Here is a 112672-nt window from a genome sequence, read left to right on the forward strand (position 1 = left end):
TCTTTAAAATGTTATGAATGTAATTAGGTAAGTATTGACATGAAGGGAATTGACCTGGGCTTGTCTGTGTATAATAACATTGACATCACATTACAAGTGTGTAGACCTTTAGGTTGCCCCACACGTAGTTCCTTATTAAGTTTTTGTCTGTCTTCTCAGATGTATTTACGCTTGTATTTAGCCACCACAAAAAGGAAAGCAAATGAATAATTTTCCGCAGAAGGAAGTCAAAGCTATGGGTGGGAGGGTGAGATGATTTAAACTCTGCTAGATCACCATAATCTTTTCATCAGCAGAGCCAGAAGTTGGTGGTGAAGTTTGATTGTAAGTAGTTATGTTTAATACATTTATTAAAAATATGTTTATGTTTACAGAATAAATGTGATATGGTGACTACTTTCTTTTAAAACTATTTTGTTTACTTTTCTTTTTTTCTTTTCTTTAAATAATTGTTATTTTAGCTGTGAATTATATTTTACTGTGTGTGTATCTTTTGTGTGTGAAATGTCAGATGCACTTTGGTCAGCAATGTGGCTGTTAAGAAATGTGCTATATAAATAAAGTCTGTGTTCTCCATTTCCTTTTCTATTTCTACAGTGAGAATCATGTCGCAGAACAGTTTGAATGACAACTGCACCGATGTGGATAATCTCATAAAGCGCTACTATCTGTCTTTCATGTACAGCGTCATTTTTATCTTGGGTACGGTGGGGAACATCTCAGCTCTGGTGGTGTACGTGTTTAAAGTACAGCCTTGGACCAACACGACCATCATCATGGTAAATCTTCTCGTCAGTGATCTGCTACTCATGTCCTCCCTGCCTTTCTTAGTTTACTACTATAACAACAATGACACCTGGACGCTGGGACTTGATATGTGTCGCTTCACACGCTTCATCTTTCATTTAAACTTATACGGCAGCATCCTCTTCCTCACCTGTCTGTCCTTCTTCCGCTACGTTGGAGTCGTTCATCCGTCGAAGAAGGGGAAAATGAAGAAGATGCGCTGGGGTGTGCTGGCCTGTGTGTTGGTCTGGGTTGTTGTGGTGGCCATGATATCTCCACTCTTAAATAACTTTGAATTAAAACTTGAAAACAACAAAACCGTATGTCCGGACCTCGCCAGCACTAACAAAGACTTCATCTGGCCGTATAGCTGGGTGCTGACTGTAGTGGGATATCTATCGCCTCTAATCGTGGTCTGTTTGTGTTACTGGCGTATCATGAGAAAGTTAGGAAAGGGTCCTCATACAAAGAGCAAGGTACGAATAAAGGCAAGAAGAGTTATTGTGTTGATATTGACCTGCTTTATTGTGTGTTACTTGCCTTATCACGTACTACGAGCTTTGAGAATTTACACAAGGATCATGCCGAATGTCACCTGCATGTTTGACCACGGTGCGCATGCTGTATATGCATTATCAAGACCAATCGCTGTTCTTAACACAGTTTTTAACATGATGCTGTACACATTGTCTGGGGATTCCTTTAAACAGGCCTTCATGGATTTCTTTAGGTGTAAACAGCTCACGGAAAAGAATAAAGAGATCAGTAAGGTCACTGATATCAGCAAACCCTCATCCGACTTACAGTAGTGTACACTGTTTTTTTAAATCAACATATATATTTTTATGTTACTTTAGCTTAAAAAAATAAGTTTAACAATTTCAAATGAATTCATAAGTTATGTCAACTAAAGCCAAAACTTAATAATTTTGCTCATTAAGAAAATGCATCTTAATTTAAGAATGTTTTGATATTTGTACTGAAAACAAGACAAAAATACTAAGTAAGAATGTCAATTTTTGCAGTGTTTAAGTTTTGAATTGTGATAAGTTGACATAACTTATAAAAACAAGTTTAAATTGATTAACTTATATTTTTATGTTACCTTAACTTAATAAATTATGTTGATTAGACATCATTTTTATAGCCTATGCTTACGTACATGCGTATACACTGTGCTATTTTAAATAGTGCTTTAGGTTTGTTGCTTGCCACACTGTGTGAACAAGATTGTAGTTAAGTCCATGTCACACTGTATGATCTCAGTTTCAATGTTTAAAAATCGGACGCATGCAAACAAACGTGTTGGTAGTTTTACGTTATCGATTGGTGATGGCTGGGCGAACATATGCTGAAGCAAGGTTAGCAAACCGAAACAACATCTAGCGTTGATTTGGCTCTTTTTGGCGCTTGTCTGCGTTAGTTTGTTGTTGTCGCACTATTTGTTCTTGATCTGCCGGTTGTTGTAGGGAGATGTCACTAAATTTGTGTCTCTAAATTTCTGATTGCAATGGTCATTAATTGGCTGTCTGTGAACATGGCAAACTAGCGATCAAAGACAGCAGATTATTGCATAGGAATCCAGGAATCTTTTAGGATTTCAAAATTTGTCCCAGACAGCTAAATCATGGCTGAAATCTCACAGTGTGCACCGGGTTTTACACACAAAAACTTCAATTTGCAGCTACAGTAAGTAATTACCAGGATATATTTGTATTATTAGAAAGGATGTGTTTATTTTTTAACACATTGTTTTGTGTTATCCTATTTAACACATTATGTGTCATTTCGTGTTTATTTTATGTTCAAATAAATAAAAGGGGCAACACAAAGTGTGTTGTTCAAAAAATAACACAGAGATGTTTGTTTAATAAACTCAGATCAAGTAATGTCAACTTACTATTTTTTATCTTGACGAGATGAGTTGCTACAACTAGTAAAATAAAGTTGACTTGTTTCAACTATAATTTATGTTATATAACAACTGATCTCTAGTCAAGATAAATATCGTAATAGTAAGTTAAAATGACTTGATCTGAGTTGATTAAACAAACAAAAAATATATATTTATATGTGCTTTCATTTATGAAATGTGACTTTTTGCAAAGCAAAACTGTTGAAATACATAAAATAGTTATATTTGTAAAGTTGTTTAAAAATACTCACATGCACTTTTAGTTTGTATATTTGCTTTATATACTGAAGACCTGAAGACATGATCAAATAATTTGTAAATATGTGTAACAATTTAACATTTGCAGTGGACTGTGTAAAGACTGTCCTGTGTAATAACATACAAATCAAAAAGTCTGTCTGAATCTGTTGTTCTTACAGCTGTCTGAATGAAGAAGTTTAACATATTATAAATAGAGGCATTTAATAACAGCTATTGATTTGAATCTATGTAGTTATGCTTAACAGTAAAGGAAGAGGAAGCTAGAAAAATGTCTAGTTTCATTTTTTTGTCACAGATCAACTGAAATCAGATTTCCCTGATATGTCATTCAAATGTTTAGTGTGAAGTTTATTTTCTTATTAAACTGTTAGTGATGACTTACACTGCTGTACATTAGTATCAAATTATATTAAACAATAAATGTTTTAAAAATTGCTAAACCTGTGTGAATGTTCATGGAATAAATGTAAAATAGAGAAAAGCTTTAGTTACCACACCCTTTATTGCATACTGAATATATATTTATATTCATTCTTTAATGATTCTTTAATGATTTAATGCACATTTTAACCCTACTGTTATGTTCAAATTTTTGCAACACTTTTAATGTTTTTGGTCAAATTGACCCCAAAGTGATTTAAAGCGTTATTACATTAAACGTAATAATATAAACATAATTATATGAAACAAAATAACATTTATAGTAAAACATCTCCAAAATAGGCCCTCTAATCCTTTCTTACACTCTAAAAAAAATATTTGGTTGTTTTTAACCCAGGGCTGGGTAAGTATTGGACAGAACACATTTCTGGGTTAAAATGACCCAAATAATGGGTTGTTTTAACCCAACTTCTGGGTTGTTTTAACATGGTTGATTAACAAAAACCCAGCAGTTTGAGCATGTGTAGCATACAGTTACGTTAATGTCTGTGTATCATTTAATAAATAAATCACTTTACTACTGTGTTTGGTTAGTCTTCACAATCTGGGTCCTGAAGCAAGACCTTTTATAAATAAAAAGGGACCTTTGTATAATATATATATACATTTTAAATTCATACATTTTCATTGTATGAATTTGTATTGTTCATCTTTTAAATTAACTAGATTTAAACACTTAAAATTGACATTTATATTACAACCCCACCCTGTAGTACCACCATGGACCTTTTGAGGGCAGCAAACCCCGCTTGGTAAACAGGCAGGTGTGGAAATGTATATGCTGTGATCTGCCCAGACTCAATTGATCTCACAATTTCAAAAAAGTATATACTTCTCTGGTGTTAATAAAGTATATACTAAGTAGGCTACTGCAGTGCTAGCTAAACTTTGCAATGGAGCTGACATACTGAAGCAGACGAGACGACTGTGCTGACATTGCAAAAATAAGGTCCAGCAAGTGTAGATTTACAGTACCTTTTAAATTGTTTTATGGAAATACTATACTATGCTAATTACTAAATTCAATGTATTTGCATGGCCATTATACGCAGTGGTGTAGTGGTGTCTGGAGAACTGGGTATACTCTTAATGTATGCCCCCAGTAGAAGTGGTATACCCCCTGCCATCAAATAAAGAGTTGGGTATACTCCGTATACCTGCGTATACCCTGCACTACACCACTGATTACACAGTAAATGTTATAATAGTACAGTGAGGAAAATAAGCATTTGAACACCCTTCTATTTTGCAATTTCTCCCACTTAGAAATCATGAAGGGGTCTGAAACCGTCATCGCATGCGCATGTCCACTGCGAGAGACACAATAAAAAAATTTAAAAAATCCAGAAATCACAATGTATGATTCCTTCACTATTTATCTGTATGATACAGCTGCAAATAAGTATTTGAACACCTGAGAAAGTCAACGTTAATATACAGTAGCCTTTGTTTGCAATTACAGAGGTCAACGTTTCCTGTAGTTTTTCACCAGGTTTGCATACACTGCAGGAGGGATTTTGGCCCACTCCTCCAAACGCGTTCTTCTTCCTCCAAATGCGTTTAGTGGAAGTATGACCAAAAAGTTCTATTTTGATCTCATCTGACCACATGACTTTCTCCTGTGACTCCTTTGGATCATCCAAATGGTCATTGGCAAACTTAAGACGGGCCTGGACATGTGCTGGTTTAAGCAGGGGAACCTTCCGTGCCATGCATGATTTCAAACCATGACGTCTTAGTGTATTACCAACAGTAACCTTGGAAATGGTGGTCCCAGCTCTTTTCAGGTGAGTGACCAGCTCGTCCCGTGTAGCTCTGGGCTAATTTCTCGCCTTTCTTAGGATCATTGAGACCCCACAAGGTAAGATCTTGCATGGAGCCCCAGTCTGAGGGAGATTGACAGTCATGTTTAGCTTTTTCCATTTTCTAATGATTGCTTCAACAGTGGACCTTTTTTCACCAAGCTGCTCGGCAATTTCCCCTCTTTCCAACCTTGTGGAGGTGTACAATTTGTCTCTAGTGTCTTTGGACAGCTCTTTGATCTTGGCCTTGTTAGTAGTTGGATTCTTACTGATTGTATGGGGTGGACAGGTGTCTTTATGCAGCTAACGACCTCAAACAGGTGCATCTGATTTAGGATAATAAATGGAGTGGAGGTGGACATTTTAAAGGCAGAATAACAGGTCTTTGACGGTCAGAATTCTAGCTGATAGACATGTGTTCAAATACTTATTTGCAGCTGTATCATAAAAATAAATAGTTAAAAAATCATATATGGTGATTTCTGGATTTTTTTTTAGATTATTTCTCTCACAGTGGACATGCACCTACGATAACAATTTCAGACTCCTTCATGGTTTCTGGGTGGGAGAACTTGCAGAGTGGCGGGGTGTTCAAGCGCTTATTTTCCTCATTGTATATCAAACATTTCATGACATTTTTTAGCAAAAAAGAAAAAATTATTTCTGTGTTCCATTAAATTGTTTAAAGATGATTTTCATGGCTGACAAACGACAGATATCTGCAGGCTTTGTTTAATATATTAAATGTCAATGTTGCATTACCTTTCTGTTATTGCTTTAACGAGGGAGAAAACGATTTTATTTGTACGTGCGCTGATGGAATGAGACAAACTGAATCCCAAACTGACTCATTTGAACCAGATTGCTACGGTCATTGAAAATTTTATCTTTACTTATTTTATCTTTACTAATTTCTACTGTTTATCATTTGAGCATTTATTGTTGTTTGTTAAGAGTTTTATGGTTTAAGCGGCATAAGTTAACAAAGCTACACTCTTAAAATGAATGTGTTAAAATAACACATCTTGTGTCAACACATCTAGTGTGTTGTTTTAAGAAAAAATTACCGCTTTAGGAATTTACTTATTATGGTTACAAAAACAGCTTTCTGGACCTACACGCAGGAAACGATGATGAAAACGGCAATATTTGTCAGTTCTGTCAAGGGTTGCATGCTAAAAATGCTGTCATAGTTTGAAATACAAAGGTAGTCAGAGCTCTGAGAAAATCACTTGAATCTGAATATCATCAGCATAACAATGATGTGAAATAATATATTTTCTCATGAAAGGAGAACATATAAAAAGAAAATAAAAGAGGTCCCCAAGAGACCTCTGAGGGATTCACCCCTTTCAATGTAAGCCTGTAAGACTTTTTATTGTGTGTTTTATTGTCTAGCACGTAGATCACAGAAATATAACAACACATGTTTCCACATCATTTATATTTAGTAATTTAGCAGCTTTTGTCCAAAGCGACTTACAAATGAGGTAAACAATAGAAGCAATTATAGCAACACATAGAGTCTAACACAGTATACATAGCCATGGGTTGGTTAGTAATTTTTTTTAAGGATGTACAGATAGAGATAAAGAAAATGGAAAATAGAGAAAGATAGTAAGTCCTATATGAGGAAGTGAGGTAATGGCGGAAGAGATGGATTTTTAGCCGATTCTTAAAGACAGCTACAGCGTGTCATGACCAGCAGATCATTCCACAGTTGTGGAACAGCTCCAGAGAAGGTACACAATAATGTTTTTTCACTTTTTGAGATGGCACCACAAGCCGTCGCATGGCGACAGAGCATAGGGATCGAGAGGGTACATAAGGCTGTTTAAGTAAGTGAAGGTAAGGGGGTGCTGACCAAGTGGTGGTTTTAAAGGCCAGCAGCAGAGCTCTAATTTTAATGCGAGCTGCTATAGGAAGCCAGTGTTACATGACAAAGAGAGGAGTGATGTGCGCTTCTTTGGCTCATTGAAGACCACTCTTGCCACTGCGTTCTGAATCACCTGTAGGGGTATGGTTGGGCAGGCTGAAAGTCCAGCGAGTAGCGCATTGCAGTAGTCCAGCCTGAACAGGACAAGAGCTTGGACTAGGACCTGCATAGCATGGTCTAATTTTCCTAATATGGTAGAGTATGAATTTACAAGAGCGGGCGGTGCTGGCAACATGCTCTGTGAAGCTAAGCTGATCATCAATGACCACTCCCCAGTTTCTGGCTGTCCTGGAAGGCGTGATGGTCGAGGAACCTAGCTGAATGGAAAGGTTTTGATGAATCTTTGGTCCAGATGATATGACAATCAGTTTTGTCTTCACAAGGTTAAGCTGGAGATGATGATCCCTCATCCAGAGTGAGATGACCCTCAGGCATCTCAAGATGCGGGCAGAAACTGTTGGATCATCAGGGTGGAATGACAAGTGGAGTTGAGTGTCAGTTGCATAGCAGGGCTAGGAAAAGTAATATTTTCGAATGACAGAACCCAGGGATGTCATGTATGTCGAAAAGAGAAGTGGTCCAAGCACGGAGCCTTGAGGTACCCCGGTATTGAGAAGTTGGGTTTCGGAGATGGCACCTCTCCAGGATACCCTAAATGACCTACCTGAGATGTACGACTTGAACTGTAGAAGCACTGTGTCAGAGGCACCCTTAGCCATGAGAGTTGACAGGAGGATGTAGTGATTGACCGTGTCAAAAGCGGCAGATAGATCCAGTAAGATCAGTACAGATGATCTGGAGGCTGCCCTTGCCTGCCTTAGGGCTTCAGACTGATTGCTATCCATGAGGTTATTTTGTGTGAAGAAAGAGGAGAGCTGGTCAAACACCACACGTTCAAGAGTCTTGGGAATGAAGGGAAGAAGAGAAACATGTCTGTAGTTCTCTAGCATAGCATGATTGAGTGTGGGTTTCTTTAGGAGTGCAGTTTTCCGGGCCTCTTTAAATGCTGCAGGGAAGGTACCAGTGGAAAAAGATTAATTGATAATGTGGATGAGAGCAGGGACAACCGATGGAGAGATGGCCTGAAGGAGATGGGTGGGTATGAGATCTAGCGGGCAGGTAGTCGGGTTGTTAGAAGCAAAGACCTTGGAAATGTTCGCATCAGATAGGAGAGAGTAGGAGGGAAACGAGCATGCCTCAAAGGTTTGAGCATGCGCAAGAAGCAGCGGTTCGGAGAACTGACTGCTGATAGTATTCGTTTTCTTCACAAAGAAGCAAAATCATCAGCTGTTAAGTCAGATGAAGATGGGGGGCAGGCGGACAAAGAAGTAGAGAAGGTCTTGAAGAGAGTGCAAGAATCAGGTGAGCTGTTGATTTTTGAGTATTGGGTTTTAGCAGAGGAGACATCCGTGAAGTAGGGGGCAAGAAGAGACTGATAAAGACAGAGGTAAGCAGGATCTTTCAATCTGCACCACTTCCTCTCTGCAGCCCTGAGTCTGGAGCGATGTTCATGGAGAACCTCAGATAGACAAGAGACAGATGATGTGGCCCGGGCCAGTCAGAGGGAATAAACTGTCTAAGCAGGATGTAAGAGTGGAGCATAGAGTGTCGGTGGCGTCATTTATATCTAACAGAGAGAGTTAGTTGGGAGGGGGGAACGTTTTGCCGAAACAGGACCAATGGGGATTGTGTGCATTGGCTGAGGGAGTTAGGTCGAGCTCAAGAGTGAGGAGGAAGTGATCAGATTTGTGTAGTGGGATGACTTGGGTGTGGTAAGTGGAACAGCAGCCAAATCATTTGAACCTCAATCAAAATCATTTGAATAATCACTACATGTATAACAAGCCCTGTAGGTACTGCTAAGATCTACACGACATTACTCTAAAACTACATTTTAAAAAGATAATTGTATGAACATGAAAATGAGTGTTTACTGAATTAGTATTAAATTAAATGATTTATTTGTAAATCATTAAAAAGTGTAATTAGGCTAAGTATTGACATGAAGTGAATTTATCTGGGCTTGTCAGTAACATTAAATTTCAATGGGTATAATAACATTGACATTACATTACAAGTTTGTAAACTTTTAGGTTGCCCCACCCGTAGTTCCTTATAAAAAATCCTTTTGTCTGTCTTCTCAGATGTATTTATGCTTGTATTTAGACACCACAAAAAGGAAAGCAAATGAATAATTATCCGCAGAAGGAAGTCAAAGCTATGGGTGGGAGGGTGAGATAATTTAAACTCTTTGAACTCTGCTAGATCACCATAATCTTTTCATCAGCAGAGCCAGACGTTGGTGGTGAAGTTTGATTGTAAGTATGTTCAATAAGTTGATATGCTGACTACTCTCTATATGGTCTGTTTTCATGAATATCAACACATTTACTAAAACAAAAGTGTATAAAATAATAGGATACTATTATATAATCCCTCAAGTGATGTCGGTGACAGAATTATTTTAATATGCGCTGAAGACTGCATGCAGGTTAATGACTTTCTGAAAAGGAATTATTGCATGAAATCAGTTATAACTAAAAGCTATCTCTGTGATTCATGTGACATAGAACCATTTTTGTAATTTCATTTGGATGAAGGTTTAACCCTTTATCTGTGTTCTCCATTTCCTTTTCTATTTCTACAGTGAGAATCATGTCGCAGAACAGTTCAACAGACAACTGCGTCCATGTGGAAAATCTTGTAAAGCGCTACTATCTGCCGGTCATGTACAGCATCATCTTTATCATTGGTACGGTGGGGAACATCACAGCTCTGGTGGTGTACGTGTTTAAAGTACGGCCCTGGACCAACATGACCATCATCATGGTAAATCTTCTCGTCAGTGACCTCCTACTCATGTCCTCCCTGCCCTTCTTAGTTTACTACTATAACAACAATGACACCTGGACGCTGGGACTTGATATGTGTCGCTTCACACGCTTCATCTTTCATTTTAACTTATATGGCAGCATCCTCTTCCTCACCTGTCTGTCCATCTTCCGCTACGTTGGAATTGTTCGTCCGGCGCAGAAGGAGAAAATGAAGAAGATGCGCTGGGGTTTGCTGGCCTGTGTGTTAGTCTGGGTTGTTGTAGTGGCCATGATCTCTCCAATCTTTAAAAACTTTGAATTAAAACTTGAAAACAACAAAACTGTATGTCCGGACCTCGCCAGCACTAACAAAGACTTCATCTGGCCGTATAGCTGGGTGCTGACTGTAGTGGGATATCTATCGCCTCTAATCGTGATCTGTTTGTGTTACTGGCGTATCATGAGAAAGTTAGGGAAGGGTCCTCACACAAAGAGCAAGGTACGAATAAAGGCAAGAAGAGTTATTGTGTTGATATTGACCTGCTTTATTGTGTGTTACTTGCCTTATCACGTACTACGAGCTTTGAGAATTTACACAAGGATCATGCCGAATGTCACCTGCATGTTGGACCACGTTGCACATGCTGTATATGTGATATCAAGACCGATCGCTGTTCTTAACACAGTTTTTAACATGATGCTGTACACATTGTCTGGGGATTCCTTTAAACAGGCCTTCATTGATTTCTACAAGTGTAAACAGCTCACGGAAAATAAAGAGATATGTAAGGTGTCTGTGATTACCAAATCCTCATCCGACTTACAATAGTGTCCACTGTAAAAACTTCAAAAAAATTCTAATCAACATATATTTTTATGTTACTATGTTACATATATATGTATTTATATTTAATTATCGGCATAAATCTTTTCTTAATTGAGCTGCTGTTGACCAATCATCATTTACTCTTTAATGTACACTGTAAAAATAACCTTGGTTTTGCAAGTCAATTCAATCTACTATTTCACTGCAAAAATGACTTCCTTACTTAGTATTTAAGTCTTTTTTTCAGTACAAATATCAAAAAAAATCTTGACCTAAGAAAATAAGCTATTTTTTAACATTTTTCTTGAATTACGTGTTAAAGAAAAAAGTTAAATTTTTTTCTTACCCCATTGGCATATTATTTTTTTTGCTTGTTTCATGCACAAATTTACTTAAATTGTATGTTTTTTTCTAGATTTATTTTCTATGTCATTTTTCTCATCAAGAAAATGCATTTTAATTTAAGCATTTTTAGATATATGTACTGAAAACAAGACATAAATACTCAGTAAGAACGTCATTGCAGCGTTTAAGCTTTGAATTGTGATAAGTTGACATAACTTATAAAAACAAGTTGAAATTGATTAACTTAATTTATTAAGTTAAAGTAACATAAAAATACATAATTTGACATAATGTTTTTACACAAAGTGTTTTGTTTAAAAAAAAAACACAGAGATGTGATAAGTAAAGGACAACATATTAAATGTGTTGTCCTTAACTAGACACAAGATGTGTTATTTTAAGTTTAAGTGTAAAAAAAAGTGCAGTTTTGTGTTTTTCTGTTTGCCTCTGATTTATTTAAATTACATTTGTGTTATATCTGCCACACTGCTGCCTTAAATCTTTGTTTAATCAACACACAGCGCCCCTAAGGGGACATGGAGCAAAAATTAAATAAAGTTTAGTTTCGCGTGCACAAGTGAAACTATCGCACGCGCATGCAAAACTATCATATGCGCACGTGAAACTACCGCATTTAGTTTTGCGTGTTCACATGAAACTTTAACTTTCATGCACGCGCGATAGTTTCACATGGGCACGTGAAACTAAACAAAAAAAATAATAATTCTGCACATGAAGGTTTTGCGTGAGCACATGAAACTAAACTTTAGATTTTTTTTTACTCCAATGTCACCTTAGGGGCTCGGTAAAGAAAGGATGTGTTACTGTAATTTTTTACACAATTTTTTTTACTCTGTAATTTTATTTTTGTGTTATGCTTTTAACACATTGTGTGTCATTTTGTGCTAAAATAAAACAAATTAAAACAAGTGGTGTTAAACTTAACACAATGTGTTGTTTTAATAATAATACAGAGATGTGTGGATTCTGGGACGACGCATTTAGTAACTAAGATCAATTCATGTCAACTTACTATTATTCATCTTGACAAGAGATGAGTTTCTACAACTAATAAAATAAAGTTGACTAATAGAATTGCACTGGACTGTGAAAAAGACTGTACTGTGTAATAACATACAAATCAAAGTGTTATTTAGTTACACCTGTCTGAATCTGTTGTTCTTACAGCTGTCTGAATGAAGAAGTTAAACATCTTATAAATAGAGGCATTAAGTGACAGTTCTTTCATCATATAGTCTGATGTTAATCTATGTAGTTAAGCTTAACAGTAAAGGAAGAGGAAGCTAGAAAAATATCTAGTTTCTTTTTTTGGTCACAGATCAAATGAAATCAGATTTCCCTGATATGCCATCCAATTGTTTAGTGTGAAGTTTATTTTCTGAATAAACTATTAGTGATGACTTACACTGCTGTACATTGGTAAAAATATCAAATTATATAAAACAATAAATGTTTTAAAAATGGCTAAACCTGTGTGAATGTTCATGAAATAAATGTAAAAGTAAATGCTAGAGAAAAGCATTAGTTACCACACCCTTTATTACATACTGAATATATATTCATATTCATTCTTTAATGGTGTAATTAGTCTTTGTAAGCTTAGAATTTCTCCTCTTTACTTACATTGAACAGGTAAGTCCAAGGAGGCATCCATATCGTTCCGCCGTATTGATAAACTATAATAGCAGAGAGGGACAAAAAGCACTAACCTACCAACGTGTTTCCACAACGCGTTTTCATTCAGAACACGTGAATCAGCTGCAACGGACAAGGAGATCAGCGATTACATAACGGCTACCGTAGTTGCAACACGCATTTTGAAAGGGGAGGCGCTAGAGAGCACTATTCGTTTGAATGCAAAATACAATTCCACCACTAGATGGGAGTAAATTTTACTTATTGCCCCTTTAATTTATGTGCTATTGAAAGTTACAAGGGGGACTATTTTCGGCTGCTGTGTAGTATCATTGCGCCTCCTACCAAAGTCCTTGGTTATTACGCCAGAATGAGAGTATAGTTTCTAGCCATATCGGCCTAGAAAATCCAAATTTAAATTTTCCGTTGGTCTTACACGATTAGGGATGTTAACAATCGATCTTCGATTAATTGTCGATAAGAATTAAACTGATAAAACTTAACTATTGTCGATAAAGCAAGCACATGTGTGTGGCGCCTGCGTAAAGCACATACACAGCCCATGAAAAAAATTAAACAAGCCTGTAGAAGTTAAACTAGCAATGATCATAATGATGCTCGATGCCAAACATACACCTGGGCTTTTTAACGTCATTCGAGACGAGGCTGGCTGCTAACGCAACGAAATGGCATCAGCAGTTGATTTGAGAGGGTCCGATGCCGAAAATGCAAATACGGTTAGAATACAGAAAGCAAAGACCCTCTTCAGGAAAGCCTGCAAGACCGCAAGCGCTGTGATTGGTCCACCAGAACCCCTGAAAAAAAAAACACCAGAAAAAAAAACTGTGTCATAGGTATTTCTGTTTGCGACGGTGAAAACAAAGATGAGTCAAGTTGAGGAGTGATTTAACTCAAACTGCAACAAAAGTCGCTGTTTATTTACTTCCATCATTGCTGGTCTTTTCAAATCATACACAACAAGTTGCTGTTTCTTTTTCGTTTGTGGGTTAACTTGGCAAGCTTCTTCTTCTTTGACGGTCGCGCTGCTACTGTGGTTACACGCGTGGATACTGCCTACCAGTAGTCTGCGCGTGTGTTTGCACGTCGACGCGGACGACGATGCAAAAGTATGAATGAAAACCGATGTGGAACCTATGCCATCACGCAGGACCTACGCACAACTATAGCGAGCCCTTTATTGCATTTTTACTGTTAACGATTATTCAATTGATTGCTCGTTAATTTAAACGATCACCGAATATGGGAAATTGCATAAATTGACATCCCTATACATAATGTAACTACAGAAGAGTCAAGTTTTAAATAGGAAAAATATCGAAACCCTTTTGGTCATTTTTGAGTGCGATGCTAATGGTCTAATCAGATTCAATGGATTATGCTAAACTATGCTAAAAGTGGTACCGCCGACCCGAAGATCAGCTGAATATCAAATGTTTAAGGGGGAGCTGGAAAATGAGCATATTTTCATAAAAAGAAAGTTTAAAAAGTTTAAAAGAAAGTTTAGCAAGCAATGCACCTCATAACGTCTGAATGTAAATTTTCTCAGCAAAACATTTCTTCTACGAGGAAGCTATTAATTACTATTGAGCCTGAACGAGAAGGAAGAAATACTTCTGCATATTCATTCAAAGTGTAAAAAACACTTGTTTGTATAAGTGAATTAAACTAGAAAACAAAATGAAAGTGAGTAACTTCCTAAAAGTGTAGGATTTCACAAACAGTGAACTGTGGGGAACTGAAGTTGGATGAGGTTGATTTGATGTTTATTATCATTCCACATACAAGACAACAATGAATGAACTGAATGATGTTTCTGCATTGCAATACATTACATAAAAGCCTGGTTTCATAGAAAAGGCTTAGATAAAGCCAGCACTATGCTTTAGTTAAATTAACATGTTTAAGCATCTGTCAGTGCAGGTTAATTTCTGTTGAGACAGCTCAAGTATGTGTTTTAATCTAGGACTAACCGTAAGCGTTGTATGTGAAACCAAGTTAGTTCAACTCTTCTTTCAGGGATTTACATGCAGATCAACATTCACGACGAGAAATGTCAGCAAACTGGACTGAATCAGATATTAGGTAAGTTAGCTCCTCATTTACTGGGCTGAAGCGGAGATCATTCAGCAGCATAAAAGAATATCGCATCACATGCTCATTTGAGCTTATAAAAAACAAAAATGCCTGTGCGTCATCCCAACAAGATATATTGTTCAGCTCCTCAAAACAGGGGATTTAAATGCATATTAACAATCACGATGAGAAATGTCTGAAAACTGGATTAAAGCAGAGATCAGGGAGCTCATCAAATATCCACTCTGAAGCTGAAATCATTGGAAAACAAATTGGAAACTTAATGGGAATTTATGGGAATTATTTGGAAATTTATATAAACTATATCATAAACAAACATAAATAAACATTTTGTTTGGTCATAAGCAGACATGCATACAAATTTAAAAGAATCTTGATAGCTCATCAAACCTGGATTTATTTGATCAAAAATCAGAATGATTTCTGAAGGATTTTTGATCAAATAAATCCACGAATCGACATTTTTGATCAAAATGCAAGCATAATGAGCATAGAGACTTCTTTCAAAAAATTAAAATAGTAATGCTTGATTAAATAAATTGATTACAGTGATGCTTGATTAAATATATGTTGGAACCGGAATACATCTTTATTGTGTTTCTATTGCCGGTCTTTATTGACTTGGATCTGTTTATTTTGTGTATTTTTGTTGTACATTAATTTTTTTATACTGTATATGTATATTAATGTTGGTGTCTTGTAAGCCCATGAGGGTTGAGCGTAATTATACGCATGACACAATAATAAAATTTCATTCATTTCATTCATCTGTCCAAAACTTTTGGGTGGAACAGTAATTCTGTGTGATAACAGAAAAATAGCAGAATGTAGAAGAAAGAGCACCATAGCTAGCTTACATTTAGATATCTGATTTATTGGCTTCAAGAAATGATCTTTGTTATGAAAGGATGTAAGTACCTGGAGGGGGTGTGGCCTCAATGGCCCTTCAGTAAGCACTGTGCTGTGTGTGAATGTGACTGATGAATGTGCAGGGGAGAAATTCAACTTAAATTGCATTAAATCTTGTTGTTTTAAATTTTTTGCAACCTTAATAGCTGATTAAGTTGAATGAATAGCTTGATTGGTAAGCAGCACAAATGATTTTTAGGAAAAGTTGTAAGTACAATTTTATGACTGCAGGAGTGTACAAAGAGTTTTGGTTTCTGATGTTTTTAAAGAATGTATTTTCTCAATTCTCTCATTTGTTTTGTTTTGTCTGTCTGTCCTAACTACCTACCTACCTATCCATCCATCTGCCTGTCTGTCTCTGGTTGTTGCTCACAATGTTTTTAATAAAAAATATTTTGGTATTTATTATTTACCAAGCATGTTCTTTAATTTTAACATTTTAATGTATATTTCTTATCATTTGTTTTATGTATAGTGTTTTGCAAGATTATAACCAAACACAAACAAGCCAATAAAGTGCTTTTACTCTAAGAAAATACAATTGAATATGAGTCCTGCACCCTCTAGAGGTTAAACAGGAGAACTTACCGAAAGATGCGTGGTAAAACTCTGTGCCTTAAGGCGGGGTGCATGATTTTTGAGAAACACTTTGGAAAACTTTTTGGTATCAGGGACCCCTTACATGGGAAAAACATTTTCAAAGACCCCTTATATTATAAAAGTTTTTAAGCATATGCTTACCACAATTTGCATTTTGTCAACTATCAAAAACTTTTATAAAGTCAAAAGTAGCAAGACTGCCATAGTTTGGTTCCCATATATGCCCTTTTTAATAATACAGCACAATTGTGTAATTCATAACAAATTATTTTGCAGAGCCCTTCCCTAAAGATTATGGACCACCACGGGTCCCGACGGACCCCACTTTGAGAACCCCTGGTCCCTAACTGAAGAGTCAAGCACTAACAACAATGCTAAATGATACAGCTTGTTTTAAATGAAAGAAAAGTAATGAACAAAACATTATGATCATGAACTATGAAAACAGAACCCAAATGTTATAAACACCCGAATACATCCAAAAACAGGCATGACAACAGCAAACATTAAAGGTGTATATCAATATCTTTAAGAAAATATTTTTTTGTTTTGCATATTCCTAAATTCACGTATTGTTGAGCATGTGTAGCATACAGTAACGTTAACACATGTCTGTGTATCATTTTTAAGGACATTTAATAAATAAATAAATCACTTTACTACTGTGTTTGGTTAGTCTTCACAATCTGGGTCCTGAAGCAAGACCTTTTTATAAATAAAACAGGGCCTTTGTATAATAACTAGATTTTAAACATTTAAAATGGGCATTTATCTTACAACCCCACCCTGTAGTACCACCATGGACCTTAAGAGGGCACCAAACCCCGCTTGGTGAACAGGCAGCCATGGAAAGTATATGCTGTAATCTGCCCAGACTCAATTGATCTCACAATTTTAAAAAAGTATATACTTCTCTGGTGTTAATAAAGTATATACTAAGTAGGCTACTGCAGTGCTAGCTAAACTTTGCAATGGAGCTGACATACTGAAGCAGACGAGACGACTGTGCTGACATTGCAAAAATAAGCTACAGCAAGTGTAGATTTACCTTTTAGTGTTTTATGGAAATACCATACTATGCTAATTACTAAATTCAATGTATTTGCATGGCCAATATACGGTATATGAAATAGTAGTATTCATGACATTTTTTCAGCAAAAAAATAAAAAATGCTTCTGTGTTCCATTAAATGATTTAAAGATGATCTTCATGGCTGACAAACGACAGGTATCTGCAGACTTTTTTTATATATTAAGTATCAGTTTTGCATTTCTATTTCTGTTATTGCTTTAATGAGGGAGAAAACGCTGCAAACCATTTAAATTGTGCATGCACTGTTGCAATGACTCAAACTGAACCGCGAACCGACTCAGTTGAACCACATGGCTACTGTCATGGAAAATTTTATCTTTACTTATTTTATCTTTACTAACTTCTACTGTTTATGATTTGAGCATTTATTGTTGTTTGTTAAGAGTTTTATGGTATAAGCTGCATAAGTTAACAAAGCTACACTCTTAAAATGAATGTGTTAAAATAACACATCTTGTGTCAACACATCTAGTGTGTTGTTTTAAGAAAAAATGACGCACAGGAAACGATGATGAAAAACTGCAATATTTGTCAGCTCGGTCAAGGGTTGCATGCTAAAAATGCTGTCATAGTTTGAAATACAAATGTAGTCAGAGCTTTGAGAATCACTTGAATCTGAGTATCGTCAGCATAACAATGATGTGAAATAATATATTTTCTCATGAAAAGGGAACATATACAAAGAAAATAAAATAGGTCCCACAAGAGACTCTTTCAATGTAAGCCTGTGGGACTTTTTATTGTGTGTTTTATTGTCTAGCACGTAGATCACAGAAATATAACAACACATGTTTCCACATCATTTATGTTTAGTAATTTAGCAGCTTTTGTCCAAAGCGACTTACAAATGAGGTAAACAATAGAAGCAATTATAGCAACACAAGAACAGCAATACATAAGTGCACTGGAAATAGTCTCATTAAGTCTAACACAGTATACATAGCCATGGGTTGGTTAGTATTTTATTTAATTTTTTAAAGAATGTAAGGATAGAGATAAAGAAAAAGGAAAATAGAGAAAGATAGTAAGCCCTATATTAGGAAGTGAGGTAATGGTGGAAGAGATGGGTTTTAAGCCATTTTTGGGTACATAAGGCTGTATAAGCAAGCAAAGGTAAGTGGGTGCTGACCCAGTGGTGGTTTTAAAGGCCAGGAGCAGAGGTTTAAATTTGACACAAATTTAAACTTGACAAAGAGAGGAGTGACATATGCCTTCTTTAGCTCATTAAAGACCACTCTTGCCTCTGCGTTCTGCATCATCTGTAGGGGTTTGGGTGTGCAGGAAGTCCAGCCAGTAGCGCATTGCAGTAGTCCAGCCTGAACAGGACAAGAGCTTGGACTAGGACCTGTGTAGCATGCTCATTTAGGAAAGGTCTAATTTTCCTAATATTGTAGAGGATGAATCTACAAGAGCGGGCGATGCTGGCAACATGCTCTGTGAAGCTAAGCTGATCATCAATGACCACTCCAAGGTTTCTGGCTGTCCTGGAAGGCGTGATGGTCGAGGAACCTAGCTGAATGGAAAGGTTGTGATGAATCTTTGGTTCAGATGATATGACAATCAGTTTTGTCTTCACAAGGTTAAGCTGGAGATGATGATCCCTCATCCAGAGTGAGATGTCCCTCAGGCATTCTGAGATGCGGGTAGAAACTGTGGGATTATCAGGGTGGAACGACAAGTAGAGTTGAGTGTGGTAGGAAAAGCAATGTTTTCGAGTGACAGAACCCAGGGATGTCATGTATATCGAAAAGAGAAGTGGTCCAAGCACGGAGCCTTGAGGTACCCCGGTATTAAGACGTTGGGTTCGGGAAATGTCACCTCTCCAGGATACCCTAAATGACCTACCTGAGATGTACGACTTGAACCGTAGAAGCACCACAGGAGGATGTGGTGATTGGCCGTGTTAAAATGTGGTGAAATGTGGTGATTGACCGTGTCAAAAGCGGCTGATAGACCCAGTAAGATCAGCACAGATGATTTAGAGGCTGCCCTTGTCTGCCTTAGAGCTTCAATGACTGAGAGCAGCAGTCTTAGTGGAGTGATCGCCTTTGAAACCAGACTGATTGCTATCCAGGACGTTATATTATGTGAAGTACACCACGTGTTTGAGAGTCTTTGCAATGAAGAAAAGAAGAGAAATGGGTCTGTAGTTCTCTAGCATAGAAGAATTGAGTGTTGGTTTCTTTAGCCAGCAGCGGGGTTATCCGAGCCTCTTTAAATAATAATATATCATTACATTTATATAGCACTTTTCTGCAGCACTCAAAGCACTTAACATATGAACAGAGAAATCTTCTCAACCACCACCAATGTGCAGCATCCACCTAAATGCTGCGGGGAAGATACCAGTGGAAAAAGATGAATTGATAATGTGGGTGAGAGCAGGGATAACCGATGGAGAGATGGCCTGAAGGAGATGGGTGGGTATAGGATCTAGCGGGCAGGTAGTGGAGTTGTTAGAAGCAAAGACCTTGGAAATGTCCACATCAGATAGGAGAGAGAAGGAGGGAAACGAGCATGCCTCAGAGGTTTGAGCATGCACAAGAAGCAGCGGCTCGGAGAACTGACTGCTGATAGTATTCGTTTTCTTCACAAAGAAGGAAGCAAAATCATCAGCTGTTAAGTTTGATGAAGGTGGGGGGCAGGCAGAGAAAGAAGAGTAGAGCAGGTTTTGAAGAGAGTGCGAGAGTCAGGTAAGCTGTTGATTTTTGAGTATTGGGTCTTAGCAGAGGAGACATCCGTGAAGTAGGGGGCAAGAAGAGACTGATAGAGACAGAGGTAAGCAGGATCTTTCAATCTGCACCACTTCCTCTCTGCAGCCCTGAGTCTGGAGCGATGTTCACGGAGAACCTCAGATAGCCAAGGGGCAGATGATGTGGCCCGGGCCAGTCCAGATGTCAGAGGGAATAAACTGTCTAAGCAGAATGTAAGAGTGGAGCATAGAGTGTCGGTGACGTCATTTATATCTAACAGAGAGAGTTAATTTGGAGGGGGGAACGTTGTGTCGGAACAGGACCAATGGGAATTGTGTGCAGTGACTGGGGGAGTTAGGTTGAACTCAAGAGTGAGGAGGAAGTGATCAGATTTGTGTAGTGGGATGACCTGGTAAGTGGAACAGCAGCTAAATCATTTGAACATCAAGCCAAATCATTTGAATAATCACTACATATATAACAAGCCCTGTAGGTACTGCTAAGATCTACATGACATTACTGTATAACTACATTTTAAAAAGATAATTGTATGAACATGAAAATGAGTGTTTACTGAATTAGTATTAAATTAAATTATTTATTTGTAAATCATTAAAAAGTTATGAGTATAATTAGGCTAAATATTGACATGAATTAAATTTATCTGGGCTTGTCAGTAACATTAAATTTCAATGGGTATAATAACATTGACATCACATTACAAATGTGTCAACCTTTAGGTTGCCCCACCCGTAGTTCCTTATACATTTTTTTGTCTTTTCAGATGTATTTACGCTTTTATTTAGACACCACAAAAATGAAAGCAAATGAATACTTTTCCGCAGAAGGAAGTCAAAGCTATGGGTGGGAGGGTAAGATCATTTAAACTCTTTGAAGTCTGCTAGATCATCATAATCTTTTCATCAGCAGAGCCAGAGGTTGGTGGTGAAGTTTGATTGTAAGTATGTTTAATAAGTTTAAAAAATATATGTTTACAGAATAAATGTGATATGGTGACTACTCTGTAAAACATGAGTCTTTTTCATGAACATCAACACATTTAGTAAAACAAAAGTGTATAAAATAATAGGATAATATTATATTATCCCTCAAGTGATGTCGGGGACAAAATGATTTTAATATGCGCTGAAGACTGCATGCAGGTTAATGACTGTCTGAATTGAGAAAGGAATTATTGTTATAATATAGTTATAACACTATAATCTCTGTGATTCATGTCACACAGAACCATTTTTGTAATTTCATTTAACCCTTTGTCTTTATTCTCCATTTCCTTTTCTTTTTCTGCAGTGAGAATCATGTCGCAGAACAGTTTGAATGACAACTGCGTCCATGTTGATAAGCTTGTAAAGCGTTACTATCTGCCGGTCATGTACAGCATCATCTTTATTGTGGGTACGGTGGGGAACATCACAGCTCTGGTGGTGTACGTGTTTAAAGTACGGCCCTGGACTAACATGACCATCATCATGGTAAATCTTCTCGTCAGTGACCTCCTACTCATGTCCTCCCTGCCCTTCTTAGTTTACTTCTATAACAACAATGACATGTGGACGCTGGGACTTGATATGTGTCGCTTCACGCACTTCATCTTTCATTTTAACTTATATGGCAGCATCCTCTTCCTGACCTGTCTGTCCATCTTCCGCTACGTTGGAATTGTTCGTCCGGCGCAGAAGGAGAAAATGAAGAAGATGCGCTGGGGTGTGCTGGCCTGTGTGTTAGTCTGGGTTGTTGTACTAGCCATGATATCTCCAATCTTTAAAAACTTTGAATTAAAATTAAAAAACAACAAAACTGTATGTCCGGACCTTGCCAGCACTAACAAAGACTTCATCTGGCCGTATAGCTGGGTGCTGACTGTAGTGGGATATCTATCGCCTCTAATCGTGATCTGTTTGTGTTACTGGCGTATCATGAGAAAGTTAGGAAAGGGTGCTCACACAAAGAGCAGGGCAAGAATAAAGGCAAGAAGAGTTATTGTGTTGATATTGACCTGCTTTATTGTGTGTTACTTGCCTTATCACGTACTACGAGCTTTGAGAATTTACACAAGGATCACGCCGAATGTCACCTGCATGTTTGACCACGGTGCGCATGCTGTATATGTGATATCAAGACCGATCGCTGTTTCTAACACAGTTTTTAACATGATGCTGTACACATTGTCTGGGGATTCCTTTAAACAGGCCTTCATGGATTTCTTTAGGTGTAAACAGCTCATGGAAAAGAATAAAGAGAACAGTAAGGTGTCTGTGATCAGCAAATCCGAATCCGACTTACAGTAGTGTACGCTGTAAAACTTCTACATTTTTTTCAAATCAACATATATTTTTATGTTACATTTACATGTATTTATATTTAATTATCGGCATAAATATTTCTACACTGTAAAAATGCTTTGCTGCCTGAACATTTTTTGTTGGGTCAGCTCGGATTTACAAGTCATGTCAACAGAGATGAGTTGTCACAACTTATAAAATATAGTTGAGAAAAATCAACTTAATTTGATAAGTTATAACAACTTATCTCTAGTCAAGATAAATAATAGTAAGTTGAAATGACTTGTAAATCCGAGTTGATTCAACAAAAAAATTTAAGGCAGCAAAGTATTTTTTTTACAGTGTACCATTTCACTGTAAAAATGACTTCCTCTGTATTTAAGTCTTTTTTCAGTACAAATATCGAAACATTCTTGACCTAAGAAAATAAGCAATTTTTTCTAACATTTTTCTTGAACTAATTATTGAAAAAAAGTTCAAGATTTTTTTCTTACCCCATTGGCATTTCTTTTTTTTTGCTTGTTTTATGCACAAATTCACTTAAATTTGATGTTTTTTTTCTAGATTTATTTTCTATGTCATTTTTCTCATCAAGAAAATGCATTTTAATTTAAGCATTTTTAGACATTTGTACTGAAAACAAGACATAAATACTAAGTAAGAACGTCATTGCAGCGTTTAAGCTTTGAATTGTGATAAGTTGACATAACTTATAAAAACAAGTTGAAATTGATTAACTTTATTTATTAAGTTAAAGTAACATAAAAATGCATGTTGATTTGACATAATTTTTTACAGCATAGGCTAACATTACATGGTGTAACACAAAAACTTCAGTTTGCAGCGAGCTAAGTAATTACCAGGATATATTTGTATTATTAGAAAGAATGTGTTCATTTTTAACAGAGTGTTTTGTGTTATCCTATTTAACACATAATGTGTCATTTCATGTTGATTTTATGTTCAAATAAACAAAAAGGACAACACAAGATGTGTTAAAACAACACAAAGTGTTTTGTTAAAAAAACACAGAGATGTAATAAGTTAAGGACAACATATTAAATGTGTTGTCCTTAACTAGACACAATATGTGCTATTTTGGGTGTAAGTGTAAAAAAAGTGCAGTTTCATGTTTTTCTGTTTGTCTCTCATTTACTTAAATTACATTTGTGTTATATCTGCCACATTGCTGCCTTAAATTTGTTTAATCAAAACACTGATGTGTTACTGTAATTTTTTACACATATTTTTGTGTTATGTTTTTGTGTTGTCAAAAAACATTCATACATGCTTTCATTTATGAAATGTGAAATGCATAAAATAGTTATATTTGTAAAGTTGTTTAAAAAATAATCACATGCACTTTTAGTTTGTATCTTTGCCATATACACTGAAGACCTACATGATCAAATAATTTGTAAATATGTGTAACAATTTCAGAATTGCACTGGACTGTGAAAAAGACTGTACTATGTGATAACATACAAATCAAAGTGTTATTTAGTTACACCTGTCTGAATCTGTTGTTCTTACAGCTGTCTGAATGAAGAAGTTAAACATCTTATAAATAGAGGCATTAAGTGACAGTTCTTTCATCATATAGTCTGATGTTAATCTATGTAGTTAAGCTTAACAGTAAAGAAAGAGGAAGCTAGAAAAATATCTAGTTTCTTTTTATGTCACAGATCGACAGGTTTCCTTGATAAGTTTATTTTCTGAATAAACTATTAGTGATGACTTACACTGCTGTACATTGGTAAAAATATCAAATTATATTAAACAATACATGTTTTAAAAATGGCTAAACCTGTGTGAATGTTCATGGAATAAATGTAAAAGTAAACTCTAGAGAAAAGCATAAGTTACCACACCCTTTATTACATACTGAATATATATTCATATTCTTTCTGTAATGATTCTTTAATGATTTAAAGCACATTATAACCCTGCTGTTATGTTCAAATTTTAGCAACACTTTTAATGTTCATGTTGGGTTCAAATTGACTCAGATAGTTTAATATATGTGCTATTGAAAGTTACCAGAGGGACTATTTTCGGCTGCTGCGGAATATCATTGCGGCTGCTGCAGCCATGTTACGGCAGCAAAGTCCTTGGTTATTACGCCAGAATGAGAGTATAGTTCATAGCCATATCGGCCTAGAAAATCAAAAAAAAAAAATCCCGTCCGTTTTAGTACACAATGTAACTACAGAAGAGTCAAGTTTAACGCAATGCTAATGGTCTAATCAGATTCAATGGATTATGCTAAGCTATGCTAAAAGTGGTACCGCCAGACCTGGAAATTAGCTTTCTTATATCATTAGCTTTATTTTCATAAAAATAAAGTTTAAAAAGTTTAAAAGAAAGTTTTAACAGCATGTAAAACAGCATTAAGTCTCTCGAGCAATGCACCTCATGATGACCTCTGAATGTAAATTTTCTCTGCAAAACATTTCTTCTACGAGGAAGCTATTACTTACTATTGAGCCTAAACGAGAAGGAAGAAATACTTCTGCATATTCGTTTAAAGTGTAAAATACACTTATTTCGTTTCTTAAGGTGAACTAGAAAACAAAGTGAAAGAGTGTAACTTCCTAAAAGTGTAGGATTTCACAAACAGTTTGAACTGTGGGGGACTGACGTTGAATGAGGTTGATTTGATGTTTATTATCATTCCACATACAAGAAAACAATGAAGGAACTGAATGATGTGTCTGCATTGCAAACTACATTACATAAAATCCTGGTTTCATAGACAAGGCTTAGATAAAGCCAGCACTAGGCTTTAGTTAAAATAAGGTGTTTAAGCATTTTTAATTGGAAAGAGACGTCATTTGTATCTTCAGTGCAGATCTGTCAACATAAAGGTTATTTTCAGCTGAGACAGCTCAAACATGTGTTTTAATTTAGGACTAACCTTAAGCAAGAGTAAAAGTTGCACTAAACAGTTAAGCACGCAACCACAGGTGAGAATTAGTACAGTATTTGGATGTCTGAGATCAATTTAGAGAATCCTTAAAGATTCCTAAAATCCTTGAGCAAAATATTGCTTTTGTCTGACACCAAAGCTCCAATGCTTGCCTCAAACTCGAAAAGTCCTTGCAATGAACCACTGTTTTGAAGTTTGTAACGTTATGTCACTAGTAGTCATGTGAAATATGACGTCTGAAGCAAAAAAAATTGAAATATGTTATATATGAAAGTTCATACTAAGGGCCAATCCCATTTCTCTGTCTTAAGGGCGATTTATAGTCGTGCGCAGGTTCTACGCCGCAGCTACGGCGTAGGCTATCCGTAGCCTGTGCGTAGCTCTGCGTAGCCTGACGCGCACCTCACAAAAAATGTAACAGCGCGTCAGATCTACGCGGACCGCAAGCGCTGTGATTGGTCCACCAGAACCCCTCCCATCAGGTAAAAAAACTGCGTCATAGGTATTTCCGTTTGTGACGGTGAAAACAAAGATGAGGCAAGTTGAGGAGTGATTTAACTCAAACTGCATCAAAAGTCGCTGTTTATTTACTTCCATCATTGCTGGTCTTCTCAAATTATACACAACAAGTTCCTGTTTCTTCTTCGTTTGTGGGTTAACTTGCTAAGCTTCTTCTTCTTTCACGTTTGTGCTGCTACTGGGGTTACACGCGTGGATACTGCCTAACAGCGGTCGCGCGTGTGTTTGCACGTCGAAGCGGACGACGACGCAAAAGTATAAATGAAAACCGACGCGGAACCTACGCCGTCGCTGCTACGCCGTAGGACCTACGCACGACTATAACGAGCCCTTTACCCCTTCCCCTTACCCCTACCCCTTAGTTTTGCACGTTCACGTGAGAGTAAGGGCTATCCCAATTCTCATTTTGATCAAGGGGTAGGGCTAAGGGCAAGTGGTAGATACCCCTTAAAACCAAGAATTTCCGCGAGCTTACTTGAAACCAAGGGGTACCCAGAATACACTGCGCAACCGGCAAAAATGGCGGCCAGAGCGTCCCATAAATGTAAGTATTTTCGGCTTAATAATTAATTTAAAAATTACTAACGTCTTGTTTTGTGCTCTACACAGTCCTGTTCATATATATTTGAATTATGTTCTTAATTTAAATGTTTTAAAATTTCGCTAGTTTGCTACGCTAACGTTACGTTGCTGATTTGCACAACATTCCCGTATTTGCTGATTTGCACAACATTCCTGTATTTCTCTAACTAGCCATGAATGGACTGCATGCTTGTCTACAGTTTTAACTAAATTCCATTAACGTTAGCAGCGAATTTCGTTTGATATCAGTGCATAACACTACTTGCTTTGGAGACATCGGTACGTGCTTTACATATACCGTCCTGTATCACACAGGGACGCCAGAAGAAACTCGGCGGCTGATTCACTTTCGCTTACACTTGCACTCGGCATCTTGGAAGTTTGTGATCAACATTTGTCGCGTCTGGTGATGTTGCAGCCAGCAAACGACGATGTATGATGACGTAACCGTAACCAAGCGGTGTCTCATTTCATAGGGGTATGTTTTCACCCCTAGCGCTTAATACTTGGTTTTGAGGGACAAGGGCTAGGGGTAAGACGAAGTGGTAGGGGAAGGGGAAGGGGTAAGACAGAGAAATGGGATTGGCCCTAAATATATTTCCAAATTAAAAAATATATTAAATTGAGTACATCATTCTAGAAAATTTATATTTAACTTCCTTCACCCTGAAGCTATTTTGGGGATTTTCGCCTGGATTTGGCCTACCCAATTTCAAAAGCTTCCCATACCCACATGCAGAGGTTTACATACAAATGTTTGGTATCATTTTACAGGAAACCCTTTGAAATTACATAAAACACTGTTGAAAGTGCTAAACATGGTTGTATGTGATGTCAGTCCTCTAATAAACACAAAAATAAATAGGCGCTTTTTGATGTTTTTTTTTCTAAAGTTTTTATTTAAAAGTGTATAACTCTGGCCCTGAGTGCCTCAGCTCCCTGCAGACAGTTTTGGTTGATTCCAGCAATTGCCAGCTTACAGAGGATTTTTTTCTCTATCATAATCTATGCAAAAGTTATTTTACTCCAACTGATGGGAGGAATAATACCCTTTTTGTATACAATTTCTGCCTAAAAACATTTGAAGTGCTCCCATAACCACATACAGTGGAATAAATGCAATTTCTTGATATCATTTTAAAGAAAACCCTTTGAAGTTACATAAAAAGCTGCTGTTTGTGACAAATAGTGTTATTTATGTTGTTTTTCATATGAGGAAACACCAAATTTTCTTTTTATATGTTGTAAATACTGCCTCTGATAGTGTATAACTCTGGTTCTGGGTGCTCTAGCAGACTGCAGACAGTTCTGGTTGTTACCAGCAGCAGACAGTAAACAACCAAAAAAAGAATGATCTCTTTAGCATGTCGCATTCAAAAGTTATTTTCATTTTACTGAAGTGTCCGAAAATACATTTTTCATATAAATATTATTTTTTTGTTTTGGACATATAATAAATAACAAGGGATTATTCATGCACACAACCTAAGAAAATGCTGTGAATGGACTCATTTTTTAGAGTAGAACCTAAGAGAAAAGATGGTGTATCATTTGTGGCTATATGTGCTATCTGAGGCAGTCCACACTCAATTTTCCCATATGTTTACAAAAGATGATTTTTTACCTTATTATTCATTCAACTATTGTTGGATATGTGTTGATAATAGAACAAAAATAATGCTGTAGCCTTATTCCTGAGAATGAGAGCTTTCATTTGATATAAGACTTGCCCATGTTTGTCATACTTGAAAAATATGAAATATGTGAATATTAAATCATATACAAAATTATGGGGGGGGTGATAGTGTAAATTAAGTGTAAATAACTTTCTTACAGTAAAAGATTTCTCAAAGTGATGCATATCTGGAGAAAGTAGAGAGTCTAAGCTTTCAAACAGTATCTCATATGTGTTACTGGGGTCCATGATGGACCATTAAAGATTAAAAGAATATTTTATTTGAGTCAAAATACGAAATTTTGTACCCGGGACTGGGTCCTCAGGGTTTAAGAGGTTAAAATATATTTTTGGCTAGATACATTTTTATTTAATTATTATTATTATTATTATTATTATAATTTTTGCCATATGGGAACCACATAAATGGGGCGGTAACACTAGTAGGCCTACTTGCATTTTATGGTTGTCAGCTTTGTTGCATTACATTTACATCACCAGCAGATGGTGGTGTGCATTTTCTGTTTCAATAAAGCTTCGAGTATAATGAACCATTTTCGACACATTTGTATCGGAAAGAAATAATGCTTTGAAACGCTTCATTTGGCCATCACTAGAAACAGGACTAGACATGAATTTCCTTTAATATACAAAACTAACAAGCACAGGACAGCAAACACGGTGGCAGCCATTAAATAACAAGTGACAAGGATCAAACAATAACAATTAACGAGAAGACCAGGGGCGGGGTCAGAGACCTGACAAGAAAAAGCACATGGCTAGATAAACAACGCTAGTACGTGCCTCCACACAAAATATAGTACTGTCAGAACCCTGTCACCAGAAGCTAAGACAAAACAAGATCCTGACACTGTTGTATGTAGGAGATAGACCTGAACTGGCACAAAATAGACTGAAACCAGTTTAGCCTCAGATTCTTTACTGCAAAACAAACTGTTAGCTTTCTGAATATATAATAAATAAATCAGCCTCATGCTAAAGCACACAATCATTATTAATTTACCTTTAAGTGCTACCTTTTAGTCCTGAATTAAAATGTATAAATTATGATTGTTTTTCTTGTCATTATTCTATAACTGAAGTGTGCAAAGACTCGTGGGTAACAAGCTGAAAAGACAGAACAGATTATTCAGAAAATTAACAAACTTAGTCATACAATGTCTGTCCTACTGTGAATGCATTGTGCTAAGCTAAAATATTAACTTTTATTTATGCACAAAATTGTAAACTATTTAAATATCAACACACGCACACACATACATCGGTTACTAATAGGCTTTATGCCAAGCTGCACTACTTCCTGAACTTCAGCCAGCTCCTTGTTTCCTGTCTGCCATTATTGGACAAACTGATTAATCCAGGTGAATTGACCCATCTTAAAACCCATCATCTTTTCTTGATTCTACAATCACAACTGTTGCTTTCAAAGGAGTACCAAACATTAGCATTAATAATAACAAAAAAAAAAACTAGGTCAATTGAGGGAGTGACTCAATTCTTAAAACCTGACTGATTGGGAGTTGTTTAAAGTTGACAAACTAAACTGAAACTATTTTTTTATTTTATTACACGGTCTAATTATTTTTGTCCTTTTTATGAAAATTGTGAACACTACACTACACTACACTACACACTACTAGTTTTTCCAAGTCTTCATTTGTTTATTCCTTTATGTTTACGTTTCAACAATTACCGTACCGTGGGCATCACACCGAAATACCACCATACCGCAAATTTTTGATACCGCTACGTCCCTAGTAAATTGTGTTTGTTGTTAACTATAAATTAAAATGTCTTACGAGTGACAAAGGTGTTTATTCAAAAAAGTGTAAAAGATCACTTGCCAAATGTCATTAAGTAATGACATAAATGTTTACCTGGGCTGATCTGTGAAAACTATTACAAATAGGAAATGATAAAGTAAGAAATAACATAAGAGACACCAAAAAGTCTTCAGGTCCTTCCGTATTGTAGTTCCACATCAACATCAAGCTATTTATAAGGTATTTGGTATGTTGATGTCACAAAAGAAATGTAAATACATGTATGCCAATAACGAAAGTGAATTTTCCTCAGAAGTCAGTCAAAGGTTTGGTTGGGAGGGTGAAATGGTTTAAAGTGTCTAAACTATCTACTAGATCACCATAATCACTTCATCAGCAGTGCCAGAAGCTGGAGGTGAAGCGTGATTGTAAGTAGTAACCCTTGTAATAATTTTACCTTTAAAAAAAATGCATAAAGGTCATCAAGTTTACTGAATATGATATTATGATTACTCTGTAAAATATGGAATCAGTATTCTTGCCTTCTTTTCTAGCTTATTAAGGCTAAAATTGTAAGAAAAATGTTTTGGCATTTTTTCCCCTGTTTTAGACATCTGTATAGAACAAGTAAACATTTGCAAATGGAAAAATAAGATATATTCTCTCAAAACATATCTAAATAAAGCCTTTGACAGTTACGGCAGTAATGGACAAGCTAGCGGCGGTGGTGCAGTGGTTGTCGATATATGAAGACCTTAATTAAATACAATTTTAATAGAAAGTAAATATGGATGAGACATCGTTGCCCAAACAATAAGTGAAACAATGTACCAAAACCTGTAAGGGTGTACCAACACAAGGCATGGTTGCCTTTAACAAAGCTATGACACTTGACAGCCATGATTGTAACGCCTTTGCACAATTATTTTAGTTATGCAACACTCTTAAAAAATAAAGGTGTGTCACGATAACATAAAATAACCTTTTCTATTTTAATGGTTCTTTAAAGCATTTTTAACATCTGAAGACCCTGATGAACCTAAATAAGCATTAGTTGGACTTTCACACATGCTTCTGCGTATCAAATAATCAAGTGATTGACACTTTCTGTGGAAAAGCGCCTCCTCAATAATCAATATAACATGGCTGTCTGCATATTATTTGATAAACTAGATAAGAAGTGTGGATAAGGGTGTTTAAAAATCTCTAGCCTAATGTTCTGTCTGTGGTGAATGACTGTAGAGATGCAGGGGTTATTGTGTAAAATTGGTTGTACGCTATCTTATTCAGTCAAGACAAGTAGAGAACCACAACCATAATGGTTCTCTTTAACAATGTTCTTCATTTCCTTCTTTTTCTGCAGCGAGAACCATGTCGAATGACAACTGCACCCATGTGGATAATCTCGTAAAGCGCTACTATCTGCCGGTCATGTACAGCATCATCTTTATCGTGGGTACGGTGGGGAACATCACAGCTCTGGTGGTGTACGTGTTTAAAGTACGGCCCTGGACCAACACGACCATCATCATGGTAAATCTTCTCGTCAGTGACCTTCTACTCATGGTCTCCATGCCCTTCTTAGTTTGCTACTATAACCTCAATGAAACCTGGACACTGGGACTTGAAATGTGTCGCTTTACGCGCTTCATCTTTCATTTTAACTTATACGGCAGCATCCTCTTCCTGACCTGTCTGTCCATCTTCCGCTACGTTGGAGTCGTTCGCCTACCGCAAAGGGAGGACATTAAGAAGAAGCGCTGGGGTGTGCTGGCCTGTGTGTTGGTCTGGGTTGTTGTGGTGGCCATGATATCTCCAATGTTTAACAACTTTGAATTAGATTACAAAGACAACAAAACCGTATGTCCGGACCTCGCCAGCAGTAACACCAACTTCGCTTGGCCGTTTAGCTGGGTGCTGACTGTAGTGGGATATCTATCGCCTCTAATCGTGGTTTGTTTGTGTTACTGGCGTATCATGAGAAAGTTAAGGAAGGGTTCTCATACAGGTAGTGAGAAACGAATGAAGGCAAGAAGAGTTATTGTGTTGATATTGACCTGCTTTATTGTGTGTTTCTTGCCTTTTCACGTACTACGAGCTTTGAGAATTTACACAAGGATCATGCCGAATGTCACCTGCATGTTGGACCACGGTGCGCATGCTGCATATGTGATATCAAGACCGATCGCTGTTCTTAACATAGTTTTTAATATGATGCTGTACACATTGTCTGGGGATTCCTTTAAACAGGCCTTCATGGATTTCTTCAGATGTAAACAGCTCACGGAAAAGGCTAAAGAGATTTTTAAGGTGGCTGTGATCAACAAACCCTCATCCGACTTACAGTAGTGTATGATTAAAAGAAGTGAAATGTTCATTTTCCTAAAACACATAAATCCAAATGGGATATTTCCTTAAATGAGCTATTGGTAATGAAAAGTCACGCACTAAAGCCAACGTCTGAGAGACAATAAAATGACCAATCATCATGCACAAAAATGACTTCCTTACTCAGTATTTATGTCTTGTTTTCAGTAAAATTATCGGAAATGCTTAAAAATGCATAAGAAAATAATTCTTTCTTTTGTTTTTCGATTTTTGTCTCTTATTTACAGGTAATACATTCGTGATATATCACCCACACTGTAAAAAGTCGACCTCTACTTAAACCAAACCCTGTTTTATAAATGTCTAGACTTTTTTATTTATATGTGCTTTCATTTATGAAATGTGATTTTTTTTGCTAAGCAAAACTTTTGAAATTCATGGCTAACAATTTGTAAAGTTGCACTTTTTGTTTTTTTCTCTTTGCTGAAACAATTAAGACGTCACCTAAATGATCAAATAATTTGTAAATATGTGTAACAATTTAAGATCATATTGCTGTGGACTGTGTAAAGACTGTACTGTGTGATACAAATCAAAGTGTTATTTTGGTCACACCTGTCTGAATGAAGAATTTAAACATCTTATAAATATGAGCATTCAGTGACAGCTGTTTCATCATAGTCTGATGTGAATCTATTGTTTAGTTAAGCTTAACAGTAAAGCAAGAAGAATATCTAGAGTTTCTTTTTTGATATGCCATCCAAATGTTTAGTGTGAAGTTTATTTTCTCAACTGTTAGTGAAGACTTACACTGCTGTACATTGGTAAAAATATATATTATATATATATTATATTAAACAATAATTTTTTAAAAATTGCTAAACCTGTGTGTATGTTCGTGGAATAAATGTAAATGTGAGAAAAGCATAAAAGTTACCACGCCCTTTATTACATATGAATATACATTCATTCTTTATTTCACCTGTCGTAATTATTTAATGCAAATTTTAAATAAACCAAATGTTTCTTTTCTAACGAGTAGCTAAGAGCCGGGACTTTGCCTTTTACATCAGTGCATAAAAGTGAGTAATCTTAGTTGAAACAATAGCAAATAACAGTATGTCAACAGTTGTTGTATTGACTTGACTCTAATTTTATGTCTCCTCAAAAATGTTTAAAAAATGACCTGAAACAATGAAATAATTAAAAGAAACAGCATGAAAAACACCATGCAATGCACCTCATATACATAATTTCTGAATGTAAATTTTCTCTGCAAAACATTTCTTCTACGAGGAAGCTATTACTTACTATTGAGCTTGAATAAGAAGGAAGAAAATACTTCTACATATTCATTAAAAATGTCAAAAAACATTGAAATGTTGGCCAATCAAAATCAAGCATTTTCCAGAGCTGTGTAATAACTGGGAATAACAGACCTCAATATGTCACCACTAACCAATCAGAATCCAGTATTTAAAAGTGCTGTTTAATAATCATTTAAATTCTTTTTAAATAGTGTTTAAAGGTCTTTCATTGATAAATTCTGGATGATTGAAGCTGATTTTAAATCACATCTAAAACTATAATATTTGAATGATTTCTGAATGGTTCAATGAATCTATGGTTTCGTATGGTACTAGTATCCCAGCAAGCGTCTAATAGTCGTCCAAACACAGCCCAGAAATCTAGGCTAAAACATCTTCACTGTTAACTTGCTTACATGAATTTATTTTATTATTATAATTTTTTTTTTACTTGGTTACATGGTGTAATATCTTTTCATCCCAATCTCACTCTGCAGTGCCATCATAGACCTCTAGAGGGCGACAAACACGGATTGGTAATCCTGCAGTACAATTAGCCATTTGATATCAGACGGGACATCATACGGAGTCGTAAACTAAGCGAGCACGTGCAGTTTAAGGCCATGAGACAGAAAGTCCACATGAAGTGCGCCATTTGGGACAGGGTCATTGTGTCTACGGTCTTGTGATGGATCGTTGTGCATCTTTTGATGCCGTTGTGTGGTCTTGTCTCATCTTGTCCTGCCTTGCTAAGTGTCATATGTTATGTTATATTATTTGGATTATTGCCTTTTTGTTTGACCCCTCGAGGGTATTTTCTGTTATTTAATAAATAAGCCGTCTTCCCTCACACATGACACTACTAAATCAATAAAGATCTTTATAATGACAGGAGCATTAATTTTGTTTAATGAATTGTAGATAAATATTGAACTTCATGCTCACTATCTGTGTTCTTAAGTATCCCATTATGGAGAGAGAAACCACTACAAAATTACAAAAAAGTACTGACTTGAACTGAATCACAAATCAACTTTTTACCAGCCTGTCCTTTGAAAACAAGGATCTATCAGTAAAATTTGGGGAACAACAAAGCCTCAGTTAAAGAGGTCTAGCAACGTCTTTGGGTAAAATTGAGCTCAATTCATTTTTACTTTACATTATTATACAAAATATATGAAAACAGTTGTTCAATTTGGCATCCTGGAGAGTATTTAAGTGATATCTGTGTACATGTTTACTGGTTTATATCAGCCCACACCAAGTCTCTCTAATGGCTCTAATCTCACTCATTTCTTCCAAGTGTTATGGTATAATACAGCACGATTCGAGAAGGTAAACCCTAATCAGTCTTGTGTTTTCATTGCCAGTTTTGGGGGTAACGCATTACAAGTAACGCGCATTACGTAATAATATTACTTTTCTGAAGTAACGAATAAAGTAATGCATTACTTTATAAATGTACACATTAATATTTGAGTTACTTTTTTAAAAAAGTAATGTAAGTTACTTTTCAGTTTAATTAAATAAAATTAAAAATTAAATAATGTACTGAATTAAACTGAATATATTAACGTAGAGTTACGCACTCTGTGCGCCTGAGTGGGAACAGTTTGAGACAGAAACGAAGATGGCAGGCCAGAGCTTGACATCTTTGCGATCATAAAAACACCTACAAGGCCAGAAAGAGATCAAGCCTCAGCCAAGTAGGAAAAAGTCATGCAAAAGTAACTTAAAAGTAACGTAAGCATTACTTTCCATGAAAAGTAACTAAGTAACGCAATTATTTACTTTTTTGGGAAGTAACTTAATATTGTAATGCATGCATTATTTTTAAAGGTAACTTTCCCCAACACTGTTCACTGCCAACAGTACCCTTACAAGCACTGTAAAACAGCTGATTGCCAGTAACTTACTGTCAACCTTTTCTGTTTTTATACTTCAGATTTTGGTTCCCAGAATGCCTTGCATAAAGCTGTTATTTTAGTTTTATTCTGTAAAGACAAAGACTTGTTAATGTTTAATTTAATGTTAAATTGAATCATTTTGTTGCCAGTAAATAACATCAATTTAAATCACAGTAATATAATACTGTCATTTCTACTGACATTTTGTACATTGATGATGTATAGCCGAAAGTAGCAATTGATGTGATTTGCTGTTATTTTATTAAAGGACAGACACTTTTGGTAATGCATAGACAAATAAGTTTGATAAAAAAATGAACCAATAGTTTTGATAAAGTCTTGTGAATGTCTGATAAAGTTTAGGCAGTGATAATATGGTCATGTTTAAATCTAATGTTCCCGTGTATGTTACAGTTTTGTTTATGTTTGCATAAACTTTGCTTTCTGGAAAGGTAAGCACACACATTTAACCTGACAAATAGATTCACGTTCTAATCAGTTTACAATGGATTAATGACAAGAAAATAAGGTTATTCTTGCTGCTGCATTGAAAGAACTCAATGATAAAAATAATATAAATGATTTAGAGTAAGAAAGTACAAGCACTGTGGACTCTGAAGAAGAGTAAGTTTTGAAATGTCTAGGGATGTGCCCCATATAGATGGTTTCATTGGACGCACGTGATACACGTCTGGATCCGAACCTTACTTCCGGTTTTGTTTTTTTAATGGTCTGACCAGTTGCTAAACTGATCTCTTCAACAAATGCCTCGTCGAAAATTACAAATGTTTTGGTTTTCTAAGTAATCTATGTGTTGTTGTTTTTTTGCTTGTTATATAAATAAACTACGTTTAAAGAACTTTGTTGATATTTATTCTTAGCGGAGTTTACCGGAAGTTACGTGTGGACCGCGACAGCCGCTTGTTTATGTTGTTACTGCTGAAACCGTCTATACCCTCATTCACTATTCCTTTAGCTACTACATTATTATAAGTTCTAAAGAGGGGAACATGTTGCACACGCAAGTCGCGATTCTCTGTCAACTAATAAGCGTTTTGCGGTGAATCTAGCATCACACTTTTTGTACCGGATTGCTGTGCTTGGTACTTCAACGAAAGGGTCCCAAAAAAGTGGTATGGTACGGTTCGCTATTTTGGTACTGATAATTAAAACTGACATATTTGCGTACGGTACTGTGGAAACGAAACATAAATGTCTCAGGTTACGTTTTTCTTTGTAAGCCTATGGGATTTTCTATCTGCTTTGTTGTCTAGCAGGCAGTTCATGGAAAATGTATATCTTTCCATCGCAAGCCACACAATTTGAATAATCTTTCAATGTCCGTTTCACACATCACGCAAAGCCCTTTAGGTACTGTATGTCAATATCTAAATTAATTGACTTTATCACATGATAGTGAATTTACTCAGAAGGAAGTCAAAGGTTTGGGTGGGAGGGTGAGGTGGTTTAAAATGTCTAAACTATCTGCTAGATCACCATAAACCTTTTCATCAACAGAGCCAGAGGTTGGAGGTGAAGCGTGATTGTAAGTAGTTACCATTCTAAAATGTTAAACCTTTTAAAAAAAAGCTTGAAGAGCTTCAAGCTTACTGAATAAACGTGTTGTGCTATTTTTTGAGTACTCTGTAAAACATAAGAATCTGTATTTTTTTCCACAGATATCTTGCTTATTAAGCCTAAACTGTTGAGCATAGTAAGAAGAATGTTTTGGTAAATAGCTTTTGACATCTAAATGAAGGTTGTGCTGTTTTTTACCACTGCAGTAGCAATGGAGAAGATGCTGGTGGTGGCGTAGTGGTTGTGGATATATGTAGACTTTAATTAAATGCAGTTTAAATAGAAAAGTAAATACGGATGAAACATCTACCTGTTTCTTAACAAACATAGTGAAACTCAAACTAGGCATGGCTTCCTTGAGCAAAGTCGTGCCATTTGGCAGCCATGTTTGAACAGGTTAGCAACGATGCTTTTGGGAAACGCACCCCAGAGCAATTCACTGTAGTAGTTAGATCACTGGTTCAACCTTTTTTGTCATGTATTGATTTGATATGAGATGCAGCATTTATATTTATTGCAAATATAAATTAAAGGACAAGTTCGGTATTTTACACTTAAAGCCCTGTTTTCAGATTGTTTATTGTGAAATAGAACGGTTTTGACTGAAATTTCGACATATGCGGCTGCCCCGAGAATTTTCGGGTGTTTGTGTTTCACCTCCCACCTCTATAATGGGTTTATAGGTGCACTGGAACAATCCTTTCTAAAATGCATAAAAATTTCATTTACAAAGACGTGAAACTCAGCGAGTGGTCAGGGGTGTTCACTGATATGCTCACACAAAAATCACTGCAAAAGATGCTTTCCAAGAGGTTTTATCATAGTTTTTGCCAACTCCATTGACTTGTATTAGATGTGCTGTGAGGTACGGTATTATTCCGCCGCCGGGAACTTTGTTTCTATTCTTGCAATTGGCAATGGCGGATTAGCGCCACCACCTGGGCTGGAGTGTCCATTCTTCAAGCTCTCAGCGGAAGAAAATACGGGTGTGAGGCGTTTGGAAAAATAGGTCCACAAGTTACTGTAACAACGAATGCTAAAACACCTGTTGGAAAGCATCTTTTGCAGCAATTTTTGTGTGAGCATATCAGTGAACACCCCTGACCACTCGGTGAGTTTCACGTCTTTGTAAATGAAAGTTTAATGCATTTTAGAAAGGATTGTTCCAGTGCACCTATAAACCCATTGTAGAGGTGTGAGGTGAAACACAAACAGCCTAAAATTCTCGGGGCAGCCGCATATGTTGAAATTTCAGTAAAAACCGTTCTATTTCACCATAAACAATCTGAAAACAGCTGCTTTAAGTGTAAAATACCGAACTTGTCCTTTAATTTAAATACAGGACAAACCTACCGCTTCCATTTCGCGCTATAATAATTGACACTGGTGGGATCAAATATGGAAATCAAAACGTACGTATCATAAAAATGGTATAAGCAAATTTAGCTACACTGACAAGACAGATTATAACCCAGAAGATGTGCACGAGAAATAATTGCTTCATATGATCACTTATGATGGGCTGTAAGTTAGTTCACTCAAATCTAAGTAACAAATTAGAAAACAAAGACGAGAATTGGCGGTGTGTGGAAAAAGTGGTCTGGGACGTGTTCTCTGGTCCCCCGTGGTTGCTGCGTACATGGTTGCAGATAGTATTTAAAGTTTAATATAGACTTGAATACCCCTTGGGGGGCAGTACTGCCCTCGTTGAGTGATGCTAAATTAGATGTTATCAATTAACAATGTTATCTATTTCTTTTTCTATTTCTGCAGTGAGAATCATGTCCCAGAACAGTTTGAATGAAAACTGCATCCATGTGGATAATCTCATAAAGCGATACTATCTGCCGGTCATGTACAGCATCATTTTTATCGTGGGTACGGTGGGGAACATCACAGCTCTGGTGGTGTACGTGTTCAAAGTACGGCCCTGGACCAACACGACCATCATCATGGTAAATCTTCTCGTCAGTGACCTTCTACTTATGGTCTGCCTGCCCTTCTTAGTTTACTATTATACCCTCAATGAAACCTGGACACTAGGGCTTCAAATGTGTCACTTCACGCGCTTCATCTTTCATTTTAACTTATACGGCAGCATCCTCTTCCTCACCTGTCTGTCCATCTTCCGGTATGTGGTAGTTGTTCGTATATCACAAAAGCAGAACATTAAGAAGAAGCGCTGGGGTGTGCTGGCCTGTGTGTTGGTCTGGGTTGTTGTAGTGGCCATGATATCTCCAGCGTTTAACAAGTTTGAATTAAAACTCGAAAACAACAAAACCGTATGTGCGGACCTCGCCAGCACTAACAAAGACTTCGCCTGGCCGTATAGCTGGGTGCTGACTGTAGTGGGATATCTATCGCCTCTAATCGTGGTATGTTTGTGTTACTGGCGTATCATGAGAACGTTAGGGAAGGGTCCTCATACAGGTAGTGAGAAACGAATGAAGGCAAGAAGAGTTATTGTGTTGATATTGACCTGCTTTATTGTGTGTTTCTTGCCTTTTCACGTACTACGAGCTTTGAGAATTTACACAAGGATCATGCCGAATGTCACCTGCATGTTGGACCACGGTACGCAAGCTGCATATGTGATATCAAGACCGATCGCTGTTCTTAATATAGTTTTTAACATGATGCTGTACACATTGTCTGGGGATTCCTTTAAACAGGCCTTCATGGATTTCTTTAGGTGTAAACAGCTCACAGAAAACACTAAAGAGATTTTTAAGGTGGCTGTGATCAGCAAACCCTCATCCGACTTGTGTGAAATAAGTGAAATTACATGTTCAGCAAAAACACAATGAACACAAATCCCAACAGTTATATTTCTAAAGTTTAAAGAAATAATCGCATGTTTTGTTCAATCGTTTGATGTGCAAAGCCAACAGTTATATTTGTAAAGCTGAAAGAAATAATCACATGTATTTTTAAATCGTTTCATGTGCAAAGCCAACAGTTATATTTGTAAAGTTTACAGAAATAATCACATGTATTTTTAAATCGTTTCATGTGCAAAGCCAACAGTTATATTTGTAAAGTTTACAGAAATAATCGCATGTATTTTTAAATCGTTTCATGTGCAAAGCCAACAGTTAATTTTACAGAAATAATAACATGTATTTTGTTTAAAATTTAAGGCTTGATTAAAGCTTTGTAAATAGTTAACACAAAAATGCATGACACAACTGTGTATAAAACTACACCATAAAATAAACAAATTGTGTGTTTGTTTAAAACTATACAGTGACCTTACTGAGTCCATCTCCAATGAAGAACTAACTTGTTAGTCAAATCAGAAAAACAGTTCATGAATGCAAGCTTCCTGTTTCCTATGCCATAGTCTCATGTGAATCTGTTGTTTAGTGAAGTTAGTAACAGAAAAGAAAGAAGTTATTTGTCATAAATAAAAATTTGCAAGCCAAATGCATGTTGTAAAGTCTATTTTGTTCTCAAACTGTTGGTAAATATGGAAGACATTGCCTGTACTGCAATACATTAAAGCTTTCAAATTACATTAAACTATATATATTTTTTTAAATCACAGCAACTGACAAGTGAATTTTAACAGGGCCCCTCTTAATATCAGGCAGTGTTTTACTCATGAGAAACCATCAATACAATATTGCCCTATTCTTTTACTATGTCACATATCTATCTCTGTGTACAATATTAGAACTTTTATTTTAGCATTTGTCATGTTACATTTTTATTCAGGATAGGATATGTCTGCATAACAACTGAATTAATATTTGGATGTGACATTGGCCCAGGCATTTTGGCCCAGACCGGCCCACTACCAGTGTTGCCAAGTCCGCTTATTATTAGCAACTTTGGGCTTTTGTAAGTCCCTTACAAATATTGGTAGTCTGATGGAACTGTAGGAGTGCTTTTTGGAGGAACAAATGCCTAGCTGGGACAAAGCGGCCGAAGTATGGGAAGAAATATAACAAAGACTGGGAGAAAGAGAAAGGAGTAAAAGAATGGATTCAACCTGTCGTGTGTGACGACTCAAAGGCACTGGGCAGAGTATCAGCAGAGGCGGACACTACTTGAGTATTTTAAGTAAATTTTCCAAGCAATCTGTGCTTTATCAAAATGTTTGTCTTGGGAAAAAATTTACTTTACTTAAAAATGTTCACTACATTCAAAAGCATAGAATCATACGGTGCATTCCTTTTATATTGCATGTTAAAATTGATTTAACACCTAATTACATAAAAATTGTGTACTTTTACTTTTCTTGAGTAAAAGTACGAAAGTACTTTTTACTTAAGTAAAAGTAAAAAAATTACTAGATTTGTAATGTACTTAAATATTAAATATAAAACAAAAAATTGAAATTATGAGATGTAGTGGAGTAAAAATTATGATAATATGCTTTGGAATACGAATACTTAAAAATTTACTTTTATGTAGAAAGTAAAAATACTTAAGTAGTGTTCGCCTCTGAGTATCAGTTAAGTGTGAAATACGTGTACACCATGCGGACCTCGTACAACATGCTAGCACAGAGAAACATAAAAAAATGCAGCACCTTTCTCCTCAATGAGGCTTACAGACATGATGGGGGAAAAGTCGCTTGTTTTGGGCTTGTTTTCACAGGCCTGGTTGCTTATTTTTCTCGCCAACACTGCGGACTACATTTACCATATACAACATGTTACAATACAGCTACAAATCATCTATACGCACAACCGGCGCAACGTCATAGAATGTCTCTGAACAGGTTCACGCCCACTTTTGGGGGAAATCGCACTAGACGTTCCATTGGCTTCCATTCAAAATAGCGGCAACGTTCGTACACAGACGGCAGGCGTAAATAACTTATGAAATCACTCAGATTAAACATGTTGAGTAATTATCTGTCCACCCTGTCGGCCACAGAGCGCGAAAGATAAATTAACATATTTAATTTGGTCAATATAAAAACATGTCTCTTTCATTCTCCCAGCATCAAATTTGTGTAACAACGCTCCCTATTGGCCAGAGGTGTCTTACCCGGACATTTACTCATACCTCATCGAGTCAACAGGGAAGCAAGTGAATGATTTTACTTCGTATTTGAAAGTTACTTCGTATTTATTTATTATGTCTTTATATTTAGAGAAGTGCACTTTTCCGTCCAGCCATACAACTAACTGGCTTAGCGATATATCCAGCAATCACTGGATGGCGTTGTTACACAAAATTTGACGCTGTGAGAATGAAAGGGACATGTTTTTATATTGACCAAATTAAATGTGTTAATGTACCTTTCGCGCTCTATGGCAGGCAGGATGGACAGATAAATACTCAACATGTTTAATCTGAGTGACTTCATAAGTTATTTATGCCTGCCGGCTGTGTAAAAACGTTGCTTTGTTCCGCTATTTTAAATGGAAGCCAATGGAAGCGCTGCTTTTTTATCCCCCGAAAAGGGGCGGTGACGAAATTTACAGTCAAGTTCCCGGATGTGCCGGTAGTCCGTATGCAAAACATGTGGCAGCACATACAGTAAGCTGTCACACAAGGTAATTGACCTGCTTTTCCTGTTTACAAATCTTTATCACAGTACAGTAGAGTAACAATTCCAACTTAAGATTTTTCCCCACCAAAGGTAATAAAGTAACTTGAACAAATCATTGCTAACAAAGTTTTTTTTTTTTTTTGTCGAATGTAATTACAGTAACAAACCAGAATTTTTCTGCATATAGTGGACTTTAGTGAACCTAAACAGTTTAGTTTCAGTGCAGCTTCAAGGGGCTCTAAAAAATCCCAACCGATGCATAAAGGGGGTCGCATACCAGACGAGAAGCGCCGTGTCTAGGACAACGTGGAGGTATTATTAACCAAACCATCCAGTAAAAGATATATCTTTTATATTGGTACTGATGAAATTTCATCAAAACCTAGGAAAGAGAAGGTATTTAAATAAATTGGGGAAATTTGGTAGTCACGTTTGTGGTGATAGATTAGCGAACGTCCTGTGAGAACATCAGAACTGCAAGCATCGTTCAAAAAAGCATGGGTCTGAGTCTGAATATGACAAACTAAATCCAACTAAATGGCCCATTCCAACTAAAACATTTATGTTTATGATTTCATTTGAAAGAACTAACAAAATTCTACTGTCTGTTAAAATGTCATGCAAATATCTGATGAAATGAGAAAGTTACAAACAAAAACCATGTCAATAAGCAACATTTTTGGTCACACACCTTCCATTGACATCCATATAACTTTTCCTCTGATTTCTAATATTAAAAATATCATAACCTTTTCGATCCTCAACGGATTTTTACAATCCTGGTATCTTTGTGAATGGAAATGTCTGCTCTTTGTAGTCATGTAATACATTTTGAGCTTTGGGGTTTTTGAAAACAATTATATTCGGCTTTACCTGATTAAATTTTTTTTTTACTTTCTTTATATATATATATATATATAACATTATGACATAAAATATAATGTGGAAATTTAGCAAATTAGTATTTTACATTTTCAGTCGTGTCGTGTCGTGTCGTGTCAGACATTAAGCAGTTCAGGTTTTATGTATTTCAGTTTAGTTAATTTCTTACATAAAAATGTGAATGATTTCTGAAACTATAAGAAATTGTCAATACTCACAGACATCTTTAAATCCGTAGTTTTTGTTCATTTACATTCTCCTCAGACAAACCGCTAACACCTCGGCTCGCACCTGGACCTGCGCGTGACCGAGGTAAGCTCCCTTCCGCCCCCTTGCGGTGAAATAGATTGTAACATGAAATTTACATGTTGATGTCCATAAACGTTTTACTGGCTGGTTTGGCTTATTATCATTCATATACATGTACTTGTAAGAACACTATTAGTTTTGTTAGTGTTGTTTTATAACAAATGATCTGAACTATTCTTACATTGATAGAAACAGTGACGTTTTACCACACAGGCTGCAATGGCTTTTCGGTGGAATCTATGATTACCATTTAGTTTTGTCTGAGGTATTCTTATCTTTACAGTAAATGCACAACTTTCCACACACAATGAGATTCAATGCTGTTTTACAACATACAAAACTGTGTGTTTCCACACCACTGTATGTCAACATTACTGTCTGTCATCATCTTAACAACACCGCAAGAAAAGATTTAACACGCATACATGTTTTCATCATCTCAAAAGAGGAAAAAAGTCTGCTTCTGGTTAACAGGAAATTTTTTCGAAATATTATCTTATCACTGTAGCTTACATGGAAAAGGGTTAACATGTCACGTAGGCCTAGTAAATACAAACACCTATTTAAAAATAATCCTTGCATTATGTTTGTTTAAATTATGCATTCCATCATTTTTATTTGACACTATATGATATTATGTAATATAATGTTTTGTAAATAACACATAAGTACAGTATTACAATATATGCATTGCTAATGATGAGATAAGTGTGTAAAGTAGCCTTCACGAGCAGGCACATGGTGGCAGTATAAGCCTTAAATTAAGAAATAAGGGCAAATAAGACAATGGAGAGAGGTAGTTAGTAGATAAAGATCTTTGTGCATGCGTGTGTGTGTGTGTTGGTATGTGCAGCAAAGGGCAGGTGTAATGTATGTAGGTCAACTCTTCATCTATGTCAACGCACTAAAGAAAATCTTTGATGTTTACTGGCAATGGCACACTAACAAGTATGTCAGATTTTATCGAAACACAAAAATCATGCAGTACCATACCAACAAACAACAGTATGGCCTTCCCATATCATCACTGTACAAAGGTACTACTACCAGTTAAAGTAGAAATCCTGCATAAAGTATACACAGTGAGTTTTTGTGATTGTCAGTGCTCTTTAAGGCCACTAGGGGGCAGAAATACTCAACTATTCAAATATTAAGCAGCTGTCAGAGTTTGCATGTAAACCCTATGGCTATGTTAAGAATGGCATACCACAACTTTCAATGACATACACAATCTTTGTTACAGTCAAGCACACTGATATTAAATTGCAAAGTGCAAATCCTGATACATTTCATCCCAGCATGACTTGTTTGCTGATCTTGTGTCATTCAATAGCAGCAATCTAACCTTTAAATGGTCAATGTCACACATCTTGCGTTTGATTAGCATTTGACTCCAACATACAGCACAACCTTAAATGCATGCTCTTCATTTTACATCAAAAACTTAAAAATTCACATTTTTAAACTCCTACACTTGCTCTTTATTTGTGGACACAACTGTGTTTATTGTTCCCTTGAGGAAACAATGCGTGTCACATTGCTAAAAAAGTGACCGTAGCTTTAAACAGAGATGTCCTTCATCACAAACTGTTTCTTTACCGTGTGACACTATACAGCCGCCTTTGACCGCAGGCCAAACCATTGCACATAAATAGTATGAGAAGAAAAATAGGTTAGTCGAGGCCTTGGGTCGTCTCACTGTTGCCTTGAACTGATTCTGTGGCTCAGCGGGAGACACGTGACCACAATGACAGAAACAGCTGTGATCTACACTACATGCAGCCTCTCAGCTCATCACTCTTACTTATATAAGGTGATTATCATTTATATTTATGATTTTGCCTTTAATCCGAGGTGATTTTCAGGGCTTTCAGGATACATTGTATTGAGCCCATGACCTTCGCCAACCTAATGCTCATTGAGCTATAAGGACATACATATAACATCACTGTTATGTAAGTTTAGAAGCAAGACAACCTTATACATTTACACATGAATCACACAGGTTGTTATATAAAATGCATTTAGTGAGCACAACATAACTTTCCCTCTTTATAGTGTGGGTCAATGACAAGCGTTGGAGCTCGACCGCTTGATCATTATTTAAAGGAAAACTTTCTTGCTTTCAGCCACACTGAGATACGATTGCTCGCTTCTTATGATTGGACACAAAATGTCTCACATGGTAAAATAATGATGCTATTTTAGTCACACGACCAATGATCAAAGCAGGGGCGTGTCTTTTTTTACGGACAGCAGCTGAACAGTTTTGGTTGTGGTAATGTGTAATATCAGTGATTGACATGATTGAAAACAGAAGACAATCATCATGATCACTTATGAAGCTGGTCTGTCTTGGGAAACAAATAGAGATGAACTAAAACAATTTAGAGAGACAAGAGAGCAAAAAAGAGAAAGCTCACTGGCTTGATATCTTGACAAATCTAAGTACACATTTAGACGTTGTTGAGATCTCTTTTAAATTTTTAAAGCAGACACTTTCGTTGTTTTTTTCTCAGGAGAACAATCTGCTGAACTCTCCGTTTTCTCCTTCCCATTTAATCCTAATGATGTCAGGGAGACGAAGACAAGATATTAAACAGATCTCATTTGCACCTCGTCTTTCCCGTGGGAATGATTACACGAAATTAAAGAATGCCTAACTCTGTGTTTGGCCAAGTAGTTCTGCCTACAAACTGCTGGTTAAAGAGATAGTTCATGCAAACATGAAAAATGTGTCTTCATTTACTCACACTCGTGTTGTTCTAGGCCTGTATGCATTATTGGCTGCCAGCATTTTTTGTGATTTTCACAAAAGTTTCACAAAATGCCTTCCAGGAATTATATCAATTGAAAGATCAGACCATCTGCTTTCAAACAAACAAACAAACAAAATGGGAAAAACTGTTTCATCCTATCTTCATTTGTTCTCTTTTATAACCTCTTTAAATATGTGTAGGTTGCTTCAAAAATACAAAATTTTGAGTAAAAAGCTGAAATAATTCCATTTTTGTAGAGGACTTTTGTTAGAGATTAGATTCAGAACGATGACCAAAAAATACACGGAGTTTAAATGTTGGTAAATTTGTTTTTGCTTCAGTTTTTTATAAATTGAGTAAGAGCGCCATCTAGTGGATAATAGTGGATTACAGATTACCATAAAAACTCATCAGGGAAGCATCATTGGCAGGGAAATGTTTTCTTGTAGCCTCTTATGGAACAGCTGAAATTCCACAAGGGGGCGTATTTGTTTCTCAGACGTTGCACAATAAATGTGACATCCAAATATAATCGTGAATGAAAAGTGAGATTTTAACGAATGTCCCTTGAACTAATTGTATACAGTTTTATATCGTAATTCGGTCACAAATGTCAAGATTGTGAGATGAACAAATTGTTTTGGATTTAAAGGCTTGGATATTCCATTTCTTTTGACTTCTGGGGATTTATGAACAATTTGTTTTGGACAATTTCACCGATTGACTTAATGGAATCCCAAAAGTCTAAGCGTTCAATCGATGTGCCGCATGACCGTATATTTGGAAGATTTAATGCTTCACAGTTACAATGACGTTTATGCAGCCTCACGGTTGAACTGTGTATGGCACAGTGAGCCTTATCAGGTTAATTGACGAGATAACTTGTCAATGGCAAGGAAAGAGTTCAAATATCTTTTGGAAAACTACATAACTTTTTAAATAAACTAAATTGATTTTATTGTGTGAATGCTATGCTCTTCATTTTAATCAAATTTTATTTTTATTGACCTATTTTTGTTTAATGTCTAATTTTCCAAAAATAAAATATTTTTCATTCAAACAGAGAGATCACTGCTGCACAGAGAAACAAACACCTTAGCCACACTTTAAAAACACAATGTCTACATACAGTTATGTATATTTATGTAAATATGAAACTATTCCTCAATATTATACGCTTCCTTTTTAACCAAAGTTTCGTAGGTGAACTGGCCCTCCTGGCCAAGCCTGGTTTCTTATAAGGTTTTTTAGACGCAAGTAGAGATTTGGTTCTTTTCCACTGTCGCCGTGTTGGATTGCTTACTGTGAGACCACTAACATTAGCTTTTGTAAGTTCTTAAAATAGCTTGTCTTGTAATGGTCCGGCTACAATCTAAAAGTTTCAATTTTGTAGGTATCATTGGCAACTTATGGATGAAATATAACCTCAGTCATTCAAACATATACACACATGCTGTTACAATAAAATATATTACAAATGGACGCAGGACTGATGAATTTAAATCTTCTCATACCCTTTCCATTTCAAACCACAGCTGGTTTACATTGTTGCCATGACAAGTGAGAAGCCAAAGGATTTGAAAGTGTCTTAACATTTACACTGATGAGTAAAGAGTCATGTTCTCATAACACTCCCTCACAGGGTAATACAAACCCACAGATCTCACAGATTCAACAAACCTAATGAGCTTCACATGCATTCAAACTTTAGCATTCAGTTCAATGGGGTTTTCCATGAAAGAACATCACTGTACCACGTTATCATCATTAGAAAAGGCTAAAAATATTTAGAGTTGCTAAAAGTGCGACACACATACAACTGAGTGACAAATTGGGACACTAAAGTGAAACCGAGAAATCAGACCGCAGCTAAACGGTAAAGCGGAAGATGCCGGATCAGAGAGCATATAAATTGCCCGCTGTATGCGACAAACGCCTTTCACATCCCAAACAGCCAATCATCTGCAATTACGGTCAGAGGACATCAAAGATTTCCCACCGAGTGGAAAAAGGTTAAATAATAGAAAACATTTACTCTTTGAAAGATCCACAGAGAGAGAGTTGAAAAAATAGAAAGCACAAAGGTATAAAGTGCAGAAACACAAAAAGATATGACAAAAAGTGCTTGTTTATAAACAAATTTATAAAAGAACAATAACATTAATGTATAGTAACAGCACAATTGGCACAATATCAGATTTTCATTTCCTGAAGAACACAAGTGTCTGCAGGACGTTGAACGATAGATTTTGATGCATCTGCATAAATAAAATAATGCATGAGAGTTGTGCTACTGTTGTCATGACACCCAGATGCAAGAAAGATAAGGCCAATCACAATTCAGTACATAAAAAGATGCATGAAGGAAGACCAATCACAATTCAGTTTAAGAATATGCCAGCTGGAGTTTTGAATTATAATACTATCATCTTTTCATATTGCATTATTCATTTAAAACTAACGCTGGAGCATGACATCATTTCCTGTTTAAAATAATTTCATGAACATCAGGACTAGATCTTTTATCTGATAAACCGCCTTAAAACCAATATCAGTACAGGGCTGCAATGCAATCACTGTAAATATTCAGGATCTTATATGTGTTTTGTGGGAAAGTTTCACGGGGGACGTGGACAAGGGGGGGCTTTGTGTCCTTCTGTTAGCCGATGGCTTTAGAAGTGGAGACAAAGACCCTCAGAAAGACCCAAAGTAGAAAAAGGCCGAACACTGCCCTGGAGACATCAGTATAGAGAAGAGAGTCTGTTCTGACCCTAATATACAGCAGAGTCTTTCAGCTTCATTAGTTCTGTGATGGGACAGAGGTACAGAACACAGAGTCTTAAAGACCCGGCCCAAGGCACAGTTTCAACCCAACTCTGACCTCTCTTTATGTCTGTAGAGTCGTAACTTTAACTCTTTCAGAGCGATCGCACTACACATTCAGTGGCTACACAAGTTCTCTTTTCCTCAAATATTGCTAAGGAGTTGCTAAGTGGTTGCTATGGTGTTTGCAAGTGTATTGCTAAGCAGCTGGTAAGGTGTTCTGGGGCTTGCTAGGTTATTAAGGTGGTTGCTATAGTATTCTTGGTGTTTGCATGGGTGTTGCTAAGCAGCTGGTAATGTGTTCTCGGGGTTGCTAGGTGGTTGTTATGGCATTCTTGGTGTTTGCTAGGGTGTTGCTAAGCAGCTGGTAGGGTGTTCTCGGGGGTTGCTAGGGCTATTAGGTGGTTGCTGTGGCATTGTTAGTGTTTCTGTCGGTGTTGCTAAGCAGCTGGGATTGTGCTAGGGGGTTACTAGGGCTGTTAGGTGGTTGCTGTGGCATTATTACTGTTTACTTGGGTGTTGCTAAGCAGCTGGGAGTGTGTTCTAGGTGGATGCTATGGTATTATTAGTGTTTAGTTGGGTGTTGCTAAGCAGCTGGTAGGGTGTTCTAGGGGGTGGTTAGGGCTGTTAGGTGGTGCTATGGCATTAATATTGTTTACCTGTGTGTTGCTAAGCAGCTGGTAAGGTGTTCTAGGGGGTTGCTGTTAGGTGGTTGCTGTGGCATTAATAGTGTTTCTGCAGGTGTTGCTAAGCAGCTGGAATTGTGCTAGGGGGTTACTAGGGCTGTTAGGTGGTTGCTGTGGCATTATTACTGTTTACTTGGGTGTTGCTAAGCAGCTGGTAGGGTGTTCTAGGGGGTTGCTAGGGCTGTTTGGTGGTTGCTGTGGCATTATTAGTGTTTACTTGGGTGTTGCTAAGCAGCTGGTAGGGTGTTCTAGGGGGTTGTTAGGGCTTTTAGGTGGTTGCTTTGGCATTATTAGTGTTTCCTTGGGTTTTGCTAAGCAGCTGGTAAGGTGTTCTAGGGGGTTGCTAGGTTGTTGCTGTGGCATTAATAGTGTTTACTTGGGTGTTGCTAAGCAGCTGGTAAGGTGTTCTAGGTGGATGCATGGCATTATAAGTGTTTACCTGGGTGTTGCTAAGCAGCTAATACGGTGTTCTAGGGAGTTGCTAGGGTTGTTAGGTGGTTGGTGTGGCATTATTACTGTTTACCTGGGTGATGCTAAGCAGCTGGTAAGGTGTTCTAGGTGGATGCTATGGCATTATTAGTGTTTACCTGGGTGTTGCTAAGCAGCTGGTAAGGTGTTCTAGGGGGTTGCTAGGGCTGTTAGGTGGTTGCTGTGGCATTATTACTGTTTACTTGGGTGTTGCTAAGCAGCTGGTAAGGTGTTCTAGGTGGATGCTATGGCATTATTAGTGTTTACCTGGGTGTTGCTAAGCAGCTGGTAAGGTGTTCTAGGGGGTTGTTAGGTGGTTGCTGTGGCATTATTACTGTTTACTTGGGTGTTGCTAAGCAGCTGGTAAGGTGTTCTAGGGGGTTGTTAGGTGGTTGCTGTGGCATTATTAGTGTTTACCTGGGTGTTGCTAAGCAGCTGGTAAGGTGTTCTAGGGGGTTGCTGTGGCATTATTTCTGTTTCCGTGTGTGTTGCTAAGCAGCTGGTAGGGTGTTGCAGGGGGTTGCTAGGTGGTTGCTGTGGCATTATTACTGTGTCTGTGGGTTTTGCTAAACAGCAGGAATGGTGTTCTAGGCGGTGCTAGGGCTGTTAGATGGTTGCTGTGGCATTATTAGTGTTTCCTTGGGTGTTGCTAAGCAGCTGGTAGGGTGTTCCAGATGGATGCAATGGCATTATTTGTGTTTACCTGGGTGTTGATAAGCAGCTGATAAGGTGTTCTGTGGGTTGCTAGGGTGATGTGCATTGTTGTTAGGTGGTTTCTATGACATTCTTGGTGACATGCTTGGGTGTTGCTAAGGTGTTTTGGGTAATTATTATGGTGGTTGTTAGGCTATGTTTAGGGTGTTAGCCAGCTAGCTAGATAAATTATGCACTCTGTCATGGGTACTTAGTAATTTAAGAGTTTTAATACACTTTTACTTCGTACAAAAGAACACTGACTGACATCATCAATGACATCATATCCTCATTATAGCCCATATATGATGCCTGGTCTAAAACATTAATGCTTTAAATGCAGTGTAATCTCCCTTTAGAATGGCAATTAACCTATCAATCTGTCCTACAATTAAAAAAATAATTTAAAACAATCTGCTGGTCAGAACCAGTAAATTTCGGACGGGTGGGAGAATGTTAAATAGGGCATACAGTACAACGCTTATGTCACAAAATCACACATAAACAGTGTTCACATTTCGGCACGGGTTTAGCTCCTCCCATGTCTCAGCAAGTGACAGTAGCACCATAGTCAGAAGAAAGAAGTTTAAACCCTGATCTGGAGGCAGGTGGCTCTTTGGAGCTTAATGTAGTGTAATTAATCCTTCAATCTGTGAAAACTGCGAAGCATGGCGGGTATCTCATCAGACTCTAAAAACACTTCTAAAAGATCCATAAAACGTCTTCCTGCTGACAGACTATGTTTAGTGCAATATATCGGTTAAATGCCCTGGCAGTCGACGCTGAGACAGTAGTGATTTTCTCTGAGAATCCGGTTTCTTCCTATGGTCACGTCCTCACAGGCATTGCACAATAAAGTCTTTCAACAAGCTTCACCTGTCCGTCAAGCCCTCAACATGGTGTCCAGGCAGGAAGAGAGCAGCTACTGAGATTCTGTGGTTGTCAATCCATCTCAAGCTCCATAAGTTTGGTGCGAGAGCGAGGAGAAGATGTTGTGCTTTTAAAGCAACACCGAGCACAAACCAAACCCAGTACGAGAGAAAAGACGCCCACTGTTCCCGAAGCACAGATCCCGTACAGTAAAGGCAGCTTCATTGAATTCCACACTGAAAGGAAAACACAAAGACGTCAGCATAAATGGCACAAAAATAAAGCTACGACTCGTGTGCTGGATTTTCAACACTTCTGAAGTCATCCGAAAAGTGAGAATATTTGCATATTTCTCTCATCGTACGGCTTCAGAAGATGGAATGTAGTGCACATTCCTTTTTTATTGTGTTTTTGTCCTTTTGGATAATATAATCTTTCATTACAATATAAATTGTATGGAAGAAACAGGTTTGCAACATCATTGTTTACTGTCAGGCATCTTAATATATTAGACCAGTTGCAAGCTCCAACATGCATTGAGAACCGTAGCCAAATGTAATGTCGTGGGAATGAGTGGCAAACATTGTGTTGGCAGCTTCCCAATAACGCTCTGTATAAAAGCATGAGAAATTGCTTTAGATGGAGTGTAAAATGTTGCAAATCTGTTCAACGTCAGATGGTTTAAATCCACTCACATGCAAACTTCACACTAAGGAAGACTTTCGTCGAGGTCACTTCGGGAACGTTGCTCCAGATCCCTGTAGCGGTCGATCGTATCCAGGGCGTTACGGTACAGTAATAATCCCCGGCGTCGCTGTCCTGGGCGTTGTGGACGTTCAGGGTGAACTTTCTGGGTCCCAGCCGCTCCAGACTGCAGTCACTGCTGTCATTGCGAAGAGTCTTGCGCACGACGCCCCAGCGATCAACACTGGCTAACAAGAAGGGGCTACTGGGACCCTTCAGGCGACCCAAAAACCATTTGATCTCATACGCTACATCATCTAACGGAAGAGAAATGAGAGATGAACACATTTATTCAGAATACACCAGTGTTTAAAATACATTACAGCACTTTCCAATAGTTATTGTCTTGTTGAAGTATTCATAGTTTCGTAATTATGCATATACACTCACCTAAAGGATTATTAGGAACACCTGTTCAATTTATTATTAATGCAATGGTGTAATGGTGTGGGGGATGTTTTCTTGGCACACTTTAGGCCCTTAGTGCCAATTGGGTGTCTTTAAATGCCACGGCCTACCTGAGCATTGTTTCTGACCATGTCCGTCCCTTTATGACCACCATGTACCCATCCTCTGATGTCTACTTCCAGCAGGAAAATGCACCATGTCACAAAGCTCGAATCAAACACAGTATTAGTGGTGTTCCTAATAATCCTTTAGGTGAGTGTATTTCCCATTAAATTATGAAACAAATGTTGGATGATATTATTGAGTTGATGTGCTGTCACAGACTATTTTAACACGTTTCATTGCATTTTACAACCAGAACTATCCATTACATAAGTTATAGCATTCACTTTTTAATTAAAATATTGTTTCATGCCAGCAGGACACAAGAATGGTCAATAAAAATTGTCAAAATTATTCAAAACAACTACTAATTTTCAATCTTTCCTTTGAACTTATTTAAGGATCGTCTATTATCTGCACAATGCCCTTTTTTTAGTGTAGCTGAAAACTACGGAGGTCTTTCCAAGATCTTTGAATTGCGAATGGTTCTGCTCTGTTTCTTGCTAACGCATATTGCTTCAGCGAACTAAAGATCCATTAGAGACGTTACATGCCCTATAAAAAGCACACAGAGGCTGGCAGAGACATGCACAGATGTGTGTGCTGTTGTATGAGAAAGGCTATAAAGCTACGCCGATCCCAAACTAGCAATTACACTGACTGTAGGACGACCCACTGCTGTCAAACCCACGCGCCCATTCAAAGACTCGTCCTTTAGAAACGCTTCTTCACAGAAGACAATGAAACTGATGAGAAACAGACGGAGGAAGATTTCACTGCTCGGGTCATTAGAGTTCGGTTTTTATCATCAACATTTCGATGTTTCTCCTACTTGGAGAACAGAAATAAGACGACACAAATCGATGAAATGAATCATTAATGTACAGTAGATGTATGCGGCTATTAAATGAATGTGGCTAGCGCAAGTCAGATTAGATGAAAGCTCATATCTTTTTGATTTTGGTATTTTGGTAAACCTGAGCACAGTTTGAGACACCTCAGTGAGTCTACAGTGCATTGGTTTACAGCCAATCAGATTTAAGTCTTATTAGATTTTCTGCTCGTCTATAATTACAGTTATTGTGTTGTGGATTCAAAGGACTGCGGCTCATGCAGATCATTATAAACCTCGTATACAACCACAAAACTGTTATAAACTGAGAATTTTGGACAATAGATGATTTTCCAGTAATAGAAGTGACCAATGGAAAGCAACGTGATGCCTAAATGTTAAAAAAAGCCTGTTGCTGAGGTAAACAATGCAGATTAATGGAAGAAACTATTTAGCTGAAAAGTAACGCACGCTGCTGCCAACAATGAGAAAACAAAACTAGATGCATTCAACGAAAATAATTAAAAATAAGCACTTTTAAACCACAACTTCTCATCTTGCACTAACCATGTGATGCGCCAGTGCGACATTACGTATTATGTAATCCACGACAAAAGGTGACCCATTGCATATGTGAAACGAACACTTGCGAAGCATTTTAAACATGAAATTGATACAAATACATTAATTAGCAGTGTTGGGGGTAAAGCATTACAAGTAACGTGCATTACGTAACAATATTACTTTTCTGAAGTAACGGGTAAAGTAATGCATTACTTTTTAAATCTACACATAAATATTTGAGTTACTTTTTAAAAAAAGTAATGCAAGTTACTTTATTAGTTTAATTAATTTGCTTTAAAAAATTATGTACTGAATTAAACTAAACGTAGTCACATTATGCACTCTATGCGTACACGCCTGTGTGGGAACCGTTTGAGTCAGAAACTGAGATGGCAGGTCGGAGCTCAACATTTTTGTAATGAAATATGCAGAACTTTTCAGTCATAAAAAACACCTACAAGGCCTGAAAGAGATCAAGCATCAGCCAAGAAAAAGTAACGCAAAAGTAACTAAAAAGTAATGAAAGCATCACTTTCCATGAAAAGTAACTAAGTAACGCAATTAGTTACTTTTTTGGGAGTAACTTAATATTGTAATGCATTACTTTTAAAAGTAACTTTCCCCAACACTGTTAATTAGTATCATTCCACATACAACAACGTCTGAACGCTCCTCTTTCTTCACACTGGAGCGGTAGTTTCACATATGTCATGCATCACCTTTCGATGTGATTACGCAATACAGTACGCAAGGTCACGCTGGCGCATCTCACGGCTAATGAAAGATGAGAAGTTGTGGTTAAAAAGTAAATTTTTTGCTAGGTATGCTGCGGTAAGGTCGTTTCAAGTCATTTAAAACTGCACTGAAACTGGAAACTGTTGAGGTCCAATAAAGTTCACTATATGGAGAAAAAACCTGAAATGTTTTCTTCAAAAACTGAACAAAAAAAGACACAAACATCTTTGATGACACGGGGGTGAGTAAATTATCAGAATTTTTTATGAAAGTGGAATATTCCTTTAAGAATGTACTGTATAGCAAAATGCTTTCAAGCAGAAATGTTAACATTCAATTACACCTCCCTGATCTTGAGCCGGTGTTTGGATGTGACCTCCTATAGTAATGCATATCGAATGATATTTATAGAGTCTGTGGATAAGGAACATTAAATGGTCTCACAATGGTCTGGAGTGTTACGTCTGTGATATGTGTTGACGTGTTCTGTTGGCCTGAGGGAATTTACTCTATGAATAGTCAACGGGCATCAATTTAATGAGCTCAGCCCAAAAGATTCCCATGATCACAAATCTGTATGAGGCACACATAGCAATTTTATGTGTGTAAAAGAGAATCAGACTTTTTTTTGACAAAACCACCTGATGTGTATTTACAGTCAAATCTTACCCCTCATTTACACCTCATGCCCACGTCTGCAGCACGTTACGGAAAGGTTTTGTTCCTACATGCGTTGCCAACTCACACCAGCAGCATTTCAGACGTTAAGCTGCAAACTCACAAGACTACAAGATTTGCCTCTCCATTCATATTTTTCTTGATATATCATATATATTTCATATAATCAGAGTCTGCACAGGGTGCACTTTGCGGAGAGCCGCTTCTGGGATGGTTTTGAAACGTGTCTGGTGGTTTAAACACTGACTAAAGTGGCCACTATCAGCTCTGGCGGCCGTGTCGGAGCCGTAATGCACCGCAGATGTGTGCAGTGTACATGAGGTTAGTTTTTGAAGTATAATGAATTCTTAATTGAGCGTTTTAACTTGCTTTATAATTTAACATGCTGTCGCTGTCGTACGTAGGGCTTCCTGGTGAGATCTTGAGGTCGGTTTATTTATTAATAATAAATACAAGTTAAAGAACTACACTGCAAAAAAATGACGTTTTAACTTAGTATTTTTATTGATGAGCAAGATGACCTAAGAAAAAACATAAAATTTAAGTGAATTTGTGTTTAAAACAAGCAAGTAAAAATAATAATAATAATCTGCCAATGGGGTAAAAAAAAAATCTTGAAATTTTTCTTAAACACTTTTTTACCCTATTGGCAGATTTTTTTTTATTGTTTTAAGCACAAATTCACTTATTTTGTATAATTTGTATAATATAAATTCTATAATATAAAGTCTAAAAACTAGACTTATTTTCTTATTGTCATTTTGCTACTTGTACTGAAAACAAAAAATACTCAGAAATATCTTTTTGCAGTGTACAATGAAAACAATACATTTAGAAATGTGCACTAAAGTCATGAGACTGAATAATGCTGGTTATTTTGAAACACCAGACAAAGCTTGTCATCAAAATCATTTGCTTTTTATTATCTCTCAAAAGTCTCTAACATACTGTAACTATTCTGCTGCTGATGTCTAGCAAACATAAATTCAATTAATGGGGCTGGGTATCGATTCAGATGTTCCAGATCGATTCAATTTCGACTCACAAGCTATCAAATCGATTCGATTTCGATTCTCGATTCAATTTTCGGTTCCGTTTCTCGGGTTGTTTTTTTTACTCGATTCTCGATTCAAGTCAATGAATATAGATTTAATACAAATACTATATTAATAAAAAATAACAGTGAACATAAGTTTATAAGTTGGTAATTAATAACAAAAAATTAAAAGCCACAACACTATCGTTGTCGAATTGCTTACGAAATCTTAAATGCTTCCATACCTCTTACTTTTTATGCGAAGGTGGCATCAACTTCGATGAAGCACCTAAAACCGCCATTTTAAGCACTGAATGAAAGAATGACAGGCTCCTTGTAACATCTCGCAAGGCAAAAAAGAGGTTGACAACTAGTGAAGAAGACTAGTAATTTGATTAACGTTAATCTTGCGTTCAGTGTTTGCAGAAAAAATATGGGGGAAAAAAATCGATTCTGTTCTCTGAGAATAGATTCTGAATCGACCACGTTTAAAAAAAATGATTAATCGAAAAATCGTTTTTTTGCCCAGCCCTATAATTAAATTATGGTCACAGTTGATTTTTTTCCGAGTCGCTGCAGATTCAATTGCAATTGATATTTTATAGATATTTTGCCCCAGTTTTGTTTTCTTGTGAAACAGTAAAAATGCTGCTTTGTTCAATAATGGTGTTTAAATATTAATATTAATCAGGGCTGTCAAAAGACCAATCACGATTAATCGCATACAAAACAAAAGTTTTTTTTTTTTTGCATAATGCATGTGTGTGCACTGTGTGTAGTTATTATATATTTAGTTAAAGAGTTTGATTTTGATATATTTTATATTATATATAAATTTTAAAAAATATACAATGATTTTTTTCTTAAATTCATACATGTATGTGTGTATTTATATATGCATAACATTTACACACAGTACACACACACATATTCTGCAAATACAAACTTTTATTTTGTATGCAATCAATCGCGATTAATCATCTGACAGCCCTACTATACATAACATACATTTCACTGTTCTGTTCTGTTCATCTTTACAACTTCCAAATGAGGTTTTCCTGGGACAAAAGACACGCAGAGTGTTACATAAGACACAAAAGAGGACTCTTCATCCATCAGCTGGTAACATCACTGTGCAAATGTTGTGTCAAGAGTTTGGCCTTAAGAAATAATAAAGCTGAAGAGAATAAAAGATATTACAAGACAGATGATGCAATGATTCAAAGCATCCTCGTGGGTAAAATTACACAGTATTATGTGTCTTTGGGAAATATCGCTAACGTCTGAGTCGGCACATCTTAAAATAGCAGACAAGTAGCAAAACAGTTAATGCTCACTAAAAAATATGGATGCAACAAAAATATTGCTTGCTTTCTTCACAAAAAATACATTTCTTGCCTCAGATTGTTATCAAAACAAATGTTTTTCCTCTTTTTTTGGAAAAGCCTTCACATCAAGAGTGCAATAAAATCAGGCCCTAAAATGACATCTAGGTAGGCAGCTCACTAAAATTGGAAACAAAACCATCATCGACATACTTTCTCATCATCTGGTTTGGGCTGTATCCCACAATATCTGTCCTATCTAGTCTACATCAGCATATATTTTGGGATATTTTCTCATTGTGGGATTCATTAAACAGAAGTTATTTGTCTTGTGGCTGTGCGATAGATCACTGCACATAAAGTCTTTGTCGCTCACAGTAACGTTTCACTGGTGACCCAGTTTCTTACATCATTTTAAAGGTTTACAAAGTCTTTTTCCAACATTAAATATTCATTTCCACTTTTAAACTGCAAGATGAGCCAAGAACAGACGGGTCTGAACATGATGAACAGCCTCGTATCTTTATCTATCCCCGTGCACAACCGGTCACAGCCGCACCTTACATAAGTGCAAGCTGAAGATGGCGTTAAATCAGATCAACATACAGAATAACACACATGATTGATTATAAACCGCTGTCAGGCAAACCCAGAAAAAATTCACAGCTGTTTCAGCAAAACTTTAGCCAATGACAAAGAGTTATGTAGTTATGGTTATCTATCATTTGGCAGACACTTTAAACTCGAGCGACTTACAGTGCAATGTGCATGTTCCTGGGATTGAACCCACAACCTATTGAGGTGTTAATGCATGAGCCACAGGAACGCTTTTGAGAAAAATACTTAATAAAGTCCAAACACAACACAAACAGGCATACAAAACCATATCAATATTTAATAAACCAGATCGGTTGTTGTTATTATTATACAGACCACATTTAAAGAAATGAAGGACTTTATATTGGTACCTTGAAATCAGGTTATTTACATATTGAAGAGTGCGCATGACCCTTTTTGATGAACAAAATGACGATCTCACAGATGTTTCTATAGAAATGGCTTTTATAGAAATTGTATAAAGGTATAGTTCACCTAAAAATCAAACCGTTCATGAGCCCATTAACTTCCATTGTATTTTTTCCTACTATGTAAGTGAATGGGGCTCACAAACGGTTTGGGTACAAACATTCCTCAAAATATCTTCATTTGTGTTCATCAGAACAAAGAAATTCATACAGGTTTGTAACAACATGAGATTGAGTAAATAATGACAGAATTTCCATCTCTTTAACATAAGGGAAGTGAAAAACTACATTTAAGCTGCAACTAATATTTTCATAATCGATTAATCGGATGATTCTTTTTTCGAATAATCAACTAATCGGATAAAAACCTAAATATCTAAACATCTTTTTATTTTTTGCTTATTATAAATAAATATAACCCTAAGTTATGGTATTCATGTACAGAATTGTACTTTCAACACAATGAGTCTCATTCACTAAGCATACATTCGCACAAATGTGTGTGTGACGAACAAAATCGTGATTCAACAAAAACTTTCGTATCAAAATTTCTTCTAAATGTACAAAACAATTCAAGAACAACAAATACCACACGTGCGCAATAATCACATACACTATTATTTTATAATTACAATGTAATAATGTTGATATATAAAATTCACATTATTATATTATATTTTCTATATTATATACATGATCTATATTACTATTATTATATATACAGTATATTATACATTATTATAGCCTACACATATAAAGATGATGCGCGTAATGACAAATCTTCACACTTTTGTCCCTCACGTTTTAAATTTAGATACAGATATATTCAATTAATGATGAATTCATAAATGTTAACGCATCTTATAGTTCTTTAATGTTACTTAAAACAGATTATAAACGATAAAAACATATGATCATGGATTTCTTTTCAAGGTCTTTTGATTCAGTGACAAACTGCATTAAAATTTTCTGTGTACCAGCGCTGCGGAAAGCCCATACATGGAGCTGTTTTGGGCATGTTTTATGCAAATTGACAACCTTGTGCACGTGGCCGCTCATTTCGATTACTCCAAATTCACTAACGTAAGAATAGCTCAGTCTCACAAAATTACGTACCATTAGGCACGTAATTTTTTTATTCTTTTTCGTGATACTGTCACAAATTTAAATTTTTTTCATGATCGTATCATGAATTTCTGTTTACGTGTCATTGTCACATATTGGTTACTCAACTGTTTTTCCTATTTTCTAACCATTGTCGCTTCGGGTTTAGGGTTAGATTTACATAAAATGACGCCCTTACCCAAACCCAACTCTAACCCTAATGCCTGGCGACAATGGTTTAAAATTTAGAAAATGTAATAAATCTGAATTTTTTTTTATAAACCAATACTTAAAGTGACATCCTAATGCAAACACCAAATCTAACCCTAAACCGAAGCAAAAATGGTACGGAAATTGGAAAAACAGTAACCAATATGTGACAATGACACGTAAACAGAAATTCATAATACGATCACAAAAAAACTTGGAAATTTGTGACAGTATCACAAAAAAAATAACATGCCTATAGGTATGTAATTTTGTGAGACTGGGTAGCGTAAGTACAGGTATAAGAACAAATTTATTAGTATTTTAGTAGTGAAGGAAGGTTTAGTAGGAGGAAAGGTTTCGTGAGAATTTCAAGTGTGTGTAAATACGAAAAACACAATTATTAGTGAATCAGACCAATTGAGTTTTACTAATATAATCTTTGTGATTTTAATATTTTAATTCTTAAAGGTGCAGTGTGTACATTTTTGCCGCATCTAGTGGCGAGGTTGTGAATTGCAACCAACGGCTCAGTCCACTGTTCACCTCTTGCTTTTGAAACACATAGAGAAGCTACGGTAGCCGCCACCGGACAAATATGTTATCGTCTGAGACAACTTAGTAGAAAAGTTTGTTCATTTAGAGCTTCTGTAAAAACATGGCAGCACAAAATGGCGACCTCCATGTAAGGGGACTCTCTGTATATGTAGATAAAACATCTCATTCTAAAGTAATAAACACATAACAGTTCAATATGAAAAGTCTTTATACACCCCTGATAATATAGTTTTGTATATTATTTTGCATTTCTGTCAAGAGATCCTTCTAAAAATTACACACTGCACCTTTAAATAAAAAAAGGTTGTGTAGCTTTTAAATATTAAAACATCTTTAAATGTCAAAATATAAAAAAAAAAACATATTGAGTTTTCTTTAGGGATGTGCTGGTGAGGAAATGTTGCCACAAATTAATAAACTCATTTTAATCTTCAACAGCTTATTTGGTATTAAATGGCTACTAAACAAACATAGATACAGAAAAATAAAAGATAGCATATTTGCCTCTTGTGTGTTTTGTTGCTGATGTGAATGAAGTGTGTACTCGCCTGTAGTGGGCAATGTCCCGGTAACCTTTACATCACACATCATCTTTGCAGTTTCCCAGGGAAAAACACTCACAGTGTCTGAATTGATGGACACATCGAATGTGGGACCTAGTGAGAGTTCACCAAAATAGCTTTGTATTAGATTTATAAAAATAATCACCATTCTTCCATCAGGCACTGTGAAATGGCATCATTTTGAAAATGTATAACGTCAAATAGAGCGGAAATAAAAACAATTCATACTAAAAATGTGATCCATCTCCTTTACCCAGATTCAAAACTGTAAGCTTAAAAAAAGTAACTTGCAATTTTACATTTCAACCAGAGATGGTGATATAGAGGCAAAAATTACATAATGCAGCTTTAATTTCAAATTCAACCAAAAACAGATTTTGATCAATTAGTGTCATTTCTTACTGTAGATAAACTGAAATTGGTTTACCATCTATACAAAACTGAATGTGAATTTAGATGTGTTTTTATGAGAGTCACCCAAATAAATCCCAACATTTTCACCTCTGTGCTCAAAAGCAATCTGGACTTTATTGGATACCCCTTTGGCCATCTCCATCCAGTCTTCTCCAGGCTGCTTTGACCAAGCTTTCATTTCACACGAGTAAAACCCTCGATCGGTCACCTGCACCCCTTGGATCCGGAACTGGAATTCTTTCTTCCCGGTCTTTACCAGCATCAGGTTGTCTTTCCGGCCAGGTTCAGCCCAGTCCTCCAGTTTCAGGACCATCTCAGGACCCAACGATGCCAGTTTGCGGCTCGGCGACCCTACAGACTCCTCCGATAGGATGAGAATGGAAAAAGCGGTTCCCTGCGGCAGGTTTTGTGCATTGGCCTGGCAGCTCATCTCAAACGTAGACCCGGTCGCCGTAGCTTCTCGTAGCCGTCGGGCCACCACTCCGAGGACGGGACCTGTTCGAACAGATGGAGTCCATTAAGTCTCCCAACCAACAACTGAGTGATATGCAAGGCCATTTCTGCAAAAACCCACTGCATTGTTTTTTATGCAGCTATACAGAGGCCATGTTTTCTCATGCAAAGATGTTATTGGTCTTGTATTATATCACAATATTGGATAATGGCAAAATTATGCCAAATGCTTCAGGAAGCCATTATAGCTGCAATACGGTTTCAAACTGTCAGAATAAATCACAGCATGTGGAGAAATGCATCAATCGCACAAACACACAGCAGCATGAGGTATAAACTGCCATCAGTTATATCACCACATGAAACGGAGAATTCCTCATTACACAACATACGATCGGCACAAGTGTTCCTGCCGATACCGGTCTTCCTGTTATGTAACAATGGAAATGCAAAAGAGCAGATGCAGGAAACCAGCGAGATGAGATTTTACATCACAAGGTTTCATCCAGAGTAAAAGTGTGAACCAAATTAACACATCTCCAGACATCGATTGTGTTTTTGATATTTAACATTGTATTACTCAAGATTATGTGGCTCTTTTCTGGCCTCTAAACCGTTAACACAAATGAAGCACAATGTTGTGTATTATGATTTACCGCTTCACAAGCGTAGAGAGATGAACTAGACATGGTGGTGAAAATAATATGGATTTCGTCGCTTGACAAGGCATCTAAAACATAACTACTCAAGTTAACATTTCAAAGCTATACAAGAATTACAGGGCAGAAGTTTTTCAAGTCATTCGGTGAAACCAGATACCCCCCCATATCATACAGGCCTAATGTGAAGCATTCAGGTTGTTTAAAATCTCCTTACCAGGTTGGATTTCACATAAAATAGCTGCGTTTCCATTTGCGCAAAACTGTAGCGTTCTTTTCTAAATGTCGACAAAAGACTATTGCATAATGACGGCATTTACACATCAACTGATGTTGGCAGGTTTACTAATATCACATCCACTGCACTAAGCATTATTTTTAACTGAAGAGACGTAAGAGTATTATCCAAACATTAATGCCAAAGAAAGCAGGAATGGCAACGTATAGGTGTTTCTTGGAGGTAAAAGTAGATTGTTTTAAATCAAATAAGATGTAGAAGTGTTATCCAAACATTGTTGGCAAGGAAACTCATATTGAGGTGTATCTGGTAGGTTTGAGTATTTTGTGACTGACTTACATCAGGTAATAATAAACTTTCCATTGCCGTTTTGTGAAATACACCTTTTCCGAATTGCCTGAAAAACCACCTCAGGCAAGCCTAAAACAATTTTTTGCAATATATGGAAGTTTTTGCAAAATGAACGTGTTTCTATTGGCCGTATTTAATTTGCGCAATTTTAAGGGTAATGGAAACGCAGCTATTGTCAGTTGTTTTCCAACAAACATAACCTGCAATTTTATGTTTCAAATGGAGATGACGATAGAGAGCCAAAAGTTACAGATTGCAGCCTTAAAGGGACATTCCACTTTTTTGAAAATATGCAAATTTTTCAGCTCCCCAACATCTGATTCTTACCGTTTTGAATCCATTCAGTCGATCTAAGTAAGTTAAAGGGGTACTCCACTTTAAAAAAAAAAATATGCTAATTTTCCAGCTCCGCCAAATGTTAAACATTTGATTCTTACCTTTTTGGAAACCATTCAGCCGATCTCCAGGTCTGGCGCTAGCACTTTTAGCATAGCTTAGCACAATCCATTGAATCTGATTAGACCATTAGCATCACGTTAAAACATAACCAAAGAGTTTTAATATTTTTCCTATTTAAAATTTGACTCTACTGTAGTTACATCATGTAATAAGACCGACAGAAAATTAAAAGTTGAGATTGAAAGTAACCAAGGGGACTATTTTCAGGCAATGTGTAATATCACTACGCCTGCTGCAGCCATGTTAGATCAGCAAAGTCCTTGATTATTATGCCAGAATGCGAGTATAGTCCTAACCATATTTGCCTAGAAAATCACAACTTTTAATTTTCTGTTGGTCTTATTACATGATGTAACTACAGAAGTCAAGTTTTAAATAGGAAAAATATTGCATTTCTTTGTCGCCAAACCCAGAGATCAGCTGAATGGATTCCAAAATGGTAAGAATCAAATGTTTAACTCTAGGGGAACTGGAAAATGAGCATATTTTTTAAAAAAGTGGAATGTCCCTTTAACTTACTCTCTGTGTTCTACAAAAGGATGAGTTTACACATGCATATACAAGTTTGGTACGAGACAAGGTTGGGAAAGTAAATACAGAGTTTTAATTATTTCTTTAAAATTGTACACTTACTTTTGTTAGCGAAGCTAACTTTGAGCGTTGGGCTCAGGAACTCAGCTGCCTTTTTCCAGTTCCCATGTTGAGAATGAATCCACGCTGTGACGGCACAGGTGTAATCGCCCAGGTCCGCATCCGTTGTGTGCAGGAGGCGGAGCTTAAACACATAGGGGTCCACTCGGGTGACCGTGATAAGCCCCTCCTTCATGCGACTTTCATACGACTCGCCTGGTACAAGAGTTCCGTTCTCATCCAGTGACGCCACAGTGCGGGTGGTTACCGGGTCAACACCGGGCACAGCATTTTTAAGGAACCATGACACTGCCAGACGACCATTGTGAAGGTTGGAAACGTTTGAAACTTTGCATTGCAGTTCTGTTGGATCTCCTGAGAACTTGGCACTCAAAGTTGAGCCGAGAACGACAACGTAATCCAAATCTGTAAGAGGAAGAATAAAACTTTCAACACAACCCCAAAGTGATTATTAAAACATTAAAAATAAGGAGATGTTTAAATTAGATTTTTTTTTTAGGAGTTCATTGTCCATCGCTACACATTAACAGTCACAGTCACTAGGATGTTTCGGGTGGTTGCGTACTGTCCCAAAGATTAAGAATGACTCGATCCATGTGTGCTGTGCAAATGTAGTAAAACTGGATTAAGTGTTGCAATGGTTTTCTGTGCATTCATGCATGAGTGAGAAATCTGAGACTATAAAAATCTTCCTCCTCATTTAAATCTCATACAGTCAGACACACAAGCACGCTGTCATTAAAGGTGTACGGTGACCCTGTTTCTAAGCTGTTAACACAACAGTGTCAAGTGTTTCTGGGCAGTGAGCCCAACAGGCTTTGCTGTAGTGAACGACTCCCTGTCTCTCTACTATACAGCTGAGACCTTCATGCCTGAGTGAGCAGTGCCAGACAAACACACACACACACACACACACACGCACACACGCACACTCACATACACACATCACCACACATTCCAACACTCACTTGCACTACCACTTCCGCTCTCTATCTCTCTTAAACACACACACACACACACACACAGACACACACACACACACCAAAAAGAAACCAAACAAACATCGGAGAGGAACACAGACAATTGAAAAACATTTAGACACTCTCTCTCTCTCTTTCTCTCTCTCTCTCTCTCTCTCTCTCTCTCTCACACACACACACACACACTGAGTGAGTCCCATATGTGCTGGTGGGTTTTGTGTTAAGCTTTTGGACGTCACGGCGATTGAATCACAGGTGCCATCTGCCCAGTGTGGCTCTCATTCGCATCACTTCCTGTTCTTCAATAAGCTCCACCCACCTCTAATTTGAGAACCACGCCCACCGCCGGAAACAATCCAACCGTCTCCACTGAGGCTGCCTCCTTGTCATGACCGGCTGATTTCACCAATTAGGATGTGATCCTGGTCAACACCATTGTTGGTCTTGGATCAACATTTTCATTATCCAATCAGATTGCAGGATTAGGATTAGTGTGTATGTTAGATTTAGGTTTAGGATTGGGTTAGGGTTTTTTTAAAAATACCCCTCAAACTATTATTTCACACTAATTTGAGGGTTTAAAAATGATTAGGGTTTAAGTTAAGGGTAAGTTGGGGGATCTTCGATTAAAATGCTGATCCAGGATCACATCTTACTTTGTGAAATCACGGCGATCTTTCTGGCTTATAACAAAAACAGAATAACGTCCAAAAACTGCTGTGCGACAAGATGCACAGCCAACAAGCCAGAAAAAAAAACAGAAATACATTTTTACAAGCTGTCGACCCCAAAAACAAGCATTCAAAGACACAAAAGTGGATCGCCGACTACAGTTTCCTACAGTGGGCGTAGATCTAATAATAATAGTACTACTGTATGAAAAGTTGCCTGTATCCACTTTTGTGTCTTTAAACGGTCGTTTTTTGGGGTCGACAGCTTATAAAAATGTATTTCAGGGTTTTTTGGCTTGTTAGCTGTACATCCTGTCACACAGCAGCTTTTGGGCATTATTTTGCTTTTTGTTATAAGCCAGAAATGACAAGGAGGCGGTCTCTCGCAATACAAAGTCAATAGAGACGGTTTGATTGTTTTCGCCTCGGTGGGCGTAGCTTTCAGGTTATACACGTTGCGCTCTGTCTCTTATCATTCAAATGAATAATTACTTAATTTCCACTTCATCTCAGTGTTGTCTAGGAGAAATAACCATTATTATAATAAAAGCTCAATAACAAACTTAACCAACTTAGGTGTCCCAGTAGCTCAATGAAGTGCAAAGGCCATGGGCTCGATTCCCACAGAACAAACATAGTGTAGTCATTTTAAGACGGACATAAGATGTTTGTATCATCAGCAAATAGACACTTAATTACTTCAGAAAGTTAGTTACTCCTTTAGTGGACTGTCATTATTTTTAGCAGTTTGGTGAACTTTTTGGGTTTGAACGATCAAGTACGTAAAGAGCATGAGAGAGAGAGAGAGAGAGAGAGAGAGCTCTAGATAAATAAAGACAAAATGAGACGAGAGTGATTCTTTACCCAGACAAAGACAGCACACAAGACAAATGTCTCTTCAGCCGGTCGCTATGGACGAGAGCCGAGCATCCTGGGAACGGAAGAAAGGGGCAAGGGAGGATCTCAAAGTGACTGTCAATCAACCTTAACAAGAGACTCTTCACTCAAGACATTCAATCTACATTATCAGACTGGAAAAGCTTTATCTCACACATTTAATCACAGCGTTTCTCTCTCCACTGTCTTTATCCTTTCAGTCTGCTCTTCTGTCCTCCACACTTTATTTTTGTCCTCATTCTTTTAGTTTCGTTGGGTGCCCTGCACACCTGTCCAAACAATAGCTCTTTAACCTTACCAGGTCGGAAACCAGGTGTTATTTTCCCATTGTTATAATTGTTTAATTTAAAAGAGAGAATGATAAATTCAGGCTTGCCAGGTGAGTCACGGGTCGTCTTTTGCTAAACTGGAGATTGACAAGAAATGAAAACCAAAACTAATCTTTTGGACGACACCCCATAATTATGGTTTTACACCTCAGGGGAGAAAAATAAAAACAAAAGCAAATCACAACCCACATGGTAACCCAAAACAAACCTGAAACTAAATGAGACACATCAAAGCAACCCCAACACCAAACCAAAACTAAAACAACTCAACTAACCGAATAAACAAAAATAGCTCAGGTAAGAACACAATATGAAACTACAGAATAGGACTTTATTATAACTAGGACTATCAAAAGATGAATCGCGATTAAATAGCATACAAAATAAAAGTCTGGGTTTGCATTATATATTTGTGCGTGATTATTTTGTATATAAAATGCACACCTACATGTATAAATAAGAAAAAAGTATGTTTTTTTTAATGTTATATTTCATATAAAATATAAATAAATGAAGAGTTTCGTTGCAAAACGAGATAAATCCATTTTTTTAACATTTTTGTCAAAACATGTTTATTATTATGTTATCATGTTATTATTTTGTTTTATGGTGCTACTTAGCTGTATTTTTTAAGTTATGAAGGTTTCAATCAAAACAAACCAACTGCAGTTGCATTGAAATTAATTGGAATGCACAACCAAAAAAACGAGATTTCTGAACAATTAAAAAAACGGTGGTTATCTCGTTTTGCAACGAAACTCTTCAAATATTGTATTTATTTGTAATTAGTATGTATATATAAATAAATTCACACATACATGTATAAATATTTTTTTTAATATGTATATTTTTAAATACATATAAATAGATAAATATATATACACGCACGCACGCACGCATGCACGCGCGCGCGCACACACACACACACACACACACACACACACACACACACACACACACACACACACACACACTCACTCACAGTGTGTATTTACATATACAAAATAATTATGCACACTAGTGCTGCAAAACGATTAATCATGATTATTCGTTTGCAGAATAAAAGTTTTTGTTTACATCATATATATATATATATATATATATAAAACTGTGCATAATAATTATGTTATAATTATGTTAAATTATAAATAGGGGAGAGCGGGGTAAGTTGTCACACGGGTAAGTTGTCACACTGTTAATAAATCCAACACTAGAGGCTCTATCTCAAAAATCAAATAGCCACTTTATGTGACTTCTTCTTCTATAGTCAACTTCCTGTTCACATGTGGTCAAGATCACTGTAATCTGAGGTTAGCACAATTTTCTTATTTTTCTGCTTAAAAAGTAAAAAAAAATCACTTTACATTTTATGCAATACAACTTTGTTAGGTGTGAATGTTTAAAATGATTATTTTGCACAAAATAGAGGAGACCGTAAAGTGTCTTTTGATACTTTAGCTAAAGCAGTGCTTCTCAAAAAGTGGGGCGGGACCCCCAGGGGGGGCTCGAAGCGACACCAGGGGGGGCGCGTGAGACCCTGGGGAAAAATACTTTTTCAGGAAGTGATTTTTTTGCACTGTCACTTAAAGACATTACACCCCAATCACGCTGAAAAGCCGCTTGAGTTTTTATTAGTATTTATTGATTATATTTAATTTAATTTTTCAGTATCAAGTATTCAAAAAATATTATACTTTAAATAAGGATTGATTTTTTTTTCAGGCAAATTGATGCATTTTAAGTCTTCTGTTACAGACTAAAAAACAATGTTAATAAAGTTATTCTTTGTTGTAAGTTGATCGATATTTCTTTTTTTTGTGTTTTCTTTAATGTTAATAAGGATACAATGTTTTGCAGATGTGTCATTTTATAGATAAATTATACTATTTACAGTTGAGGCGGAGAGTTGGGGGGGCGCAAAATGTTTACTTCTTCCTAGGGGGGGCGTGACAGAAAATAATTGAGAAGCACTGAGCTAAAGTGATATGATGAGCTAAACTTGAGATTTAGACAACATTAGCACACAAGTAAGTATGGGGCAAGTTGTCTCAATGGCTTTGGGGCAAGTCGTCACATCTGACAACTTGCCCCTGTACAAACAAACACATCGAACATGCTCAGAAAACATGATATAGAAAAGAATAAGCCTCAATCTAGCAAAAAGCTGTTTCAAAAGAAAGGGAAGCAGAAATCTGGACCTATGAAAAACAAGGCAGCTAAAAGAAGAAAAATCATGCAAGAGTCATCATCAGATGATGAAGAGTGCTTCTGCCTCGTCTGTGTAGAGCCATTTTCAAAGAGTCGTCCAAAGGAGACCTGGGTAAAATGTGTAAAATGCAACAATTGGGCCCATGATGCTTGCACCTCAGGCCAGGCAATTTATGTGTGTCAGAATTGTGATTCTGGAGATGAGTCCTATTAGTCATACAGGGCATCTGTTTTGTTCAGAGGTTAAACATGTTAAGTTAAGCAAGTTATCTGCAGCGTTCCATTCAGTTATCTGGTTTTATGTGAAAGCCATAGAACATTTGAACCAAAGTTCAAAGTAAAGTGGTCTTGCCACTTAATTGAAATGTGCATTATTTGGATTGAAATAATTGTTTTTCCAGATTCTCCAGGCACGGATGTTTATATTTCCAGTTTGGTTTGAGTTTAAAAATTAAAATCAATATTCACAATTAAGTAGTTGTGTTCTTATTTTTAGATAATCTAGTGTGACAACTTACCCGCCCTAGTGTGACAACTTACCCTCCGATGGGGCAAATTGTCACAAGTGCACAGTCACTATTCAACAGTCTACAACTCTGTAATGAGATAAGATATAAAGATGTTATGAATACAACATATGTGCCCAAGACTTCCTTCTTTCATTTGGTATGAGATTTATACCATTTTGATGTATGGTGCTCAGTAAATGTTAGACAGTGTGAAAAGTGTGACAACATACCCCGCTCTCCCCTACACTCACATCCATGTATAATTAAAATATATATATATATTAAGTACTCATAATTATATTTAATACAAATAAAGCATAAATATAAAAATGTGTATACAAATTTAAATATTTCTTAAGTATATACTTGCATTTGTGTGTATTTATATATACATTATTGTTATACACAGTACACACACATATTTGATTTTTAACAAAAACTTTTATTCTGCAAACGATTAGTCGTGATTAATCGTTTGCAGCCCTAATGCACACATAATGCACATGCAAAAACATACTTTTATTTTGTATGTGATTAATCGCGAGAAATCTTTTGACAGCCCTAATTATAACTCAACCGGATAAATACATGATCTCACACAGGTCGAAGATAATCTGGAGTTTTATTTAACTACACAAGTATCTTGGTTTTTGGGTTTTCAGCACAAAGCATCCAGCGATGCACAAAAACTGAATGAAATGCAGCTCTCTACTATCATTCAGAGTCCTTGAACATCAAGCATCAGTTTAAGGCCGCGTGTTGGTGTTGTATTATCTCACTGAAGAGCTGATTTGGATAATAAATCACTAACCAGCACACGCAGAGGACGAACCTCCATGAATCAGAAATAAAACATGATAACAGCAGGTACCACCCCCAACATGACATCATCCCAGAGAGACCTCAAGATACCACCGGCATACTTTCATCCACCGCGATAAAAATAGGTCACACATAATTGTGCCGCACACACGGCAGTGTGTTTAGATATGAAGGAGTAGCGGCATAACCAACACAAAGACATCTGAATCACTGTGTATTTACAAGCTTATAGATAAGATTAAAGAGCGAGTCATTCATCCAGGAACTTGAAGGAGATGTTGGCAGTCAGCATATAGAGATTTCACCGTTAAAACACCTTGAGTTTCTGAAACAGACATGAACGACACCTCAAATTGCACAGCGTGTTGAGCAGATGTGTGCTATTATCATAATCTTGTTGGATGAAGTTTTTCTTTAAATAAACTGGGATGCATAAAAGTGTCTGAGAGGTGATATATTCTGTAAACAACCTTGAAACTTGCATGATGAACAGGGGATTTTCACAGAAAAGTAATGTGTTATTTACTGTGTCGACATACAGTAACTGAAACAAATGTCGAGGTCATCACCACCTTCTGAAATGGGTCCACTGGACAGAAAGACCCCTGACACGTAAGACTGATTTTAGTAATGCTATCAACATGATCTTATCGCTGTAAGGTTTTATATCAATCAAAACTCTAATGAGTTTAAGGTCAAAATAACATCTTTGATACGTTTTCTGGGATATAAATAAGCAATAAAAGTTTGTATCCTGATCACGGTTTTATCCTCTAAACTCTTGAGAAGATTCACATCAGCATCTAACAGCTGAATGTTTTATGTGAAACTGTACCTTCCAGTGTTACCAAATGTTCAACACCTGATCTGTGCAAATGTGTGTGTGGGTCCAGTTATATTTGGAGATGTCCTCACTCTTGCAGTCTTTTCACATAACCTTCGTATGCCCTAAATTGCATTTTGATCTGGTTACGCTGGTGTGAAATCTGTGGGATGTGTTCACTTTTATCTATGACTCAAAATGTCTTGGGGCATATTACAGTAAGACACGTCTGTGACACGAAACTGTGACTGACGTCAAGCAGGTACATTTTCTTCTTTCCCAAAGAATATTCAATATTCAATGCAATAATAAACACTTTCATGTAATGAATGCAGGTGAAATGAATGCATTACAGTAGATAAATGCATTACAATTGTCATATGCATCTAGTTTTTTTCAGAAGTACAGTGGGACTAAAAGTATTAAGACACTTAAGTCTTAAATATAATATATTAAATAAATTAAATAAAGTAGATACAGTGATGAAAAAGAAGCGGTAAACTGTAATGAAGTTTTAATGCTGTGAACGGTTAATGCTGTGAACGGATAATGCGGTGAGCTGTTAATGCGGTGAACATTCAATGCGGTAAAAGGTTAATGTGGTAAGCGGGTAATGCGATGAATGGTCAATGCGATTAATGGTCAATGCGATTAACGGTCAAAGCGCTGAATGATTAATGCAGTGAATGGTTAATGCTGTGAACGGTTAATGCTGTGAACGGTTAATGCTGTGAACGGTTAATGCGGTGAACTGTTAATGCAATGAACGTTTAATGCGGTAGATGGTTAATGCGGTGAAGGGTTAATGCGGTGAACGCTCAATGCGATTAACGGTTAATGCGATTAGTGGTCAATGCGATTAACAGTCAATGCAATTACCGGTTAATGCGGTGAGCGATTAATGCTGTGAATGGTTAATGCGGTGAAGGGATACTCCAATGAACACTTAATGCAGTGAGTGGTTAATGCGGTGAGTGGTTAATGCAATGAGCTGTTAATGCGGTGAACGGTCAATGTGGTGAACGGTTAATGTGGTAAACGGTTAATGCAGCGAACTGTTAATGCAATGAGCTGTTAATGCGGTGAACGGTTAATGCGGTGAACGGTTAATGCGGTGAACGGTTAATGCGGTGAACTGTTAATGCCATGAGTGGTTAATGCGGTGAACGGTTAATGCGGTGAACGGTTAATGCGGTGAACGGTTAATGCGGTGAACGGTTAATGCGGTGAACTGTTAATGCCATGAGTGGTTAATGCAGTGAACAGTTAATGCGGTGAGTGGTTAATGCGGTGAACGGTTAATGCGGTGAACGGTTAATGCGGTGAACTGTTAATGCCATGAGTGGTTAATGCGGGGAACGGTTAATGTGGTTAACGTTTAATGCGGTTAACGTTAAATGGGATGAACAGTTAATGCAGTAAGTGGTTAATGCTGTGAGTGGTTAATGCGGTGAACGGTTAATGCAGTGAACGGTTAATGCTGTGAGTGGTTAATGCAGTGAATGCTTAATGCAGTGAACGGTTAATGAAGTGAACGGTCAATGCTGTGAGTGGTTAATGCGGTGAACAGTTAATGCTGTGAGTGGTTAATGCGGAGAATAGTTAATGCTGTGAGTGGTTAATGCGGTGAACGGTTAATGCAGTGAACGGTTAATGCTGTGAGTGGTTAATGCAGTGAATGCTTAATGCAGTGAACGGTTAATGAAGTGAACGGTTAATGCTGTGAGTGGTTAATGCTGTGAGTGGTTAATGCGGAGAATAGTTAATGTTGTGAGTGGTTAATGCAGTGAACGGTTAATGCTGTGAGTGGTTAATGCGGTAAATGGTTAATTTTGTGACTGGTTAATGTGGTGAACGGTTAATGCAGTGAACGGTAAATTCAGTTAACTGTACTTGTGGTTAATCTTAGTTGTGCGAAAATCTCTAGTATAATTTTTTCGAGAAGATCAACTGATTACAAGGACATTATCCATTTTTATATATGTCTTTAAGTCTCTAATTACATTTAAAAGAATGCTGGACTGAAAACTTTCATCACACCCGACTTTAATAATATTGTAACTCCCACAAGACTGAGGCATGGCACAAACCCTTCAGGATGTGAGAGACGATGTCTTTTATTGCTCAAATTTGTTGCCATCAATGTAGGTGGAAATGTTCAGCATTTCACACTGGAATGCACCCCACATGCCATGAACTTCATAAGGGATTCGTATAGACATTTCATTTTAATAATTTCTCTGCAGTTTCCTGTGAATAAACAGAGTTAAACTCTCTTGTTAATCACAGCGACACTAAGATCCCAACAGATTAGCAGACTTCTAACATGAACAATGGCTTTTAGCCTGTAAAGCTCGACATGAGCATCCATCAGTACGACCACCCACAGCTCGAAACCTTCAGATCTACTGTCTCATTACACTTCATGTACGGCCCACAGGCACGAGAGCTGCTGTCTGAACACTGAAACACATGCAGATAATCTCTCCAGCTCTTCAGCACTTACTAACAGTGCTATAGCTCAACAAACCCACCATAAACACCAACCTCAACCCATCCATCTTCACTTTAGATTTGGACTTCTTTGGAATACTTCACCCAAAAACTTTGTCATTATTTACTCACCCTCATGTCATTTGATCCCACAGTGTCTTTCTTTGTTCTTTAAAACCCAAATGCAGGTTATTTAGAAAGTGTTGTTTGGGGTTTTCTGGTTACTATGAGAGTGGATGGTGACCGAGGCATAAACCAGAAAAACCTTTTAGCTTCAAAAACTCCCAAGTGTTAAATAAATAACCTCACTGGACTGGTGTCATATATTTTAAGTGTCCTGAGGAGATTTACTCCCATACTTTCTTGTTGTGGATATTGCTGCTGTTTCAGTTTTTACACATTATTAAGAAAAAACATCCTACAAAAGTTCATCAAACTTTGGATTATATTGTAGTTTGTCTTTCAACAAACCCTTCTGTATGCCTTCAGGACACATTTGGGCCCTTTTGAAGCTTGAAGTGGGACCATTTACTCCCAAAAATCTGCAGTCTGAAGAACAAAAGAATACGTTGGGATCAAGTGACAAGAGGGTGAGTAAATAATGACAAAGTTTTCGGGTGAACTATCCTGTTTTCTAAACATTTTATTAAGTTTCCAATTGCAATCGTGTTGCAACATGCGAGAATGAGAATGTAAGAGGAAACTACTGAAATTTCACTAGGCCAACAGATAAACAAGATTTAACAAGAATCCTCTTCTGAAAGACGACCCACGGCCATCCATTAGAAAACTGAGTGCAATTTACTAAATTAAATTGCATATTATGCTCCTTAATGTTATATAAATACTAAATCAACAACATCAAATTAATATTTCAAGAATGGCAGTAGAAGCTCTGGGTAAAAACTAATCTGTTAAGAACTTTAGATGGCATTTTCACAAAATGTCACAAAATATAAGACCCTACGGGTTGTTTGCATGAAAAATAAAAACAACAAAGTTGTGATTAATACTCAAGAAACTAAAAATACATTCATATTAAAAGTGTCGTAGAGTCTAATACTGTGTTTATGTAGGCATAGATGAATAATAAGAAATCTGTACATGGTAATGACATATCGTGAGCCTCAAACACGATTGTTTTTTCCTTCTTATGTAAACCTCATGCATCCAAAAGACCTCAGATCTCAACATAACACCAATTGTGACATTACAGTCAAGATGTACACACCCAACATTAAATTACACATTAAATTAATTACTATGCTAAAAACAAAGTTGTGACTGCTAAGTTAGCGCTATATGCTAGTTGACTATTGAAGTTACAGTTAAGTTTTGCAGGTCCATACTATAAAAAAGACAAACTTACAACTCAGAAACGTCCATTTACAATCTCCAAAAATTGATTATTCCTCAAAATCTGATACAGACTCAAACATAAGATCTGTTTACACACACACAGAGCTACTGAAGGAGATGCTCTGAGAAACAGCCAATCAGAGCAGAGCTCAACATTATTATTCATGACCCTTTCAAATAAGGTAATAATAGACCATTTCATTCTAAAGGCAAATCCTAGGGTTGTAAAAGTTTTTGTAAATCTGTCTCTGGATCATTTTTTGCACTTAATAAAGCCACAAACCTTCTGTGTAGATATCAGAGAACAATTTAACAGATTATTACAATGCATTCTTTGGCACCTTTAACACTTTGTGCTGACACATGTAAGTTTGATATTAAAACTTCAGATCTGCTTACTTTGCTTGATGACGTTAACTCGCACCGGAGCAGAAATCTTCTCGGCGGCTTCGTACCAGCTTCCACTGTTATGATTGATCCACATGCTCACTTTACACGAATAGAGTCCTGCGTCAGTCGTATCCACTCGGTGAACCTTCAGTTGAAAATCCCATTTGCCCAAACGTCTCACATCCACACCATCAGAGGAGGTGCGCAGGACGCCGTCTCGACCCAAACCGGCCAGCACACGGGTGCCATTCAGCAGCCACGTCACCTCCAGGTCAACCGAGTTCAAGTCATTGACAGAAACCGTACAGTTGAGTATCAGCGTCTCTCCGGACGATAATGATCTGCTTTCCCGGACCTCCACACTGAGAGAGCTCGCTAAACGAAAAAGAGAGAAATAACAAGAATTTATAATACACAAGTGTGCTTGATAGCAGAGGTCCTCAACTCCAGTCCTATACAGACAAACTCACTTCAGCTCATCTCTCTGTTAGCATCTCATACTGTCCTCATTTGCTCTTGCAAATCTGTTCATGGAAAACTAAGTTGCTCATAGTCTTTCAAATCTTTCAAGAGATTTATAGAGTTCTCAGTTATGCTTTTTAGGATATCAACTGATGTTTCTTCTTAAAAGAAAAAAAAAATAAAACCAAATAAGACAATTGTTAAAATAGAGTAGATACAACTTAGTAGCTGTAAAGTTAAGAAAAAGTTTAGCTAAAATTATGTGGATTAGAGTCAATCTGATATGAAATGTTTCAGGTCATATCAAAATTTGACCTTCTTGTGAAAATCCCAGCTAAAGCATTTTTCTGTCATTTGCATCTTTAATAGACAGAGTAAGATGATTTCAGTCTCAGAAAATCATGTTTTTTAGAATTTTCAATTTAAATATAAACTTATATCTAACGCTATGTGTCACATACCATGTGAAAGCTGAGATTCTTAAAATCCTGTTAAACAGGTTATTTGTATGATGTGCATGTCCAAAAAAGCCAAAAACACTTAAATCATTGTACCGGGTTGTGTGCCGAATACAAGTTTCAGGTGCTGTGTGTCTCAAACTCGGGATTTCTCATGAACCAGCATCCAAAAACGACACATATAGCAGCTTTAAAATGTGTTTAAAGTAGGGCGGTTATCCTGTCAGAAGTTGAGCTACAGAGCAAATAAGCTGTTTCTTGAAACTTTGGAGTTGAAAAATATGTGTACCAAAATATAAATCGGGCTAAAGTGAAAATATGCCTTGCCCTGCACGGATTCAGTTGTCACTTGTGCAATTTAAAATTATGGTATGTTTTCACTTTCTAATGATAGAATAGAGTTTCCTAAAATGAATGACATAAGAATCATCATGCATTTCTATGCCTAAAATCTAGTGATCGACCGATATATCGGCCGACCGATACATCGGGCCGATTTTAGCAGGTTTTAGGTGTATCGGCATCGGCCGATTCGCGGCTTGCGTTCGCCGATAGCTTTTCCCCAGCATTAATTACAGACAGGCGCCCACAGGCAGCGATGTGTTCCTGGAGGCTGCCTGCAGCCCGTGCATTGCCCCTCCCCCCCCTAGCAGAGCGGAGCGCTCCAAGCCTGCTCTGGTAAGTTTTAAACTTCAAAGCATCTTTTAACCGTTTGACTGAAATAATTGCCATATACTTTGAAAGTGTTAACACGTTGCTCTATATGTGCGTGCAATCATAGCTAAGAAAGTTTGGTGGTCATAATGGAAAACGCGAATGCCTATAAAACTGCTTGCCATTGTATTTAGGGAGCTTCAAATAGCCTTTAGGCTAACCGTATGCATACGGCTGGTCATAGGATTTAATAATGCTGACGTTGTTCCGTGATTTCGTGGTATTTATAGGAGTTTTATTCAGCGACCACCAGTCTGACGTTTGGACGCGACGCGTGCTCATAATGCCGCAAGCGAACGCAGATCAGATCATCAGCCGAACAGCTGATCATAGCTGGACATGCTGGGTTTTTAATTTTCATCTCCATAAATATATGTAGGAGTAAAAGGCTAAAAATTAATATCCATTGCTGATAGTTTCTCGTCATTGTGGAGAGCGCAGTTCATGGTTGCATACGTTTATGGTTGTTAACACAGAGTTTCACGGAATTTTCGTCAGCGAAAAAAAATAAGAAATTCGACTCAAAGCACTTAGTTCCAAACAGTTCCCACATGACTTTTATGTGACCGGAGAAGTGTTTTTTTGTACGTTTTGTCAACATTTCTGTTCACTGGGAGCGCAAAGATACATGCACTCTCTCATCCATGTCTCAGTGCACCTCTCCCACGTGCACGCGCTCTACTATCTGACCGAAGTCCGTACACAAATCCTCATGTATTTGTTCAGTTTTATGCGTTTTAAGTGAGCTGAGGCAAACTATCTATCCCTCGCATTTATTATAGGGCAAGAGGGTGTGTGAGGTACAGAAGTGGGGCAATTGGCATGTTAATCAGAATTCTTTTAAAGTTGTTTTTTGATCAGTATTGCTGTTTACATTTTCCTTGTCTTCTTATTAAAGACATTTGCTCTACAAGAGATTAAGTTAAGTGCACTAAAACTTAGACCTAAGCATTAAATAGGTTGTAAATAGTTGGTTACTTTCATGGATAAAGTAAAGTGTTCGCCTTGTTATGCTGCTTGGTTGCTGCTACTGTGTGCAATGGTGTAATTATTATTTTATTTATGTATTTTAAGCAGCACTGAATTTTCTTACTTGTTCTACCTCACCTGTTTTTACTATTTGTTAAATATAGTTCAATAAATGTTCCTTTTTTAAATGAAGAGCTGTAACATTTGGTTTTATCATTGTGTCATTTTTATGATATAAACTGAATGAGAAAAAGCAGTATCGGCTCCAAATATCGGCTAAAGAAAATCGGCAGCCTGTATCGGTCATCGGCTAAAGCTGATGGAAAAAAATCGGCATCGGCACAAAAAAATCCATATCGGTCGATCCCTACTAAAAACTAGGGACGGGTCGATCCAATACTTTGGATCAGATATCGGGTCGATCCAGACCTTTTTTGCTTGATCAGATATCGGAATAACGGGGCCGATCCAAATCCGATACTGTGCCTTACCCGTGGTTGTTACTGTCATGCTATAGAAAAGTCCAGCCCGGTCTCACGAAATTTCGCTATATAGTCACGCATTTTTTTTATTCTTTTTTTGTGCTATTATCACGAAATTTCGTGTTTTTTTGTGATCGTATAACGAATTCCTGTTTTCGTGTGATTATCACGTATTGGTTACTCAACTGTTTTGTCCTATTTTCTTACCATTGTCACTTCAGTTTAGGGTTAGATTTACATAAAATGACATACCAACTCTAACCCTAACGCCAGGCAACATATAAAAAAAATAAATCAGAAAAAAATAGTATAAACCAATATATAAAGTGACATTCTTATGCAAGCACCAAATCTAACCCTAAACCGAAGCGACAATGGTTTAAAAATAGGAAAAAGCAGTTATGTAACAATACGTGATAATCACACGAAAACAGGAATTCGTTATACGATCACGAAAAAACACAAAATTTCGTGATAATAGCACGAAAAAAGAATAAAAAAAATATAAGACTATATCAAGAAACTTTGTGAGACTAGGGTAGGAAAGTCAGACTATTATAAAAGCATCATAAACATTTTTATATACTATATTCAAAGTCTTCCTAATATATTCAACAGCTTTATGCGAAAAACAAATGCATATATGAAGATATTTAAGGTCACAAACTCAATGGTCTGGTGCTCGCAAAGTTAATACACTGAAGTAGCGGTGAATTAAACGTGTCACACACACACACACACACAATTTTAAATGGATCAAGAAAAATACTAGAATTGGATCGGTCGATACTCAGAATTCAGGTATCGAAATCAGATCGACAATGAATAATAAAGCATGGTGTCAAAAAAAATCATTAATTTCAGTATTTTTTCATGTTATTTTTATGGTTCTCATAACCAAAAATGACTTGGATTTTTGACTTGGATTATAGTATAACTTTGGAAGTAATAATACCGGTTTATATATATATATATATATATATATATATATATATATATATATATATATATATATATATATATATATAGACATTTTTATGGTCATGAAAACTTAAAACTTTGACGCCCTAAATCCTTAAACTAGATTACACAAGATTTTTGCTGGGGTTTCATAGGCAGGGTCACAAATCTTTATTAATATTAACGTTTCATTGCAAACCTGACCTCAGTTTATGACATTGTTGTTGAACTTTTGTTCAAATCTATTGTGTCTCAGATATTTCTCCTGAGAAAAAGACCAAGAAATCTTACAAATCTCTCCATTATATTTATTGCTATCTAAGAAATTACTGAGATATTAAAAAGATCTCATCAGTGAATTTTCTTTCCTATGGGAGCTGATGATTTGAATCATGCGTGTGAAAACTTGCAGTGGCGAGAGTTGGGTTGAGAACCTCTGCTTATGAATATTCAAATAACAAGTTTATTTAGCAATACAGTAAGTATATATTAATATATATTATAAGTCATTTAAAAGAATTGTTTCTATACAAATATCAGAAATGTATTGCTAAAAACACGTTACAAAGCCTGTGAGCCATGTAGTGCTAAATTATGGAGCTATACAGTTAAACCGTGTTTCCACATTTCTGTGTTCAGGATTATTTGGGCGGGGCTAAAACGGTGGCTCAATGATGCACAGGAGCCACCGAGCATGGCTCCGCCCCAGACACAATCACAAGCATCTATTCAGGTTGTAGCGGTATTTGAAAGGTGAAAGAAATGGTAGCTTTCCTGCAAGTGGGCGTGTTTTCAGTAGACAGACAGCAGACACGCCCCCAGCGTTTGAGAGCAGAGAATCCTGCCAATTTTTTCCCTAAGATTTTGATAACTTCTTTTATTTATTTGGTGTTTTTTAATCATTTAGATTTGGCTTGGTGGTTAATCACACATTTAATGTCGGACTTACATGAGTTAAAGGTTCTTATGACTAATAATGACATAGGGGTGAGTAACTATTCTTACTAGGTAAACTATTTGATTTATCCTTTTCTTTAGAAGGATTGAGTAGATGTAATAAAGTAGATGACATAAATGAGCATAGTGTCAGTATTCATACACAGTTTCTCTGGTGATTTGTACAGAAGAGTTTGTGTAACATCTGTCAGAGATAGCACACACCGCCGTCCACCACTTTTAATTAAAACTTCGCTATAACATTGACTGTATATATGGCAACCAGACAGGAATGCTGCCAGCCGGGAATATTCAAACAATGCTCCAAAGAAATTAAACAATATAAAACTAGACAAAAGAACAGATGATATTCTCAAGAGAGACACACATGACTTATGGCACCATGATCAAAACTCAAACATTCTCATACATCTCTCACAAACATTTACAAACTACACAGGACTACATATAACACAAGATCCAATAAATCCTCATATATATGCCTACATTTTTTAAAAGTAACTCGTTTTAGAAACGTTTAGTTTAATAAACCTACAATAACACTGAAACTTAGAATTAATACCCCCACGCACTTAGTTTGTTAAGCAACCTTTGTAAAACTTTATCTGTGCTTTGTGTCATCTGTGTCGTGAGTCAATCCTTTTTTCTGTTTTGTTACTCGAATGCATTGTGTTTGTTGTAAACCTTTGTTACAACCGTTTCTGTTCATTTTGTTGTGCTGACAAACTAAAGCATCTCCAGAAAGCACACTGACCTGCAGGGGTGACAGACACTTCCCCCATCTCCACAGTCTTTTCCTGAATTCTCTTCCAGATTCCCTGCTCCCGCGTCCACAGTCTGGCCGCACACGCGTACGTCCCCCGATCGTCCGGGATCGCTCCGGAGAGCACCAGACTGCGGGACACCTCGCTTCCCATTTCTAACCGCATTGCACCATCTGCGTAGCGTCGCGTGAAGCCGTTTCCAACTGTTACGTCCAAACCAGGACCGAAAGTGAGCAGATCCTGCGACACAGATGATCCATTTCTCACTGACCATGTAATGGAAAGGTAAATTCCCTCGATGAAGTTATGGGAAACATTGCATAGGAGTCTGAAAGATCCACCTTCAGGAACGACAGGGTCTGGGGCCTCAGGAGCCACAATTAGACTATTAGGAACAACTGCAATGGAGAGAAGAAAGAAAGTTATAAAAATGTTATAAAAGTAGAGAAAAAATCATACGTGCACTGTACTGTAACACATTTTATTTACACTTAAAGGGGTCATATGACGTTCCAAAAAAAACCCCCAATATATACTGTATTTGGTGTAACGCAATGTGTTTAAGTTTAAAGATCAAAAAATATTATTTTCCACATACCATACATTATTGTAGCTCCTTTATGTCCCACCTTTCTGAAACGTGCCCATTTTACAAACCTCATCGTTCTGAACAATGCAGCGTGTTCTGATTGGCCAGCTATCCAAAGGTTGTGATTGGCCGACTACCTCAAGCGTATGACGGAAATGTTACGCCCCTTACCAAAACACAGCATGTCCACGACATGGCGGCAATAAAACTCAGTCCCTCCAGAAAAACCCGATTATGTGATCGCATGATTCAATGCGTAATCAGCAAATATGCCGCACTTTCGTCGCATAAATTACAGATTTCCATGCGCAAAATATGCGGGGCTTGCATGATTTCATAATCCCCGCATTTTCGTAGCAAAAAGGCAAATATATCTTGAAGTAAAATGTTGCATTTACTTCACACAAGCGCAACCATGTCCCCTGTTGCCATGGGAACGTAATGAAGTGACGTGATTATGTGACGTGAATAGGGTTGTCACGATTCTCCAAATGCTCGATTCAAATGAATTTTCGATTCTAAGCTCACAATCCGATTCGATTTTTGAATTTTCCTTTTTTGAAGAAAAATTTTTTTTCTTCAATTTTTGCAAGTTCCCGCAATTTCATCGCATAAAATTGCATAAATATCCCGCATATTCCATCGCATTTTTTAAGAAAACGTGTCGCAAAACGTGACGTTTTTGCCCGCAACAATCACAAAAAAACTTGCAGTTTTTCTGGAAGGACTGAATAGTACAGCGAGAATAAAGATTATGCCTTTTTTCTTTATGTATACATTCGGTGGTGTTATGCAAATCTTCCCACACAGTGATGTAGATATGTGGGGGCGTGTTTAAAGGAGGAAGGTGTGAATGAGTAGGCTTGTTCGACTTCATGCGGCGCCGCAAGAATCGACAGCCGGATGACGTCAAAGTACCGCGAGAGCTATTCGCAAAATCATACAGAGGAGTCTGCTTTAAATCGCTCTCGCGGAATTTTGACGTCATCCGGCTGTCTTTTCTTGAGGCGCCATATGAAATCGAACAAGCCTATTATCTTTGTGGGTTTGAGACTTTGCAATTTTTGCGACTTTACAGATCTTCTATATGCATGAATAGCTATTAACACTCCAAAAAAAAAAAAAAAAAAAAAATCGCATCATATGACCCCTTTAAATGTAACATGGTTTAACTAAGAAATGATAAAACACATGTTGTTGAAATAAAGGCAAAAAAGTGACAGTCGGATGTGTTTGTTAAATGTTAGTGAAACTTTTTCACAGTAAATGTGGTGAGCGCAGACAAGATAACATTGACATAAAGAATAATAAAACAGGGCATGTACTGTAGGAAGTGTGTTTGCTTTAACACACCTTGTTGTAAATAACTAACTGTGGGAAATGCCCTAGTCACTGTCTGTCTAATGTACTACACGTAAAAGTAAAATAAAGAAGTACTTAATGTGAAAGATATTGTTTGGAAAGATGCATTGTGAGTTGTCCTCTCTTAGTTTGACTACATGAACTCCATTCACATGTGGCAGAACCAGATCGGCCTGTTTTATACATCCGAAATACAATCCTGTACAAACAGAGCTACAGATCAGAATCCAAACAAATCAACATGCTGCTCGATCAGCTTTGAAATCTGAGAAACAAGTAATATATCGACAGCCTGTCAACAGTAATGCACTTATAATCAGGGTTTACTTTGAAATGTATTCTTTAACCTGCAAATTAAACCTGAAGAGGACTTTAATGAGACCTCCTTTGACAATAAAAATAACAAAAACTCATTTGAACATATATAATGGAGCTTTCAGTGCCCCACATACAGTACTTCCAGTGCACGTGCATTACTGTAAACAGGTTTATTGTTTTAACAAATTGATGGAGGGGTTTTGCAGTAGTTACTGTCTTTCTATCACTTCACTAACTCAAAGGTTTGTGTGCCATAATAATCAACCTGCTTCAGTTAACATGTTAATCCACTGACAGGTGAACAGGTGGGAACGCAGCACCTGACAGTGACCTGTTCGTGTATCTGTATAGACATCAAGGCTCCATCTTATTGCCATAAAGTGACAAACAACAGATCTTACAAGGGTTCTCATAGGAAATAAAAGCATAACTAGAATTCATCTCAATTGTTTTTCCTACTGTTGACCTTAATATCCTTTTTCACAAAGAAATTGCATCCAGGATTTGTCCGGGATCCTTTGATTTTTGGTGCATTCAGACTACCAATGATTTTACGGAATCCGTGCGTGCATTTACACACATGTCATAAAGATCCCATAAAGACACATGACTTAAAAGTCCTGCACTTGGTAGGTTTTTCCACAGCGTCTTAAGTCTGTGATTTCATTAAGTCATGAAACCACGTGCGTGCATATTTGTTTATGATCATAAGGAGTGTGTGATGCGCTGTTCTATTATGCAGGTGAATGATCTTGGCTTTAGCTCCTGGATCTCTGTTTCAGTCCAGTTTGGAGACATTTCTTGTCATGAATGTTAATCTTCATTTAATTTCCCCCCGTGTCAAAGAACCAAAACTTATTGTTGCGATGATATGCTCGTCCTCACTACGGCATACCCCTCACGCCTTGATTTTGCCATTTGGTCACACAGAATGCTTTCCGTAAATGTTACGGCAATGTTACTACGTCCTCTTTACGGGAGCGTTCCCAAAACATTTACGAAACATGTTTTGTTCACACAGAAGCCTCTCGGACAAATTTACGCAAATTTCATGGAACCAAAGTGCTGTGTGAATGAGATTGCAACACATAGACACCTCATTTCCAGGAATGTCTTAAGTTTCAAAAGCTACAAAACTGTTTCAAAGACCTCTAAAATATAAAATCTCTGATCTATGCTCTCCACATTTATGTTATTATACAACACTTTGCTCTTACTGTATGGTCTCATTCATGCCTATTATAGTTATCCTAAGGAATGTTAGGAGAAACATCTGAGACAAAGTTGGCACAAAGGTTTGTCAGCAGAGTCTTTGATGTGAAATTTTGGACTTCATACTTAGACCTCTGACTTTTGATTGGATTATTTCTCAGCAAATCTAAGACAGACAGGAGCCTTTATCTACAAGGAAACATTAGACATTTAAAATGTACCTGTACACAAATCTATAATGCTTGAACTTTTAACAAGTTACCTCAGTAACTGATTATATCCATTTATAGTTCTGTTTCCTACACAATGAACACTGCAGGCTTCAGAAATGAGCCAATGGTTTATTGGGCAATGCTTCGACATTTGTGGTACAGGTGCATTTTCGGCGACCCAAATTCGATTCCTGGCTCAAGGTCCTTTGCCGTTCCTTTACCCCTCTCTCTACCCTGTACTTTCCTGTCCTCCCAAAACTACAATCTGTCAAATAATGGCAAAAATGCTCCAAATAACTTTATTTATGGACTAAAAGAATGAACATTTTTCACTGCTACACAGTAACCCGATCTTACCTGTAAATGTACAGATTTTAAGCAGTTGTTTTGCATCAAATCATTGCAAAAGCAAGAAAAAAGCCCACCCCTAACCCACATGGGCGAAAGCAGAATGTACTACTACTACACCTATGAATGAAATCGTACAAATTCATACATATAACCCACCTCATAAAATAGTTACATATTGTCATGAGATTGTGTTGAAGCTCGAAGCCTCTTAAATTAAGAGTAGGAAATAACTAACAAGCATTTTGATCCTGCCATAGTGCTAGATGTTAAGTGACTGCTAGCAAGTATTGACAAGGGCCTCACGATACGGTGTGTATCACAATACGATACAACACCTTGCATGTTGCGATACATTGCAATTCTTTTCCTTTTTTTAGCAAAAATGGGAAAAAATGAAGCTGATTTTTTTTTACTTTTTTTAAGCCAAAGTGCTTGCACGCGTCGGCTTTGAAAGCTGCAGGTGTTTTTAAATGTTCTGCCATTTTCTTACTCCCGCTAACTTCTGAGACATTGTCCGAATGGCCTTATATGACAGACAACTAAACAGCGAACAACTACAGCAGTGGCGGAAGGGGTCGTTTGACACACACAGCGGGATTTGATAATTTTGAGATTGAAATATCGATACAATATCGCGGGGGAAATTATCACGATAGTTAGCTGTATCGATATTTTTGCACAGCCCTAGATGCTAGGGTGTCTGCTGGATGCCAGGCCATTACCATGTTGATACTTGGTTACTTTCTGGTCCAAGTTAAAAAAAACATCCTTAAGTATATGATATTCTGGCCTATAGATAAGTCTATTGTCAACTTTTAAACTTTGGATTTTAAATCACTTGGAAACTTTCATCAGGCAAAGAAGGTAACAGTACACCACTCCTCACTAAGACACAAAGATCCAAGGAGCATTTATGGTTTGGGTATAAGCAATGAAAATAACAGTGATGCTTGTCTGGACAAACACTACTGGTAACAAACACTTCATAAACAACACAGAACCAAAGCCAAAAACATTGATTCATAAACACAAATACCCACCTCGCAGCTGAACATCTGCATCGTAGTTTCCACTGATAACTGAATCTGTACTTGGAGTACTGCAGGTGTAGGTGGCGCTATCACTGATTCTGGCCTCTCTGATTCTGAGCTCCACTGCATTGTCTTTTAAACGTGACACAGAAATGTCTCCACTCTCTATACGGTCCCCAATAGAGCGGTCCGAGTATCTGGGATCAAACGTTGAAATCACATTGATGGATTCTGTCCCTCGCATCACTTTCCAATCAAAGTCCTGCTCGCTCGGGCCCTCATAGTCCGATACATCACAGCGAAGAGACAATGGCTGACCCTCAACCCGGAGCAAGGGGCCCTTAGGAACGGTCACCAGCCTGGAGTGACATAAACCTTCAAAAACAAGTCAACATAAAATTATGTTTACAATACTGTTTTTACTTTTGTATTGTGATTGATGTGATGCTTTTCAGCAAAAAAGAATATTCAGAAGGACTTCGCCTACTGGGTTGCAAAGGGGTGGAAAGTTTTCAGTAAATTTCTGGTAAATTTCCAGAAACTTCCCATGGGAATATAATCTGGGAATTTTGGAAAGATTCCAAATTGGAAATTTAACAGGAATTTATGAGAATAATTTTGGGACATTTATTTATATAAACTATATAATATACAAACATAAATAAACATTTTGTTTTGGTCATAAGCAGACATGCATGCAAGGTAATACAAATTTTATTCAAAAGTAATTCTGCATGATAACAGAAAACTGGCTAGCAGAATGCATCAGCAAAATTATAGCTAGCCTCATACATTTTTAATGAAATAGCGCTAGCTTACATTTAGATATCTGATTTACTGGCATCAAGAAATAATCTGTGCATGTTATGCAAGGATGCAAGTACATGCAGGGGGCGTGGCCTCATTGGCCCTTCTGTAAGCTGTGTGCATGTGACTAAAGAATGTGCAGAAATTAAACTGAACTTGCACTATATTTTCTTGCTTTTACTGCATTTAAATTCTCAGTTGTAGACAACTGCAATTTTTCAAATTCCCAGTTTGATTAATTCCTCTTAATTCCCATATATTCCAGTTACTTCCCATTAAAAGTTTCCAGCCTTGAAAATCCCTGAAATTGTGCAATCCTAACTGTTATTAAAGATTTTTTTTATATAAGGTGCAAGTTTTGTACTGAGCTACAAATGTAATATTTTAAGTTTCTTCAACTGATAACATGCAGAAATGAGATGAAAATGATGCATTGATGCTCGACTTAGAAAGCATATCTAATTAACACAGAATTCAACATCATCACTGCATGTGAATATCTGACCTGATTTCTGAGTTTCAGAAGCACACAAGTGAGTACTGTAGGCTGGTCTTATTCAGTTTGGGCATACACCACTTTACAATGAGATTATGAGGATTAGTTTCATAACACATGGCACTTTCAGAAAAGGAAAGCGATCCGTTGTACTAAAACTGTCTTTTACTCTCAGCAGCCTTGCAAATAAAATAAAACGCTGAGATTAAAATGATAGGCTTTATATTCCTTATCTATTCTTTATAGATCATTCAAAGTCTATACTAGGCTTTGCATACAGTATAGAGTAGATTTGTTTATTATTTGGTGTGTGGAGAGCACAGGTGAATATAAAACATGTGCATATACAGTATGTGAAAATCTCACACTGTGCTAAATCGAGCATTAGAAATCCTGTCAGTCATGCTGTGACGTACTGTACACGCTGTATATTAACTCATAGTAATTCATTCATCGAACGACAGATTGCACTGAGTGATTTTAATGAATGACTGCATGCACAAGACACACACACACACGTAACAAGACACACACACACACACATAATGACTTTTACACTGAACAAACTGTATATTTTCTTCCCTCCCTTACCCAAACCCTAAATCTAGGTCCCTTTTGCATTTTTACCTGATCAAATAAACTGTTAAATTAACAAAAGCTGTTAATGGGACAACTGTACCCTATAAAAAATGACATCTACCTAAAGGTGTATATGAGTACCTCAAAGGTACATATTGGTATCAAATGTATACATCTATAACTTAATGGTACACAGGACCTTTTGTACCTGTTTAACAATGACAGACATATAGTGTAAAGCTATAAAACATTATAAATACATGCCTGAAATCAACACAGATCAATTATGAAGATTTACAGGTTTGGTGAGATTTCACTTCATTTACAGAAGTTGCTGTACGTGTTAAGGGAACAAGATGTGAAAGTTAATCATTTAAATTCATTCTACCTGGTTTACCTAATAAAAATACCTAAAAATACTTGAACTGCAAACCTGTCAGTAGTAAATTAATTCATACTTAAAGACATATCTGACATGAATTGAATCAGTTAGTAAATGTCCACACATCATACAATTTGTAAGTTACCTGAGGAAAAATCTATACCTAAATCGAATCTATGGTTATCTAACGTTACTTTGATTTGACGTCATTCACGTTGCATGTTACATTTTTTGTTACATTGATACATTTTTGTGAAGATGTAATAATATGAAACTTACCGAGAGCGGCACACAGGAGAATCAGAGCCCGGGTTTTGCCCATGTCCGCGTGGATCCCGTGCCGTATTTCAGGTCCGAGCTCAGGTGACTGCAGACTGTACGGACGGGTTCGGGAATGCACCTGTGATCTCCGGTGATCCTCGCGGCGGTGACGTCAGGTTTTCGGTTCCAGCGCGATCGAGATGACGGACGTGTGTGAACCGCGCAGAGCGCGCACTCGTGACTCACGCTCGCCGGGGTTTAACGACTGAATGACGGAAGTGAAGCGGGATTCCCTCGGTGTCTGGAGGAGTGGCATTATTACCATATCTGTCTCTCTATAGGACAGATCGAGGCTATTAAAAGTGTTTTATTGGGGCACGTGTTTTAAATAAATGCAATGATGTTTGCCAATGCCAAATAGTTTGATCACCAGATTAATATTTTGCTGTTTAATGAACTCTTTTTCATTTACTTGCTGAAAATTCTATAGAGAATGTATGTTTAAAAATGAATTTACCGTGAGAAATACTGGAATAAAGAATCCCTTATACACGAGGAAAAGAGTCCTGCATGATCATATATTCTTTAATTACACATTTACACATATTTAATATAGTCATGAATTCGTATTATTTAAAAAACCTAATTGGCTGTGAGATGTAAAAGATATATAATAGCATTAACGTTTTTATATTGCAGTAATCTGAAGGTGCATTATATTTTGTACAGTAGGCAGATGTCTAGCACTCAATAAATATTCAGGACAGATGAGTCTGGAAGCTTCTTATGCCATCTAGTGCTGAGGAAAATCCTGCATGTGTTACATCAAAACAATCATTGACAGAGTCCACTTCTGTTAAAAACTACAAAAGTGTCATGTACTTTCACTATAGCCTATATTAGGTTTTGTGATTAAACCTGACATCTCTTAGATTAAGACATCATATCAACACCCTATAAGATTAATGAAACTTTCACTGTACAGTGCACTGTTAGACTTAACTGTAATTTCTACAGTTACTTACCACAAAATGCCCAGTATAATACCATCATTTTCTTTTCCAGTTCATTACTGTAATATGCATTGCATTATGGGTATTAACATTTAATTTACAGTGATTTACTGTATGTTTTGAATTTGCGGTAGACTGCTGTAAACAACAGCAGTTGTGCTACTGTAGTTGAATAAAACAGTGTTATAAAAGCATATAAAATGGAAAAATAAAATATATTTATGAAATGAAATACATTTTATTTGTTATTCTTTTAGCAGTGAAGCAAATTTCAAAATGTGAATTGTTTTCAGCAGTGTAAATAATTTATTGAGAATTGTAGATAGAAACAAGAAAGGGATTATGGATAAATGCTTTGCTCTCAGAATTGAATTTGACCTCAAGACTTCAAAACACTAGTGACGCCAAGATTTCGCTCCTCTAAGTGTTCAGGAGAGTGACAGAAGAGGCAACTTGTGTGTAGCGAGAAACTTTTATCAAGTGACGTTGTGGTAGTTTTACAGACCTATGACACAGGTGACCCGGGTTCAATTCCCCTTCAAGGCAATATATTTTTTTAAACTAGGTTACAGTATTATACTGTAAAATTGAACTGCGGATAAAGGCATCATACTCTAAAAAACATGTACTGTATGGTACTGTAATGGGGCAACACTGGCAATAAAAAGTCTAACAGTGTGGTTATGCACAGCATTTGTATGATGCATGACATTTTATCTTAAAGCTGCAATTTGTAACTTTTAATGATTAAAAATAAAAAATAAATCAGTTGAGCAAGTACATATCCAATGAATGTTTGAAATCATCTCATTGTCTTACCATGATTTACAACGGTAAGCTTATAGTAATGACTTATACTGTATAAGTTTATCTGTCAGGTCGGATTTAGCAGGAAATGCTGTTTTTCATCAAATGTGATCGTACAGCATGTAAAAACTGTAATGATATGTTTTAAACAGAGATGGCGATAGAGAGGCAAAAGTTACAGCAATCTTTGCACTGACTAAAATGATGATGACAGTTTAATCCATCAAATGACAAACAATGACATTCATTCTGATATGATACACGGTACATATATTTTGATATCGCTAAACTTTTAGGTAAACTTACATCTCATTAATAAAATTGCTACCCAGTCTAATGGGGTTTCGTGGTATAGTCACGTAATTTTTTTATTCTTTTTTAATAATATTACAAATTTCCGCGTTTTTTCATGATCGTATAACGAATTTGTGTGATTATCACGTATTGGTTACTATTTTTAAACCATTGTCGCTTCGGTTTAGGGTTAGATTTGGTGTTTACATTATATATTGGTTTATACTATTTTTTCTGATTTATTTTTTATATGTCGCCTGGCATTAGGATTAGAGTTGGGTTTGGGTAGGGATGTCATTTTATGTAAATCTAACCCTAAACCGAAGCGACAATGGTAAGAAACTCACGAAAAAAGAATTAAAAAATAACATGCCTAAATACAAAAATTTCGTGGGACTGGGCTGTAAAATTACTATAATTATAGTAAACGAGAAAAAAATAGTGTTTCCTCATTTTCCATAAAAAATATAGGCTATATTGGTGTGTCCCAGGATAGATTATATCTATTTAAGTGGGTCGCAACCCTGAGTCACAAAATTATGTACCTATAGTCACGTAGATTTGTGAGTCTTTTTTCGTGACACTGACACGTTTTCTGCCTTTTTGCGTGAACATGTCACGGATTTCTGTTTACGTGTCACTGTCACGTATTTGTTACTCAACTGTTTTGTCCTATTTTCAAACCATTGATGCTTCGGTTTAAGGTTAGATTTGGTGTTTGGTTAAGGATGTCACTTTAAGTATTGGTTTATACCTTTTTTTCGTGATTTATTTTTTTAATATTTTTTTATTTTTAAACCATTGTCACCTGGCGTTAGGGTTAGAGTTGGGTTTGGATAAGGATGCCATTTTATGTAAATCTAACCCTAAACCGAAACGACAATGGTAAGAGAATAGGACAAAATGTACGTAATTTCACGATACTGGGTTGGGGTCGCGAAATGAAAAGTTTGGGATCACTCTGATAGCAATAAGCTCTGGAACAATCCGCAATGGATCGGCTCTGAAGCCGGCAGATCCAGTCTGGATCCATTGTGGATCTGCCCCGGAGCCCTGGTCTATATATTAGCCTACTTATGCAGTTACACAGACAGCCACCTAAAACCATTATTTTTTTATTATAATTGGCGATGAAAAACAGTAGTATAATGTTATGTAAAAAATACTTAAATGTTGCAGCAACTAATAACGAGCAGACTTTAAACTAAACAGACTCAAACATTATATCTTTGATAAACAAATGTTAGTGGTTTCATTTAGTTTTTGCAGAACTCATCAGAAATGGTGGGATTGATAGCGGTGTGGTAAAGTGCTGATGGTGGTTGAATGCAGTCAAGTGAAAAATACGCCTTAGTTTGATAAAGAGATTTTAAAATCCCCTTGCCACAGATTTTCATACTAACACATTTCTGTGGTTAGCATAAATGACTTTGTTGTTTAATGATCATTTAATAATTTTCTTGTTAAATTCATTAGTAATTAGAACAATGGGTGTTGCACAATATTTCACTTGACTTTAATGCATGTACAAAGTTGAGTCTTTGTGGTCTATTTACCAGATTTTTACCGGAACAGCTTTGTTCTCACAGGTTTGGTGCTGATGATGATGCTTTGTGTCTAGGCAAAGTGCACAACCGCTGTTTCAGCCACATCCTTTGTGAATATCAAAAACAGAAAGCATCTTCATCATAAATCTAATGATAAAGGTGAAGCATGTGCTTTTTCACACACACAGTCTTCTTTTTTTACTTTTTGCAGACTTTGTGTTTATGAAAACCTTTTTGTTAATTTGATGTCATTTTTAATACTGTTCCAGACACGCGTGTCATCTTGTTTATACCGTATACTAAAAGTAGATCCTTTACTGGCAGTGGATTTATATATTTAAAGACAAACAAAATCACTAAAGCATCATTAAATCAGATGTTTATTCACATCAGTACACTTAAAACAACCGTGTGCAAGTCACATGAAGTTATTTCTTCTAACACTTTTGTGTCCTTTATCATGATGATTCTGTCTGTGGTTCCTTTGATTTGTCCTGTGCTCTTATTTTGAAGTTTAGTTCTGTGTTCTGCTGCTGCCATGTTTTCTATCATTTCCCTGCTGTTCTGTTCACTGTTGTGATGGTAATTCATTGTAACCACACCCATCTCTTCATTTGTTTCCATAGTGATTTTTTTGTTCTGCTTTTTCATTGGTTCTCATTGTGTGCTCATCTTAGTTTGTCAGTGTTTGATTGTGTTTGTTTGTTTATTATGTTTAATTTGGAAATATAACTGCATGTGGATCTGCGCTCAGCCTGCCCACGTTTTTTACAGATCATTAGATCACTTGTTCATGATTGTTTGTTTTTCCTGATGCCGATTGTTGGGTCTGTTTTAGAGTAGCAGTTAATCAGGATATGAATCATTGTCACTCACAATTAACTATTTATATAACTGTATTTAAAAGATCTGATGTTTTAATAAGCAGTGATGAGTAGGGCTCCTCCACCTGCCAAAATGCCCACCATTAACCAAAGGTCAACGCCAAAGATTGTCCTGGCTGAATTAAAATGACCTCCACCTGTAAAACAACAACAGACTCAGTAAAACATGTGTACAATCTATGTTGTTTAATGTTATTACACGAGATGGATACAAACAGTTAAACACCTGGACACATCTGACAGAATGTTTATTTGTTATGTTTTTTTATCTCTTTTAAAAGGCTATTTATCATATTAATGTAAATATGCACAATGATGCATAAACAATGAGTTAAAATTATCATTTTGTTACAGTTTTTGTTTGACAATGTCAAACACATCATCAAATTAAAATTTTGCAACTTCCCCTCCATCCCTATTAACCCTAAACAAGTGCAATAACACTATACTGCATTATTATTTCAACTTTTTGCAGATCTGCAGACAATGTAAAAATATATTTTTAAATACTTGGTCATAAAATATATTCAGTAAATATTATAACACAGTTATGTAAAACATTGATGAATTAGATGTAATATGAAATCTACTTACATGATATTGTTTTAACATCACTTTGTTCATTGCTAACAGGATTGTGTACACGACATGAATAATCTGCGTTTTCTTCTATTTGTTTTGAAGTCCGGATTAGATTTGGTTTATTTTCACCCTTCATGTCTTGTTTTCCTTGAATCCAGGTTATAGTTAAATCTCTTTTGTCTTTTATCTTAAAGTCACAGGTGAGTGTAGCCGTGTCACCGTCACATGTAAGCTTCACGTTGGGTTTAGTGACCTTTGCTGTAATATAAGATGATATAATGAAGTTATTCACAACAACTTTTCATAACTAGATGTAAAATAATTCTGTCGAACAAAACTCTTACCGTAAACTGTAATCTCCTTTTCAATACCTGCAGCTTTTGTACCTTTGTCATCATATATTTCATATTTATATTTGCCAGTGTTGTTCAATTTAACATTCTGAAGTTTTAATGATCCGTCAGATTGAATAGTTGCATCAGGAATGTTGTTTATAGTCTTCCCAGCTTTCTGCTGAGCTTTATGTATTTTATTATCAATGGAGCTGGTAAAGATCCATTCTGTATTACTAATCGTTTCACCACTTTTCTTCTCCAGTTTAATGATGCAGGAATTCCCTTCCAGCAGATTCTTTTCACATATCTGCCCAGAAACTATAAATAAAAATAAAATAAAATGGGCATTTCATGAAACTGAACAGGGTAACCTGTAAACCCGAACAGTACAATGTACTCACTTAAAATAAGTGAACTGTACTCAAACCTGTGAAAAAGTTTATTCAACTTAAAAGTTGTATGTGTGTTCAATGATTTAATGCTTTAAAGGTGCGGTGTGTAAATTTGAGCGGCATCTAGTGATGAGGTTGTGAATTGCAACCAATGGCTCAGTCTACTGCTCACCCTCGCTTTTGGAACACATAGAGAAGCTACGGTAGCCGCCACGGGACAAACATGCCACCGTCGGAGACAACTTAGTATAAACACTTAGTCCAGTGTTCTTCACTCCCAATCCTGGAGAGCCGGAGTCCTGCAGAGTTTAGCTCCAACCTTAATCAAACACACCTACCTGTGATCTTCTAGTGATTATGAAGACATTGATTAGCTTGCTCAGGTGTGTTTGATTAAGGTTGGAGCTAAACTCTGCAGGATACCGGCTCTCCAGGGCTGGGAGTGAAGAACACTGACTTAGTCCATTAAGGGCTTCTGTAGAAACATGGCAGCACAAAATGGCGACTTCCATGTAAGGGGACCTCCGATGCATGTAGATAAAAAAGTCTCATTCTAAGGTAATAAAAACATAACGGTTCATTATAAAAAGGTCTTTATACACCCCTGATAATACAGTTTTGTATATGATTTTGCATTTCTGTCAAGAGATCCTAAAAATTACACACTGCACCTTTAAGTTTCAAAAACTCAAATAAAATAAGTCAAAGAACTTAGCTTACTTAAAAATTTTATTTAATATTTCAACACAACAGCCTCATTTTAACAAACACTGCAAATAATGACAAACTTTTGGTGGTTGATGGCATTCAATCTGCCAGTTAAGCTAAGGAGTTTGGCACTGCACATTTACTTCAGTTTAATGTTAAATCAACACGATTGGTTGAGGAGGATTTCCAGTTTCCAGCATACTTTGGGGAAATCTGCAGCTACAAAAATGTACGTTATGTGGAAACGAATGTGTTTTTAACTATAGACCGTTTCGTCGGGCGCACGTGAGGCGATAAAAGTCTGGTCTGAACTTTACTTCCGGTTTCTGTTTGTTTAATGGTCTGACTAGTTGCTGAAACTGAACTCTTAAACAAATACCTCGTTGAAAATAACAATGTTTTGGGTTCCTATGTAATCTACGTTTTGTTTATTTTGCTTGTTATCAGTGATGGGCAGTAAGGCGATAGAAGTAACGCGTTACTGTAATCTGATTACTTTTTTCAAGTAAGGGATTACAATTGCAAAACCAGTAATTAGATGACTGTTACTTCCCCGTAAGCAGGCTGCGTTACTGCGTTATTTTTTTATCTTGATTTTGTTTCGTGAGACTCTCTCGTGTCGTGACGCGAGTCGAGTGACAATGACGTATGAGTGCCGCGTCGTCAGTCAGTGTAGTGTTGAACGTGAAAAGACAACATGGAGCGCGGAAGAGAACAAGACTATGCAGCGTTTAATGCTTGGAAGTACCAACATTACTTTGAGTTTAAAGGCGGAGTCTATGATGTTTGAAAGCCAATGTTGATATTTGAAATCACCTAAACAAACACGCCCCTACCCCAATAGAATCTGGACCTTCTGTTGATAGACCCGCCCCATACATACGCAACCCGGCGTTTGATTTGATTTTATTGGCCATAAGTGTGTTTTGGTAGTCGGCCCGTCTCCTTTTCCAATGCGTTTTTCAAACATCGTGGACTCCGCCTTTAACCCAGTTAAAGGTGACAAAAACATCAGCGTTCGCTGTACACTCTGCGTGGGAATAAAACTTTTACCCACAGTGAAAAATTCCACCTAAAATCTAACAAGCCGGCACAGGAATGTGAAACTTACAGAAAAATCCCTGAACCCCCAGCTATAGTAATGTTAATTTAATATTATTAAAATAATGTTTGTAGACAGTAGGATATATAGATATTGTTAGCAGCGTTAAAAAAAACGACGCCATCACGCCCATGATTAAGTGCGTGTCGAGAGGTAAAAACAGATAATGTTTCATTTGATTCAATTTTAGGTGATGGAATATGCAGAAAGAATAGAATTAGTCTAAAAGTTCTTGGCCCGGTTGCATAAAGCACTTTAAGTTTTTCCCTTAAGTATGACACTTAAGCGGTAAATTCCCCTTACCTATTGTAAAATAATAATTTAAGGGTGTTGCATATAATCCCTTAAATGGTTCTCTTAGGTAAAGGTAATCGTTAAATGTTTCACGACAGCGACCCAGGTTTGTTGTTATAAAATACTATTGTTGCCATGGAGATGCAACAGAAAAAAATTAAGTTTAAGGGAAACACAAGGGTGAACTTGAGGAAAAATTACCCTTAAGGTGCTTTATGCAACCGGCCCTGTTGCTTTATACTGTAGCATATTCAGGTCGTGCATCATGTTTTTGAAAAGTAATTAGTAAAGTAACTAATTACTTTTGAAAATAAGTAATCAGTAAAGTAACGGGATTACTTTCTTAGGGAAGTAATCAGTAATCAGTAACTAATTACTATTTCCAAGTAACTTGACCAACACTGCTTGTTATATAAATAAACTACTTTAAAAGGACTTTGTTGTTATTTATTCTTCGCAGAGTTTACCGGAACTTACGTGATGACCACGAAAGCCGTGTGTTTATGTTGGTACTGCTGAAACTGTCTTTATAAAACGGTTAGTTCCAATCCTTGATTCTGATTGGTCAATAGGTGTGCTTTATTCACGATAAAACACTGCTATGACCGCTTCACCCAACGGTTCTATTTAATATCACTGCGCCCTTAGCAACACCCTTAGCAACACATAAACATATAATGAGACAAAGTCGGAGAACAGTTTGTTGTTTTTGTTTGGGCTTTCGTGTTGATGTTCGCAGTCAGGGACTATTTTTTCTAGCGGAAGAAATGCTTTTGTTGGTTTGGCTTCATGAAAGTTGCACTAGTGTTTTTTTTGCTTTAATGTTGTGTGGTAACCGTTTTATAAAAGAAATAAGGTACTCGAGGCAAGTGCTGTATCGTGAATAAGTAACGGCTGAAGGGGTTGCAGGCACTCCACTTCGCGTCGTGCCTAACAACGCCCTTCAGCCGTTACTTATTCACGATACAGCACTTGCCTCGAGTACCTTATTGCTTACATAAACCCCACAAACACATTGTATTATACCAAATACACAAAATAATGTTGTTTTTTTAGCAATGAAGGTGCTCTTTAAGAATAAACAGCTAATATCTTAGCAATATTAATGCTAAAAACCAACTAGTTAGTGAGAATTGTAAAGTGTTACCATTATTCTTATTAACTCAAAGTATTTAAAGTGAGGATACATAAAAAAATGAAGAAAAAAGTCCATAATTTAGTTCAATTACATCAGAAGTAGCTGGGATTAAATTACTGGAAAAATAAGTTGAGTCCCCTGCTTTACTTTCTCAAGGAGAAGTAATTAAATTACAGTAACTAATTACTTAGTAACTAGTTACACCCAACCAGTGTTGGGTAAGTTACTCAAAAAAAAGTTATTAATTAGTTACTAATTACATCTTCAATCATGTAATTAGATTACTTTACAAATTACTCTCTCCAAAAAGTATTTTATTACTTATAATTACTTTCTAAATCCTATTTAGTACATGATACAAGGATAGGGGACTCAACTTATTTTTCCAGTAATTTAATTCCAGTTACTTCTGATGTAATTGAACTAAAGTATAGACTTTTTCTTCATTTTTTCTTAATAAATCATCTATCATGTATCTGCCGTCTGCATCTGGGTTCATCCTTTTACAAATCCTCACAGAACGCACGTGTCACTACAGAACCCAGCAGACCAGGATGAATGTTTCACCGGTCGCCCAAAGGAGCCGGCAAGCTCATCATCTTTTCAGCCTTAGACAGGGGGAGGCAGATGTACGATGTAACATGAGATCATATAATGAAGTTATTTACAACAGCTTTTCATAACTGTTAGAGATTCGATGTAAAATAATTCTGCTGAACAAAACTCTTACCGTAAACTCTAATCTCCTTTTCAACAGTTGCTGTATTTTTACCTTGGTCATCGTAAATTTCATATCTATATTTGCCAGTGTTGTCCAGTTTAACATTTTGAAGTTTTAATGATCCGTCAGATTCAATAGTTGCATCAGGAATGTTGTTTTTTGAGCTTTAAGTGTTATAGTATAAGAGGTAAAGGTCCATTCGATCTTATTAATCTTTTCACCTCTTTTCTTCTCCAGATTAAGGGTGCAGGAATTCCCTTCCAACAGATTCTTTTCACATATCTGTGCAGAAACTATAAATAAAACAAATAAGCACTTCATGAAACTGAACAGGGTAACCTGTAACCCAAACAGTACAATGACGTCATTTAAAATGAGTGAACTGTATGTTCTCAAACATGTGAAAAAAGTTTATTCAACTTAAAAGTTTTATGTGTGTTGAAAGATTTTACTGCTTTAAGTTTCACAAACTCAAATAAAATAAGTCAAAGAACTTAGCTAAATGTTATTTAATACTTCAATACAACCGCCTCATTTTAACATTTACTTCAGTTTAATGTTAAATCAACACGATTGGTTGAGGAGGATTTCCAGTTTCCAGCATGCTTTGCATGAGCCTGCATTACGAGAAAAGGTTTTGGAAATGAAGTGATATTTGATGTGGTTTTAAGTAAAAAGAAAGACTCAACAGTGTTATACATTCATTTATGATGGAGATTTAGAAAAGATTGTTATTTTTTTGTTTTGTAGTTACGATTATTCAGAAGTGCTTGTATAGGTCAGATATGTGTTGCTTCATCAAATGAACAGATATGACTGTCTGAGCTCACTTTCTTCACACTTACATACACATGACTCACATTGTCTGTTTCTGTTATCAGTGTTGGGTAAGTTACTCAAAAAAGTAATTAAATACTAGTTACTAATGATATCTTTAATCATGTAATTAGATTATAAATTACTCTCCAAAAATTACTAGCTACTAATTACTCTCTAAAGCCTGTTTAGTAAATGATACAAAGATAATGATACAATGATACTCCAATAAATCATATAAAAGTACATCAATTTCCAATTCTCACTATTAACTAACTATCAACTACTTTTGCATCAATATACTCCTAACTGCTTATATATACTTAGTAAAGTAGTTGTTAAATTTAAGTATTGGGTAGGATTAAGAAAGTAAGGTTTTGCAGAATTACATTATATGTGCTTTATAAGTATTAAAAAGCACCTATTGTCAGATTCACGATTTTACATTTCCTTTGGTGTGCAAGTGGGTTTTAGTTCATAATGATATGCAAAAGGTACAAACCCCAAAGTAAATGATGACACAAGTTATCATCTCCAACGTAAATTTGAAGAGTTTCGTTGCAAAACGAGTTAACCATCCTTTTTTTTAATTGTTCAGAAATCTCGTTTTTTGGTTGTGCATTCCAATTAATATCAATTCAACTGCGGTTGGTTTGTTTTGATTTAAACCTTCATAACTTAAAAAATACAGCTAAGTAGCACCATAAAACAAAATAATAACATGATAACATAATAATAAACATGTTTTGACAAAATTGTAAAAAAATGGATTTATCTCGTTTTGCAACGAAACTCTTCATTTCTTTTCTTGGACTACAACAAACACACGGATTGTAGGCAACAGTTTACTTCCTGGGATTGGTGATGTAGACAAGACCGACATTATCATCATAATTCCTCCCGCTTCAGACTCACAGCCTGTAAGTTAAGTCCTGTTAGCAACCAAATCTTTTAAACATGGTAAGGAGCTTCACATTTTCGGCTGACATCAGTGGTATTCAGGCCAATCACAATGTACAGATTAGCTGGCCAATCAGAGACACAGCGCTTTTCAAATCCGTGTGTCACAGGAAGAGAGGAAAGTCTGCAGCTACAAAAAATTTACGTTAACTGAACTCTTAAACAAATACCTCGTCAAAAATAACAAATGTTCTGGGTTCCTATATAATCTACGTGTTGTTTATTTTGCTTGTTATATAAATAAACTACTTTAAAAGGACTTTGTTGTTATTTATTCTTCGCAGAGTTTACCGTAAGTTACGTGATGACCACGAAAGCCGCGTGTTTATGTTGTTACTGTTGAAACGTCTATAAACCACGCAAACACATTGTATTATACCAAATACACAAAATAACGTTGCTTTTTTAGCAATGAAGGTGCTCTTTAAAAACAAACAGCTAATATCTAAGTAATATTAATGCTAAAAACCAACTAGTTAATGAGAATTGTAAAGTGTTACCATTATTCTTATTATTAACTCAAAGTATTTAAAGTAAGGATACATAAAAAATGAAGAAAAAAGTCCATAATTTAGTTTAATTACATCAGAAGTAACTGGAATTAAATTACTGGAAAAATAAGTTGAGTCCCTTGCTTTACTTTCTCAAGGAGAAGTAATTAAATTACAGTAACTAATTACTTAGTAACTAGTTACACCCACCTAACAATGTCTGTGACTAATACCTGTAGCATACATTTGATGTTCAAGTTAACCAACCAAAAGCCATTTGGAATGGATATATCCTTAGATCACCTGTTCTTGATTGTTTGTTGTTCTTGATGCTGATTGTTCTTATACATGTTTAAGAATCAGGATATAAATAATTTTTACATTGGTCTATTTATATAACTGTATTTAAATAAACTGGTGTTTTAATACACAGTATACACCTGCCAGAATGCCCAACATTAACCATGGAACAAAAAAAGTAAACACTACATATTGTAACGTTGGATGAAGGCAGTCAGAGGATCCAAGTGCAACATTTATTAAGTGAACATAAAACAAGATAAACAAAACAGGGAAATAATCCACGACAGGTAATCAATATCACCAAGACATGAACCAACCAACCAACCGTACATCAACAACGGCTCACACTCTGGGAAATATATAATGAGGGAAAAAACGAGAAGACACACCTAGAAAACAATCAAGAACAAGGACCAATGGAACAAAAGAACTACAGAACTACAAACATGGTGACAAAACAGATCTTCAAAATAAGAGACATGGACAGGACTGATCACTACACTTATGGTAAAACAGTAATTTTAAGTATAGTATACTTAAATATGAAATACAATGAAATATAAACTTTTTAGTTTACAAAAATGTTGAGTTGGTTTACTTAAATCTTTTTAGGTGATCGGTTTTCACAAAAGTTTTGAGTACACAAAACTTGTCTGCTTTTACGGTGAACCTGTGGATTGCTGAAACCTGCAGACTGAAAATCAGCTTCTCCATTCCTATTAACCCTAAACAAGTGCAATAACCCTTCACCCACTATACTGCATTATTATTTTACCTTTTGGCAGATCCGCACACAATGTAAGTAAAAATATATTTTATAAAATATACTTGGTCATAAGATATATTCAGTAAATACTATAACACAGTTATGTAAAACATTGATGAATTAGATATGATATAAAATCTACTTACGTGATACTGTTTTAACATCACTTTGTTCAATGCTAACAGGATTTTGTACACGACATGAATACTCTGCGTTTTCTTCTGTTTGTTTTGATGTGAGGGTTAGATTTATTTTATGTTCACCCTTCATGTCTTGAACCCAGGTTATATCTTTTTTGTCTTTCATCTGAATGTCACAGGTGAGTGTAGCAGTTTCACCGTCGCATGTAAACTTCACATTGGGTTTAGTGTCCTTTGCTGAACCATGAGATCATATAATGAAGTTATTTACAACAACTTTTCATAACTGTTATAGACTAGATGTAAAATAATTGTGTTCTGCTGAACAAACTCTTACCGTAAACTATAATGTTCGTTTTAATACCTGCAGTTTTTTTACCTAGGCCATCATAAGTTTCATATTTATATTCGCCAGTGTTGTCCAATTTAACATTTTGAAGTCTTAATGATCCGTCAGATTGAATAGTTGCATCAGGAATGTTGTTTATAGTCTTCCCATTTCTCCACAGAGATTTATAAGTTTTAGTATCAATGAAGCTGGTAAAGATCCATTCTAACTTATAAATCATTTCAGCACTTTTCTTTTCCAGTTTAATGATGCAGGATTGCCCTTCCAGCAGATCCGTCTCACATATCTGTGCAGAAACTATAAATAAAACAAAATAAATTGAGCACTTCATAAAACTGAACAGGGTTAACCCGAACAGTACAATGTATGTGTTTCATGTGAAAAAAAATGTAATGTCCGCAACACTGCTCTTAACTCCCATATTTAATAAAAGGCAATTTTGACCCTACTGGGTCTTCTTCAGGCCACATTTTACACATTGTTTTCACTTTAGTAGTTTATTTTTTCCTGCACCTGCCAGAAGGTGGGATGTGCACGCAATTACTTGTTTAACATCTTTTCTCATGTGAACATATTTTTGTTACAAATAAGCTAATACAGTATTTCAAATAAATTTTCTGTCCAAATTATTTACTCAATTGTCAAGGAGTCGTAAAGTATGTACCGGGTCCTGATCATCCTGTAATGGTTTATTTTGTGATAATGAGTGCTGGATGTTTATTATTCACTGTAGAACCAGGTCACATATGTTTTTAAAATAAACAAATAATGAAATGTCAAATTTTAGCTAAACACTGCACTGTTAAAACTCTAGATAAGTCTATAAAAAATGACAACCTACCAGTTTGTAGAGCAAAGCCACAAAAGAATAAAAGTGTAAGATGATGTTTGGTGTTCATTTTTTCTCTGTATTGTAGTTAAATCTCTTCCAGATCTTTAGTAAAACAGCAGTGAAGAGAAACATGAGCTTCCTGATTGTTATCAGAGAGCTGCAGTTGTGCAAAGCAGTGGCGAGGTCTGGATTTTTAAACTGAGTGGACCTTGCTGAAATAGGGTGGACCTTTTAAATTATATAATTGTACGATTGCATCACATTTCATGGATTGAATTTTCAGATCAGCAAAAATTTAAATAAAGAAAACAAAAAGAGAACAACTGGAAATAGAAAGGAAAGTTGCAAATAAAGTTTAACACTAGTATACTTAGGAATAGAAATAATTAAATGAACAATAACACTGTCTTCTTCATTCTATAAATTAAATAAATTTAATCTTTTTAAAGCTACAGAAGTGATATTCCTTTTGTCTTCTGTTGTTTTATTAACGTAATGACACAAACATATAAGCAGATTTTTTAAGGATACAGAACAGATAAGCATGGATCCATATGCTGACATTTGATTTCTTTCTGAACTGCATGTGTTCACTTTAAGACATAACTGACTGTTTAATGAGAATATTTGGTATTTCAAGATAATTTTGTGTGTATGTGTCCTGTCAAGCACAAAGAGATTTTGTGTTTGCATGCTTTTTTTAAAGCTGAAAGACTGGCTGATCTCGACAGAGGAGGAGACAGTGCACTGGAACAAAATGTGGAGTATTTACTTGAAAAAAGCTAGGAAACTATTTTCACTCAGATAAAGCTATTCAATTTAAAATAATTGTCAAATAAAGGCTAAACACAATTATCAACTAGAATTTCTAAGTAATGTTTACATTAGATTTTTAAGTAATTGGGATGCACAAACAAGAGGAATAAGAGTATGAATCTCAACAATGGTGACAAAGAAAATAAGTTATCATTGCATTGCAACAAGTTCTTCATTTAATTGTCACCATTGTTGAGATTCATACTCTTATTCTTGACGTTTGTGCGTCCCAAATGCACAGCGGTTCATTTTTGTCCACAGTTCCTAAAAATCCTTAATGACAAACTGCTATGAGAGTGCTGGATCTCATTTTGACAAAAAAGAAACTTTTGATGAATGAGTTAATCAATTAAATAGATGATGATCTTTATTTATATTATGTACTAACCACCACAGAATTGCACTATTAACTTTACATTAACGCAACACATTTGCTTTATAAACACAAAGTTAATGCAACCAGGGCAAAACTAGCAAACAGGATCTCAAGGGTCAAGAGTCCAACTAAAACAAACACTCATCACCATAATAGTGACTTTAAACGCAACAAAACATCAACAGCTGAACTTAATAAGTGAATTCCCTGCTGAAAAACACAATAAAACCATTACAGAAAATTCTAATGGTTTCCATTAAAATACCAATAGGAACCATTTGCTTTTACCATTAAAACCACTACACTGCCTATAAAATTCCCAATAAAACCAATTGAAATTCTGTGATGGTGTCTATTGTTTTTTTTTTTTTTTTGGCAGGGTTGTGTTTTCTACAACAATATTTTTACAGAACATTCAAAAATTATGTTTTATAATTATGTTTATTTATAATTAAATGCAATGTTTCTCTATTATTTACATAACAAGCAAAAAAGTAAGTTGTTTAAACATTGTGTGAACATTAAAACATGACATTGTCATAACGTTTGATCTCTGTTAGCTGAGCATGTGCATCTTTTATCTGGGTTAAGTATCTTTTACTTGTGTTTGTCTTTTTTCCACCAATTGATTTCGATGACGAAACACAAAGTTAATACTACTGGAGCAATTCCATTTCAATTTATGAATGTATTTAAATACAAATAATAAAAAAGAAACTGCAAGTAAGTCATTGAAATAATGTGACATTTTGAAGTTTTGTTAGTATTTGTTCGTAAAACATACATATATAATGCTAACTTTATTTACAAATTCAAAAAATATTTTTTACAGTGTGGTAGGCTGGACGAGGCCCTTGTGCAGATATTCTGGTTGAGGAAGGAGAGCTAGGGGTTACCATGTCACGCTATGTATGGAGTTGAAGTTTACAATCAACTTTTAATATCCAGCTTTTATTTTTTCAGACCATCATACTTTCTCTTTAACACATCAGTATACACAGTGACACCTAGTGGTTACTACATTAAATTCATTTTAAGTTTATTAATCTCACTTTATATCATGGTCCTGGTCTGTGTTTCCCTGTCCTGTACTCTTATTTTGAAGTTATGTTTTTGTTTGCCATGTTTGTAGTTCTTTTGTTCATTGGTCCATGTGCTGATTGTTTCCCAGGTGTATCTTTGATATATAACCCCAGTGTTTCCATTGTCTGTTGTCAATCATTGTTTAAATGTAATGTGATGTGTTAGTTCCTGTTCAGTTCGTTTATGGTTTACGTTGTTCCGTCTGTCTGCCTTGTTTCGTATTATTTTATAAAATGTTTGCATATGGATCCGCTGCCTCTGTCTGCATCTCTCCAACACATTACACATAAAAAGCTATACTGAATAATAAGCGAATAAACAAAAATACATTGAGTTGCTAATTTAAACAGATTTACATTTTAAGATCAGTCAAAATAATGCCAGCAAATTATATATTTAATGCTTTTATTAAGTATAATGCTAAAAATGAAAGTGCTTTCTTTTGTTACACAAACTTTAAAATTAGTAAGATGAGTTTGTGATGCACCGCTATATTTTTGTTCCTTTTCAGACGCCATAAAATGACAGTATGGCCTAGTTTGAGACATCTGTTGGATTGTAAACATCTGGATTTCACTTCTATTAATGCAAGTGTAAAATACAACCTGAGTTTGATAGAAAGCCATTTGCTGCAAATTTTCACATTGGCACATTTTAGTGGTGGTGCCCACACGGTGAAATGTTTTATTGTTATATAACTATAAGTTGGTGCTAGTTAAGTTAAATGTTATACCTCGACTTTAATGCATGTATAAAGTTTAGTCTTTGTTGCCAGTTCATCAGTTTTTTTCTAACACCTTTGCTCTCACGGAGTTGATGCTTTTGATGTTTCTAGAAAAGTGCAGAACCGCTGTTTCAGCCACTTCCTCTGTGGACACCTATAAACAGAAAGCAACTACATATATCTAATGATAGATGTGTTTAAAAAAACATTTTTCATTTATTTCTTTAGATTTTGCAAAACTTTGTGTGTTACAGAGCAGAATCCTGTGGCTTCGATGAATGGAATTTATTTATTAGCATTTACCACCACCACCAAAAAAACAGGTCACAGATTTTGTGCAAAGCCACTGTGTCAATGCTCTCTATGCAAATGAGATCAAAGCGTATTTCTATTTTCCATGATGTCACACTTATGACCAAAAAAAGCTTCATTTCAATTCCTCATTGCTGTGGAAAAAGATCTTGTGATGATGATTCGTTGGAAACAAAATGTATGACTGTGTGAGAGATACATCTATATTTATTTTAACACATTTTTATCACATTTGCACCATGCTGGAGGCCTTTTCTTGCTCATACTATACTACAAGTATGTACTTTCCTCTCATTGGGTTCATACTGAAGTTCAGTAATAAAATTAAAAAACAATTTGTCCACTAAATGAATAAAAGGCTTTGGTAAGAAGCTAGAAGCTAGAATTTTTCTAAAAATCACATTGATTGCCCTCAGAAGATCTTTATTGATCCGCTGGAGCCGTGTGGATTACTTCTGTGAGGGATGAATGGACTTTTTTGGACTTTAAATCATAAATGTAAAAATGGCTGGGTTATTTATGACCCATAATGGGTGGTTTTAACCCAAATGTTGGGTTATTATTACCTCATGGTTGCATAACAACAACCCAACATTAGATCATTTTTTACCCAGCATGTGTTCTGTCCAATATTTACCCATTAGGGGTCAAAAATAACCCAGACATTTTTACAGTGTATAAAGCTTGGAGCCAGGACACTTTCTAATATAATTCAGATCGTGTTTGTCTGAAAAAAGTTAATCAAGTACATTGAGAATAGAGTAAATCATCAGGTAATTAAAATTTTTTAGGTGAAATTTCCATTTAAACTTTCGTAACGTGTATATACAGTAAAGCCTGTATAGTAAACCCTTATGACATCTACATTTAAAGTTTACAATGTATGATGGTTTGTGAAAACACAATACTAATCATGAAATGCTGAGAGGTGTTTTTTTCTAGGTGATGTTGGCAATGGCCTGTCTGGTCTTCACATTAAGCTTCAGTGTTTAATTTTTCGGCCTAACCCTATAGTGACTATAAGGGAACCACCTGTTGGCCCAATGGCAGAAACCAATTGGCATGGTGAAGGGTCCTTGCCCGCTTGGACTTTTCCGGCCTTACTGAAGACGTTTTAAAGGGGCCATGGCACAAGACTTTTTTAAGATGTCAAATAAATCTTTGGTGTCCCCAGAGCACATATGTGAAGTTTTAGCTCAAAACACAATATAAATAATCTATTATAGCATATTAAAATCACCACTTTGTAGGTGTGTGCAAAAATGTGCTGTTTTGGGTGTGTCCTTTAAAATGCAAATGAGCTGATAAAATTCAAACACTGATCACAATGATGGTGGTTTGTTGCAATTAAAACTCAATTTTGCTTTTCTCTGCACTAAATGGCAGTGCTGTGGTTGGATAGTGCAGATTAAGGGCGGTATTATTATAATAAGAGCTCCTCATGACATCATAAGGGGAGCCAAATTTCAATTACCTATTTTTCACGTGCTTGTAGAGAATGGTTTACCGAAACTAAGTTACTGGGTTGATTTTTTTTCACATTTTCTAGGTTGCTAGAATCACTGGGGACACAATCATAGCACTTAAACATGGAAAAAGTCAGATTTTAACTTTAAAGTCCCCCCTAAAACAACATTATGCTCCAACACTATATTTCATCACATATATGTAGTTGATTGTTGAAATGTACTAACTCCATATAAAAAATTATGCTTTTAACTGTTAAAGTAATGGTGATTTGACGGGTCATCAAATCACCGGAAGAAAAATGCACGACTACATATTCTAAACATTCTAAATGGGGGCGGGTCTTTAGGTGAGATGATTGACAGTAGATGATAACATTCTTTGATTGACACTTTGCTCGTGTTCATAATAACAACAATATGATAATAACTTTCTACGTAGTATGTTTACTGTAGTTACACAAAACAAGCAACAACTAACCAAATGATGTTTTAGATATTTTTACCATTTTACATTACCTGAGTCCGCAGAAAAACTGGGCTGAAAAACAGTACTTGAAATCTTCCCGACGAAAGTGCTGGCTGAATATTCAAATTTTTCGAGTAATCTGTTCAGCTGAATGACGTCAAAGTACTGCGAACTTTGCGCCACAAGAAGCGGCAACCAGATGACGGCATGAAGTAGAACAACCCTGAAGGCTGCATCGATCATTGGTTAGTGGGATCATTGCGCAGTGCATTCTGGTTAATCGAGTCCATCAAAGACCATAACGAAAATTCGCTTTAACACACTATCAATCTAATTTATCGAAATTGTGCACACTTTTTTTCTCATGAAAAATGCAAAATGGAAGTGACCCCTAATAACAGGCTAAAATGTCTAGGGTTCAATTGTGCTTTAAGGTCATTTTAAATGACTCCAAAAGATAAAATCTTTCTATAATACGAATCAGATCGATACATTTTAATAATCACAGAATTTGGATGGATGTCTGGTTATTCTGGTTTAGCTCTGCTTGCTATTGCACTCATTTACTCAGTTGCACAGGGTCCATGCACCACCCATTTATTTATGAATATGCAGACCCATGATCACAATTGAACAAGGCTTGGTCACTGCCAGAGGTTGGACTATACGCTCAGATGGCCGCCCCATGATTGCTTATTTCTAAACGTACTTTAATTAGTCCCAGTTGTCATGACCTCCACCACAAGAATAAACTGGCAGACTTCTCCAATAGTAGCTTTGTACAATCATGCCATAGTTTCTATTTCGATTGATATCGAAATAATCCGAGGTTGAGACTCACCCTATTTAGAGCGGGCAGACAACACTTATAGGTTACTTTAAATGGAAATACACATTATTAGCCTGCACGCTTCTAATATTTAAGACCAAGTGCTAGTGGGATTTCCAAAATTTCTTCGCTGATGTGCCAATGTGCACCACCTAACGGTATTTAAGTCTGGTGCTTTTCAGTCATTGCGGTAACAAAAGATAAATTGTAATTTACTAGTAGTGTCCAAAACTTTTGTAACAATTAACACAGAATAAATCCAAATGAAACAATTAGTTAGCCAGATAAGGAGATCATAATTGAACAGCCAATAAATATAAATATAAAGCATAAATCAATAAACGGTTGTAATAACATGAAAACATTGCATACCTGGCAGTAATATTGGGGCTTTATCTGCTACAGAGTTCCCAATTGAAATTGCTGTGTCTAAAGACAAAACATCATGGGGTTCGTTTTCAAATAGGCCTAAATTAAATCCCACTGAACCGTTTGCAAACTTTCCTTAAATATCAAGAGAGATCAAAGCATTGTAATAGTGATAGAAATTTGGTAGTGACTGGGTGACAGGGGTTGCACCTAATTTGCATACAGTGGGTGATTGGTTTACATGTCTAAGGTGGAAGCAAGGTATGTACCAACATAAGCTAATTTATTGGTACACTTATTCTGTTGTTATGGGAGTAAGATCATTGTACCAATCGCACTGAGACATTTCTAATTATACCAATTATATAAAAATTTTGGTCGTGTAAAATGTGGTATTTGGTATATGGTTTAGGGGTGAGGTCCTCTGAGCTTAGAGAAGGAAAGAAGGGGGAGAGATGGGCAGACGCGGTCTTGAATCTGCATGAAGGTGTAATTTTTAAAAACCAAATGTGGCTCTGTGGGGCGTCCATTGTAATCTATAGTAAGTTTTGGTTCTCAAGAGGAGTTTTTGTGGTGTAGATATTTCTCTTTAGATGTTCTCGATGCCCTGGGCACCAATGCTGGGTTCTTAGGGGAGGGGCTAAGGATCTGACATCAGCCTTACACTGACCAACAGGGATGGGCAGTATTTCTGATACATGTATTTAAAAAATATATATGCTATTTTGTATTTTAATGCCTTTGGACAAACTGCACTTTGTATTTCAATACAGATCTGTTATCTGGCAATACATAGCCTATCATAGCAATGTGTGAATTAAACTGTGATTTTTTTAAATCATATACGTAGGCCTATCAGGGTAAGCAACATCCGTACAACTTTTAGTGGGCAGGAATTATTGGAAAGTTGCAGTGGAAAAAGAAGAACAGACTAATGAGTAACAGGGCGTGATGACATGTTTTCTATTATTAAAAGCGCAGTATGTTGTGAAAGGAAATTCAAATTCACACTTGCACCCTGCTAGGCAGTTTTTTGTGCACGCAGAGAGAGAGAGAGAGAGAGAGAGAGAGAAAGAGAGAGAGAGAGAGAGAGAGAGAGAGAGAGAGAGAGAGAGAGAGAGAGAGAGAGAGAGAGTGGACATTCTTTCATACAGGACATCGTGCACAGCTGCCAATTTCTCTTAGAACGGAAGCATTTTGTGCAGATAACGCCTTGTTTATACACTCTCAGGAAGACAGGTTCAAAAGTTGTCACTGGGACATAGTGTTGTAGTCAAGACCCCCTAAACCGAGACCAAGTCATGACCAAGACCAAGACCAAGACAGGCCGAGACTGAGACAAAACCAAGACTTTAAAGGGTCAAGACCCAGACAGGCCGAGACCAAGTCAAGACCAAGACCATTGCAAGTCACTGCATTAAAACACTTATGATAAAATGTGGAATATGCATATGTGTGTATGCCATCAGAGAAGTTGATAAAATAACCAAAGGCATTGCAGATATGTGGGATTGTTTATCTTTGTCTATAACCAAATAAAAGTGAACAAACACTTAAGAGCTGAAATCAACTTAACCATGTAATCTGATCTGTCTTTCCATGGCTCCATCCACTTAACACAATGCAGGTGTTTTTAGTAATAAAATTAGAAAAATTGTCATTGGGAGAAACTTAAACAATGTTTAAACAATGCCAACAT

General features: G+C 36.5%; 7 protein-coding genes and 1 pseudogene across 7 annotated transcripts; 5 read left to right on the plus strand and 3 right to left on the minus strand.

Annotated features, from left to right (window-relative positions):
* Nucleotides 1-202: 202 nt before the first annotated feature.
* Nucleotides 203-3338, plus strand: LOC129445516 (2-oxoglutarate receptor 1-like). The gene is made up of 2 exons (XM_055206709.2): nucleotides 203-324; nucleotides 598-3338. Exon 2 carries the CDS (start codon nucleotides 606-608, stop codon nucleotides 1593-1595), a length of 990 nt encoding a protein of 329 aa, XP_055062684.2. The 5' UTR covers nucleotides 203-324; nucleotides 598-605; the 3' UTR covers nucleotides 1596-3338.
* A 3562-nt stretch (nucleotides 3339-6900) lies between these two features.
* Nucleotides 6901-8775, minus strand: LOC141363554 (uncharacterized; annotated as a pseudogene).
* A 1021-nt stretch (nucleotides 8776-9796) lies between these two features.
* Nucleotides 9797-10783, plus strand: LOC129445465 (2-oxoglutarate receptor 1-like). Its single transcript, XM_055206675.2, has one exon. The coding sequence runs from the start codon at nucleotides 9797-9799 to the stop codon at nucleotides 10781-10783; it is 987 nt and encodes a 328-aa protein (XP_055062650.2).
* Nucleotides 10784-21029: 10246 nt separating this feature from the next.
* LOC129443778 (2-oxoglutarate receptor 1-like) lies at nucleotides 21030-22733 on the plus strand. The gene is made up of 2 exons (XM_055203966.2): nucleotides 21030-21149; nucleotides 21503-22733. The coding sequence occupies exon 2, from the start codon at nucleotides 21511-21513 to the stop codon at nucleotides 22498-22500; it is 990 nt and encodes a 329-aa protein (XP_055059941.2). The 5' UTR covers nucleotides 21030-21149; nucleotides 21503-21510; the 3' UTR covers nucleotides 22501-22733.
* Nucleotides 22734-30254: 7521 nt separating this feature from the next.
* LOC129445519 (2-oxoglutarate receptor 1-like) lies at nucleotides 30255-33208 on the plus strand. The gene is made up of 2 exons (XM_055206712.2): nucleotides 30255-30411; nucleotides 31347-33208. The coding sequence occupies exon 2, from the start codon at nucleotides 31355-31357 to the stop codon at nucleotides 32330-32332; it is 978 nt and encodes a 325-aa protein (XP_055062687.2). The 5' UTR covers nucleotides 30255-30411; nucleotides 31347-31354; the 3' UTR covers nucleotides 32333-33208.
* Nucleotides 33209-36976: 3768 nt separating this feature from the next.
* On the plus strand, nucleotides 36977-40579 carry LOC129445525 (2-oxoglutarate receptor 1-like). The gene is made up of 2 exons (XM_055206715.2): nucleotides 36977-37071; nucleotides 38877-40579. Exon 2 carries the CDS (start codon nucleotides 38885-38887, stop codon nucleotides 39908-39910), a length of 1026 nt encoding a protein of 341 aa, XP_055062690.2. The 5' UTR covers nucleotides 36977-37071; nucleotides 38877-38884; the 3' UTR covers nucleotides 39911-40579.
* Nucleotides 40580-51469: 10890 nt separating this feature from the next.
* On the minus strand, nucleotides 51470-90485 carry ptgfrnb (prostaglandin F2 receptor inhibitor b). Its single transcript, XM_055206204.2, has 9 exons — nucleotides 90074-90485; nucleotides 87540-87905; nucleotides 82446-82853; nucleotides 76699-77064; nucleotides 65191-65613; nucleotides 62485-62892; nucleotides 61969-62076; nucleotides 52798-53103; nucleotides 51470-52338 (listed from the first exon to the last, which is right to left on the minus strand). Exons 1-9 carry the CDS (start codon nucleotides 90114-90116, stop codon nucleotides 52175-52177), a joined length of 2592 nt encoding a protein of 863 aa, XP_055062179.2. The 5' UTR covers nucleotides 90117-90485; the 3' UTR covers nucleotides 51470-52174.
* A 3594-nt stretch (nucleotides 90486-94079) lies between these two features.
* On the minus strand, nucleotides 94080-110018 carry LOC129445091 (cell adhesion molecule CEACAM2-like). Its single transcript, XM_073866362.1, has 6 exons — nucleotides 109826-110018; nucleotides 103728-103994; nucleotides 103355-103585; nucleotides 95527-95835; nucleotides 95189-95440; nucleotides 94080-94737 (listed from the first exon to the last, which is right to left on the minus strand). The coding sequence occupies exons 1-6, from the start codon at nucleotides 110016-110018 to the stop codon at nucleotides 94634-94636; spliced, it is 1356 nt and encodes a 451-aa protein (XP_073722463.1). The 3' UTR covers nucleotides 94080-94633.
* Nucleotides 110019-112672: the final 2654 nt, after the last annotated feature.

Source organism: Misgurnus anguillicaudatus, chromosome 3, assembly GCF_027580225.2.
Source record: "Misgurnus anguillicaudatus chromosome 3, ASM2758022v2, whole genome shotgun sequence".
Lineage (NCBI taxonomy): Eukaryota > Metazoa > Chordata > Actinopteri > Cypriniformes > Cobitidae > Misgurnus > Misgurnus anguillicaudatus.

What these genes read in the sequence shown, in the direction of transcription:
- LOC129445516 (XM_055206709.2), top strand. Translation starts at nt 606, where the DNA reads ATGTCGCAGAACAGTTTGAATGACAACTGCACCGATGTGGATAATCTC.
- LOC129445465 (XM_055206675.2), top strand. Translation starts at nt 9,797, where the DNA reads ATGTCGCAGAACAGTTCAACAGACAACTGCGTCCATGTGGAAAATCTT.
- LOC129443778 (XM_055203966.2), top strand. Translation starts at nt 21,511, where the DNA reads ATGTCGCAGAACAGTTTGAATGACAACTGCGTCCATGTTGATAAGCTT.
- LOC129445519 (XM_055206712.2), top strand. Translation starts at nt 31,355, where the DNA reads ATGTCGAATGACAACTGCACCCATGTGGATAATCTCGTAAAGCGCTAC.
- LOC129445525 (XM_055206715.2), top strand. Translation starts at nt 38,885, where the DNA reads ATGTCCCAGAACAGTTTGAATGAAAACTGCATCCATGTGGATAATCTC.
- ptgfrnb (XM_055206204.2), bottom strand. Translation starts at nt 90,116, where the DNA reads ATGGGCAAAACCCGGGCTCTGATTCTCCTGTGTGCCGCTCTCG. An exon ending in TCTCCTGTGTGCCGCTCTCG is followed by an intron (nt 87,906 to 90,073) that starts GTAAGTTTCATA and finishes TTGTTTTTGAAG; the next exon opens with GTTTATGTCACTCCAGGCTG. An exon ending in TGCAGATGTTCAGCTGCGAG is followed by an intron (nt 82,854 to 87,539) that starts GTGGGTATTTGT and finishes TCTCCATTGCAG; the next exon opens with TTGTTCCTAATAGTCTAATT.
- LOC129445091 (XM_073866362.1), bottom strand. Translation starts at nt 110,018, where the DNA reads ATGATCGATGCAGCCTTCAGGGTTGTTCTACTTCATGCCGTCATCTGG. An exon ending in TGAAACTTATGATGGCCTAG is followed by an intron (nt 103,586 to 103,727) that starts GTAAAAAAACTG and finishes CTCATGGTTCAG; the next exon opens with CAAAGGACACTAAACCCAAT. An exon ending in AAAGGAGATTACAGTTTACG is followed by an intron (nt 95,441 to 95,526) that starts GTAAGAGTTTTG and finishes CTTATATTACAG; the next exon opens with CAAAGGTCACTAAACCCAAC.